The following is a 113,098-nucleotide window of genomic DNA, read 5'->3' as shown; positions in this document are numbered from 1 at the left end:
TTTCAATGTGTTGGGTTCTAGATATTAATTTTTTTTCTGCTATGAACAATCTTGAGCTGTTCTGTGTGCAGCGTTACTTGGAAACAGCTTGAGCCTTTCAGATCTTGTTTGTAAACTCCGTTGGGCAGGCCTGGAACAGTGCTTCACCTGTGCTGAGCGTTCCTCACTGCTGGACAAGACCCTGTTGGTCACTCTGCCACCCGCCCTGCAGTTGCAGGGTTTCTGTTCTGGCTGGTGAAGACTGGAACTCTGTGAACTCAGGGGTTGCTGTCTAACCCTCTGGGGGTCCTTTCCCTGGCCTGGAAGAGTTTCCTCACAAGGGTATTCTAATCAGGTCTGAGGGTCCCCTGCAGCTCTCTGGAGTTCTGTCCTGTTATCTCTCTTCTTTCTGACCCCTGTGCTATGAACTCCAGCTGCATCTGTCCCTCAGGACTATCAGCTCCATCTCCCCGACTCAGGGAGTCTGCCTGGCTTTGGGCCCTGCACCAGGGCCTGAAAATTGTCTCCAAGTTGTCAGCTGGGGCTGTGTAGGACCCACTCCACTTCTTTTCCATTTCCCAAGGACCAGTCTTTCATTTTCAGTCTATGTTTTGGGAACTTCACGGTTGTTCAGTGGTTAGGACTGAGTGCTTTCACTGCTGTGGGCCCGGGCGATGCACAGTGGGCACCGGCATCACACAAGAACCAGAGCTCCTCAAACAGGCACCTGCTCCGCAGAGAAGATCAATTTGTTTTCTTCAGATGTCAGCAATGAAACTTCTTAAAGAAGAGTTCTTCTCCAGCTCCGCAGGGGGTCACGGTGAGCGACCTGCTGCTCCCGTGTGAATCTTACCTGGACAACGCATCCTTGGTGCCCGCTATGTAAAATATGTCATTTTGATATAAGATGCTTTGTCTCAAAAATGTCTATGAGGGGAGTTCCCTGGTTGCCTAGTGGTTAGTATGCTGGGTTTTTCACTGCCGTGGCCCAGGTTCAAGTCCTAATCAGGGAATTAATATTCCATGAGCTGTGCAGTGTGGCCAAAAAAAAGGGTAAGACTATCTTTGATGTCATTGGAAAAGACCCAATGCTGGGAAAGATTGAGGGCAGGAGAAAGGGGCAACAGAGGATGAGATGGTTGGATGGCATCATCGACTCAACGGGCATGAGTTTGGAGCAAACTCTGGGAAATGGTAAAGGACGGGGAAGCCTGGCGTGCTATAGGCCATGGGGTTGCAAACACTCAGACACGACTGAGCAACCGAATAACAACAAGGGTGAAACAGTCCTCAGAACTCGCTGAGAATCTGCTTCTCAGGTTGTAATCCTCAGTTTGGCTCAAATAAAATTCCCTTTTTTTGTGTGTGTTTGATAGTTAAATGAAATTTCATTGACACATTACAGGCTTTATTTCATTCACTCCACACAATACTCCCCAGCTCCAGGCTGGGGCGGATCCAACTTTCCCCAGGACCCTGGGGTTCAGGCTGGAACTCCTCCCGACCCAGGAAGACATCGATCGCTGGGTTTGCACAGGAGTCAAATCTGTGTGGCAGGGAAGGACCTGGGCACAAGACGCACCAACCCAAATACCCAGAACTCCTGTTCCTGTCCTGGGAGGGGCAGTCAGCAGCCACCTCCAGCCTCCTGTCTGTGTAGTAACATCAAGCCCAGGGGTCCTGGTCAGCAGGGCTGCCCTAACAGCACAAATCAATAATAGGAACCCAGAGGCAAATGCCAGCATGGGTGTGCGTTCCATGAGGACCTCTTTCCAGGGAAAGCCTGCCTTCCGGTCGTGTCCTGAGCATGAGCTCTCCCTTCTCGTCCCTTTTGAAAAGGAAAGGCACTAATCCATGACCGAATTTCCTTCCAGAGGCCCCACTTCCTAAAGCCACCACCTTGGGGGGTAGTATTCAACATATGAATTAGCAGGGCAAGGGACAGTTTGCAGACAAATATTCAGTCCATAGGACCTGGGCTCTGCTCTGGAAAAGTCTAACCAAAAAGTTTGGGCTCCAAGTGGGCAGACTGGTCAGCTCAGTCCTGGGATGTTACCCTCACCTCTTAATTCAACAAAAGAAACTTCAGGGGACACAGAGAGAAGAAAATCCCATGTATACACAGCCAGATGATGCCCTGTCCCACCTGGGGTTTGGTCCAGAACCAGCCTCCTGATCCAGGTAGAGGAAGAAGCTCGGCCAGGTCTTCCCTAATACTTTACTGATCCTGGGCTGGCAGGGAAAGTCCAAGCCTAGGGCCCCAGAGGCCTGCGCTTTGAAAGGCCATGTGAAGGGAGGGTCAGGAGCTGAAGGGCCCTGGCTGGAGCCCAGCCCCTGGATATCGTGTATGGCCCAGGTCATGGTCAGCTCATATGTCAGGGGATGGAAATGGCGGCCAGGAGAGGACCATGGAGCCTCCCCACACCTGGAGCTGCTGAGCCCTATCCCACGTGCTAGACAGAGTAAGGGGTGCTGGGGGATCCTAGCGAAGGGAAGTCCTCCTCTTCACCAGCCTCTGGCCCACTTGTGGGTAAAGACGGGAAGGCAGGAATTGGCCCCCACGTCCCCACACAGACATGCAGACTTTTTGTTTGAAGCAGGAGCCCAGGAGGTGAGCCCAAAGTCACCAGGTGGGTGTCAGGGTCAGGCAGGACACCAAGAAGAGACCTCTGAAGCAGCATCAGCCAGTTGCCTCTTGGTCACCATGGACACCAGGCTGCAAAGAAGGTTGATGTGCCCACTGGGGACAGGTCAGTGTGGCCCTGGGGGCAGGTTGCAGGGTTTGTGCTGGGAATGGCAGGGCTGATGGGAACAGGCCTCTCTGGGCAGGGCAGTCAGCTCTGTGGTTCCCAGCACGGAGCATTGCCCATGCCTGTTTTTGTTTGAAATCTGGGGCCCCAGAACCCCCAACACCATGTTCTGATACAGTGTGCCCCCTCAGTTACTGAAACAGAAATGGCCCTAAGCCCTGCCCACAAGCCACAGGGATGGGGCCTGGGCTGTGGCTGGTCAGCCCAGGATGGGAATGGAAGGGGACAGGGGGCTGGCCTGTCCCTGCACCCGCAGCTGGCACTCACAGGGGAACTGCTTCCCAATGGACATGAGTCCAGTCTGCTCTGCTCATCACCACCACTGCAAGGGCTGTTTCTGGGCCTTGCTCCACCCATCCTCTTCCACAACCCCATCATCAAGTGGGCACGTGATGCTGGAGGCCCTGGGTGACCATGGGCACATTAGTTGTATATTGCTATTGTTACTTACAATAACTTTAATTTTACATAAAACATTGTTAATTATAGCTGTACAACAAATTAACCTACAATTTATCCGTTTAAAACAACAAACACATTATCTCACACAATTTCTGAGGGATAGGAGTCCTGGAACTGCTCAGCTGGGTGGTCCCGGCTCTCAGTCTCTTCGGATTGCTACTGAGATGTCGGCAGCAGCTGGGGTCCCAGCTGAAGGCTGGAGACCAGCTTATAAACCCCACACTCTGTTGGCCGCTCCATAGCAAAGGACAGCTGGCCTCCTCCAAGTGGAGGATGTTAGAGACAGAGAGAGACAGGCCAGGATGCCCCTGCGACCTCATCTTCTACAGGACCTTACTGCTGATGCAGGTCAACCTCAGTACATTCAGAGGTAGAGTACCAGGTCGGGGCTCTTGGGGGGGCTGCCTCCTGGGAGGCTGTCAACCCCAGGGCCTGTTTCCTTGCCCAGTGGTGCCTCCCAGGATAGGTATGGCCCCTAGAGCTTCAAGGGGCAGAGAGCAGCCAGACACGGCTCCAGAACCCTCTGGGCTCAGCTTCTTTCTTGGGGGAAAGGGGAGCAGGTCCTGGAGCCTAGAGGAGGCTGTTGGGGCCTGGAGATAATCAGGTGATCACAGGAGCTCTGGTTGGGAAGCTAAGGGCTCACCTTTCAAAAGTCAAGGCTCCCAGGAGCCCCAGGTCCTACCCCATTTCAAACTCCCAAGTACCTGGAGTTTTCTGGGCCTGGCGAGGCCGACTGCTGTCACCGTTAGGACCAACTCTTTCTCCAGATTTCAAACACCTATGATTTGCTGTCATTGTTAGTCCCCAAGCCCTGACCTCACAGGCAAGAAAGAGGGACCCAGAGTCACAGGGTTCCACAGGGCGAGACACCCACAGAGGCAGGCAGAGCACCTGACTACACACAGGAATTCAGCAAACACTCATTGACCCTTGGTCCCCACCAGGAACTGGGCGGATGGAGGCCACAGAGGAACGCAGCTCCACCTGCCAGTGCGGGGTAGGGGGAGGGGGAAGGGGCCACACCCTCCCCCAGAAGGAGGAAGTTCTGGTTCTTTCCCCACCCACTCCGCACATTTGTCCAGAGAGGGTGCTTCTTCTATTATCCACCGAGAAAGTCTGCAAGACAAAAGCCAAAACACAAATACTTGGAGGGGGGGGGATTGCGGTGCAGAGGAATTCCCCAGAGCCCCTCTGAGGCAGGGGAGGGACAGGCAATGGGTGGAAGAGTGGGGAGGGTGGGAGGAAGAAGAGTCCACCCCAGCTCTCCACAGACCAGGCAGGGGTCCAGGCTGAGTGTGGAAAGGGCCATGGCTCCACCCCCAGCAGACGCCAGGATACTGCCCTCAGCTGCCCAGGGGCAGCCTGGGGAGGGGCCCAGCCTCAGCTGTGCTTCCTCAGACTCCCCTAATCTAATCAAGGGTGACACTCCTTTCACCCAAGCTAATTAATGAGGCCTGTATGGCCTGAGCGTCTTTCTGTTCCAAGCAGGTACTGGGGATAGGAGTGAGTGACACAGACAGGGCCCTGGCTTCCAGAGCCCTTGGAGCCTGGGGTGGCTATCTCAGGTGGGAAAGTGGGGAGAGAACCTCGGGGGGCAGGGAGGGGGCTGAGTAGGGAAGGGCCAAAGGGGGCAGGGAAGGGACAGAGACACGAGGAACTTGCCTGTCTGAGGAACAGTGTGGTTCCCTCAGAGCCGGAGAGGTCCCTGGAGGGCTGACAGGGGCCTCAGCACAAACACCTCTTTGGCGACAGCGTCTTGAGGACAGATGACCAGGAACAGGAAGTAAGGAAGTAAAGGGAAGCACAGCCCAGGAACAGGGGGATCTGGTTTGACACTGTGATTGCCCCCTCCCTGAGGAGTGATGACCCGAGCTCCATGTGACCTTCCTGGGCAGCCCTCCTCCCTCTGGCCACCAGGTGGGGAGATCCCTCTTATTCTTTCAGGCCACGTGGAACCCAGCTCTGAGGAGGCCTTGTCCACCCCTCTACCCACCCAACCACCTGGCTTCATATCCCAAAGTCCCTTGCCTTCCCCTCCTGCACTGAGCCTCCACCCCAAACAGCTCCCCTTTCCCAAAAAAGCTGAACTTCTGGCTCCTGAAATGGACCCTCTGCAACTCTTCTGCTGGGAGGGCTCCCAGGCTGGTCAGCAGTAATGCCCCCACAGTCCTGCTGGTGACCCAGCTCTCTGAGCCTCCCCAGGGCTTGGACCAGTGAGTGTGTGCAGGTCCCAGGGTGTGGCTCCCGGCCCACATGGCTGCCACTGCCCCAAACCACTGGCCCAGACCCTGGACACCCAGGGAGATGGGCCAGGCAGCCAGAGAGCAGGAGGGGACTGGCTTGGTGGGACTTGGAGGGCCCTGCTTGGTGTGCACGGCTGAGTCCTGGAGGGCAGATGAACCTTGCTCAGGAACTGTTGGGGTCATTGGAGGAGGAGATAAGCCTCTAGCAGTGACTAACCCTCCTCCTCCCTGATGCTCCCTGGCCAGGCAGGTAGCTGGCAACCATCTGATGAAATTGGCTGTGGGTGGGAAACCCATCTTGCCTTGACCTCAGAGGGCTCAGGATGAGACACTGCAGTGTCAGCCACATGACTCAACCACCTCCTCACTGCCCCTGGAGCACAGCGTCCAGCAGCAGCCTGAGGAGACCTAGGACCACAGGACAGTGGCTCCCCGGCCAATGCCCCACGCTGGCTAGGATCACTGTATTGTGGGGTCAGCATACAGCCAGTGTTCAAGACAGGAGCATAGGCCTGCCAATGAACCCCCAATTCCTTCCTACTGTCGGGGGACTCCCTCTCAGGGGAGGACTGGGCTCTGGCGGGAGGTGAGCCCCAGTACAAAGTGCCCTTTGTCAGGCCGGTTGGGGGCCCTGCCTCTAGGACTCAGATGCCCTCTTCTGCTGGCCCCCATCTGCTGGGCAGAGACTGGCTTGGGGCAGGCTTGACCCACAGGTGCCAAGAGTAGTTCTGTGCTCCCCCGGGAGAAGGCAGGCGGTGCACCAGGCCAGAACCCAAGCTTCAGCCCACCTCAGCCCCAGAGACAACAGCGTGCACACGTCTCTGCCTTCCAGGGGCCTCAGGAGGGGTTGCGGGGAGAGAACTGTGCCCCAGGAGGATGCACGACCTCTTCTCAGCACTGGGAGACGCTCTGGGAAAGTGGTAACTGTTCCAGTCCTGCCTGAGCCCCCCAGGGACATCTCACACACACCCTCCTCCCTCGAGGCGGTCGGCTTCAGCGCAGAGGGACACAGCCAAACTCAAGGCCGGGCGAACCCCTGCGCGGCGCACCGGCCGGCCCAGGTGGGAGCTGAATAAATCCCCACGGCCCGGCCCGGCCCGGCCCGCCCCGCCCGTTCATGAGAAGACATCAACCGACCCCGGCGCTGGGCCTCGGCCAAACTGGACCCTTCACGAAGACGACAAAACAAAATTCCCTACCCGATCTCTGGAAATAACCATTTTCTGGCACAGTCTCAGTCGGTTGTAGGGCCGCGGTCTCACCGCAGCCACGGCCTCCAGGGCGCGCCCTGGCCCTGAGCCCCGGCCCCGGGGGCGGCGAGGGCCAGCCCGGGCAGGAAGATGGGTGCCAAGGCCGCCCCGGGGCGCGGCAAGGGGCAAGGGCCGTCAAAGGCTGGCGGCGGCGGGCGGCCTGCGTAGATCTCGGGCTCCTGGGCTTCAGTGGCTGGGGCCAGTGGAAGCGGGCGGCGCGCGGGCCCCAGCCGGGCCAGGCAGGCTGCCAGATGGCAGAGCAGACGAGACCGCACGTCCGCAGGGACGCCCTCGCAGCCAGCCAGGAAGCGATTCACTTCGGCCAGACACTCATGGAAGCCGGCGCGATACTTGCCCAGGATAGCGGGGTCCGAGCGGAGGGCAGCTGCGGGGGTGGCAGGGACAGGCGGTCGGCGCCCGCGGCCTCAGCCCCGGCCCCTGAGCCCTCGCCGCCGCCCTCGCCTCACCTGTCACCTGCACGCGCCGCAGGCTCTGCAGGTGCCTCACGGTCAGCTCCAGGATGTCCGCCTTCTCCAGCTTCGAGCGGCGGGAGCTCTGCGGGCGGGGCCGGTGAGGGCGGCGGGCCGCCCAGGAAGGCCGGGATTCCAGACTCCCCAGTCTTGTCCCTACCCCCAACTCACCTCTTTCCTGAGGGCGTCCAGGAGGAGGCTCTGCAGCTGAGCCAGACTCTCGTTGATGCGCGCTCGGCGCCGCTTCTCCATGACCGGCTTGGAGGACTGTGGAGCCGGCAGCCACTGAGTCCTGCAGGCATCATCTCCCCTCTCCCCTTCGCGCCCCCCCCGCCCCCGCTCCTGCCAACCCACGCCCGGCCAGGTCCCCACCTTCCGGTGCTCGGCCACGCTCCGGGGCTGGTCTGGGGTCCGGCTGGCGCCGGCCGCCGCTCCCGCCCGCGGCGAGGCCCTCGGCTTCCCCGGGATGTCCGCAGGCATGGTGCGCCCCTTCGCCACCCCCAGCCGAGGGCAGGCTGGGCGCGCGGTTTCCCAGGCACTTCTCCCGCGGGTCCCAGGCTCAGCTACCAAGCGCGTGTCTGCAGCAGCCCGGCTATTTAAGGCAGCGCGGCTGCGGGGCGTGGGAATCCCTCTCCGCGTTCTTTCCCACACTCGAGCCAGCCAATGAGCCGCCGGCGCCGGGCAGCCCGCCCCCGGCCGCTGCCCCCGCCGGCTGTCAGTCACGAGTCAGCTCCCGGCCCACAGACCCCGCTGGCAACAAAGGCTAGCCGGGGCACCCCGCCCGCGCCTGCCTCGGACCACGCCGGCCAGGCGGGAAAATAGCCGCGCCCCGGTCCCCAGTTCCGAGCGATGCGCCGGGAGGGGGCCTCTCCGGGAGGGCGGAGGCGCGAGGCTCACCTTCAGGCCGAGCGGAGACCGCGAGAAGTCTGAAAGGAAAATTCGCGAGGGGCCCTTATGCGCTCACGAAGAACCGGCGAGCCTCCGCCTTCCGCGGATCCCGCGGGGGCCTTGGACCTCCGCGCAGCCTGCGCATCTGACCCTCGCCGCCAGCAGCACCTGCACGATGCCGGGGACACAGTGAACATGGAACACCAGCCGCTGGACAGGAGAGAAGCTGACTGGCCAAGGTCGTGAGGGAAGCAGGGTGGCATCACAGGGCCAAAGAAAGTAATGCCGCAGAGCAGATAGTGACGTCATCACAGGCAGGATGTTGTCATGGTATGGAATGTAAGGATGTTACTGGTCAGGCTGGTGATGTCTCCAAGCAATCATAGGTGATATCTCAGGGTTAAGGTAGATGATGACACAAGCCAGATGTAATGATGTATAGTCACTGGTGATGTCACTCTCTTCTGGATTACCCAAAAGTGATGAGCCAAGCAGCAGCCAAGAAAGTAGAACTCACAAAAAATGAAGGATAATTGTTACATTTCTGTTTGTTATTTCAAAGAAGCACGTGGAGGAAAGAGGGCTAAGCTTATTTTCGTGTTTGATGTTGTTTTCACTTTGAATTCCCTTGTGGGGCACAATCATGTTTTGAGTTTTGGGGATGCCAGCCCATGGTGGCCTGGGCAGTCTTGTCTGCATCCCACAAACCTCTCTGGAGGCTCACTGTAGGCCTGACTGTTCTTGGGGCTGGGGAGGCCTCTCCTGAACTCTGAACTGATGTGGGAGGAAAAGGCAAATGAGCAAAATAAATAATGACATGGTTTCCAGAGACAGAAAGAAATGTGTAGGTTTTGGGGGGAGCCGAAAGCCTTCTTTCCACTGAGTGGTCTGGATGGTATTTTTGCAGTGAGCTCTGCTGGAGAAGGCAATGGCAACCCACTCCAGTACACTCGCCTGGAAAATCCCATGGATGGAGGAACCTGGTAGGCTGCAGTCCATGGGGTCATTGAGAGTTGGACAAGACTGAGCGACTTCACTTTCACTTTTCACTTTCATCCATTGGAGAAGGAAATGGCAACCCACTCCAGTGTTCTTGCCTGGAGAATCCTAGGGACGGGGGAACCTAGCAGGCGGCCATTTATGGAGTCGCACAGAGTCGGACATGACTGAATCGACTTAGCAGCAGCTAGTTGCAAGTCCAGAGGAGGAAGTGGCATTCCCAGAATGGAAAGGAACCACAGGGCCAAGGGAGGAGGGGCCGGGACAGGTGGGAACCAGGCTCTAGTGGCTTCAGGTCCCCAGAGGGGTCTAAGAGAGTCATGCTTGGCTTTTCTGAGCAGCAGAGTGGCCCAACTGGCAGCTCGGAAGGGCCACCTCCCACACTACATTCTACCTGGTGGGTGGCGATGCTGGCTGGCCCCCACCTCAATACCCTTTCCCAGGGGTCCAGTCTGGGGCCCAGTGCAGACGCCTGTGATGCAGGTTTGATCACTGGGTGGGGGAAGACACCCTGCCCCCTCCCCGGAGGAGGAAATGGCAACCCACTCCAGTATTCTTGCCTGGGAAATCTTATGGACAGCCTGGAGGGCTACAGCCAAAAGGGTCACAAAGAGTCAGACACAACTGAGCAACTGAAGGAAGGACCCTCCTGTACCTGTTTCCTCACCTGTAAAATGGGCTACCTTTTCATTTAGCCCTGGACTATAGTCCATGGGGTCGCAAAGAGTCGAACATGACTGAGCAACTAACACTTTCACACTTTGACTGAGAAGATAAATGAGATCTGATTTTGAAAGCACCCAGCACATGCAAGCGGGACAGAGTCACCTGGATTCACCTCTGCCACAAGCCCCACTGTATCCTCTACCCTCTGAGACACCCTCTCCCTACCTGGGGTCTTCAGAAGCCTGTTTCTTGGCCCTTCCAGCCCCAACAAGGAGCCTTCTCTCACCCAGAGCAGAGTGAGTCCCAGGGGTGTCATCTACATCCCTGTGTCCTTCCCACTGGGCTGCACCCCCACTCTCTCTCTGGGCCCTCCTACCTCTGGCTGTCCCCTCCCTGCCTTTTACATCTGGATTTGATCTCTGGTAGGACCTGGGACTCCTGGGGACCGTAGGGGCTCCCTTGCTCTGAGTAGGGAGGGAGAGTCCTAGGCTGCAGGGGGGAAACTGTGCTGAGAAATACTGACGTGGAACACTGCATTTTCCAAAGATGGCTACAATACATCCACCCCAAATACTCTACCTGTGTGTCCTTGGTGAGATTTTGTGATGACATTAACCAGCAAAGACAGGGGCAGTGGTGATCTATGAATTCTGAGGCTTGACTTGAAAAACGTGCACCTTGCTGTCCTGGGAAACTCACTCCTGGAAACCACTGACCCCTCTGTGAGGAAACCCGAACTGGTCTCATGGAAAGGCCTCATGGAGAGGCCTTGTATAAGTGTTGAGCTAGGAACCTAGAAATCTCAGCTTCCAGACAGGTGATCCCAACCTGCCGCTTCAGAGCCCCCACTCACACTTTCCCAGCCAGCTCTGTGTGCTCTGTTCCACTCTTGATTCACATGACTGGTGTTACTGTGACACTTTGGGGTCATTCGTTACGAAACAATAGTAACTGGAACAGCTAAGATGGCCCAAGCCCTGGACCCACCCCCCTCCCCAGCCCCACCCCCCAAACCTTGTTCCTTCCTTTCTCTGGCATTCACAGAGTCACAGGAGCTTCCCGCACTGGCTGTCCATCTGACGAGGTGACTTTTGCAGCTATCCAAGGCCAACTATCTGTCCTCCTAGATCCAGGCTTGAGTTGGCCAAGTCCCAGTAGGCTGATGGTCCCAGGGGCATCTCTAGGGACCACTGTTGGCCACTGGGCAGGAAAAGTAGTGGGGGAGTCTGTGTGGGAAGATAAGTGTATTTTCCAGTCCAGACACTGGGCTGCAGCCTTGGTGGGGGGTGGGGGGATGGTCTTTCTCACGTCTGGCTCCCATGACAGCATTCCACAACATTCAGACAGTGTCCCTCCGGGGCCTGCCAGGTGCTGTCTGTGCACAGGCCCCTCCCAACCTCTGACAGGGGGGTGGCACCTGCACTTGCACCCTGCCCCTCAGCATTCCACAGGCACATGGGTCCCTGAATATCAGAGACACCATAGACCATGACCAGCAACCCCATCCTCCTGTTCCCTCCTCTCCTGCCAAGGGACAACAGGCTGTGGACTCAGGCAGCCAGGACCAGAGTTGCCATGTGACCAGGCTAGAGTCATTGCAGGGTCTCTCCTGGAGCATGGGAGTTGGGTCCTGAGATGATAAAGTGGCAGAGGCTAGGGCTGGAGGAACCCAGGATTCAGTATAGAGAAGAAGGAAGCAGATGACCAGGACCCTAATCTTAACCCTGAGGGGGCATCTTTCATTTTTACAGGCCAGCGGACCAAGACACCTTCCTTCGGCTCTTGGTGCTGGGCAGTTGGAGCATCCCCCCAACACCTGATGCATGACAGCACCTCCCCCGAGGTCTGGGCATTGTCAACATCTTTCTCCATTATTGAATGTTGACACCTCTCCACGCTGGGGAAGCCATGTCTCCCCAATTCTGTGTGGTAACAGAGCTTCCCACCCTGTCTGCCTGTGATGCCACCTCCCTGTGGGCTTCCATGGGTGCTTCTCTCTCCAGTCTCCTTGGACCACTACTCTCTGGAGAGGTATGCTTTGCTCTCCTGCTGGTCACATCCAGACTAGTTTCTTCTTCACCAAAAAAAGTCCCAGCTTTGAACCTCATCTTATTAACAGATCTCATCTTGTGAAGTCCACTGCAACCCTGCGGGGGGGGGGCCTCCCCATACCTTCTGAAGGTTCACTCCTGATTCCCTGTCACTTTCTCCAGCGGCTCCTGTCACAGTCCTTGTTGACTTCCAAATTCACACGGTTGATCTTCTGGACTTCCTGGCCTCCATGGGGCATCCTAGTGTAGAGTTGGCAACTAAGCTTCCAATCCTAAGTGCTGGGTGTAGACTGTAGCCGTAATATTCCCATCCACCCTGGAGGACACGCCCACCAGGAAGCCCCGCCCACAGGGCACAGGTCAGCATCTGCAGTACAATATCCTGCTGCTTTCCCAGTGTAACCTGGGGTCCTGCCTCCTCCCTCCACACTCTCAGCCTCTTGTCTCAGGTTCTGCCTCCCGCTTCTCCTTGTGCCTTTCAGTCCTGTGGAACTTGGGGAACAAGTCTTCACTCTAATCTTTCTATCCACACAACTGGAGCACTCTCTGCCCAGTGGTGGAGCCTGACTGAGGCACCAGCCTCCTCTGAATCTGACTATTCTCAGTTCTCAGACCAGATTCTGCCATCGTCCTTGACCCTCAGAGTTCACTCCCAGTGCTGCTCTGGCAGGTCCTACAGTGGCTCTATCTCCCTGATGTATACAAACACCTACTTCTGACCTATTGCTTTTCCACCACTGGCTGCAAGCCGCCACCAGCTTCGGCCTGGAATTTTGTAGTTCTTTGCCATGGCAAGGCAGCCAGTCTTGGAGCCGAGTGCTCAATGGGGGCAGGTGGACAGGAGAGGAGATTAGAGGGTCAGCAGAGTGGTCAGAAGAACAAGCCTAAGCTCCTATCTTCTCTCGGAAGCTTATGGGAAGCCATGGGAGAGAAGGTTGTGTGTAGATCACTCTGGCCCTTGGCTCCACCACAGATTATGGGGTCAGGATAGAAGCACAGCCACTCGGCTGTATCCATAGCAGCCTCAGTGGACGAGGGCGCATAGATATAAGTGAGGTCATGGATATTCTTGGGAGTTTTTTGTTGTTGCTACTGCTGTTAGATGGCTGAAGGGCTTAAAAATAAAAGCAAGTGTATTAAACGATATAGATACTGTTTTAAAAGTTTTAGGAAGTTTAAGTTAGTTTGTAAATGAAACCAAATATTAACCAAAGACCCCTTTATAAGTAGCCATTGTAACTTCATAAATAGGATATTCAGGTTTTTGTCTAGAACATATGTATTTTGTGATCATGTTGTTAGGTGCATACAAATTAAAAATAATTTCATTTTATCAGTGAGCTCAACCTTTTATTGTTATGCAACCTTCTGTATCTAGTAATGCTTTGACTATAAGGTTTCTTTGTTAATCTGTTAGTGAAACTGTTAATACGGTCACATCTGCTTCCCTTTAGTTAACATTACGCAGTAGGTTTCTTTTCTCCTTTTACTTTCAGTTTCCTGTACCTTTATATTTCATATTATTTATGTCTTCTGTAAGCTGTGTAAAATCAGATTATTTTTAATCAGGCTGACAATCCTGGTCATTTAGTCCCCCTGGATTTCAGACCTCTGCTCTTTAGAACTGTGAGGGAATACATTTCTGTTGTTTTAAGCCACCCAGTTTGTGGTGGCTTAAAAGCCTCCAAGACACAGAGACATGCTTCCAGGGCTATTGTTTTGCCTGCCGAAAGCCTTTGCATCTAGTTCCTCTTGTCCAAAGCAGGTGATATTCAATAAAGTAATAAAAGAAAATAAAGGTTCTATTACTATATATACCATATTTTTGTTATCTTTTTAAAATTTTTTATTACTTAAAATTTTTTTGAATTGTTGTTTCATTCCCTTATCTTTGTGCCATATTTAATAATGGTCACCTAGGGACTTTCCTGGTGGTCCAGTGGTTAAGACTTAGTGCTTCCAATGCAAGGGGCATGGGTTTGACCCCTAATCAGGGAACTAAGATCCTGCTGGCTGCATGCCATGCCCGAAAAAAACAAAACAAAACAAAACAAAAAACAGAATCAAAATAATGGTTTTTTGAAGAAGACAGGGATTTTCACATTCTGTAATATTTGTTTTGTTTGTGGCTTTCTTTTTATAATACTAATATTATTTATGCAAGGAATGAGTCAAGTTAGAAATTTAGAATAATATAAACAATATTTAAACTGTTTTATGCATGTTAACAACTTTGGTGCCTTATGATTATTTGGGGGGAATTGATGGAATGATTAATTCATATGAAAACAATTTGGTTTTCCCCATTCCTTTTATTTATTTAAAATTTGTTTATTTAGTTTAAAATTTATTTTTAAAATATTTAATTATTTTTAGGTATTTATTTTTATTTTATTTATTTATTTTGGCTCCATCTTGTGGGATCTTAGTTTCCCAACCAGGGATGGAACCTGTGCTCCTGAAGTGAAAGTATGAAGTCCTAACCACTGGACTGCCAGGGAATTCCCTAAGTATTTATTTTTATTTTTAGCTAACATATGCCTGAGATGTGCTGTTTGTAATAGTAAAAATGTGGGAACAACCAATATTTATTTAAAAATATGAGACTGGTTAACTAAATTACACTTTATTCTATAATGGACTTTGTTGCTATGGGCAACAAATGCACATATGCAGCCATTAAAACAACTTGCATAAAAATATGAGGGCTTACAAATAGCTGAGAAAAGAAGAGAAGCTAAAGGCAAAGGAGAAAAGGAAAGATATACCCATCTGAATGCAGAGTTCCAGCGACTATCAAGGAGAGATAAGAAAGCCTTCCTCAGTGATCAATGCAAAGAAAACAATAGAATAAGAAAGACTAGAGATCTCTTCAAGAAAATTAGAGATATCAAGGGAATATGTCATGCAAAGATGGGCACAATAAAGGGCAGAAATGGTATGGATCTAACAGAAGCAGCAAAAGAGGTGGCAAGAATACAGAGAAGAACTATATAAAAAAGATCTTCATGACCCAGATAACCACGATGATGGTGTGATCACTCACTTAGAGCCAGAGATCCTGGAATGCAAAGTCAAGTGGGCCTTAGGAAGCATCACTATGAACAAAGCTAGTGTAGGCGATGGAATTCCAGTTCAGCTATTTCAAATCCTAAGACATGATGCTGTGAAAGTGCTGCACTCAATATGCCAGCAAATTTGGAAAACTCAGTAGTGGCCACAAAACTGGAAAAGGTCAGTTTTCATTCCAATCCCAAAGAAAGGCAATGCCAAAGAACGCTCAAACTACCACACATTTGCACTCATTTTCTCACACACTAGCAAAGGAATGGTCAAAATTCTCCAAGCCAGGCATCAACGGTACAGGAATCAAGAACTTCCAGATGTTCCAGGAGTTGGTGATGGACAGGGAGGCCTGGCGTGGTGCAGTCTTTGAGTCATGGGGTCTCAAAGAGTCCAACACGACTGAGCGACTGAACTGAACTGTGAATGAAGCAGGGTACAAAATGTTGAGAGTAGCAGGAGGATTTTTTTTTTCAATTTTCTTTTTTATTGAGGTGAAGCTCATGTAACATAAACTTAACCATTTTATAGTATATAATCCAGTGGCATTTAGTATATTTAGTCCAACCATCACCTCTATCTAGTTATGAAACATTTTTATTATTCCCAAAGGAGGCCTTAGCTCCATGAAGTGTCTCTCCTCATGCCTCCTCCCCGCAGCTCTTGGCAATTACTAAGGTATTTTCAGTCTCTATGGACTTGCCTCTTGTGGACATTTCATATCAGTCGAATCACATGCTTTGTGTCCTGTGTCTGTTATTTGTCACTGAGCTCCATTCACACCGCAGCCTGTGTCAGTGCTCCATCCTTGGTTATGGCTGAGGAGCATTCTACTATAAGGAGGCACCACACTTTGTGCCTCCAGCTGCTGATGGGTTTGGTTCCACCCCCCATTTCAACCATTCTATGACTAGAGCTGCTGTTAACATTTGGGTGTGAGCATTTGTTTGAACACCTGTTGTCAGTTCTGTGGGCATACCCTAGTTGTGGAATTGCTGGGTCATATGAAAATTCTATTTAACCTTTTGAGGAATGACTAGACTGTTTTCCGCAGTGGCTACATCATTTCACAATCCCATCAGCAATGTATGAAGATTCCATTTTTTTGACATCTTCACCAACACTTATTATTCACTTTTTAATTATTATTATATTCATGCTAGGGGGTGTGACACAGTACATCTGGTTTTGATTTGCATTTCCCTGGTTCCCATCATTTCCAAAGATGTTGAACATCTTTTCATGTGGCTCTTGGCCATTTATGTATTTTCTATTTTAAAATGTCTATTTAAGTCATTTGCCCAACTTTTAATTGAGTTGCTTATCTTTTAGTTGTTAAGTTGTAAAAGTTCCTTATATGTTGCAGATACTAGACTCTTATCTGACACATGGATTGCAAATATTTTCCCCCATTTTGTGTAGTATTTTCACTTTCTCAAGAGTGTCCATGAGTTCATTTTTATAGAAAAGATACATTCTTTTTCATTAAAACAATCTGAACATATATTGTCATAAACACAAAGTGATTATCTCTGAATAGATTGTCAATGTTTTGTTATTTTGGAATTAACCCTGGCAATATTTTTCAAGGTTAGTAATTTCACAAATTGGTAAATGGAAAGTGAAAGTTTCTAATTCTTAGCTCATGTTATTATGATGTGTGTGCATCTTGGAAAGGACCCAAGGTGTGGAACATGCAGGGATTTCTGAACACTCAATCCTAGAGGTGGGAGTGCTATCACAGTCCCAGACCCAGCTGGTCAGGTGGAAAGCCCCCCTGCCCAGCCCACCTCAGTTCCTCGGGTCATCATCATCGGCATTGTTTTGTTTCTGTTTCTCACTCTGGGGCTGTCCTGGGAAAAGGAAACCGAAACTGAAGCTGAATTAGCCTATGTAACTCTGACGTGGTTTGCTCAGGCTATTAAAGGGCTGAGCTGCCAGGGCTGAAGAGAGCCGAGAGCAGAGAGGCAGCCGCAGCCAACCAGTGTCTGCAGAGAGCCTGGCACCAGAACCCACGGCCATGGTGAGTGGTGAGGCGGGTTTGACAGGTGGGGCTCTGTATTCCCCTGCCTGGTGGCATCTCCCAGGGGAAGAATGCCTACTATGCACAGGCAGGTAGAGCTACTCAAAGCATCCGGTTCCCTAAGTGTGAGGGGAGGGACAGGGCTCTTTCTAAAATCAGGGTCTGGGTCCTGAAAGGTGGCTTCTGCCCAGCCGCCAACTCTGAGATCCCTTGGGATCAGCACAGGGCAGGGGGGTATTTTATTGGAGAGTTGACATGAAGATTGTGGGTAGTAGCTCTTCTGCTCCCTTGCACTCTCCAGTGCCTGGGGTCCCCATCTCCGTGGGTGGGAAGGGTGGAGAGGAGGGAGCTGCATCCCCGGGGTCTGACACTCGTCCCACTGCCAGTGCTACACGTGCAGTAGTCCCAGGACTTCTGAATCTGTGTGATGCCCACAGGGCGGGGACCTGACGGTGAAGATGCTAGGGGGCCAGGAGATCCTGGTGCCTCTGAGGGACTCCATGACGGTATCCGAGCTGAAGCAGTTCATCGCCCAGAAGATCAATGTGCCTGCTTTCCAGCAGCGCCTGGCCCACCTTGACAGCAGGGAGGTGCTGCAGGAAGGGGTGCCCCTTGTCCTCCAGGGCCTGAGAGCTGGCAGCACCGTCCTGCTGGTGGTGCAGAACTGCATCTCCATCCTGGTGAGGAACGACAAGGGTCGCAGCAGCCCCTATGAGGTCCAGCTGAAGCAGACTGTGGCTGAGCTCAAGCAGCAGGTGTGCCAAAAGGAGCGTGTACAAGCAGACCAGTTCTGGCTGTCTTTTGAAGGGAGGCCCATGGATGATGAGCACCCGCTGGAGGAATACGGCCTCATGAAGGGGTGCACCGTGTTCATGAATCTACGTCTTCGGGGTGGGTAGGGAAGGGCCAGGAGGGCCTTAGGGAGGGCTCCCCATGCAGCGCAGTGAATAAAGTTGTAGCAAAGCCAAATGTGAAGTGTTCATTCCACCCTGGCCAGCACCCCATGTCATCAGCCCTCCATTCGGCACCCTTCTGGTGAGATTGGGGGAAGGGTGGAGGAGGGAGTGGGTGAGGGGACTCAGGGTCACTGAGTGGTCACCAGGCTAGGGTGGCCAAGTTAAGGGACAAACCCTGTGGGATCAAAATGGTGACCCTCTGGAGAAACTGAAGATGTGTCCCCACCTCTTTGGGAAATTAACTTCTAGAGAAATAAAAAGAGGCAGGTCTGTTGAAGCCCATCCCTGTCTTCCGGTTGAGCCTCAGTCAGCCCTGCACAACTGGTCTCCACCTTCACAGCTGGGTCAGCAGATAGCAGAGGGAGGGAAAAGGCCTGGCTGGGTCCCAAAGGCCACACAGTGAGTGTCCCTGGAAGCGGTGAGGGGCTGAGTCCCTAGGGCCTGCCTTGGCCAGTGGTAAGGGAGGTTCCCCCACACCAGCTGGAGGCTGAGGGCCTCCAGGACCCATCAGAATACACTGTCCAGCCTTCATTGGTCTGGAGGGAATTGGGGACTGGGCCTTGGGCACACACATCACCATTAGGGTGAGCTGCTCCTTCAGAGTTCACATCATGGAAGGGCCATAGCCAGCAGGTGAGGGGGCACCCAGGATGGGGGTTCCTGTTGTTCACATGGATGGGAGGGGAACAAACTACACCTGCTTCCACACTAGATGCTTCTTTCTGTGCCAGTTTCCCAAGTGAGTCAGCCTTGGACAGAATGCGGTGGGCAGGGAGGGGGACACAGAACCTATACCTCTTGGGCCAAAGTCCATGACTCTGGGGACACTCAGATCTCAGCTTTCGGACTCTTCAGGGGCATTTGGCTGGAGACCCAGACCCCTTCTTTCTGATCTGTGGGAGTTTGCATCTGAGCTGGGGGACCCCCAGGTCTGGCTTGCCTGTGACACTTATGTAGACACGCAGGTGTGTGTGTGTGTGTGTGTGTGTGTGTGTGTGTGTGTGTAGGGGGACTCCTGGCTCTAGCCTCATTTCCTGGGCCCCCACCCTCACCTCTTTGTCATACTGTAACTTAACAAGTGTGAGCACGCCCTCTCGGTGACACCCTCCTTTCTTGAATCCCCTCAGCAGGGTCTGGGCGAGGTAGGGTCCTTCTCCAAGATGCCTCTGGGCTGCTCACCCTTCATGGCCTCTGGCTCAGAGATCTGTGGTTGGCTTGGATGAGGGGGTGTGCAGCAGACTCAGCCCTGGAGGAACAGAAGGGATCTCCTCTCCTCCCATTCCCACCATCTTCAGCTAAGTCGGGCTCTAATTTGCACACTCTGGATCTCAGTTTACCCCCTGGACCCAGCGGGAATGGTTGGAGAAGTAGCGGGAATGGTTGGAGAAGAGCCTTGGGGGAGCTGGGAAGGGGGCGTGGCTGGCCGTCCATCGCTGCTGCTATTCCCACCTCAGTCAACAGGGGGAGCCCGCAGCCCTGCAGAGGGCCGGGAGCCGACCCGGGATCGCGAGGTGGGCGGGGCTGCGCTTCGCTGCGACCAATCGCCGCAGCTCCCAGCCCGCATTGGTCCCCGGTGGCCGGTGGTCCCGGGCGGCCGAGCTTCCGTCCCCAGTTCCTGTGAGGGGCTAGGGTCCCCCGTCAGGTTCCTCTCGCCGGGGGAGGGGCGCAGCCCTTTAGGGCGCGAGGGGCCGCAGGGCCTCGGATCTGGCAGCCCCTTCTTGCGGCCAGGGAGCCCCCGCCGCCCCAGCCCTGGCGCAGCCTGGAGCCCCTTGGAAGTCCCGTCACGTCGTCTCCAGATTATGCATTAACCCGATTTCAGCCGCATTTCCTGGCGGGGGGGCGGGGGGGTGGAACGTCCGCGCGAACGGGGGAGGGGCGTCCGTGGGAGTGCGCCACAGCAGGGAGAGCACCCTCGAGCCCGCCCCAACCCCGCCCCTCGGCCTGGCCAGGCCCACCACCCACCTTGGCCAAACCTAGACCGGCCCCCTCCCTCCCCCAGCCAGGCCTCCGCCCGGCGCCGCTTTCCCGGCGCTTTGTTCGCGGCTGCCGCGGGTCGCAGGGCGCCGGGAGGGCCGGGGGCGGGCGGGCCGGGGGGGTGGGGGGTGGGGGCTGGAAGGGGGTGGTGCTGCCCCAAGGCCCGCCCCCGCACCGCCCGCGCTCCCGCCACCTCCCCCGAGCTGCGTCCCGTCCTGTCCAGTCCAGTCCCCGGCGCGGCCCGGTCCGTGCGCTTGCTCCGGCCGCCTTCCGCCGTCCTCTGCCCGCGCCATGGCCAGCTTTCGGCCGTTCAGCCGGGCCCTGCTGCAGCCTTTGCTGCTGCTCCTGGTGGTGGCCGTGCGCGCCCTGCCCAGCGCCGACGGGACGTGCCCCGAACGCGCGCTGGAGCGGCGCGAGGAGGAGGCGAACGTGGTGCTCACCGGCACCGTGGAGGAGATCCTCAACGTGGACCCGGTGCAGCACACATACTCGTGCAAGGTGGGCCCCCTGGGGACCCCCGGGACCCTGAGCCCCTTCAGACCCTTCTAGAAGCCCTGGTTGGGGGCCCTTCCCCCGCGATCCCGGACCCCTAGCCCGGAGGTCTTCCCGTCGCGATGCCGGCCGCGCGCTGAGACCCCCGTCCCGGGACGTGGGAACGAGCCCCAGACGTTCCGCAGCACCAGCTCCGGCTCCTGCTCCCTTAGCGACCGCCGACCCCCGGTGGGAGGGGTGGGGGGCGTGTGCGGGTCTGAGAAAACTCGCGAGCGCCGGAGGGAAAGTTCCTGCGGTGCCGCTGCAGTCCCGCTCGCGGTGCCCGGGCCCTGGAGACCCGATAGTGTCTGCTCCTTCACCCCAAACCCACTCCCTTACTGGAAACAAGTGCGCCCCGCCCCCCGGAGAATGTTCGGCTACCGCGCCCCCTCCCCACCGGCCAAAGGAAAGGGGACGAGGGGAGGTGACGCTTTCTGCTTGGGATGGAGGTGGTGATTTGGCCTGTGGTCAGTGCTGTCGCCCTCTCCGCAGAGGTGAGAATGGGTGGTCCGGAGAGAGAGGAGGGGTGCACACCTAATCTCCCAACCGCGGGGGTCCTGGTGGGGCTTGCTGCAGTGATGGGTGTGGGGCCAGAGCAGAGAAGTGGGCGGGGCCGTTGCTGAGCCTCAAGTGCGGGGGGTGCAGGGCAGGTGCCCCATCCGCTCCTGGGAGAGCTGTATCTCCCCTGGCCTTAGGGAGAGGGGCCTTGCCTGGCCTCTCCTTCAGTTGAATCTGGGAGCTCCCGGGGTAGGTCTGGTGGTTTTTTTCCCACAATCTGTTCCTAGGGAGGACTGAAGGGACCCAGGCCCCTGCCCCTCTCTGGCCCCTAAAACCACCTCCCTGACCAGAAATCGGATCATTCCTCTTCCTTGGAGATGGGGAGGGGTGGCAGCTCCTTTCAGACTGGCCTGTGCTGACTACAGCTGGGATCCCCCGCCAGGCCCCCTCCCCTCCACCACAGCCAGGGCACTTTGCCAAGTCCCTGCAGGATTTTCCCGACTTCCTCCCCGCTGCTCCTGGGTGTGGCTGGGGTGGGGGGAGGCGATGAAAGCCGCCCAGCTCTCCCCTGCTGGTTATTGGCCTTCCAGAGCCTACTCTGTATCTAGGCATGGGGGGCGGGGGAAGAGCTGGCAGCCCCACCATCCCTGGGCCACTGGAGGGTGGAGGGAGTCCCTGTAGATTTTGCAGACCCAAGGCTCCCAGCAGGGGTGGCCAGGTGGACGGGCCACTGTTGTCTTTCACTCCTCTTTCCAGAAGTCCCGGCCCCCATAGATCCTGAAGAAAGGGGTGTTTTTTCTCAGGGACAGCATTCCCGGGCAGTCCCCATGGGCCTATTCCTTTAGGGCAGCTCATTCTGCCTGCAGTGCCTGTGGCCCTCCTGCCCCCACTGCCAGTAGTCTGTGGGCACCCCAGGGCTTGGTTTGTCTGAGCAGGTGCCCTCAGGGCCCCAAGAGCAGAGTGTGGAGGGTGGGGCTGCCCTGTGCTGCCCAAACTTGATTTTGTGGTTCACAGGCTGCCTTGGCAGCACTCACTGTAGGAGCCTTGCAGGAGGAGGGGTCTTTCACCTCCTGGCTGGACCGTGTCTTAGCCCACCCACAGGGCTGCATGGAGCCAAGCTGGACAGGAGCCTTGAGCTCAGAGCCCGTCACCTTGAAACTTCATCATCCATGTTAGTTGCTCCTGACTCTTTCCAGAGGTGGGCCCAAGTACTGGGTGGGTTGACAGGGAGAGTAAGGTGTGGAAGGCTGTGAGGTGTGACATTTAGAACTGGGGTGGCTGGGGTCATCTAAACCTGAGGGTTAGGGAGCTGCTTCTTGAGGGAAGGGGTGTGTTCTCAGGCCAGGTATCCTGGAGTATAACAAGGGCAGTGGCGTCTGTCATGTGTGTGTGCTTCCCTGCAGCTTCCTCCTGGGGGGTTGGGGCACTGACTCCACATATCTGCCCAGGGTTTGGGTATACTCCGGACATCTGGCCTGAGCAAATGAGGTGGGAAAAGAAGGAAAAGTCCAGGCACCAGTCTGGTGTCTGCCTCTGGCCTCTGTGGCCATCTCCCCCGCTCCACCCAGTTAGAAGAGAACCGCCGACAATTGAACACCCCCTCATGTCCACCCTAGGTTCGGGTCTGGCGGTACCTGAAGGGCAAAGATGTGGTGGCCCAGGAAAGCCTGCTGGACGGAGGCAACAAAGTGGTGATTGGCGGCTTCGGAGACCCCCTCATCTGTGACAACCAGGTGTCCACTGGAGACACCAGGATCTTCTTTGTGAACCCTGCCCCGCCATACCTGTGGCCCGCCCACAAGAATGAGCTGATGCTAAACTCCAGCCTCATGCGCATCACCCTGCGGAACCTGGAGGAGGTCGAGCACTGTGTGGAAGGTGTGTGTGGGGCCGAGCAGAGCAGGTGCCTTGGGGGCAGAAGGGAGCTTGTCCTAGGCTAGGGCACATGGCATCTTGTGGTCCGACCTCCTTTTCTGGGTCCTGGCTCCCTGGTTTCCTGGCCACCTCAGCTCCAGACTCTTAACATAAGCAGCACTCCCCACCCTGGCCCTAGTGTTGCCACTATCTGTCATCTTGGAGTCTCAGACCTGCAAAGGGATAGGCCTCCCATTCTTCCCTCCGCCTCCCCAGCTCTGCACGCCCCTTCCTGGAGTTCCCTGTTCTAGGAAAGAGGCTGGAACCAGGTGAACGAACACCAGTTGTTTGTGTTCTGCAGAAGCCCGAACACATGTCTAGACGGGGCCCAGATGTTGAGCCTTTGGGGTGGGGCTTAAAGATTGTGCTGGAGGGGAGGCTACCCTGTTATGTGTTCCCAGAGGCCTGCCATTTCTGGGAAGGGACAGTTATGTGGAGTGAGCTGCTTCTAGGAGTTTGAGGGGTTGTGGGATCCCCTGACAGAGGTGGAGCATCTTTCCTTGTCTGCTGTCCCCATGTGTCTATTCTGAATGGCTCAAGAGCAACCCTCCCTCACATGATGGCTCACCCATCCCCTTCACCCCAGGAGAATCCCAGTTGGGGGCTGAGATCCTTGGCTGAGGAATGTAGCAGGGAGAAGTAGGAACTGCCTGTCGCCCTCACATCCTGTCTGTCCCCTCATGGCTGCCTGGGGAGGGATGTATGGGAGGAGGTGGAGAGATCGCTTCCTCCCAGGGCAGCAGGAAGGGTCCCTGACTTCCTGTCCTGGGAAGGCGACCCTGTCCCTGTGACTTGCTCTGTTGGCCGGTAGGGAAGTTCCATCTTCTACCCAACTTAACTCCTGTGGTGCTGGCTTGCTTTTGTGGGATCCTGGATGGTGGACTCATCTGGCCTGGGGCAGACTGTGTGTGTGTGTGGCGAGGTGTGGAACCTGAAGTGGAGAGCCCTGTAGCATCCTGCTCGGCCTGCAGTCATTTGCTCCTGGGATTGCATCTATGGTCCTGATGCAACATCGCACAGAGATGCCAGCAGGGCTGTGTCCCTGGTCCCTTCCCAGCACTAGCATAGCTGAGGGGTCCCAGCATAGCCCTCCCACCAGGTGAGGACTGGAGACCCTGACTGTGCTTTGGAAGCTTTACTCTAGGGGAAATATGGGAGAGTGGCATGGAGAGGAGGCAGGTTGTAGGGTGTGATCCCCAGTTTTGGAGGATGAGTTGGAGACTAATGAGAGGTGGGAAGAGGGGTCAGGCTGCAGAAAATCTGTTTCTGCAAGATCAAGAAGACAAGTCATTAACTCCATAGCTGGAAGGGTCTAGTTAGAGGGTCTGTGGGGTCAGAGGGCATGTGGCAGGGGGGCCACCCTAGGCAGAAGAGGGTCTGCCATCTTGCCAGGTCCTATTCTACCCAGGCCAGGCCCTGGCTCTGGATATGTCAGCCTGGGCACAGGACCCCTGGAAAGGAGGGTCTGCAGAGAGAGCCCCCAGTGAGACTTCATCTGCTGTCTGCTGGCTACCCCGGATAGGGACCAGTCTAGGCCCCCAGCTCCAGCTGGGCCAGTGTGGGCATGGTGGTGGAGGGGAGGCCCCCAGGGAGGGAGGGACCCAGAATGAGAAGCTTGGGGTCCACTGTAAGGCTCTGGGGAGCCCTGGAAGTTTTGAGCCAGTGACACGGATCCCTTCTTTGGAAGGAAAGCAGTGCCATAAGGGGCAGGGGGCCAGGGAGAGGGTAGATTAGATGGGGTGCCTCCCTCTAAGGATCCCCAAAGCCTGAAGGACAAGGCTCCCAGGAGTTGGTGCCAGGCTTGAGGAAGACACAGCCCTCTTCCCACCTCCCACAGCAGGGAGCAGGCAGGAGAAGGGCCTGCCTCCCACTCTGTAAGCGATACCTCCCATTCTGTAAGAGATAAAGACCTCTGACCCCACCCCAGGCTCTCCAGGGAGCCAAGCCTCACCTTAGCATGGGGGGTAGGGTTAGGGATGGGCCGAGCTTGAGCTACAATGACCTCTCATCTGACCCTGACCCTTTTCTCTTCCTTGGGGCCCCATAGCTGCCCCCGTCCCTCAGGGCCCTGAGTGAAGGCTGTGAAGCTACTGATTGTGGAGGTCACCCCAAGACCTGTGTCTCTATCACAAATGTCCCCTGCCCCTAAAAGGCCCACAGGAGCCAAGGTCAGGGGACACATCCTGGAGGCCCACCCCCCTAGATGCCCCCACCTCATCCCCACCTGGACCCTGCTTCCTGCAGGGGTACCTGTTGCTGGGAGGCATACCTGGTCCCCAGCTCCACTGGGCTCGCCTTCCTCAGTTTCTCCCTTAGGGCCTGCAGGGTCTTCCTGGCTCTGGGCCCCTTCCCCAACCTCCAGTCCCCAGGAAGCTCCTCCCCAATCCTCTGCCTGGGGAGCCACATTCCGAGCATAACTGAGACAGGTATGTGTCCCTCCCTCTGCACCACTTGTGGGTGAAGGAGACTGCGGGTTTGCTCCAGGAAGGAAGGAGACCCTCACGCCCTGCTTTGTCAGGGAAGTGGCCTGGCCTCTTCCAGTGCCAGCTGCCCACGCATCATGAGCTGCCCAGGCTGGCAGCTGAGCGGGCATCTCCTCCAGCCTTTGGCCACTATACCCTGGTCTGGACTTGTACACTTGTACACTCCCACCACCCTCCTCTCCCCCACCTAATAAAGACTGGTCCTTGGGCCCCCCTGAATTCCCTAGGAGGGATGCAGGCTTGGGGTCCTTCCCCAGGCCTTTCCCTCCCGAACTCCGAGCCAAGAGCAGAGAAAGGAAGTGTTGTCTGCCCTCTCCGGGCCTGGCACAGGAACAGGGTCGGAGAGTCTGGCATTAGTCCAGCCCAGCCCTGCCCAGTCCTGAAGCCGGGGGTCCTGGTGGCCACAGCCTAGACTGGCCTGCCTGATTCCAGTGAGCACCCTCCCTTCCTCCCTGCCACGCTAGCCTTTGGGCCTTCACGCCAGTCTTGGGCCTTTGGGGAAGGTAGTCCTAGGCTATATCTCAGGCTAGAGAGATGCTGGGTCCCGGGCCGCCGGCCTTGGCCTTGGTGCAGGCCCTGTGGCCTGGGAGCCGGATGTGGACACAGACACCCCCAGACAGGGACTGGCTCCGCAGAGCAAAGCGGGGCAGGTAGGAGCCCAGGGCAGGTTCCAGGGCTGGCTTCCTCAGGGCTAGAGCTGGCTCCCTCTGCTGTCTGGCATTTAGCTTCTGTACCCCCAAGTCCTGAGCCCGCCCTACTCCCCCACATTCCTCCCTGCCGAGGGGGGAGGTGGCTTCTTCCTGTCCCTGTTTCCCTCTTCCAGACGTAAGTTCTCACCCCACCCCCTCCAGACCCGCCCCAGTGCCGTCCTCAGCCCCTCCCCCAGGCAGGTCCTTGGAGCTGGGGCAGGCCCAGGCTGGAGGCTGCGCGCCTGGGCTTTCTCCTTCCTTCCAGCCACTGGGGGCGGGGCATCTGCTCAGGTGGAGCGTGGCCTGCTCCTGCACTGTCCTCTCTCACCTAGGGTCCCCGGTAGGAAGTCTCCGAGAGCATGGGCTTGTGGGACCACAGCGGGCTGGCTGATACCCTCACTGGGGCGGCCCCAGGAGCTTGGGGCGTGGTGGGGGGTGGGGAGGGGGTTGCTGCTGAAATCAAAGGGCATTGGATCCATCACTTCAAGGCAGTGCGCTCCTTTCCCGCAGGCCTGAGCTGGTGGAAACAGCTCCTGACTTTTTCCAGACCCCACCCCATCACCCTGCTCCCCACCCAGAGAAGAGCCCCCGCCTCCATACTCCCCAGCAGATTGGAAATGGAAAAAAAAAAAAGTTGTTTTGAAACTGTCCTCTCCCCTGCTGTCTGTACCTGCCTTCCGCAGGGCTCTGGACAGAGTAGATTCCAGTGGGGCCTGCCTGTGGAAGGAAGGCAGAGCCATGGAGGTGCTCGCAGCCTCTCTGGGGTGCTGGGAAGAACTGGATCGCCTGGTCAGGGCTAGCTGGTCTGGATCTGGGGCTCTAGCCCCCTGCCCCACCAATCCTTTCAGACTGAGGTAGGGAGAGTGCAGAGGGTGGGATGGGGCTGCCCCAGGTAAGGTTAGCAGGGGCGTGAGCCCAGACTTCAGGGTTGTAGATCTAGCCAACTGTTGCTTGCCCTGCACAGCCTCCTCCAGCCTGTTTTGCTTCCTTCTTAAAGGGTTAATCCCCCAATCCCCTGAGAATCAAAGCCTGCCCCCACCCCATCACCACAGTGGGGTGGAAGACAGCTGCTGAAATTGACCTCTCTCCTGCCCCTGCCCCCCAAGTCCTTTGCCTTCACCAGAAGGCCCAGGCCAGCTGCCCTCCCTCCCAGCCCAGAGGCCTGAACTGCTCTGCTGGCCCCAGCAACCCCCTCAGCATTGGGATAGGGGAACTGTGGCTCCCCACACAGGCCCCTGAGGCCCAGCCCAGCAAGCTGGGGGCTGCAGGCACAATCCCTGAAGTAGCCCCAATAGCACTTAACACTCCAGAGTCCCAGGAAGCGCCCACCTCTCACAAAGAGAAAAAGGGATCTCAGAAATGAGAGTTAGTGACAGCTACCCTGATGAGATTGACCCAGCTCATCAGAGAGTACTGTGTCCCCATAGGCTACAGGGGGCTCAGGAGGGATCTGGGCCCTATTCTAGGCTGTGGCTGGGAACCGGGGAGGGGTGACCTGGCCTCTGGTGGAGCTTCCAATGGGGAGGGAAGCTCCCCTCAAAGGGGCCTCTCCCTCCAGAGCAGATCCTGAGAACTTCCTCTGAGGAAGGCCCCCTGCTAGGGGCTGCTTACAGCTGGACCTGGGAAGGGGAAGATGGTCCCTCCCACCTCCCCTCCCACTGAGGCATGGGAGGGGCAAGCTCTCTTTCCTCACAGGCAGCCGGCTGTTTCCAGCTGTGTGGCCTGCACATGTGTGTGTGTGTACATTTGTATGCACGTGTGCCTGCAACCTCAGGTGTACCAACCACCACACAACAGTTCTGGTTGAAACTCCAGCTGGTGGCCTGTGGTTCCTGCCACCCTTGTATCGCAGGACTCAGCCTGGGGAGGGGACCCTGCAGATGCTCTGCCAATGGGATGGTAGCCGGCAACCTTGGCTTGTGTCCCAGAGTTCTGGGAACAGGGCTGTGGGCCCTCTGTGGGTGCCGTCTCCTGCCTGCTGCCCCAGTGTCCAGCTGTGCTCCCCTCCCACCACCCCATCCCCGGCAGAGAGCTGGGCCCCTGCTCCTGTGGGCTCTGCCGCTGGGTTTCTCAATGCCAGAGATGGAAGGGCTGCATTGAACAGGAAGAGTCCCTGGGATCACTTGGGTTCCCTGTCCCCTCACGCCTGCTGGACCCTGTGTCTGGCTAAGTTAGGGAGCAGGGCAGGTCAGGAGAGGTGGGTCTGCCTTTGATGTGAGGTGGGCCTGAAGCTCCCTACCTCTCCTCTTAGCAACTTCCTCTGCACTGCCCCCTCTGCATACCAGGCCCAGAAGCAGGCAACCTGTTGTGGCTCCCTGAGGCACCTGTCCCTCTGGCAACAGGTACATGATTTCTATGTACATTGGGGAGAAATAAAGGCACAACATCTGGGCCAGATTATGGCCTGTCCTGACCCACAAGTGGGGAAAGGATGTATGTCCACCCCTGTTCCTAGAGGGGGGGAAGTGAAGCTTGCTAGAGTCCACTCGTGAATCCAGCCATCAGTTCCTTCCTCACCCACCCGTCCACGCAGGACCTAGCAGCAGGCCCTCACAGGACCACTAGAAGGGCTGCTGCAGCTACCCACGCGGCTCTCTCCTGTCTGGTCGGTCTTTCTGTCCCTTTGTTCCCAGCTTCTCTTGGTTCCAATGTTGTAGCCATGCGTTCTGGGAAACACACTCACTCAGAAGCACAATGCAAATAACGGAGTGCAGTTTATTACACCGGCGGGCCCAAGGCAGAGTCTCCTCTTAGCCAAGGACCCCGACCAGTTTTTCTGAAAACCTTATATACCCTAAGTGTACGTGCCCAAACCCACCTCCCCAAATTCCCTGAAACTAGTCTGAACAGAGGAAAAGAAAGATACAGTCAAAGTTAACCTGTGATTCATATGCCTTAAGCCTAGGTAGTTAACAGTGGACCATTATTAATAGGCCTGTGATCATACCCCAATAAGCATAATAGAATTTATGATTCTATGCGGTTACACAGATAATTAGGGTATTCTTTAGGTAACAGAGAGTCTAGGAACGAGCCCTGGGGCTCTTCCATCCGGAGGGGTCTGGTTTTCCAGTTGGTGTGTCGTTTCCATAGATACTGGGCATATAGCTCAAAGTCCACAGTCCGGCCCAAGATGGAGTCCTGCTTTCAAGATGGAGCCTGGTCTGTCTGTTTCCTCCTTCATCCCTCCTCTTCATGCTCTTAACTCATAGTATGAGCATCATTCATAGGGATTTATTGCACCCTGACTCTCCGACCTCCAATTTGGGAGAACGACATCAACCTTTGGGTTACAGAGTTCATAATACATTGTAAAATAAAGGGTCCACAAAGCAGAACTATGAAGGCAACTATAACAATGGTAAATATAGTTTTCCACCAATCACCCTTCACCCAACATAGGACCGAAGTCCAAAAAGGAAGATGTATCAGACATAACTTTTACCTGACCTTTCATGTCATCTAGGGTAGCTGATCTATAGCCAGATAAATCAGGAATATACACACAACATTCAACTTTAATTATAGCACAGGTCCCTCTTTGTACTGAAACTGTGGTCAATCTCAAGATGATAGCAGCAAGTCCTTGTAGCAGCAGTTGATTGTAGAGCTTCATCTCTGTTTCTTCTTTAAGATGATCTTGGTTTCATGGGGATCAGAGGGGTCCCCTCTGCGCAGTCCACTCGGCGTCCTCCGGGTCTGCATGGTATGCTCTCTTCAGCCTCATGTGGAGGATCCAGGGAGTGACACCTGCAACTTTAACTGCAGTAGGGCTGGTTAGAACAACAGCATATGGACCCTTCCAATGTGGGGCCAAGGAGTCGTGTTTCCAGTCCTTGACCACACCCGATCCCTGGGCACAAATTCGTGAATCTGTTCCCCAAGGGGGAACGGCACCTTTTCTTGTACAAACTTAGTTACCTGATTTATTACCTTACCCAGTTGTTCCATCTGCTGTGAAATCTCATCTCCCCTTACCTGAGGCAAATTTGTTGACACCTGTTTTATTATGGGAGGGGGCCTCCCATACACAATTTTGTACAGAGACGATTCATGGGACTGTGGGGTCATCCTGAGTCTGAGCAGACCCGTCAGAAACAAGTCCACCCAGGAACCGTCAGTCTCCAAGATCCACTTGGAGAGTGTCTCTAAGTGTCCGGCTGGTTCCTTCCACCATCCCAGAACTCTGGGGCCTATATGCTGTATGTAATTTCCACTTGATGTTTAAAGTTTTGCTTACTTGGTTATACTAAAACAGCTACAAAAGCCGGGCCATTGTCCGATCCAATGCTGGTAGGAAATCCAAATCTGGGAACTATCTCCCTAAGCAGGCACCGGGCTACTTTTGATGCTCTTTCAGTGAGGGTAGGAAAAGCTTCTACCCATCCTGAGAACGTACATACTGTGACCAGCAGGTAATGGTAGTGTCCGTGAGGTTTCATTTCAGGGAAGTCCACTTCCAGGTGTTCAAAGGGCAGCGTGCCTTTTACCTGAATCCCTGCAGGTTTCTGTCTGTGCCAACAGGCAGCATTGGCCTGTAAGCAGGCAGTGCAGTTCTGAGATTTTGTCCTGCATGGGGAAGAGAGGAGGGGAACAAAGAAATAGTTTCAAATTATCTCTTCCAGTTTATCATGGCATAGATGGGTCGCTTGGTGTGTTTGGCTTACCAGAGTGGGTGCCAGCTCCTCCGGTACCCATAATTTGCCACTTGGCAATTCCCACTATCCCTTTTCAGTCTTGATGGCCCCTTCTGCTTTGGCTAGTTGGTTTTGAGCTTCAGTGTATTTTGGAGAGTCTAGTGTTAGCTCAGGTAGCTCCGCCAATATGAAAGCTTTAACAGGGGCTTCACTTGTCACCCCCAAGCCCTTGGCTGCTTGTTTAGCGGTCTTATCTGCCAGTCTGTTCCCTGAGCCCGGGGAGTATCCTCTTTTTGACGTTCTCAGCAGTGTATGACTGCAATCCTTTCTGGTTCCCAGGCAGCATCTAATAGGGTCTTAATTTCTTCCTTATTTTTTATCTTTTTCACTAGCTGTCAAAGGCCTCTCTCCTTATACAGAGCCCTGTAGTGTGGCAAAAGCATACCTGGAGTCTGTGTCAAGGTTTGTCTTCTTACCTTTTGACAGCTGGAGGGCCTGGATTAGAGCATATAGTTCAGCCTGTTGAATGGAGCAGTGTGGTGGCAGAGAGGGAGCCTCAACAATGGTTTCTTCTATGACCACTGCATATCCTGACAGTCATTGTCCTTGTTTCACCAGGCTGGTGCTATTGGTGTACACGACCGAATCTGGGTCCGGGATTGGCTGGTCTCTCAAGTCAGGTCTGCTGGCATATTTCCTTGCGATCATGTGAGGGCCCACCTTCTCCCACAGGAAGGAGAGTGGCCAGATTCAGGGCCTGACAAGGCTCAGTAGTAACATGGGGATTCTCACATAACAGTCCCTGGTACTGAGTAATCTGGGATGTTGACAGCCATTTATGGAGGTCCCCTTGCAGGAGAGTGTTGACCTCATGTGGGACTTTTACAAACAAATCTTGGCCCAAAGTCAGCTTGGTTGCATCCTGGACCAGTAAGGCAACTGCCTGTAAGCATCCCAGCCACCCAGTAGCAACACTGTCCAGCTGATTAGAGGTAAGTCACAGGTCTGTCCCATGTCCCCATAGTCTGGGACAACACTCCTATAGCCACCTTGTCCTTTTCAGTCATGTAAAGAGTAAATGGCTTAGCAAGGTCTGGCAGGCCCAAGGCAGGTGCTGATGTAACTGTACTGGGTTTGAGTTTTATTACCACTGGGACTTGTTTTGCAAGCCTGGGGGGGTTGTCTTCTGCCCAGACCTCAGGGAATTGTTGAGTTAACTCTCTCTCTTGACCATTGAGCCTGTCCGGTTTCCCTTCTGGGAGATCGTGCAATCTCCCTTCATCTTGAGGGGTTACTGAGAGGAAGAGTAAATAGGTGGTTAAGCCCACTCGAACAGTGGGTCTTTCTTGGGGAGACAGTGACTTGTTCCCCCAATTTAGACAGCAAGTCTCTTCCTAACAAAGGTACTGGGCATTCAGGGATGTATAAAAACTCATGAGTCACTTGGTGTCCCCCCATCTGACATTTTCAGGGTAGGCTAGAGACACAAGGCTGCATTTATCACCATCTGAGACCCAGCAGCCTCTGGCTGGGTCTATTGGCGTATAAAGTCTATAGGCCTCGCATAGTCTTTCGCAGAACTCAGGGTGATTCGCTTTCCCTTTGAATCACTTCAGAGGGTTTTGTGATACTTATAGCTTTTCGGGCCCCCCTCTTGAGACCTTGTAAAATAGCCACCCGATAACTCTCCAGGTGGCCCCTCCCTTCCTCTGTGTTACAGTCCCAATTGGGCCTCTCATCCGGGGTGGCTAGTTCTGCCCACCGCTGCGGGTTTGCGGTATCCTCAGGTGCCATTTCGGAGAAGGCAATGGCACCCCACTCCAGTACTCTTGCCTGGAAAATCCCATGGACGGAGGAGCCTGGTGGGCTACAGTCCATGGGGTCGCTAAGAGTCGGACACGACTGAGCGACTTCACTTTCACTTTTCACTTTCATGCATTGGAGAAGGAAATGGCAACCCACTCCAGTGTTCTTGCCTGCAGAATCCCAGGGACGGGGGAGCCTGGTGAGCTGCCGTCTCTGGGGTCGCACAGAGTTGGACACGACTGAAGCGACTTAGCAGCAGTAGCAGCAGCAGCAGGTGCTATTTTTCTTAACCATTTTCTGGCCTCAGTTAGGATCCTGTGTCTTTCCTCAGTGCTGAAAAGGGAGACTAGTAGTTGGATTATGTCATCCTATGTAGGGCGGTGGGTTCGAAAAATAGTCTCTAATAGCCTAATCACGGCTTGTGCTCCCCGGAGTACGGTGGAGCGTGTCTCTGCCAGTTTAATATATTCGTAGAGGAAAATGGCTAGTAATAATAGGCTACAGGGGCTGATGGTAGTGCCCCATGTGTCCTGAACTGGAGGCTGTTGTAGCTTTCTAAGGGGCATCTGTAGTGGGGTTCTTCCCCCTGTTCCTTGGTGGAGCTCAGCCTCTGTCTAATTGCTGTGTTTTGTTCCCCCTTCCCATCAGTACTCACCGGGAGAGGTGGATACAATCTAGGAGGTCCAGCTGAGGTGGAATTCTGGGGACATTGACCAGAGGTCTCCATTGCTGGGATTGGAGCCTGCCGAAACGGCAGCTCTACGAACTCCGGGAGAGCTGGTGGAAGAGCAGTGGCTGCTGCAGGAACTTCACCTGGCCCTGGATGGGGCAGTAAGGTGGCCTCCGGTCCTGGTGGAGCACTGGGAGGCAGGCGTGTCATTATCCAGTATGGGGGAGGGGTCAGGTCATTTCCGTCCAAATCCTGTAAAATTTCCTTTTTTATCATCAGTCAATTTTTGTGCCATTAATATTTTCCCCTTTCCCTTCTGGATACAGAACCTTGTCCAAGTAGGAGGGTCTTGAGCTAACCCTAGCCATGAGTCAATATATGGATATTGATCCAGGTGTCCGGGCTCTCCTGTGATTACTGTATAGACGGCTTCCACTATTTTTAAGTTCATGGTGTTCTCTGGTGGCCATCCTACTCCCATAGGGGGCCATTCGACCTCACAGAGTATGTGGAGGCGGTTAGGCTTCATCTTCACCCCGTTCAGTTCAGTTCAGTTGCTCAGTCGTGTCCAACTCTTTGCGACCCCATGAATTGCAGCATGCCAGGCCTCCCTGTCCATCACCAACTCCTGGAGTTCACTCAAACTCACCTCCATCAAGTTGGTGATGCCATCCAGCCATCTCATCCTCTGTCATCCCCTTCTCCTCCTGCCCCCAGTCCCTCCCAGCATCAGAGTCTTTTCCAGTGAGTGAACTCTTTGCATGAGGTGGCCAGTCTCCTCCAAATCCCTTCTTTAAATTTTTAATCATGCACTCCAATACAGTTGCCTTAGATTCACTTCCCCTCATCTTGCTTACCTTCTCGGACCTTCTACTTTTCCTTTCGTTCTGTCTACGAAGTTCTCAGTACCCTATGTACTTCTGATATTTCCACTCAATGACACTTAAATTGCCATTCTGCCACCTTCCTAATAGGGGTGAGAAGAGCCTTACCTGCCAGATCCCAGAGGGAGAAGGGGGATTGGCATGTCTTCACCTGCCGGTCAGCACAACCAAACCAGACCACCACGTGATCCAAGATTGTTTCTCCCTTAACTTTTAAAGTCCATTCTGCCTCGGTGGGCTTGATCAGGTGCGGATGAAAATACAGATGGGTTAAATATCCCATGTCCCAGGCCATCTCTGGAAAAGCCAATTCGTACTCACTTATGTATCCCCCTCCTATCCTGAGAATTCCGAGGGGGTCAAGAATTTCATAGCAGATGGGACATCTCCTTGGGGAGGGCAGAATACGAGCACACAGAAACCAAGTTTCTTCTCCTAAAAATCCCCTGGCAATTGCTTGGTAATAATTTTCCCCAAGATGGCATGGACACCACCTCCTAAATGACCTTCACAAGTTTCCTTCCTAAGCCCTAACACACTCATCAACCTGTGTACCAAGCAATCGTTGCCACCTGCCTATTCCAGGCTCCTGTGGGTCTGTGCCCCTTCTAGTCCCTCCCAGGGCGGTGATCAGGCCCCCTCTTCCACCTTGCTGGGTGGGTTCCTCCTCACCTGAGCACTCAGTTCCCCTGCTGCCATCCACTACCTGCTAACATGAAAGGTCCGGGCATTGAGAAGCAGAATCCTTCCAGAAGGGCGAGGTGCCTTCCCCCCTCTAGAAGATTTGAGCCACAAGGCCTCAGAGTAGTCCCAAATGGGACTTGTCTCCTCAAAGTGAGGAGTTTCCCGGCCAACGCACCAAATGTTGTAGCCACACGTTCTGGGAAACAAACTCACTCAGAAGGACAATGCAGATAGTGGAGTGCAGTTTATTACACCAGCGGGCCCAAGGCAGAGTCTCCTCTTAGCCAAGGACCCCGACCAGTTTTTCTGAAAACCTTATATACCCTGGGTCGGGAAGATCCCCTGGAGAAGGAAATGGCAACCCACTCCAGTACTCTTGCCTGGAGAATCCCATGGAGGGAGGATCCTGGTAGGCTACAGTCCATAGGGTCGCAAAGAGTCAGACACAACTGAGCGACTTCACTATATACCCTAAGTGTATGTGCCCAAACCCACCTCCTCAAATTCCCTGAAACTAGTCTGAACAAAGGAAAAGAAAGATACAATCAAAGTTAACCCTTGATTCATATGCCTTAAGCCTAGGTAGTTAACAGTGGACAATTATCAATAGCCCTGTGGCATACCCCAATAAGCATAATAGAATTTATGATTTTATTTGGTTACACAGATAATTAGGGTATTTTAGGTAACAGAGAGTCTAGGAACGAGCCCTGGGACTCTTCCATCCGGGGGGTCTGGTTTTCCAGTTGGTGTGTCGTTTCCATAGATACTGGGCATATAGCTCAGAGTCCACAGTCCAGCCCAAGATGGAGTCCTGCTTTCAAGATGGAGCCTGGTCTGTCTGTTTCCTCCTTCACCAATAGGTGTCTGTCTGCCACTCCTCTTCATCTTGACATCCAGCTGGTCAATACCTCCAAGAAGCACCGCCCCCCAACTCAGACCTTTGTGCTGGACTGTGCATCTCTCTTGGCCTGGCCATGGCCCTCAGCAGGAATACAGGGTCTCCTGACTCACCGGCACTGACCACACCTGGTTGCCACCCTGGCTCCTCCAGCTTTCTGTTTCCTCCTAGACATGGGCAGGACCTGGCCGAAAGAGATGGATTTGGGGCTGTCCTAGAGGGGAGGGACAGAAGGTATGGATCAGCTAGCTCCACCCCATCCCCTACCTCAGGGGTCCCCAACCCTGAGGCCATGGACCGCTACTGGTCAGTGGCCTGTTAGGATTCAGACCACACAGCAAGAGGTGAGGGGTCGGAGTGCTGGTGAACAAGCGAAATTTCATCTGTGTTTACAGCTGCTCCCCATTTTGGCATTACCAGCTGAGCTTTGCCTCCTGTGAGATCAGTGGCGGCATAATGAACGTAATGCGTCTGAATCATCCCCAAGCCTCTCCCCACCCAACTCCAAATTCGTGGAAAAACTGTCTTCCACAAAACTGGTCTCTGGTACCAAAAAGGTTGGGGACAGCTGCCCTACCTTTGATTTCCCTGGTGGCTCAGACGTATCTGCCTACAATGTGGCAGTCCTGGGTTCGATCCCTGGGTCGGGAAGATCCCCTGGAGAAGGAAATGGCAACCCATTCCAGTACCCTTGCCTGGAGAATCCCATGGATGGAGGAGCCTGGTGGGCTCTACCTTTTCTCCAGGTGTCTACTACCCCCTCCTCTGTTCGGCTGGCGCCCCCTGGTGGCTGAAGCCTGTCTTGGCAGGCGTCCCGGCCCTGGGTTCCCCAGGCCTGCGGGTCTGGCCTTGGCCCTTGTTTCCCTGAGACCTCACCAGGCTGGCTTCTCCTGGTCTCGTGCAGTCTCCTGAGCTTGTTTTTACTGGGCCTCTGTAGTTGGCTCTGCCTGGATGTGCAAATCCCTCGACCCCATCCTTCGGGTCTCTGTACAGTCATCCCCCACGTAGATGCTGCGATCTAGGGCAATCTCTGCTACAGGGTAACCTTCCAGGGGCAAAGAGCTCACCCGACTCGGCACCTGCCTCCTGCACTGAGCCCACCCCCGGAGGAGTTTGGCCGGGGCCGGGCAGGATGAATGCTGAGTAATGAAGGAGGAGGGGTGCCGGGGTCAGCGGCCGCTGCCCTGCGACCCAGCCCCAATTCTTCCACAAGCTCTCACTTAATGCCACCTCCCGACAGCGCGGGCTAACCAGCAGTGTGGGCCCTGCCCGGGGCTCGTGGGTGGGCATACAGCCCGCGGACTCAAGTGGGCCCCTCCCGGCCTTAGCCTCACCTGAGGGGGCGATCGGGGCCGGGCTGCACGCCGCCTCCTTCCCAGCGGTTGGCCCCAGTCCAACAGCGACGTCCCGCTGTGAAACGCCCATTGTCTGCTGAGGCCGAGGGGGAGGGGATGGCCCTGAGACCCGACTCTAGGAGGCTGGGGGAGGGGGCCGCCCTGCCCCATCCTCTTCCCCTCCCCCGCCAGGGCGGCCAGACACCTGTGGCTGGAGGCCGCCTGGCACTCGACTGTTGGATACACTTTACACACTAGCGGGGTACCCTCGAGGGCCCAGGAGTGGAGACTGGCGGAGGTCCCCACAGCAAAGGTGTGTGCGCATGCGTAGAGTGTGTCTGCTGCCGGGAGGGCGGTGCCACCCCACTCCCACCCCATCCTTTTGGAGCGCGCCGGCCCCTCCCCTACAGAGCGAAAGGGATCAGAGGGAGGCCAGTAGGTGGGACTTCATATTCTCTGTGGACTTCGTTCCCGGTCTTCCTCGCAGGGCAAGGGAAGCGTCTGGAGGGGCCCAACCACACGCGTGTATGTGGGGGTACACCCGATGTGTGCTGTGTGGATGAGGGGCAAATTTTGCATTGCATGAAGGTGTGCAGTGTGTATGCACACAGGTGTGTGTGTGACTGCACAGTGCCTGTGCAGACTTGAGTGAGTGGTTGTACGTATGTCCGCATATGGGAGACCTGGAACATGGAGTGTGTGTGTACACGTGAGCAGTAGCATGTTGCTGTGTTTAAGCCTGGAGAGGGTCTGATTCTTGGCTTGGTTTATCCTCTCTTCCCGGGACCTAGCCTGCGTGGGCCGGTCAAGGCTGAATGACTTTGAGTCTGGAGATCCCAAAATAGCCGGAGTAGCCTGAGCCCCCCTCCCCCTCGACTGGATCTGAGGCCTCAATGGCCCTTTGTCTCTCTGAAGGCATCCAACCCCTGTAGGGGCTCAGACTGGAGCTGAAAGGGACCAGGCTGCATGTGGTTGCCTTTACCCCAGGCCAAGCCCGACAGGGCACCCAGCACCACCACCATGGGAGCATCTAAGGCCAGCCCATTTGCGGGCAGATTCCAGGATCTCTGCCTGGGGGAGGCTTCCCCGCTCCCGCCCCCCCATCCCAGGCCTTACCCCTCCCACATTCTGGTTCCCTCCCATGGCCCACCCATGATGCTCCACAGCTGCAGTGGCAGCAGCAAATAGGGCTCCTGTACAGGCATGTGTTCAGTGGGCAAGTCCATGGTTTAACTCGTAGCACTGACTGTGGACCCCTCCCCAAATCAAGGGATCAGATTGCAGTCCTAGGGGGGCTGCAGTGAAAAGTAAACGGGAAATGTGTCACTGCCTGAACTCACCACACCATGTTCTGGGCTCTGGGCCAAGCCCTGCCTGGAGGAGATAAAAAGTCAGACCCTGCCCTGGGTGCTCCCAGTCTGGGGCACCGCCAGTATCAGTGTGGTGTGGGCAGTGCCAGGGTGAGGTGAGAGGGTGGGAGGCCCCTCTGAGGAGAGAGTGAGGACAGCCAAGAGCAGGGTCTCCAAGTAGCCTGACTGATTGCTGCTCTGGGTGCATTGTCGCTCTTTGTGTATTGGCTTTTCCTGCAAGTTTCAGTAGAACCCTAGGTTCCAGGGCTTCTCTGCCGTGGGTGATGGGGGACCCGGACAGGGTGGGCTGACCCCGCTGGGGTTTGGCAGCAGTGTGCCGGGCCGTGGGACGGAAAGGAGTCCAAGGAGATGGACCTGACAGAACTGAGAGCTAGCTGGCAGGTGGTTGTCCCAGCCGAGGATGGTTGGGGGGTGTGAAGACCCCACCTGACGAGGAGGGAGTGAGCGGGGTGTGTGTGGGAGAACTCCAGGGACGTGATCGTGAGGCGACTGGACACGTGGTGGGGAGGACGCGAGTGCCAGGTGGGCTGCGCGCCCTGGCCCGCTGTGACGTCACGGTCCCGACTTTCCTGGACTGCCTCTGGGGGGCGCTCCGGGCCTGGGACCGGGCTTGGAGCCCCGGCTATTTGCATAACGCTTATTTACATGGGACTCATTTGCATGATCCTCTTTCCTTGCGGACTCAAGTTGGGAGTGCGGGGATAATTTGAGGTGCTGATGTCAGTTCCTAGGGTGGGGTGGCCCACCCTCTGAATTGAACCCAGCCCAATTCCCACCTGTGTATATGTACTTGGAGATGCTACCCCCACAGTACCAGGGTGGGGCCAGCAGAAGCAGAGACATTGACACGCACCCGCGGTGACACGCAGCCTGCAGCCCAGAATCGGGTCTTTGGTGCAGGCCGAGCCCCGCTGCGGGGACTCAGACAGACACTCCGCCGCGCCGTCACTCACACGCACAAGACAGCCCAACCGGTTGGGAGCGGGAGGGAACCCGTCCCTGTCCCGCCCCACTCTCGCCCACCTACTCGCACCCTCTCTGCAACCCCCCCACCCCACCCCCACACCTGTGTCTCCAGCTCCAGCCTCCACTCCCTTTCATCTCCCACCCCGACCCCCGGCTCCCCAGCCCGACCCTGCACCCTCCATAGCCTCAGCGCCCCACCTCTGCGCCCTCCCCGGACCCTGCTCCCTTCCAGCTCCGGTCCCCACAGCCGCCCCCCAGCACTCCCAGCCCATGCGTTCCCTTTTGTGCCGCCGCCTTCCAGTCCTCATCCGCCCCATCCTTCTTGCGGCGCAAGCCGCGACTCCCCGCGGACGCTGGGGTCCCCGGAGGCGTCTTCCTTTGTCTCTGCTCCCCGCCCTCGCTCAGCGGCGCCCCTCGCCCCACACTCACCGCCTCAGCCCCGGCCTGGGCGCGGGGAGCGGGCGCGGCCCTCGGCAGCCGGCTCTTTCTTCTCTCCGGACGCGCGCTCGCTCCTCCCGCTCGCTGCCGTCGCCGCTCCCGCCTCTGCTGGGGACTGAGCAGCTGGGACCCGCCGCCCCGCGCCTAGCTGAGTCCTGGGCGAAGGGCCGATCGCCGCTAGTCCCTCTCGGACCAGCCTCTCCCAGGCTGCCGGGCCGGCAGGATCCGGGGCTGTGGGACTACCGAGGCTGGCTCTGGGAAGACTGAGCACAGCTGGAGCCCGGCCGAGAGCTGCCAGAGCCTCTGGCCCAGGCCCTGACCGGTGTGGACAGCAGGGGTGGTGCTGGCCCTTGGTTGTTCCTCCGCCTCCCTCCGAGTCCAATTTTGGGATTCTGCTCCAGGAGAATTCTGCACACCCATTATGAGCCTCAAGGGCTGTGGAGGGGGCTGGTGCTTCCCACTCCCTGGCTGTGACTGGAGCTGAGCTTTGAGAATAGAGCGGCTGTCAACTGCCCCAGGGGTCCAAGAATGGAGAGAGTGGCACGGAAGAGGCCCAAGGGCACCCCGTGAGAAGCCCCACACCTCAAGAGTGGGGGCTGAGGAGCCTGGGTCATGCCTCCACTGCTGCTGGAGCGGGACCGCCGGCAGCGGCACGGGGTCTCCGTCCTGGTGCGGTATTTCATGATCCCGTGTAACGTCTGCTTGATCCTCCTGGCCACGGCCACGCTTGGCTTCGCGGTGCTACTCTTCCTCAACAACTGTATGTGTCTGCGGGTGTGACTGCCTCTTGGACCCAAGTGACCCTGCCTCTGCTGGCTGAGGTCCCCTTCCTCAGCCCAAAGATTAGGGGACAGGCAGGGTTACGGACAGGCCATTAGCTGCATCTTCTTGGAAGACCATGGGTTGTTTTCTGAATGCCTGAGTCCCCAGAAGCCTGTCCATGGGCTAGGGGGATGGGTGGGAGGATGGTGGCCAGCTCTCATCCTGAGCTGCATTGACAACTTTCTTTGGGATCTGGGGAGTTGGGGCAGCTGGTTACACTGGGAATAGGGGCTTTGGAAGGGCTTGGGGCTCATCTAAGGAATAGGTGGCGCCTACACCTCTGCCACTGGGCCTTCCTGACAGGTGTCAGGCCAGGATGATACAGCTGGAGGGGCAGAGAAGAGCCAAGGCCTCTGTCTGTCTACTGCCGGCCTTGGCCAGTCTTCATGACTCTGAGTAGAGCCAGGGGAGGGATGTGTGCAGGCAAAGGTGACAACCACCAGGTTGGACAATGGAACAGGCTAGGGAAGGACTGGCTCAGGGGGAGCTAACTTGAGATTTGTTTTTTTTCCAGACAAACCTGGGACCCACTTCACGCCAGTGCCCCCAACACCTCCGGATGGTGAGTAGGGGTTCACCTAGTGACAGACTGAACTTGGAACTCTGTGCCTGGATGGGCAGTGGCACTCTTGTGTGGGGGAGGGGGGGTCAGGAGCCATCCTTGGAGTATGTACAGCAGATGTGTTAGGAGTATCTGGAGCAGGAGGAGCCTGGAGGAGGAAACCTGAGGAGTCCATAGTAGTGGACAACAAAAGGAACGTGGAGTCTGGAATCCCTGGGCCTGGCTGCATCTTGGCCTCAAAGTTGGGACTGGAGCCCCCAGGTTGTAAGACAAGATGTGTGCAGAGGGGTTAAGGGGCTGGGGGCTCAGGGGCTCAGGGGGAGGGTCTCAGCAGGACCAGTGACAGCTGTTTGAGGAGAGATAGGGGGTTCTGTCCCTGGACTGAGCAGGCTGGGCCTGGCCTTTTTGCCCTGCTTTGTGGGCTGGGTCCCAGCCCACTGGGTGCCTCCTGCTGTGCAGGCTGCTGTAATTAAGCTAATGTGAAAGCAGAGGAGAGGACGCTGTCAGTGCTGCAGAAGGGCAGGGGTGGATGGGGTCCTCTTGGGAGACAGGGGCGTTCCCAAGTTTGCTTTCAGTGCCTGGGAACCCTGCTGGGCAGGCAGCTGCCCAGGTCCACCGAAGTACACACACAGAGAGCCATCCATAATGGGATAATCCATGGGAAGGGGCAGGGCTGCACTGGACAGGGAGTTTGGGCCCAGGACTGTCTCCCATAATCTGTGAGCAAGAGGCCTGGAGCTGGTTGGATTTAAACACCCTCTGTCCCAGTATCCTCAGTCTCCTCTCCTCAAGCTCCAAGGCTTGCCATGTCTCACCTGCCATGTCTCTGCTTTCACACATGCACTGCCCCTCCCCACAGCCTTCTACGTGGGCCCCACACCTGCATTCTGAACTCATTCTGAACTCATCACATGTTTGGGGACAGCTACCCTCCCCCCAACCCCATGACCGTCGTCACTCCTCCTAGGCACACACACTGCACATTCTTGGCCACAGGCAGGGCTCAGGGCATCAGCTTCATCCTCCAACATACCCAAGTGTGGGGAGAGAGTTAAATATACCCGCTCTAACCAGAGGCTATAAAAAGCCACTGCCGCCTCCAGCATTGCATGTTGTGAGGGGGGCCTTGGGCAAGCAGGGAGTGAGGCTCCTGCAGGAGGCCAAGCCCCAGAGGTGACCCTTAAGGGCCACGCCACCTGCAAGTCTCTGGGCACTCCACCTGCCCTAAGAAGGGGCAATTTACATGACGAGGATGAACATTTCGGAGGACGAGGAATCTAGTGGTCATACAGAAGCACGTGTCCTTGGCCCAGGGGCTGGGACCTTGAGCAGTGTCTAGCTGAACCAGGGTGACCAGAGGGAGAGTGAGGCTTGAGCCCAAGGGCACAGACACAGAGCAGTTAAGAAGGGAGCCTGTGGTATAGTGAGGTGACCACGTCCTCAACCATGGGGTCAGGATCCTGGGGGAGACCTTGATCAGCAGGTCTAGTTGAAGCCAAATAAAGCAGCCAGCCAGCCAGAGGAAGTGCCCATGGATTTGGCCTGGGGGACCCCAGGGCCTTGGGCAAGAGAGGGCTGAAGGTAAAAGGAAGTGCTGAGGGGAGAGAGAAGGAGATGGTTGAGATGGAAAGTGAAAAGAGGGGTCAGAGTGGACACAGTATTGAGCCTGGACAGAGGAGTGGCTGATGTGTTGGCAGCTCTTACAGCTGTGGTCCTCCAGAGGTTGACCCCCACAGAGTGGCATCCTGGGCCTCTGTGAGCCTTCGCAGGTATTGGCCTATTTAGCCTCACAACAACCCAGGGCGGGTAGGTTTATTGTCTCCATTCCTGGGAGGAGATGCTGAGGTTTGGCCAGGTGATAACTTGCCTGTAGTCACATGGCCGATGAATCTTGGCTCCAGGATCCGATGAAGGATCTGGGTGGTTGCCCATATGAGGTAGGGTTAGGACAGGGGTGTTGCAGGGACTTCGGGCTGGGATATCCATGCTGACCCCACCCTTGCCTCCAGCCCCTGTTCACTCAGCCTGTGTAGGGTGGGGGCAGGGACTCCCAGACAAATACACAGGAGCCCAGGTGGGCTGTTGCTGTGGTGACAGCTCCAGCTTCCTATGTGGCTCCACCCTCCTTGGAATTGAGGGTACTTCCTCTTGCTCCACTTCCTGAGCCCCCTGGGAAGTGACGAGGGGGTGCACCCCTGCTCTCCATAATTTATTAATGATAACTGGACCCAATTAAACATTTATTAGATCCAGACAGCTGCAATCAGTAATGGGCCTACCCTGCCTGCAGGGTGTCATCCTGGGCAGGGGTCCTGAGGATTTCACCTGCCCCTGCCCTGACACTATGCTCAGGAGGGATTGTCCTGACGGCTTTGTAGCTCAGTGAGAGGATGTGCACTGGCAACACTACAAAGTCAGGAATTAAAATGTTTAAAGAGGGGATTTCCAGGTGGTCCAGTAGTTGACTCTGAGCTCCCAAAGCAGGTGGCAGGGGTTCGATCCCTGGTCAGGGAACTAAGATCCTGCATCCTGCACAGCCAAAAAAAAAAGTGATAAAATGTTTACAGAAGAGAAGGGGTCTGCAAAGCCCTGTGTAGGCTTGGGTCCCTGAGGAGGTCATGCTGAATGTGATGTGGGGCGGCAGGACCTGAGGTGGGGGCTCAGGAGGACAGGTGGGGAAGGATGAGGTGAGTGAGTACAACGGGCCCCAGGGAAAGATTGCAGCTAGGAGGCCTAGGAGGGTAGGCAGGCCAGGAGCCACAGCAGAGCATGCCCCTGGGGAATGCTGGCTGGGGGGCATGGAAGATGGGGAAGTGGGCAGAGAAGGGCTCAAGTGGGGACAGTCCTGAGGAGAGGGGAGGCCTCTAGAGAAGCAGGAGGAGGAAGGAGTGAGAAGAGTTAAGGAGCCCTGGAGCAGGCAGGGCACTGGGTCCTGGGCCAGGGTGGAGCATGCGACCGACCTCAGATACTCCCACCCCCTGTCCTACAGCTGAGTGACCTCAGGCCTGACCCTGAAAGGCAGGGGAGGTGGTCCCTGGGGAAGTGACAGGGGCCAGGTGTGGGGGTGGTCACTGGAGCAGTTCCCAGGGATGGGGTGGGGAGAACCAGGCTCTGAGGAGTAGGTCACAGTTGGATGAGGGGCGTCAATTCTGATGAGAAGGCGCTAATTCCCTGTGACAGAGTTGGCCTGGGGGCCGTCTGCTCTCTGTGTGGGGACTGGGTCAGGAGCAGATGTGATGCCCTTCCACAGTTGAGCAGAGAAGGCTCTGGTGGGAGAGCTCTGCGGGGCGGGGGAGGGGGAATTGATGAGAGGGGGAGGCTTGAGGCCCTGGCCACGATGGGCACACCAGGGTTCCTGTGAGCACTTGCACGAACATGGGTGGGCACGCATATGCAAGGTCTGGGCAGGTGTGCAGACATTGGTCCGTGTGCGTGATGACCGGAAGCCTGGAGGTGGCAGAGGCTCTTACCCACCCCCTTGCATCTTCCACCCCACACGCAGCGTGCCGAGGAATGCTGTGTGGCTTCGGCGCTGTCTGCGAGCCCAGCGCAGACGAGCCGGGCCGAGCCTCCTGCGTGTGCAAGAAGAGCTCCTGCCCCAGCGTGGTGGCGCCCGTGTGCGGCTCGGATGCCTCCACCTACAGCAACGAGTGCGAGCTGCAGCGGGCGCAGTGCAGCCAGCAGAGGCGCATCCGTTTGCTGCGCCGCGGGCCCTGCGGTGAGTGGGCGGGGCCCTGCGGTGGAGGGAACGTAGGGGCGGTTCCTGCGGTGAGGGGAAAGCGGGGGGCGGGGCCTGTGGGGATGGGGGCGGTTCCCGCGGTGAGGGGAATGCGGGGGGCGGGGGCGGGGCCTGTGGGGATGGGGCTAGGGCCTGCGGTGAGGGGGGTTGCAAAGGGCTGGGCAGGGGCGGGGCCTGTGTGGATGGGGGTGGGGCCTGCGGTGAAGGGTTGCGATAGGCTGGACGGGGCCTGTGATGAGCGGGTATGCAGAGGGCCGCTGGCCAATGTACGGAGGGCCGCTGGCCCACCTTGCTCTGCCCACAGGGACCCGGGACCCCTGCTCCAATGTCACCTGCAGCTTTGGCAGCACCTGTGTGCCTTCTGCGGATGGACTGACAGCCACGTGCCTGTGCCCTGCCACGTGCCTGGGGGCCCCGGAAGGCCCTGTGTGCGGCAGCGACGGCAGTGACTACCCCAGCGAGTGCCAGCTCTTACGCCACGCCTGTGCCCACCAAGAGAACATCTTCAAGAAGTTCGACGGTCCTTGCGGTGAGCGCTGCCCTGCGCGTGTAGCCCGACCTCCCTCAGTGTGTGCACACAACCGGCAGTGCCCTGACCTCCATCTTCCTGCCCCCAGACCCCTGCCAGGGCTTCCTCAGTGACCTGAGCCGTACCTGCCGTGTGAACCCACGCACGCGGCGGCCGGAGATGCTCCTGCGACCAGAGAGCTGCCCTCCCCGTGGGACACCTGTGTGTGGGGACGACGGGGTTACTTACGATAATGACTGCGTCATGGGCCGAACAGGGGCTGCTCAAGGCATCCTCCTGCAGAAAGTGCGCTCTGGCCAGTGCCAGCCTCGAGGTGGGCGGCTCCTGGGGCAGGGCCCCTTCCTGGGACTCTGCATGACCCAGGGACCTACTTGTCCCCACCTTCCCCTCAGGTCTCCTGGGTCCCCAGTCATCACCCCATGTGCCCATGGAGCCCCTACCCATCCCAGGGAGGTCTGTTGTGGTTCTCTTACTCTTCTGATCTCCCTGGTCCCCCAGACCAGTGCCCGGAGCCGTGCAGATTCAATGCCGTCTGCCTGTCCCGCCGAGGCCGCCCCCGCTGTTCCTGCGACCGCGTCGTCTGTGACGGGGCCTACAGACCTGTGTGTGCCCATGACGGGCACACGTATGACAATGACTGCTGGCGCCAGCAGGCCGAGTGTCAGCAGCAGCGTAGCATTCCCATGAAGCACCAGGGCCCGTGTGGTGAGCATGCAGGCGGGCTCCATGCCGGGAGCAGGCTGGTCCGGCGGTCCACGCTGCCTGTCATCACATGCCATTTCCATGCTGAATCATGCTCCTCCTGGGCTGGGGGCGAGAGCTGGTCACTCTGAGGAGGGCTGGCAGGGCTTTTGTCTGTCGGCGGGCTCTGGGGGTTGGGATCTGTCAGGAAGTTGGCTGCAGCACCTGGGGGGATGTTGGGTCCAAGGCTGGTGTCTGTGGGCAGTCTCCTTGGTACCTGCCTGGCAGCTCTCAGGTCTTCTGGGTCCCACGCTCTTGGGAGACACAGCCACCTTAAAGGCAGAGTCTCAGCGGAGCTTCAATGGGGCAGGAATGGGCAGAGAGCGTGTCCTACGTGCACTGGGGCTCTGCCCGCCTCTCACTCCGTCCCCGTCAGTTGGTCTGTCCATCTTTCTGGTCTCTCTTTCTGCGTCTGTATCCTCTCCTCTGCCCTCCCTTCCCTCTTGGCTCCACCTCTTGTGTCTTCCAGCCTGACCTGCTGGCAGGATGAGGTACCGCGCCTGCCGCCAGGAGCCCACAGCCCGAGGTCTGCCCCCCGCGCGGCAGGGGGGGGGTGGCTCGCTGCTGCCTGGCCTTGTGGTCCTCAGAGCAAGTGGACAGACACCTCCTCCCCCGTGTGGCCCTGGGTGTGGCTCTGGGTTGCAGACTCCTCCACCCACAGAGAGACTCCCCCCTGCACATGCATGGGTCCCAGGGGTGTGTCAAGGGTCAGAGGCCTAAGCGGGCTAGTAAACCTGGCCCTCCTATACCCCACTGAAGTCAGTCAAGAAACTCCTGTGCTAGAGGGCAGCCCCATCCCACACTCATACAGGGGCCCAGGGCCGTTTGGGTCTGTGTCCCTGTCCATGTCTCTCCTGTGTCTGTCCCTTTCTCTGCTGTGTCCTGTGCATCTGGTCCTTCTCCTGGTCCACTCTTCCTCCACCATCCCCACCCTGGGTGGGGGTCTGCTGCCTGGGGCTAGGGGCTTTGTGCATTGCCTAGGAGAGCAGGTGGAGACCTTGCTGAGTGCCCATGTCCTCCCCAGACCAGTCCCCATCCCCATGCCGTGGGGTGCAGTGTCCATTTGGGGCAATGTGTGCTGTGAAGAATGGGGAAGCCGAATGTGCGTGTCCGAAGGCGTGTTCAGGCGTCTATGACCCTGTGTGTGGCAGTGATGGCATCACATATGGCAGTGCGTGTGAACTGGAAGCCACAGCCTGTGCCCTTGGGCGGGAGATCCGAGTGGCTCGCCGAGGACCCTGTGGTCAGTGGTGGATTAGTGGGCCTGGTTGTGGGGAGGCCATCCCTGTCACCATGGTGATGGAGTCTTCTCCCCAGACCGCTGTGGGCAGTGCCGCTTTGGAGCCCTGTGTGAAGCTGAGACCGGGCGCTGTGTGTGCCCCTCCGAATGTGTGGCCTCAGCCCAGCCTGTGTGTGGCTCTGATGGGCGCACGTATGCCAGTGAATGTGAACTACACGTCCACGCCTGCACACACCAGATCAGTCTGCACGTGGCCTCGGCTGGTCCTTGCCGTGAGTGGAGCTGGGTATACCTGGTGGGTTGTGATCCCGTGCGTCCTTCACCCGGTATCCACTGACCCCCTTCTGGCTCTGCCTTCTCTAGAGACCTGTGGAGACACAGTGTGTGCCTTTGGGGCTGTGTGCTCAGCGGGGCAGTGCGTGTGTCCCCGGTGTGAGCGCCCTCCACCCGGCCCCGTGTGTGGCAGCGATGGCGTGACCTACGGCAGTTCATGCGAGCTCCGTGAGGCTGCCTGTCAGCAGCAAACACAGATCGAGGAGGCCTGGGCGGGGCCGTGTGAGCAAGGTATGCTGGTGGGCAGCTGGGGTGGGCTGGTGGGTGCCAGCCTTGGCCGGGACCCCAAGGTGACCTGGCCTCCTCCCTGTAGCTGAGTGTGGCTCCGGAGGCTCGGGCTCGGGAGAGGACGGCGAGTGTGAGCCTGAGCTGTGCCGGCAGCGAGGTGGCATCTGGGATGAGGACTCGGAGGACGGGCCATGCGTCTGCGGCTTCAGCTGCCAGGGCGTCCTGAGGAGCCCGGTGAGCATCCCCCGTAACCCGGCTCTGATTGGGCAGTGAGGCAGGGGCCATGGCTGCCCACACCTGCCCTGATGCCCTTCCTCCAGGTGTGTGGCTCGGATGGAGTCACCTACCGCACCGAATGTGAGCTGAAGAAGGCCAGGTGTGAATCACAGCCAGAGCTGTATGTCGTGGCCCAGGGAGCCTGCCGTGGTGAGTGAGCGTGTGGGTGTGTTCGGCTACAAGTGGGCACATGTGTACATGCTTAAAGGTACATGTGCCTATGGGTATGAGGGAAGTGGGAGTCTGTGTATTGTTCGAAGTTGTTGTGTGTGTGCTGTTGTGGGTGTGTGTGAACATGTGTGTTGTGTTTGAAGTGTGCAGTTTTGGTGCATATCTGCATTCATGCAACTGTGGTGTGTGGATGTGTGTGCCTGCTGCTCAGCAAGTGTTCGCTGAGCACCTACTGTGTGCGAGGGCAGCAGTGAACCAATGAAGTGCACCCATTCAGCACTTTCTCTTATGGGAGGAAACTGATGGTGACAGGCAGTCATATCTTTATGCATGCACAAGTGCTCCTGTGTGTGTCTGCATGCGGGGGATGTGCTGAGTGTGTGTCCTGCCACCTTGCGAAGGCTCACTAATCTGAGTGTGGCTCTGGTTGTACGCATGTACACAGGGCTTCACATCCAGAATCTGTGGTGTCTTGTGTACTGCTGGTCTTTTGCATGTAGATATTCTCTTTCTTGTATGTTGTATGAGGTTCTCACCTGTGACCCAAGCTGCAGTCCAGAGGCTCCAGTGGGAATTGGCATCAGGAGGGCTGAGTGGTGATGGCTGGGGAGGTTGAGGCGGAGTAATCACACCCAGGTTGGGCATCCAGTCCTGCCTGGCACCTAAGCCCCTGCCCCTCCCTGCAGGCCCCACTTTGGCCCCGTTGCCACCTGCGATTCCCCTGCACTGTGCTCAGACCCCCTACGGTTGCTGCCAGGACAACATCACTGTTGCCCAGGGTGTTGGCCTGGCTGGCTGCCCCAGTGAGTACCCGAGCTCAGCCCTGCCCCATTGCCACGCGGAGACATGCGACTGACTGCAGTGACCCTGTCTTGCCCTGGCCTTGCAGGCTCATGCCAGTGTAACCCACACGGCTCCTACGGCGGCACCTGTGACCCTGTCACAGGTCAGTGCTCCTGCCGCCCAGGTGTGGGGGGCCTCAAGTGTGACCGCTGTGAGCCTGGCTTCTGGAACTTCCGTGGTATCGTCACTGACGGCCGGAGCGGCTGTACCCGTGAGTGACAGGGCCCATGGTCAGTCCCTAGCTGAATGCTCCTGCCTGTCCACCCTGTCCCCGTGTCCCTTGTCCCATCTGGCAGGAGCTGGGTCAGGCTCCGGAGCCCATGGAGAAGCCAGCACAGACCTAAGCCTCCTCCCCCTGCCTCCCAGCCTGCAGCTGTGACCCCCGGGGTGCCGTGCGGGACGACTGTGAGCAGATGACTGGGCTATGTTCCTGTAAGCCTGGGGTGGCCGGGCCCAAGTGTGGGCAGTGTCCAGATGGCCGTGCCCTGGGCCCTGCTGGCTGTGAAACAGGTGAGGACCAGATCTGGCACTGCCCCAGGCCCCTCTGCTCGGGGGTAGATCTGTCGTAGGGATGGGGCCTCCTGAGCCAGTGGAGTCTCCTGTGTCTGTGCTCCAGACTCTTCGCCACCCAAGACCTGTGCTGAGATGCTTTGTGAGTTTGGGGCATCCTGTGTGGAGGAGGCTGGCTCTGCCCACTGCGTGTGCCCAACACCCACCTGTCCAGGGGCCGATGCTACCAAGGTGAGGGATGGGGAATGTGGAGGGTGGCAGGAGTGGGGCGGGCCCTACCCTCTGCATCTTTGCCCTGTGCCTCAGGTCTGCGGGTCAGATGGAGTCACTTATGGCAATGAGTGCCAGCTGAGGACCATCGCCTGCCGCCAGGGCTTGGAGATCTCTATCCAAAGCTTCGGCCCCTGCCAGGGTGAGGCCTTACCCACTGCCCCAGACTGACCAGGAAGGCCTGACTGTGCTCTGACCCTGGGCCCTGCCACCTGGGTTCTCTCCTCACAGAAGGCATCACTTCTGGTCCCCGTGTGACATCCGCATCTGTGGCTCCCTCAGCACTTGACCTGAACAAGGCACCATTGCCGCCCCCCAGCGCCTTGCCCCTGGCTCCCAGCAGTACCCGCCACAGCCAGCCCACTTCTCGAGCCTCATCACAACCTTGGACCATGGCCAGCATCCCCAGGACCACTGCAAGGCCAGTGCTGACCATGCCTCCCGTGGCCCCCTCCCCGGCAGCCAGCCTCGTCACCTCTGCCTTCGGCGAATCTGGCAGCGCTGATGGGAGTGGTGACGAGGAGCTGAGTGGTGACTTGGAGGCCAGTGGGGCTGGCTCAGGAGGTGAGCATGGGCTCTGGGACCTGGGGGCAGGGCCCAGGAGGACTGCACCTGCAGCTGGGCTCAGACTGTACCTCCCCAGGACTTGAGTCCCCGGAAAGAGACAGTGCTGGGACCCCTGGGCTACCCATGGAAAGGGCTTCCTGCTACAACTCGCCTATGGGCTGCTGCTCAGATGGCAAGACACCCTCCCTGGACACAGAGGGCTCTAACTGTCCTGGTGAGTAGGGGTCCGGGGGCCAGGGTGGAGTGTGAGGCGTGGCCTAGCCATGGCTAGAGACGCCATCTCTCCTCCCAGGCCACAGGCCTGCCCAGCAGGTGGGCACCCAGGGTTTGTGGTCTTCTGATTTTATTAATAGCACACATGTGCCAGTGGTCCTGGGGATCCAGCACAAGCACATATGTGTGTGTTCTCGGCCCCTGCACACATGTGGGTGCCCAGGACCCCATGGCTAACGTGTTTTTCCTGTTGCAAGCCGGCCTGGGGCACTGCTCCAAGGAGTCTGCCTGGTAACCAAAGCCAGCCCTGCCCTGGGGTCCCCACTAACCTCATGACCATCTGACTAACCGCCACCTGCCCTGCACCCTGCGTGGCTTGCTGCTGGGGCCTATGCCCATGGCTGGTTCAGAAGCCAGGCAGGTGCCAGGCAGGACCTCACTGGCCCCTCCTCTGCAGCCACCAAGGTGTTCCAGGGTGTGCTGGAGCTTGAGGGGGTCGAGGGGCAAGAACTGTTCTACACGCCGGAGATGGCAGACCCCAAGTCTGAGCTGTTTGGGGAGACTGCCAGGAGCATTGAGAGCGCAGTAAGTGTGGGGCTGGGGTTGCAGCCCTGCCAAGCCACCAGCCTTTCTCTAGGACTGACCAAAAGAAGCACTGGGGGGTGGTCCCCAGCTCCAGCCTGGGCAGCCTCCCAGAGCCTAACTCACTCCCCACCAATAGCTGGATGACCTCTTCCGGAACTCGGACGTTAAGAAGGACTTCCGAAGTGTCCGCCTACGGGACTTGGGGCCAGGCAGCTCGGTCCGGGCCATTGTGGAAGTGCACTTTGATCCCAGTGAGCCCCCACCCTGGTCCCCCTCGGGGGGTGGAGGGGCACCCTAGGCTCCACCACACTCAGGGTTGCTCCTCCCCAGCCACAGCCTTCAGGGCGTCTGACGTGGGCCGGGCCCTGCTCCGGCAGCTCCAGGCGTCCAGGCGCAGGTCCCTGGGCGTGAGGCGGCCTCTGCAAGAACATGTGCGGTTCATGGACTTCGGTGAGTGCCTGGTCCGGCACTGCCGTGGCTTGTTCCCTCCCTGCGCCCTGACTGCCTACAGGGCCCCTGCGCCTGTGGATCGTAATGTGTTCCCTCCCCTCAGAGGGTTCCCACCTTCCTGTCCCCCCATCCCCTCACTGCCCTGGGGACCCTTCTCTTTCTGGGTCCTGATGGCATCCCCTCCCCAGACTGGTTTCCTGCATTCTTCACGGGAGCCACCCCAGCTGCAGCCACGGCCAGAGCCACCACGGTGGCCCGCCTGCCACCTTCAGCTGCAACCCCTCGGGCCCACTTTCCCAGTCACACAAGCCGGCCCGTCAGCAGGACCACACCTCCCGCGACCACGCGCCAGCCCCCCACCACTGCCCCTAGTCGTGTGCCTGGACGCCGTCCCCTGCCCCCAGGCACCCAGCAGCCCCGAAGGCCCTGTGATTCCCAGCCCTGCCTCCATGGGGGGACCTGCCAGGACCAGGGCTCGGGTGCAGACTTCACCTGCAGCTGCCCAGCAGGCACGGGGGGTGCCGTCTGTGAGAAGGGTAAGGTCTTCCATGCCAGAGAGGGACAGGGAAGCAGAGGGGGCCAGGGCGGGGTGAGGGGCGGGTTGGACTTTGTGGCCCCCATGCCCTTCACTGGCCCTTCCCTGTCTCCTGCAGCCCTGCACCCCTCCGTGCCAGCCTTTGGGGGCCACTCCTTCCTGGCCTTTCCCACCCTCCGTGCCTACCACACCCTGCGCCTGGCGCTCGAGTTCCGGGCGCTGGAGCCCCAGGGGCTGCTGCTCTACAACGGCAATGCCCGGGGCAAGGACTTCCTGGGACTGGTGCTGCTGGGAGGCCGTGTGCAGTTCAGGTGGGTGGTGGGTGGTGGGGGTCAGAGGTGGGGGTTAGGGGCGGGGGACAGGGCCAGGCAGTGGTCCTGGCTCCATTTGGCTGTCCTGAGCGCCTGCTCCTGCCCCAGGTTCGACACAGGCTCAGGGCCCGCGGTGCTGACCAGCTCCGTGCCCGTGCAGCCCGGCCGCTGGCATCGCCTGGAGCTGTCTCGGCACTGGCGCCAAGGCACTCTCTCCGTGGACGGTGAGACTCCTGTTCTGGGCCAGAGCCCCAGTGGCACTGACGGTCTCAACCTGGACACTGATCTTTTCGTGGGTGGCGTCCCTGAGGATCAGGCTTCCACGTGAGCATGGAGGAGGGTGGGGTGGCCCCAACCAGAGACCCCCCCCCAACCTTGGCTCTGATACCCAGCAGGCACCCCAGATGCCTTGAGGGTGGCATCCAGTAGGTCCAGGCTCCCTGTGGGATAACACAGGGGTGGAAGGATGGGCATGGACAATTGCTGTGACCCTGGGCTCAGCCCCAACCCTTGACAGCGACCCTGATTCTGTCCTGATCCTGAGGACCCAGCTGCAGTGTGACCACCAAGGAGGGGCTGGGCTGGCCTTGACCTTTAGTCCCATCACTTGACTCTCAGCCCAGCCCCCTCCTGATTCTGTCCTGTTTGTGGGACTGCCCGTCTTGTGAGCAGGCTGTGGGGTGGGGATGGGGAGCAGCCCAGACTTGCGGTCCCGACTGCATGAGGAACGCAAGTGTCACAGTTGGCCGTGAAAGAGGATGCCTCTGGTCTCTGACCCCTGCCCCTCATCTTGGTGGCAGGGTGCTAGAGCGGACCTCTGTCAGCATCGGTCTTAGGGGTTGTATCCGCTTGCTGGATGTCAACAATCAGCGGCTGGAGCTGAGCAGCTGGCCAGAGTCTGCGACTCGAAGCTCCGGAGTGGGCAAGTGCGGGGACCACCCCTGTCTGCCTAGCCCCTGCCTCGGAGGGGCCCCGTGCCAGGCCCTGGAGGCAGGCAGGTTCCACTGTCAGTGCCCACCTGGCCGCTTTGGTAAGGGCAAGACGGGGCTGGGTGCTGGGGGTCTGTGTGTCTGTGGGCAGGGCTCAGGTCTCCTGGAACCCATCCTGCCTCCATCCAGGCCCAACCTGTGCCGACGAGAAGGACCCTTGTCAGCCGAACCCCTGCCATGGAGCAGCCCCCTGCCGCGTGCTGCCCCAGGGAGAGGCCAAGTGCGAGTGCCCCCATGGCCGGGAGGGCAGCCTCTGCCAGACAGGTGGGGGCAGCGGTGCTCAGGGTGGGGAGGGTGGGAGGTGAGGGGGCTCCAGGAATCAAAGCCTAGAACCCTGTGTGACCCTCTCCTGTCCTCACAGTCTCAGAGCCGGAGGACAACCAGCCGTTCCTGGCTGATTTCAGCAGCTTCTCCTACCTGGAACTGAAAGGCCTGCACACCTTTGAGCGGGACCTGGGGTCAGTGGGCAGACGGGTGGAAGAGGGGAAGCACCCCCCAGCCCCCATCCAGCTGTGAAGTGAGGGGCATCAGGTCACCCGCCTGCCCTCCCGTGGCCCCAGGGAGAAGATGGCACTGGAGGTGGTGTTCCTGGCTCGGAGCCCCAGCGGCCTGCTCCTCTATAATGGACAGAAGACAGATGGCAAGGGCGACTTTGTGTCCCTGGCGCTGCACAATGGCCTCCTGGAGTTCCGCTACGATCTGGGCAAGGGGGCAGCGGTCATCAGGTGGGCGGGGGCGCTGCAGGGGGCTGGACTGGGCCCCACGCTCTCTGTTCCTGGGGCCCCTGGCGGGTAGACCGTCAGAGCCCACCGTCTGTTCACGACATCTGTTTTTCTCCAGGAGCAAGGAGCCAGTGGCCCTGGGTGCCTGGACCAGGGTCTCCCTGGAGCGAAATGGACGCAAAGGAGCCATGCGGGTTGGTGATGGGCCTCGCGTGCTGGGGGAGTCCCCGGTGAGTCAGTGTCTCCTGGGCCACCCCCCTGCTCCCCGCCTCCCTCCTCCTCCTGGGAGGCGTGCAGCCCCCGCCCCACAGCTGGCGCTCACTGGACTGTTTTTTCTCCCCTCTGTCCTGGGCCTCTGTGTTTCCTCTCTGCTCCCACTGCTCTCTGGCCCTTGCTCTGCAACCCCCACCCCGCTCGCTCTTCGGATGTCAGAAATCCCGCAAGGTACCGTCTCTTCTCATCCTGCTCATCCATCTTCTGCCGCCTCCGCCCCTAGAGTAGCTCCTTCCCCACTAAGCCCCCACATCGCAGCCACATCTGTGTGATTAACTGCCTCCACCATGCTGGAGGGTGCGGGGTGGGTCACCACAGGCGGGCGGGCCCTGGTCTGGGGCTAGCATCGTGTTCCTGCTGGTGGGTAGGCTTCACTGCCCCTTACCCTGCACCTCCCCACAGGTGCCACACACCGTTCTCAACCTAAAGGAGCCGCTCTTTGTTGGGGGGGCCCCTGACTTCAGCAAGCTGGCCCGAGCAGCTGCTGTGTCCTCTGGCTTTGATGGAGCCATCCAGCTGGTATGTACGGCAGGGGTGGGGCCCTGGGGAGCCCAGGGTCGGAGGGGGGCGGGCGGCAGCGAAGCCCTGGTACAGTCTCAAGGAAGGGCCCATCCCAGAGGGGGCCTCTGTCCTCTGGGCCGGAGGACACAGGCAGGACAGAAGCTGTCATGCCCCACCTCCCAGGTCTCCCTGAATGGCCGCCAACTGCTGACCCGTGAGAACGTGGTCCGGGCCGTGGACGTCTCGTCCTTTGCAGACCACCCTTGTACCCAGGCTGAGGGTCAGCCTTGCCTCCATGGGGCTTCCTGTCTCCCCCGCGAGGCCTCCTATGAGTGCCTGTGTCCTGCAGGCTTCTCAGGGCTGCACTGTGAGAAGGGTGAGTGCTGCCCATGTGGGCTAAGGCTGGACATGGGAGGGAGCCTGCCAGAGGCTGCGCTCACCTCACTGTCTCTCAGGCTTGATTGAGAAGTCAGCTGGGGACCTGGACGCACTGGCCTTTGATGGACGGACCTACATCGAGTACCTCAACGCTGTGACCGAGAGGTAGTATGTCTCCTGGAGCCGGGCACCCCTCAACCCTCCGTCCCATCTGCCCAGCTGCACCGGACCATATGCGTGACACTCCACACCTGCCCTTACTCTGAGCCCACCTCTGCCCCTCTTCCACCCTCCTTCCTTCTCACTGTCTCTGTCTCTTTGTTTCCAAGCGAACTGACCAATGAGATCCCAGCGTAAGTAGCCACACCTCCACTCTCACCAGTAGTCCATTTCCTGGTCCTCTGCTCCTCTCCCTTCCGGCAGCACATCCCAAGGGCGAGGGTAGAACTTTCCATCCCCAGTGGAGGAGGATGGGGGTTTGTGGGGTGCTGCATGGGGCTCAGTTTCCTAGCTTGGAAGTAGAGAATCACCCTTTCCGAGATGTGTGTTGGATGCCAGTCTACCCCTCCACCCCTGCAGCCAGGCCCCTCACCACAGGGCACCAGCATGGTGTGCAAGCATGTGCACACCCACATCTGTGTGCACACAATGCAAGTGTGTTACAGTGCGCATGTGAGTCCACGCGCCCCCATGTGTGCACACACGCATGTGTGTGGGGGCCCAGCCAGGGCCCTCGGTCACTATTCCATGCCCTCGTGTCGGAGCTCTTCCTCTACACCTGGCCTGGGCCATGCGCACCAGCTCTGTGTCTGCCCATGTGTGTGCACGTGTGTCACTGCCAGGCCTCTGGGGTGGGTGGGACCAATGTTTCTCCACGGATGTTTGCTCCACCGCCTTCCATTGGTGAAGAGGGGTGTGGGGAGGGCTGCTGCTGGGTCCTGCCCCACCCTGCGCTATAGCCTGTCTGCCCCCCTGCTCACCTGCCTCCCTCTCTTCCTGCTTCTAAGCCCTGAAACTCTGGATTCCGGGGCCCGTCCCAGGTGAGCAGTGGCCCCTGGCCCCTGCTGTCTGCCCACTGCCTTCCCATCTCTCTGAGCATCTCTGTCGATCTCTCCCTCTGTCTGTCCACCTCACTCCTCTGATCGCTGACCTGGCCCCACCATCTGTCTCTCATCTCACTGGCCGTGTCCACCACCTGCCCACCGAGCTGCTCTGGTGGCATCACTGCCCTTATGGCCTCTGGAGTCATCCCCCTCACCTTCCTCCCTCCCCTGCCCCATCCCCACCACCCTCCCAGAGGTCCTGACCAGCTCTCTGCCCACTAGTGAGAAGGCACTCCAGAGCAACCACTTTGAGCTGAGCCTGCGCACTGAGGCCACACAGGGGCTGGTGCTGTGGAGTGGCAAGGCCACGGAGCGGGCTGACTACATCGCACTGGCCATCGTGGACGGGCGCCTGCAACTGGCTTATGACCTGGGCTCCCAGCCCGTGGTGTTGCGCTCCACCGTACCAGTGAATACCAACCGCTGGTTGCGGGTCAGGGCACACAGGTCAGCAGGGAGCCCGGGGCCACCAAGAATAGCAGCGGGTGGTGTCTGGACTTGCCCGGCCAGGGCATGCCTGGCCACTCGTGGCCAGGGTAGGAGTTTGGTGTGTGTGTCAGGGGGAGATCTCGTGGTAGGGCTGGTGGTGGCCCGACCTGAGGTCACTGCCAATGAGGAGGGAGGGAAAAGAGGGTACAGGAGAAGCACCGATGGCCAAGAAACCCCTGATTTGAAAGGGGAGTCCCTGCTCTGCCCAGATGCTGGTCTGAGTCTGGCTGCCCCTCCAGCAACACTTTTCTCACAGGAGGTCCCCCCCGTCCTTGGCTACTAGGTGCTCTCCTGGGTTGGTGCCGTTCCATCCTGGCCCCCAGGGTGACACTGGGTGACAGTCCCCAGGGTGTGGTGCTGGGACGAAAGGGATGAGGGTCAGGATCTGGAGCCCTGACGGCCTCCCTCCACCCATGCCCCAGGAAACAGAGGGAAGGTTCCCTTCAGGTGGGCAACGAGGCCCCTGTGACTGGCTCCTCCCCACTGGGTGCCACGCAGCTGGACACAGATGGAGCCCTGTGGCTGGGTGAGTGATTTTGGGGGAGGCCAGGGAAGGGGCAGGCAAGGGTCTCCGAGGGATAGGTTCCACCCCCTGGGGCTGGCAGTTAAGAGGGGCACTGTATCAGCCCCATCCAGGACAGTGGGTGGGCTGGCTGGGCTGGGGTTGGGGTGGGGTCCTCCCCTCCTGTCTCAGCCCCTGCTGTAGCCAGGAGAGGGTGGGGCCAGGAGGCTGGGGCACACCTGCTGGCCTCCTGGTCTCCCCAGGGCACTGACAGCCCTCTGGTAACTCACATAGTCATTTAGCCTTTCTGCCTACCAGTGCCCAAACTGCCCGTCACTGAGTCACGGTCTGGGGCCTTTCCTTTCTCTTCCTGCAGGTGGCCTGGAGAAGCTGCCCACAGGCCAGGCCCTGCCCAAAGCCTATGGCACAGGCTTCGTGGGCTGCCTGCGGGACGTGGTCGTGGGCCAGCGCCCGGTGCACCTGCTGGAGGACGCCATCACCAAGCCAGAGCTTCGGCCCTGCCCTGCCCTGTGAGCCACGCTGCAGCTGCTGCCCGCCCTGTTGTAATTATTTTCTATTTTTGTAAACTTGTTGCTTTTTTGATATGATTTTCTTGCCTATGTGACGGCTGGAGGGACTGCTGGCACGGCCTCCCTCCTAACCAGGCAGGCGAGCTGCAGAGACGGACTTGGTGCCGAGGGACTCTCAGGGTCAGGAGGGTAACTCTGCCCATGGAGGACTTGGCTCACTCAGCAGCCTTGGGATGCGACCCTCTGCCTCAGGACACTGTGTCCTGGCCTCTCAGGCTGTGCCTGCACAGTGTCCACTTGTGCTGGCCCCTGTGTTCGCCAGCCTGTTGGCAGACCTTGCATATACACGTTGCCCACATTCCCTCTGGCGAGGCCTGTCCCTAGAGCAGCAAGGCGCTGTGGGGTTTGGAGGGGCCCTTCCTCTGTGTAGGCTGGGGCCTTTCTGGATTCCAGCTGAGCTGCCCCTCCTCCCTGCCTGTGCTAGGTGGGGCCAGCCTCACCAGGGCCTGCTGAGCCCGGGCCTCATGTACCAATCCTGTGAAACAATGTCATTGTTGGGGCCATGCTAGCCCCTCCCTCCAGCTATGCCCACCCATCCCAGGGCACTGGAGAGCAGAGGCCAAGTCCAGGCCTGTTCAGGGCACCCTGGCCCACGGCTGGCCCTGCCCATCTACCCAGCCACCCTGGACGTGGCTGTGACCCCTTCCCACCGCCCAAGTCCCCATGAGGAGCCCTGAGAAGGAGCAGGGCCACTTGTGACATGTGGACTGCTTGATTCTGGCCAGCATCCCCTCTCAAGGATGCATGTGCAGGCATGGCCACCAACCACAGAGTCTTTATGTATGGATTTTATTTGACACCTGGGGTGGCGGGCCTGTTGTCTTTCCTGTCCTGGCCCGAGGACAGCTGAGGACACCACATAGAAAACATTCTGTCCAGTTTGGGGGTGAGGAGTGGTTGTCCTTATCCCAAAGTGACCAGGAGTAGCCTGGGTGTCTTACCAAGGCCAAGGAGCAGGTGCAGGGGTGGCAGAGATGGCTGTGAAGCCAGAAATGCCTTAAACTGCAATGTTAGGTCTCATCTGGTCCCGTCCCCCCAGCTGCCCACACCTCTCGTGGTGGGGGTGGCAACCCCAACCCTCTCACAGCCAGGCCTGGGCTGTCAGGCTTAGAGGCTGGAGGAGTCTTATATGTCCTGTTACTAACTCCAACCTATGTCTGTGTCAATCACCGTGAAATAAAGTCTGAACACTTTCAACAGGTGCTTGTGTGTATCCACACCAATGCCACCCCCCTCAGCCCTTCCTGGCCCAACGCTCTCCCACTTGGCTGGTTTCTGTCCTGAGAGCGCCATGATGCCCAGCTCCATGGTGGCGTGCAGGCTTCAACCTCCTTTAGGTGGCTCTGGATGGAGGAAGGGTGCTGGGTTGGGGGCTGCTTTTGGCAAGGAGACCCTGCACAGTGAGTGTGCACACTGTTGTGCGTGGAGCTGGCCAGGTGGATCCATGAGGCCTGCACCCCAGGTAGCCTCCTTAGGGATGGCAAGTCCTGCCATGTGTGCATATTTGCACACATATCTGCCTACATCTGTGTGTCTGAGCACAGGGTGGGAAGAGGAGCTATGAGGACAGCAGGTTGGCTATACTAAGGGTAAAGGGGGCCTGTGGGGGAGTCAGGATGGGGTGGGGGGAACTCTGGTGGGTGGGGATGGGGTGGGCCTGTGCTGGGCTGGACATGGGGTGGAGAAGACACTGACTGAGGTGCTGAAGCACCTAGGGGGGCCGTCCTGCAGCATCTGGAGTGGCTAGGTTTGAGGAGCTGAGGCCACCTGAATGGAATCCACAAGGCCAAGGGTTACCAGGCAGAGGGGAGTCTGGGCTGAGGCCAGGCACACTGGGGAGTAGGTGGCTCTGCTTGGTGCTGAATGAGGGGAGAGGAGACCTCCATGCTGGGAGGACCAGGAATGGGTGCTCTGGGAGCTGATGCTTCCAGGAGGGGCTCTCAAGGCAACCAGTGTTGAGGGTGCGGGGCCTTCAAAGTTGTCAGGAGCATGAGGAGGAAGAGCTCAGGGTGGGGATTTGGGATCAGGGTTGCAAGCAGCAGGTCCCAAGCCATGGTGTGGTGTACCACTCCTGAGAAGGGGAGGGGCTGGGGTGCTGGGCAGGCGCTGAGGCTCCTAATGGGGATCCCAAAGTTAGGAGCTCAGGAGCTCAGGCAAGGAAGGGTGGAGCCCCCACGCGATTGGCCAGTGGGCACCGGGGACAATTGGACCTGGCAGGGGCATCTGTAGCAGGAGTAAAGGGCCCACGGAGAGAGGTGTCAGCATTGCCTAGGAAGAGTGGCAGAGGTGGGAGAAGGGAACTTAGAACGGAACTTAGCAGCGCAACATAGGACTGGGTAAGACGAAAGGGCCCAGTTATCAGGTGGGCTCCCACCTCCGCCCCTTTGGGGCCGTCTCTGGGACACAGGTCGGGTGGGGCCTGTTCCGCCCGCTTCTCTCGCTCCCAGCCCCTCCCTCCAGGGTGTGGGGAGTGCAGCCCCTCCTCCCTCAGGACAGAGGCGGAGCCAGAAAGGTTCTTGGAAGGAAAGCACCAAAACGAGCAGGACCCATAATTAATCACTTTCTGTGCAGCTCCGTCCAGGGCCGCCTGGCACCTGCGCCCTCTGAGCCCATAATATGGTGTGAACCCCTTTTCCTGAAGCTCGGAGCGACCTTAGGAACTGGTGCTATTAACCCAACCTGCCAGCAAGGCAGCGAGACCTGAGGGCTCGGCTCCTTTAAGGGAGATACTGGAGGGGCGGGACCTCTCGATGGGCGCGGCTCCTTGGACGGGGCGGGTCCCGGTGGGCGGGGCTCTGATGGGAGGATCCTCTGGGTAGGCGGGGCCCCCTCAGAGCTACCAGAGAGCTGGAGCCCCGCAGACATGACCTCGCGCAGGTGAGCCTGGCCACCCGGTGGCCTGACGCTGAACCCCACCACATGCGCTTCGGGCCAACGGGTGCGGACAGGGGGTGCGGGAGAGATGCGACCCGGGACATCTCCTGCTCCTGACCGGTGGACCCCAGGCCTGACCTTCTGACATGTCATCTCCACATGTGACCTGTGACATCTCCACAGCCAGGGCCAGATTCCTGGGTCCTGGGACAGTGAGGCCTAGCCTTACTCTGGCCGGTGGAAAGGACTCTTTCAATCTGGGGCTGGGCCTGGGTGGAGGTCAGAGGTTCCCTGACCCTAGGGAATGGATGGTGCTCTTGCATGGTAGCCACTGGAGCCTAGAGTGGACAGCAGGTGTCAAGTCACTGACAGACCCTCTCTCTCTCACTCTCCTGGACTTCTTGCCTTCTTTTTGGCCACCAGAGATGTTTTCCACCTGGTGGTCTGCCCTTTCCAGTTTCAGGACTGGGAGCATCCTGGAAGCCCCTTGACCTGCAAGGTAGGCTCTTCCCTTCCCAGGCTCTCGTAAGGGCCAGGTTTAGGGGCGAGATCCCTGGAAACGGTGTGTGTGCAACCCAGGACAGGACGCAGCTCTGCCCCCATGAAGAAGAAAGGTTGGGCATGTGCAGGAAGGGGCACTTCCTGCCCTTTCTACCAGGTCCCCACTCCCTGGTTGTGCACACACTCATGTGAGCTCAGACTCTATCTGGATGTGGATGTCAGTGGGGAGCCACACAGGTGTGAGACGCCTGTCACCACTTCCTAGCACTTGGTACATCCAGAACACCTCTCTCTGGGGCTCGGTGAGGCTGGGGGGTCACAGGAGGGGTTGCCCTAAGACCCCGAATGACTCCCTAGATCAGTGAGGGGCTGGACAAGATCTGCTCTGCGGGTCTAGGGCAGTGCCTCAGTGGTGAGGGCCCCAGAATCCCTACAGGGGGTGTGGTGGGCCTGGCAAGGTGGCCTCTGGCAGGGCCAATGGCCCTGTAAGGCTCAGGAACAGTAGCAGTGAGTTGATCTCCAAGAACCTGTCAGCGTAGAGCCCTGTGGTTCCAAGATGTAACATCCAGCTGGAGATCAGGGAGGAGGGCATTTGGGATCTGTTTGGAATGACTCTCAGGCTCCCCTGAGCCTCATTTCTTGGTTCCCCAGGCAAGTTCTGGTGCTCAGAAAAGGTCATGTCTGTGTCATGTTCATGTGACCCTGGGCCAGCCTGGGAAAGCCCCGGGTGGGGCTCTGCCTGCCCTTGCCAACCCTCCCGCCCCACCCTGTGATGACCATCTGGACTGTCACTCCTCTGACCCCTGGGTCACTGCCCACAGCCCTATCAGGCCTGGGCAGGCCCAACCAAATCCCAAGCGAAACACATCCCCCCTCCTGCTTGCTCTCACCCAGCGGCCCCTTCCCATTGCCCTGCGGTTTGTGGGTCAACGGGCATCACCATTGCCACCACTCACCCCGGGACTCCGGCTGTGGGCAGGGCTGAGCTCAGGTCTTGCCTAGCATTGAGGTTTGATGTGTTGATATTGGTGCTTGGGAGGGGGCTGGGTCCTATGGGGGTCTGCTAAGCCCCTTAGAGTTCTCCCTGTGTTCCATGTTGGAGAGGAAAGCATGTCTCTGGTTAATTCAGTTCTGCACAGACAGGACAGGCCTGCATAAACAGGGACCAGAAGGGGCTAGGGGTAGGGAGCTGGAGACAGACACTAACAGTGCTCTGTGGTCCTCAGCCCTGGAGCTCCAGCCTGGGGCCCTCCCCTCTGTTCTGTGTATCTCCCATCATCCCAACAGTGTCTTTCCTGCAGGTACCATGTATATAGCATGTCCACAAGCCATTCATGGAACTCCCAGGGTCACAGGGTGTCCCATCTATTGATGAGACACCAAGGCCACACAGAAAGCTGGACCAGACACTGGCCAGTGGGTTCAGGCTGGGCTGTTTTTGGGCTCCTGAGCATCGACCAGACTCAGTTGGACCTTAAAGGGCCCAAGCTGTTTGACTCGGTGGGGAGCCCAGTGTATCTTGCCCACCCTACCTGCCCCTCTCCCGGACCTGCCTGACCATGTGACAAGGGCAGAACTGAGTCACTGACCTGCCACAGAGCAGGGAGCTCTTTGGCACAGAAGTGACCCTAGTGTGGAGATTGGAAATGGGACTTGCAGCTTCCCACCTCCTCCCACCCCGCAGCCAGGGCTGTGGCTGCACCAACCTGCTGGACACCTGACTCCACCTCTCAACCTAGTGGGGGGTGTGAAACCTGCCTCAGCCTGGGGTTGCAGGCAGGCAGTGGTATGAGCTGCTGTGACGGCTCAGGATGCCCTCCCTCTGGGGATTTCCACCTGACAGACAGCGGGCAGCTTGTGGGGAGGACAGAGGGACAGAAAGTATGAGCAAGAGTCCCCAAAAGGGCAGTGTGTCCTTCTCCCTGCTCTGTGGCTTGGGTGCCCCTTCTACCCTAACCCCCACATTCTGGGCATCGCCCATCTCGGACTGGATTCGGAGGCTGCTGGGGCCTGGGGGTGGGCATCTGGGATAGGATGCAGTTCAGCAGAGTTGGTGGCCCCAGGATGGGGGTCAGAAACCTTCCTTTGGGTTCCAGTCCCCCACCACCTCCTCACTGCAGTGGCTCTGGCAGCAGGAAGCCTTCACCCTTCTCCTGGTGGCCTGGCCTGCTCTTCTGTGACTGGCCCTAGAACTCATCCTGCAGCAGCTCTTAGCCCAGGAAACCTTCCCTGGCAGCCTCACCTGCTGGACTACTCAACAAAAACTACCCCTCTAGAGCCAGCATGGGAGGGAGCTTGAGACCCCAGGCCCAAAACATGCCCAGGAAGTGACTGGCTGGCAGGATACCTCCCTCCCCCTGGAAGAGCTGAATGGGAGTGCTGGGTGGCCCTGGGCAGGTCACCTGGGCTTCTGGGCCTCTCAGAACCTCTCAGAACATGGACCCTGGGGAGCCATGGAGGTCAGAATGGACCCTGCCCTCCCCGTAGTTCACATCTGATGGTGAAGACATGGCGGGGGGTGGGGGACAGGTAAACTCAGAAGCCTGTACACACCTGTCTGCTTGCTGTTCCAGCTGTCACGCATGGAAGGAGGGGCAGAGATGCAGCTGCAGTGCTGCAGGGTGGGGGCTGGGGTGTGTCTCTCAGAAAATGAACAGAGAGGAAGTGTGAGCCATGGCCTGCAGGACCAGCCGGAGGTGGCCAGATGAGGGGTGAGGTTGGAGAACAGAGAGATGAACAACGGGATGGGAGGGTGCTTTCCAGTGGGGGCAGGGTCCTTGAGGTGTGCAAGCATCCTGAAAGCCACACCGGGCCACTGAGAAGGCTTACGCGGCTCTGATGTATGTTTTCTGAGAACCTGTTTGTCTGCCGTGGCTCAGCTGGGGGTCACGGATGAGGCCTGAAATCAACACTGCAGTCCAGGCAAGAGCCAATGGGCACTGGTCCCAGGGGAGTGGGAGAAGTGGTTGGGTCTGGTCTGGGGCGTTTGGAAGTCAGGACAGGAGGGTGCAGCGTTGGGAGAGTGCTGGGGAGTTGAGGGCAGGGACCTGGGCAATGTCAGGCAGTGACTCTCTTCACTAAGTGAGGACTGTGTGGGACAGGGCCTCAGGGGCCTTGTCAGGACTTTTAAATCTTGGAAATGTCAAGACAGAGATGCTGTTACCTTTTCAGACAGAGATGCTGGAAAGGGTTGTGTCTGTGAGCTTGAAGCTCAGATCCCAGGTAGGGCTATATCCCTGGTGTGTGGATGTGGCAACACATGGAGGGCAGAGTGGGGAGGTTCCGACACCATAGGGTCAGAAGGAGGGGACCCAGGCCAGGTGAGGTGGGGAACCAGGTCAGAGTGTGGGGAACTCCCAAGTGGAGGTTGTGCTTCTGGAGGAGACCTGACCACCAGCCCCAGAAGGCTGGAGGAGACCCTGAGAGCCCAGGGAAATTGTCCTGTGGGGACTCAGCAGTGTGGACCAGTGCAGGACCATCCTTTCTGTGATGGTGGAGATGATTCTTTCCCACATGCGGTCGACAGCCTCCACTGGCCATACATGGCTTTCAGCAGTGAATTGTGGCCACTGTGACCCAGGAACTGGGATTATGATTGTGCTCAATTTTGACCCATTCACCTGCACGCCCCACACCTGCCCTGGGCTGAGCATCAGACTGTGAGGTATAGACTGAGCACAGATGGCTTGTTGGAGGAGTAAGGAAGCAGCTGAAGGCAGGGGCAAATGGAGCACAGGATGGGGCAGAGGGAGGGGCAGGAGGGCCTGGAAGAGGCGTGAACTGACTCCCATTACAGAAAGATCTCAGTGGAGCAGGATGGTGCGGGGCCATCTGCAAGGACAGGACAGGATAGGGTCTGTCCAGGGCATGTCAGCCCCTGCCTCACTTGTGGCCAGGTTATGACAGCGAACAGCTGGGTGGGGCCTGGAGGTGGCAGGTGGCAGAATTGGAGTCAGGGGCCCTGGTGTCCCACTGGAGGCAGGACAGGGGCAGGACCACCCTGGACACCGTGTATCATCTGTACAGTGAACCAGGGACACACACCTCTGAACCAGACGGCGCAAGACCCTCCTGCAGTGACCTTTGTGCCTCTATGGGAGACTCACTGTTGCCGGTGGAAGTCCAGACACTGTGTTACAGGGTCCCGCTGGGGGGTCAAGCCAGGTCCCTGCCCTGAGATGCTTTGGGGCCACCACACGAGTAGATTTAATCCCTGGCCCAGAAATTCTTGCCCTAACTGGACAAAAGAAGCCACCCAGGTAAAGAAAACAGCAGTTATGATCTCAGCAGTGGGCACCTGTGGAGCCCTGATGATGGCCCCCTGATCTGTCCCCCCATCTCATGGGGATAACTGTGAAGGGTGGTCCCAGGGCAGCAGCAGGGGAGGGCAGAGTTGAGCCCCTCTCAGCCTGGACCCCCAGCAGAATAAATGATGACTCTCTGGCCTTCCTGACCTGCTCCTGCCAGCCACCTGCTCCTCACCCACCACCCACCACCCACCTATCTTAGGTTCATTAATCATTCACTTCTGAATTCATGTCTGTTTGTTAATCCCCAGGCTCTGTTTTATACCCTGGTGTACACCCTGCACAGAATGTTTTCACCCCTTGTGGACCGTAAATCCTCCTGTAGGAGATAGATAAGCCAATAAATATGTATGTCAGGACGGTTTTCAGTGCTATGAAGAACAATGAAGCAGAACACGCATCCAAGAGTGAGGGGAGAGGGTCTCAGTCACGCAATGTGGGCCAGGAGTAGAGAAAGCTGGTACAGGGAGCCCTGCGGTGCATGGCCTTGTGTGGTGAGGGGCGGAGGCTGGTGGGCAGCAGCAGGTGGAGGGTGGACCTGGGCCTGTGGGCTGTGCTCTTCTCCCAGGGGCGTTGCTCAAATGACTGACCAGACCTGCCAGGGTGCCTTGGGAGAGAGTGGAGAAGGTGGGAGGGGCGGGGGCCCCTCGGTCCGCTGCCGGGCTTTGAGGGGAGGAAGGGAGCTCTGGGTGGCCATGGGGGATCCCGAGTGCCTTTGGTCAAGCTGGGACGCCCGGTGGACAGTGAGCTGGGGAGAGACGGCAGAGGGCTGAGGTTCCTGCTGGTGTTCTGGGAGGGGATGTCTGCCCTGCCCACCTGCCACTGTGGGAAAGGTTCTGCCCATCTATGTCCCTGGTCGCTCCCAGCCTCACCTCCTTCCCCACAGACCCTAGACTCTGTGGTCACAGCCCAAGGATGGGGGTGGGCACAGGGCACCCCAGAGGGCATCGTGGGTGTGGTCAGGATGGCCCAGTATCTCCCAGCTAATCAGCAGCTCTCCCTCTTCATTTCAGGTGGTTTCACCCCAACATCAGTGGAGTTGAGGCTGAGCAGCTACTCATGTCCAGTGGCCAGCACGGAAGCTTCCTGGCAAGACCCAGCAAGAGCTGCCCCGGGGGCTTCACACTGTCTGTCAGGTGGGTGGGTGGTGCAGGGTGGACAGGCCTGAGGCCCCGGGGGACCTCAAGGGGTGAGAATAACCTCAGCTGAGGGCATAGCAGGGGGTCAGGCTCCCTAGTGCTCCCAGAGGGCTGGTGGACAGCATTCTGAGCAGCAGGGACCTCTGCTGGGGGCTAGACATGCAAGATCTGGGGGGTCTGGTGTTCTGGCCAGGTGGCCCCTGGGCAGGAGGGGCCACTTAGACCTTCAGGGATGGCTCAGTGTGGTGGGCCCTGGTCAGCGAGATGCCCTCATCCCTCTGAGGGTCCTCACTGGCCGTAATTGTACCCCCATCTGCTGGGGATGTCACTCACTGGAGATCTGCCCAGAGCCCTACAAGAGCCAATGTGTAGGGAGGATGGGCAGGAGGGGCCATGACCAGCAGAGTGGACAGCCAGACCCATGTCCACCCTGTGTGAGGCAGGTCAGTCTAGAGTCTGGGGAGGGGGGGGTCTTCCAAAAGCACTCCAAGTTTTTCTGGGTTTTCTGCTAAACCTGAGGCAGCAGGTGGGACAAGTCCTCAGGGTGGATTTCCCTCCCCTGAGAGACAGGCATTCTGTTCTTACCTGGGGCTTCCCCAGCCACACTGGGCACCTGGGAGAAGCAGTCCAGCCCCCTGTCCTTCAGAGCCCCTGGAGAGGTGGGCTGGGGTGAGGCAGAGTCTGTCCTGAGAGGCTGCCCCAGCCTCGGCCACCAGGCCAAGGGAGAGTTAAGCCTGTAGTCGCCAAACCTAGTACTGGCTTCCCTGGGGGCAATGGGGGCAGGGTGCCCACCACCCAGGATGAGGCCTGGACACTAACTGGGCAGGAACCTGCAGAAGGGAGGGACCTGACCTTGACTGTGGCTGTTCTGGGCAGAGGGATGGCAGAGGCCAAGAAATCAGGGCAAGAACTCCCCTGGGGCTATTTGGGAAGCTGAGTGCTCATGGGAAGGAGGGTGGTTGGTGAGAACAGTGGCCCTGATGGCAGCTGGTGCACTGGCCCTTTCAGGCGCCATAATGAGGTGACTCACATCAAGATCCAGAACACAGGTGACTACTACGATCTGTATGGAGGGGAGAAGTTCGCGACGCTGGCTGAGCTGGTACAGCACTACACAGGCCAGCATGGGGGGCTGCTCCGAGAGCGTGGCGGGGCCCCCGTGGAGCTCCGGCACCCGCTGGGCTGCCAGGACCCCACGTCGGAACGGTGAGCGGCTGTGTCTACATCTGGCCGACATCTGTGTCCGCACTTGTGTGTGTGCGAGAGTCCGAGGGGCAGGGGTCGATGGACACGGCCTCTGGATTTCTTCTGCCCCCAGGACTCAAGGTCAGGCTTGGGCACCACTGTGGCAGAGTTGAGGGAGTATAAAGCACTCCCTCCTCAGGGGTTTTGGCCTCAGTTCTCCAGGTCTCAGGCACCAGCTACAGAGGGGTGCCTGTGGAAGAGCTGCAGCCGGCCTCCTGTCTGCCTGCCTGCCTGGTGACCTGGGGAGAGCAGGTCTCCCAGCCTCGGTTTCCCTGGCTGCACTGCGGAGGCCTGAGCCAGCTGTGCCGGCTGAGGAAGCCCGGTGGGCCTGGCCTGGCCCACTCCTTGCTGAGGACTAGGCTGCCACCTGGTGGCCACCCTGGGGCCCTGCAGGGCCTGAGGGTCCCGCCTCGTGTTGCTTTCTGGGTTGGAGGAGGTTTGGAGGAGGCTTGCAGAAGGGTCCGAGAGGTGGGCAGGGCTGACCCAGGTTGGCTTGGGTGTGGGTGCTGCCCGGGGCCCACGAGGTCTAGGTGGGTGTGTGTCTCTCTTGGTGTCTGTGCCTCAGAGACTTCAGCTACTTGTGGGTCTGTGCCCCTCACCTGGCCAGTCCAGGGCCTCCTTTCTCACGTGTGCTGCCCTGGGCCAGGTGGTATCATGGGCATCTGTCTGGTAAGGAGGCTGAGAAGTTGCTGATGGAGAAAGGGCGTCCAGGCAGCTTCCTGGTTCGGGAGAGTCAGAGCAAACCTGGGGACTTTGTGCTGTCAGTGCTCACACAGCAGCTGGACAGGGTGGACCGCCAGCCGCGTGTCACCCACATCATGATCCACTTCCAGGTAAGAGGCGGGGTGGGGTTTGGGGTGTGGCTTGGGGAGGGGGTAGCCACCAGGCCCTCACTGCCACCCCACAGCCAGATGGGAAGTACGACGTGGGAGGTGGTGAGCAGTTCGACACCCTTGGAGATCTGGTGGAGCGCTACAGGAAGAACCCCATGGTGGAGAGGTCAGGGGTTGTGGTGCATCTTCGGCAGGTATGTCCCCAGGCACCTGAACCTTGGGGTCTGAGTGAGCTTCTCCCTCTGGAGGACAAGGGACTCTGGCATAGCCCCTGGGGCAGGGTGGCTGAAGGCAAGGGTGGGGGCCAGGGCGCTCTGGGGTCCACTGGGCCTTGCTAAGCTTGGACTCGAGCCTCTACCTGCCAGCCCCTCAAGGCCACGAGAATCAGCGCTGCAAGCATTGAGAGCCGTGTGCAGGAGCTCAGCGAGGCCACGGATGCCAGCGAGAAGGCCAAGCAGGGCTTCTGGGAGGAGTTCGAGGTGTCGGCCTGCTGCCCACTGCCCCCCTTCAGACTCCCGTCCTCTGGGCTGTGGCAAGGGCCAGCAGAGGGGTGTGGGTCAGGGCGTGTATGGCGGGTGTTGAGGGCTCTGGGGCCACAGGCTAAAGCCCCACTCCTCCAGATGCTGCAGCAGCAGGAATGCCGGCTCCTGTACCCCCGGAAGGAAGGCCAGCGGCCGGAGAACAAGCCCAAGAATCGATACAAGAACATCCTTCCCTGTGAGGCTGGGGCTGGGGTCACATGGGGACCAGGTCCTCACCCACCAAGTGCAGGGCCTATCTGGCAGAGGGGTCCTGGGGGTGGAGGCAGGGGTCATTCCCCACCACTGGTGCGATGCCCTCTCTTGCCCCTTCGTCCTCTGCCTCTGCTCACCACAGGTCAGCGGGGATCCCTCTTCCCTGGAGACCTGAGCTACATCTTCCCTTCTCAGTTGATACCACTCGTGTCATCCTTCATGATGTGGATGACAGAGTGCCTGGAGCCGACTACATCAATGCCAACTACATCAGGGTGGGTACTTGGCCTGCTGCACCTGTGGCCTACATGAATCAAACCCTGGTCACTCCATTCCCCATAATAATGAGCCTGGAGCTCCTGGAATGGTCTGTGGACTTTGGAAAGACAACAGATACTCAGGAAGGGTGCAGTAGTCTGCACTGGGTCCTCAGAGGGGCCAATCCAGAAACTGCTGGATTAAATATTGGTCCTAAGCCCCTTCCACCCTCCATGGTCTGTGTGTGAGCCACTTTGGCTACTTTGCATATCATTTGCATCAACTTGAATTGGTCCTCTGGCACTTTAATTCCTGGAAACAGCAGGCAGCTGACCCCACCTTCTTTCAGAGTGACCCAGAGGAGAAGCCAGGCCATGGACTGGGCAAGGTGTACATCGCCACCCAGGGCTGTCTGCCGACTACAGTGGCTGCTTTCTGGGCCATGGTGCACCAGGAGAACACACATGTCATCGTCATGACCACCAGGGAGGTGGAGCGAGGCCGGGTAGGAGCTCCAGCTCATGTTCCTCCCCTCCTCCTGCCATGTGCCCCACTGGACCTGTGTTGGAGCTGGCCCAGCTTTGCTTCTTCAGTCTTAGAGATGCTGGGGCACGGCGAGGGCCCTAGAGAGACCCTATGTGTGCCCCGCAGGGAGGAGGGGCATGGGTGCTGGTGGTCTTCCAGCATGGCTAATGCCATGCCCCCACCCCCCAGAACAAGTGTTTCCGATACTGGCCAGAGCTGCACGGCAGCCAAGAGTACGGCCACCTTCACGTGTGCAACATGGCTGAGCACTGGGCCCAGGGCTATTGTGTGCGGGAGCTGCAGGTGTGGAGGCCAGACCAGGTGAGCCTGAAGAGCCTCGGGAGCCTCAGGGCTAGGGTGATGTGCTCAGGAAGTCCCCAGGTCTGTGCTGGGCTGGCCCAGCCTCCACCCAAAGCCACTAGCTTTGGTGGCTTCCACATGGCTCAACCCACTGGGCAAAGTCCTGGCCTGGGCCATGCTGGGCAGTGATCCCAGTCAGGCAAGTTCTCAACCCAGCTGTCTGGCTCCAGGGTGGCCTCACACCCATATAGGCCTCTTCTTCCAGTTCCTCCCTGGGCATCTCAGTACCTTCGGCCTTCTTTGTATGCCATTGGTGCCTGTTTCTCTCCCAGGCACATTTCCCTCCTGGCCAGTTCCCCTCCCAGGCACATTTCCCTCCTGGCCAGTTTCCTTTGATAACCACCGGGGCTCCTGCAAGCCTCTGTGTTTAGCCCTTCTTAAATAGAATTCACTTCCTGGAAGCTGCTCCTCCCCAGGACCGTCTTTCTTCCTTTCCCCGGGCAGCGCAGGTCCTCCAAACCCTGAATCCCATCTTTTCCTCCCACTCCCTCCAGCTCTGTCTGGGCCCTGCTGGTCACTCCTTCTGGCAAACCCCGCTGGGCCTCGCCCTGTCTCTCCCCAGTTCAGTCCCTGTGCCCCTCCCAACCAAGGGTCACAGCAGCCCGAGGTGCTTGGGACAGCCCAGACCTCCCAGCTGGCACTCACCAGCCCACCCTGCCTAGGAGGAGTCGCCACACACAGTGAAACACTACCAGTACTTCAGTTGGCCGGACCACGGCGTCCCGGCCGAGCCCACCGGCGTCCTTAGCTTCCTGGAAGAGGTGAACCGGACCCACAGCAGCATGCCGGGGGCCGGACCCATGGTAGTCCATTGCAGGTGCGACAGGGGATGGGGCGGGGCCAGCGGTACAGGTGCGACAGGGAAAGGGGCCACGGCTCTGTCCTGTCAACTAGCCACAGGCCTCCTTGGTCCGTCCCAACAGCGCTGGCATCGGACGCACTGGCACCATCATTGTGATTGACATCCTGGTGGACGTCATTCGCAGGCAGGGTGAGCCGCCCCAGGCAGGCCCCGCCCCACGTAGCCCCACCCCCTGCGCTTGCCGGTACCGCTCGTTGCATCTAGCCATCCCACCTTCTCCCTGCCGGCCCCTCTCCGCCCTGAGCACGCTCCTCCCCAGGGTTAGACTGCGACATCGACGTCCCCAAGACGATCCAACTGGTGCGGCGGCAGCGCTCGGGGATGGTGCAGACCGAGGCGCAGTACAAGTTCGTGTACCTAGCGCTGCAGCGGTACATCCAGGGCGAACAGCTGCGCCTCCGCAAGCCTGTGGGGGCGGGGCCGGGCCGGGGCGGAGCCTGCGCTGGCGTCACCATGGTGACCAGGGGCCCCTCCCCTCAGCGCGAGCGGCAGGAGGAGCGCGGCTCGCTGAACCTGGGCGTCTCGCCCGTCGACCCCGGCTGTAGCCCCGGACCCGCGCCGTCTCGGGCGCCGGCGGCGTGAGTGGAGCATCAGGGACTGTGGAGGGCAGAGTCCCGGCCGGGGGCGGCGGCGGGGCGGGGGAGGGGAACAGGAAGGCCTCGGGGGCGTGGCCCGGGCTCGGGGGCGTGACCGGGGCGAGGGGGCGGGATCGCAGGTGGGCCCCAGTCGAACTCTGTCTCTGCCTGCAGGACCCGGGAGGCCCCCCGCCACGAATATGAGAACCTGCAGGGCCTAGAGCCGTGAGAGCCCCTCGTGCACGTGCCCCGAGTGGGGCTGGAGCCGTGCAAGAAGGCGGGAGCCCAGCAAGCCCGGCCTCCGCGTTCCTCCAAAGGACTGTTTAGGATTGTGCAGACAGGCGCCCAGCCCTGAGCGCCGCGGAGTCGGGGTGGGGATGGGGGTGGGGTCCCTGGTCTGCCCCTCAGACCCTCCCTAACCAGGTCTGCACGCCCAGAAATGGTGAGGGGCGGGCAGATCCCGTGGCCCTGGCACTCCTGGAGGAGGGGAGGCAGAGCTGCAGGGCTGCTGTTTGACTCAGTTTGGGAGGCCGCCAGTGACCAACTGCACGTTGCGGTGAAGACATGTGTGCTACATGTCTGAGGGTCACTCTAAATGTGGGACACGAGACCAGCTAGTGAGTGCCAGTTTGTTCACCAGCATTTGTGACCCTCTCCCTGCTTTCTGAGTGCCCCCGCCCCTTCAGAGTTACTTCTCAGCCCTGCCTACAGCTGTGGTCTAGGCTGTGGCCTGGCAGTGGCTCAGTCCTGCCACGTCCAGACCTAACCCAGACTGTCACATTGCAGTCATGCGTAGATAAATGCTTGTTAAATGAGGGAATATGTGACATGCTCATCTGACCACAGTGAGGAGGGCGAGGCTCCATGAGAGCATGACTTGTTTGTGACGATGCGATATCACTGGCTTGTGGTCCACACTGGCACCCTCCCATTATGGATGGCCCTGTGACTTTCTGGTCTCCTCAGTAAAATGCCTTCTCAGTTCTGCATCTTTGCTGGGGCTTGGAGAAAGGGTACCTGTGGGTCCCCATGACTGGGCCCAATTCCCCAGGGTCTTTCTGAGCCACAGGCACAGCTGGTTGGAGCAGGAAGTCCTGGGTTTTGGGGTGAGGAATGAGGAGGCTGAGACCTATGCAAGCCAGAACCGGCTTGGCTTCTCTTCGTCATGCCAGCCTGGCGGTGCAGGATTCCTGGACTGATAGCAGTATTGGGTGGGGGAGGGGTGGGGTGGCAGGACTCCCGCCCATCCCCCAGGATGCTCGCTTCACCAGCCAGGTCTGGCCCTCCTCTGCTGGAGGAACCCGAGGCCTGTAGATCGTCAGGATACGCTGGTTGTCGCCACCTCCGCTTCTGTGCACCCTTGAGCCTCGGTTCCCAGGGGTCGTGAGGTCCTGTAGCCCTCCACTCAGGGCTCTGGGCAGGGCTGTGGGATCATGACTTCTGGGGGTTGTAGCCTGTTGTGAGCACAGTGGGGGTGGGAAGGAGGACTCTGGACCAGGCCAAGGCCCCATCCCGGCACCCCCTGCCCCAGGTGCTCCCGGCCCTCACTGTCTCCCTCAGGCAGCCTCCCAGCCCCAGGAGGCAGCCAAGCCCAGAACTGCTCCAGCCCATCCACAGCCCAGGCAGGACCGGAGTTGGACCCCCTAGAACTTGGGCCACACACGCTAGGGGCTGCTGGGAGTCCAGTCCAGGAGGTGTCCTTTGGATTCAGAGCCTTTGTGGAAGGGGCAGACTGGGCTTTTCTGGAAAAAGTGGCTTAATGGTACAGGAAAGAACACAGAGGGTGAGGACCCCTTATCAATTGTGGGTACAAAATAGTTTATTTAAAAATGTACAATTCAGGAGGGCAGGATGGGCACTGGGGAGCTGGGCTCCCTGCCACTGCCCTCTGTCCCCATGGCCACCCAAGGGAAGGGGCCAGCCCTGCCTGGGGAAGCGAGGAGCCATGGTGAAATGTGAAAATAAGATGAGGGTGGCAAGCCCCCTCCCTTTTCAGCAAGGGGTAGGTCCTACAGGTGATTCACAGTGTGGACAGGGAGGGGCCTTGCCAAGCTGTCTCTTCTGGGCCTCAGTTTCCCCATCTGCAAGATGGGGGTTAGGGAGGTGGTCTCTGGAGCCCATAGCAATCTGATTCTTGGATGCTCCAGGGACCATTTTGTCCACCCCATAGGACCCAGCCCCAGAGAGCGGGGGGTTGTGTGTGCTGAATGGGGTGGGGTTCCTCAGAGATGTGGGGGCTCCTCTGGGATCCTGGAGGGGTGGGGTGGGTGGAAGTGGTGACACTAATTGTACGCCAGGGACCTGAGCGAGGAGGTGGTGGCGGCGGTGGAGGGTGGCCGGGGGAGGCAGCGCAGGCTCCCAGTCTTGAGTGCGCACTGCACGGGCCAGAGGACCACACAGAAGAGCACCAGCAGCAGGGCTGTGATGAGCGCCACGCGCCTCCAGTCCCTGCAGCGCGCCCAGCAGCGGGCCAGGGGCCCCCGACGGTGGGCGGGGTCTGGGGTGGGCACAGGCGCAGCAGGCTCAGGGGGCTTGCTTGGGCCTATGTCCACACACATGAAGCCGGGCTCCACCGGGCCAGGCACAGAGGGCGATGGGTAATAGCACAGCTTGGTACCCTCTAACCACACAGGCTCCTCCTGCTGCAGGTGAGCTGGCATCCGGGCCTGTAGCTGGCGGCTGGTGCGCAGTGCAGGGGCTCCAGCAGCGGGTACAGCTGTGGGTTGCCGGCAGAATGGGCAGGGCACAGCCTCGCTACCTGGCTGGCCTGTGGGCTGGGCGGCCGCCAGCCGTGCCAGGCACTCCAGGCAGAAGACATGGGTGCAGGAGAGCTCCTTGGGTGTCTTGAAGATGTTGTCATAGCCCGAGAAGCAGATGGAGCACTCCAGAGGGGAGGCCACTTTCTCTGAGCCTGGGGTGCCCGGAGACCTGGGGCTGCTGGCTGAGCTGGGGGACCTGGGCACTGTGGCTGTGGGGCTGCTCCTGCTGGTAGGCGGCATGGTCGTGTGCCACACCTGTGGGCCTGACGACATGGTTCTGGGCTGTGGGACAATGGAGACCACTGTGAGTGACCTTGACTGCTCCTTTCCTGCAAGGTCAGTCAGTCACTCTCTCCCCATCCCTCTTCATTGCATCATCTCAGAGATGCCTGTGGGCACCTCTCTGAAGTCCCCCCACCTGCTCCCCAGCTCCTCACGTGCTTTATCAGGGGTCAGTACCCTGGGGTGCCCCAGCCTGGCTGGGCCCTGTGGGCCACTGCTCAGTGAACCCCTCCCACCAGCCCTGGCCTACCTGACCGTGCCATTGGGCAGAAATAAAAGTGATGATGACAACGGCCCACGACAGTTACTATTTACATCAGGGCTCTGCCAGGCTGGACCCTGGTCATCTAATACCAAGAGCCACGGTGCAGAAGAGGCATCTCAGAGGGGCCCCTGGCTGTCACAGGAAGAGTGTGGCTCTGGGCCAGGTGAGGTTGGTTTAAACACAGATTCCAGTGTGGGTGGCTTATTTGGTGGGCGCACAATAACTGGCAGGCAGTTGTGTGAGGTGGGCGCCAGGCCTGGCTGGACAGGCTGCGGGAGACCAGGGGGCCTAAGCAAGGGTGGTGGCCATGGCCTGAGGAGGGGCTTTGTCTCCCCACCGTGGCCTCAACCTGTAGGGCCAGCTCGTCTGGTTGGTGACAAGAGCCTGATGCTGGCCCTCAGGGCCTGGAAATGCTCGTCACCCTTTGGCCAGTGGAGCGGGGAGGGTGGATGAGCCAGGCATCCTCTTTGGGCTGGCCCGCCACCCAGGAGGGTCACACCAGCCACAGCCGCCATCCAGGAGGCAGTGGGATGTTCCACTCCTCACCTACTACCCTCTCCATGGGAGGCCCAACCTGTCTCCCTGATGAGGCTCAGGTAACCTGCCTGCTGCTCCTTCTTGGGCCTAGGTCTCTACCCCAGGCAGCCACATGGGTCCTGCTTGGAGGAGGGCAGGTAAGGGGGTGACTCACCCATCACCTTTATGATGGACAGAGGAGGCCGGGGCCTTGGGAAGGCCTGACCACATGACCCCATAGAGCCCATGAGCCCCCCAGAGGTGACCTGAGCCTGACTGGCTGGTCAGTACAGGAGGGCTGGTGGAATGACTTTGCAGTGACGTGCCACAAAGGCTCAGGTATTGCTGCCACCTGACAGTGACCACTGTGAGTCACGGTGGTATCACTGTGATGTCACGAGTGCTCTGGCATCGAGGTGTGAGATGTCAATGTATTTTGGTGACAGCAGCTGCCACAGGCCAGGTACAGCTTCAGCAGGGTCTGGGGTACTGCAGCCGTCCTCCCCCAGCTGTTCCCCACATGACTGGTTCCTTGGCACTGGGCCCCACCCTTCTGAGGAGGTGCTCCACCCTGAACCTGTACTGGTGAGACGGGAGTGCCAGCTGAGCCGGACTTACCTGGTAGCCAGGGTTAGAGGGGCCCGGGCATGACCCTCTTGGCTGATTCGGCCAGGCTGAGGCCCCAAGCTCACTTGTCCTGGAAGCGCTGGCTTCGTCTCCTCTGGTCCAGGCTGGCTTGTGTTCCCCGACTAGTGTTCCTCTCCAGAGCTGTCGTCCGCAGCTGTGCCGGGCAGGTGGGGTGTGGGATGTGTGCGCTCCTTCAGGTGTGGAGCGCTGTCCGAGACAGGTGTGAGTTCTATGGGCGTGGGCTCCTGGCAGGTGTATTTATATGCTCGCTTGGGATCACGCTGGCCAGGGCGTGGCCCAGGGCCTCCAGGATTGGCTGGCCTCCCATCCTCTCCCTGGCAGGCTGGGCAGTAGAGGGCGGGGAGTCAGAAGTGAGAGGTCAGAACCTGGGGTGGGGCTGGGGGTCAGTAGGCCTCTGCAGTCTGGGCAGGTCTCAGCGGGTGACTGGGTGCCTGGTAAAACCTCTCCCTACTCTGCAGCTCCTGAGATGCTGGAGCAGCCACTCCAGAAACAGACCTACCTGCTCACTGGCCTTGTTCAAGGTGGGGGCACCTGAGCTCCTTGGGTGGGCCCCCAGAGGGTCCTTGCAAGGAGGCCCCCCACTCAGTCAGTTCACTGACACCCTCCCCCAACAGCCCCTGTTCCTGCCCCTCCCCGCCAATACCCACCTCATCCATGTGGCTGCCACTCAAAAGCACAGCGGGCCCCAAATGGGCTTCTGCTGTGCTCATCCCTTCCCACCTGCAGCCTTTGGGGGCTGGGAGAAAACTCCTTGCTCTGGGTCCGGGGAGTGGGGTGAGAGGTCAGGCTGGGAGTGCCCGCAGGGTGAGTGAGGGGTGAGTCAGGGGTGAAGGTGTGTCAGGCAGCAAGCTGGCCACAGGACTTGTTTCAGGGGAGCATCTTCTGGGGGGACCTTAGTTTCGTAGGTAGGGAAGGGACTCAAGGAAGTGCCCACCCAGGCAGGGGATCCGGAAGTCTCCCTGGGAAACAGGGAACGGTTTCAGCAGGTTAATACCGAGTCCCAGCACACCACAGGGCCAGCCTGCGCCCAGGCCTGTCTGGGGCCAGGATGGAGAGAGTGAGGGCTGTGCCGGAGGGGCCTTAATAGCCAGTGGCATGGGCTGTGACCACCCACAGTCAGCCTGCCTGATCCTCCTGGCCACAGGGTCACAGGAGGCTCTCTTCTCCACCCTGTGGCTTCGCTGCCCACCCCCCACCCCAGCTTCACATACCACACTTCAGTGTGCACCTGATCTGACCTTGGGGGCCAGGACCTGATATGGAACCCCAATCATGAGCCTTTTGGGAGTGAGTGTTGGGCTTGGTGAGGCTGGGAGAGGGGTCCACCCTGGTGGGGAACGACCCTGACCCTTCAGCGGATGGTTCAGGACCCCCAGAGGCTGCTCAGCCCCAAGAGCACTAGGAGAAGCACTGACAGCCTTGGAGCAGGCTGCCTGGGCCCAGACCCCAGGAGGAACCGGAGTGAGAGGAAAGGGGCAGCCAGGACTGCAGCCGCAGGAGGTTGAGGTGTGGGGCGACTACAGGAGAGGAAGAGAGGACCAGGGCTTCCTTGTGTGCTCCAGGAGCAGGAAGAGCTTCGGTGAGGGGCTTGGCGAGGGTTCAGGGCCAGCGGGGTTGGTGAGGGCCCAGAGGATGGGGAGTCTCTGTGAGGGCGGGGCCTGCCTGAGCAGGACGGGGCTCTGGTTCCCACGGGTATCGTGACTCAGGGTCTGATGCTCCTCCAGGAAGTGTCCTGGTCCTCTGAGCACACCTCCCCAAGGGCTTCTGGGAATATCTGAGCTCTGAGATCACCCCGAGCTCCTCAGTGGACAGTCAGTGCCCGAGGCGAGGGGACAGGAATGCCCGAGGGATGTGCCATCGGGGTGGGGCCAGGTCTCACCACACGGGACCATGGCGCTCAGGGATCCCCTGGCCCCACACACCTGCTCACTCTCATCATGACGAGGGAAGAATATCTACATCTCGTGAGCGTGAGGGCCTCATGTGAGCAGGTGAGCTGCTTACCAGCTTACTCCGGCTGGCTGTGTGTGCACCTGTGTGTGTGTGTGCACGTGTATGCACGTGTGAGGGGAGCCTGGCTGCTGGCAGGTGACCATGAAGCTGGGGCTTACTTGCCAGACTGGGCAGAGAGCAAGGCCTGCAGTGAACACCCCTGTCCAATCATGGCTCTCAGATGGTAGGGGTCCCCAAGACCTCAGGACACCTGGGAGTCCTAGGCTGGAGGCACAAGCTACTTTTGGCCAAATGAGCAGGGGACAGGCCTGCCCCACAGGGCCCACCCTGGCCATGGCTCCCCAGCCCCAGTACTTGTTCGAGGACTGGCTTCAAGACTCTGAGGTCTTGCAGGGGGCACAGAGAACAGCCAGTTTGGGGAAAGGTCTCAACATGGGTGTAAACTCTGGTGTGCCCCACAGGCCAGAGCCTGGGAGACAGAGGCTGGGCTGCAGCAGGGGCTCTAGGGGGTGCACTTGGGCTTGGCCTCCACCCCACCCTCTGCACTCTGGCTCCTGAAAAGCTCGGAGTTGCCCTCTGGCCACAAGGTGACTCCTCCGGTCCTGTCCCTCCCACACCCAGCAGTGAGCCGAGTTCCCAGTTGGCCTGGCCTTGGGGGCCAGCTCTTTCTGGGGCCCGGTGCCCAGGCCCCACCAGGGCCTCTGTTCTCATGTCCCATCCTCAGGCCCTGCTCATTCTGCTCTGTGCTCCCACCTCCCAACTCTACAGCTGGTCCTGCCTCTTGCTGACCTCTGATGGCTCTGGGTGCTTCTTTGGCACCAGGTGAACAGATGAGATGAATGAATGGACGAGCTGCAGCTATGACCCCAGGGCCATGCCCACTGCCCAGCCCCACACCAAGCTCGCCTCCTAGGACGTGGGGCTCCTTGTGGTGGTTGACATGGTGGAGCACTAGGAGGGGACAGGTGCCCCACCTGCCTGCTTTGCCCAGAAAAGACCCCACAAATTGGCCTTATCTGGGCTTTTTACATGAATGCATGGAGTCCAGGTGAGGAACAGGTGACAAACTGAGGGGACTGTGCAGGGTCCCCACACAGACACCCTGTCCCTGCCAGCTGCCCCACCCCCCACCTGCTTTCTGGCCTGGATACCCATCAGAGTCATGTGCCCAAGAGTCCAGGAATGTCCCTGAAACTATTTGGGGGGCCTGAGACAGTCACACCCAAGGCCCAGGGTGTCCAGCGGCAGAGGGGAAGCCAGCGTGGCTGAGGGCCTAAGAGGCCAGGCTACAAGAGGCCTGGAAGGTCAGGGGCAGCATCTCAAGTGTGGGGGCAGAGGGCTGCAGGGTCAAATTCAGAGTTGAGTGTTGCTGCCAGGGGTGGCGAGAAGGCAATGGCAACCCACTCCAGTGTTCTTGCCTGGAGAATCCCAGGGACAGGGGAGCCTGGTGGGCTGCCGTCTATGGGGTCACACAGAGTCAGACACGACTTAAGCGACTTAGTAGCAGCAGCAGCAGCAGCAGCAGCAGCCAGGGGTGGAGCAAAGCTGAGGCTGGGGGCTGCAGGGCTGGGAAAATTAGAGAAGAGGCGGCTCTGAGGTTCCCAGGGGAAGCCAAGGGTCATCTTGCATCCACAGGACCTCCATGGGAACCCCACAGCCCTTCAAGGCTGTCGGCTGCGGAGGCAGGTGGTTCCAGGCCGCTGTCCCCAGAAGAGAGGGCGGAGCCTCCCCCAAGCCCTAGTATGCTGATGTACTCCCACGTGCCCAGGCCCAGGGCCACACAGACACCCTCCGGGGGGGTGTGCAATGGCTGCAAACCTCAGACCAGGCAGTCCAGGCTCTGCCCTGCCCCCGCTCTGTCCTGAGGACGGGCTGGGATGCCTGGGATGAAGCCACCAGTCGGCAAACATCCCCGTGCTCGCCAGCCCCTCCAAGGGTCACTCACCCATTCTCGCCTCCCAAAGGTGACAGCTGATGCTGGCCTGCACTCTGTGCCCATGTGTACCTTCCTCCTTGGGCTGTGAGCCAGGCACCATGGGTGCCCCATGGTTGTCGTGTCTGCACAGGCACGGTCTCTTCACAGAAAAACTTCCCTAAGAGGCACCCACACGCTTCCCTATCTCCGTCCTGACAACTGGGGGCCACTGGGATCTCCTACTTACACGAGGTCACTTGGGACAAGCCCCCTTCTCCCATAACATCCTCAGGACTGGGGGCTGCCTGCAGGGTGGGGGTCTGGGTCCTCGTCAGGAGCTCCCCATCTCCCGTGAGAGGCTTCCTCCTTGCTGAGGAACAGGGAACCCTGGAGCAGTAAGAAAGGCCTGAGTGGTTTATTGACGCTAATTTCAGGTGGTTGCCCCTCATGACCACCAGCTAGTCATCCATTCATGTCCTGGTGACCGAGCTCATGTCCAGAAACTGCAAAGGCTCCAGTGGGAATCACGGTGCAGAAGCTGGGAGGCTGGCCACACAGGCCCTGCCTTGGGCGGCACGGACTCGGACCAGATCCTGAAGGAGGAGACAGCAGTCCCAGTAGAGATTCTGGGGAGGCCAGGCCACACTCCACCCGCATGCAGCGGGTGCCCCAACACTCCAGTCTCCACGGGAACCTTGGCTGGTGCCTCAGGGTGGGGGCAGCCAGACAGGACTGCCAGCCAGCGAGGTCCTTGGGAGGCTGGCGTGATGAGCCAGTCCAGGCTTCCAGGCAGCAGTCACAGGTAAATGTGGCCCTGGGTGGACACATCCCTGGGGGACCTTGACCTCCAGCAGTTTCAGGCCAGTTTCCATCCCCAGGTGGATGAGGACCTGTAGCGCCTGGGGCCCAGGCACGGCTCAGATGAGGGCAGCGTGCCTCTTGGACTTCTGTACAAAATGCGTTTCTGCTTGAACACAGACAGGAGTCAGCAGGAAGCCAAGCAGCTCAGTCCTGCAGCTCCTGGGACTGGGCAGCAACGCAGCACAGCCTGTGGTGCCTGAGCCTGGGGTGGGCAGGTAGTCCCCAGGTCCCACCTCCATGTGGACGCAGCTGGAACCTCAAAGGCCTGGGCCTCACTGCTCTCAGAAAGGATGCAACGTATCTGCTCACCATGGGCTCCAGGGCGGAGGAGCACCCGGGGTCCTGCAGGCTGTCTCTCTCATGGGGCCCAGACCCCATGTGCCTGGCTCCCCACCTGGGCTCAGGGGCAGAGGCTGGAGTGATGCTCCAGGTTGGTCACACTGAGTGCCACGTGTGGTGAGGAAGCCCTGCAGGTGGGTGGCTCTCCCTTTGCATATGTGGCTGTAATCAGACGAGCCAAGCCAAGGCCATGTCTGGGCCCATCCTGAGGCCTCGCTGGGCAGCACCCAGCCTTTGTGCATGGGGGCCCCTCCTCTGCGGTGCGTGGAGCTGTGGGTGGACCTTGGGGTCAGACGTTGCTCACCCGGGCCTCCACAGAGGAGACAGTGGTGGGGCCCACATCCCTGTCCAAGGGCCGCTCACGCCGGACGTAGCGCGGCTTCCGCACTGAAATAGAGTCAGAGACAAGCGGGGTCAGAGCAGGGCCTGACATGGCAGGAGGGCAGCAGACTTCCCTGGGGCTCACGGGAGTGGGGGTGGGCAGCCACAGGGGAATGGGGGTGGAAGCCCACTGAGCTCCACCTCCTGGAAACCTGAAGCCCCTTGGCCAGGGCAAGGGTCTGGCTCTCCTGAAACACAAAGGCACAGGTCGTGATGTGCTAGAGGGTGGACGGTGGCCCCCTGCAGTGTACCCGTCCTAAGGTCCAGAAGCTGGGGATGTGACCTCACTTGGAGAAATGGTCTTGGCAGATCTGATTATCTGATGGGCCCTAAATCCAGTGTCCAATGTCCTCATGAGAGGGAGGCAGAGAGCAGGAGACCCAGAGGGGAGAAGCCAGTGGAAGGTGGGGCAATGGCCAGAGGGATGTGGCCACAAGCCCAGAGACACCTGCAATCCCAGAGGTCAGAAGAGGCAGGAGGGACCCGCCCCAGAGCCTCTGGAAGGAGCGGCTCTGCCCACACCTGGACTTCTGACTTCTGGCCTCCAGGACTGTGAGAGAAGACACTTCTGTCCTCTCGAGCCCCCATTTGCAGACTTTGTTATGGCCATTGCGGGAGACAATGCAGGCACCTGTGCTTGGACACGGCGCCACTCGGAAGAAATGAGATGTGTGTTTCACCGGACAGAGCAGATCTAGCCTTGACAGAGTAACTTCTCTGTCCCCCAAAGGAGGACGTCCCCACCTGTCCCCACTCCAGATCTCTGCATGGTGGCAGGAACAGTCTGGGGAGGAGGCGGGTGACGCCTGCTCTGTGGCTTGTGGCTGCGACCTCCCTACTCACGGCATCAACCGTGACACAGATGACACGGTCAAACTAAAGTGCCCGTCACCCTGGAGGGGCCGTAGGAGAGCCGGTGCGAGCCACCAGCTCCTGGCTCGGGCAGAGCGGGGTCCTGGAGAAGGGCAGAGGGTGGCAGAGGTGACTCTGGACCCATGTTGGGAACCCTTGACACACTGAGCATCTGAGGAATAAAAGGGAAATTCTCACCAGAGACAAGGCACCCGATAGGATGTGGGGTAGGAGGAGCTGACGTACCTGAGGACTGAGGTGGGGGAATCATCACGGCCTTGAAAAGAGAAAAGGCACAGTGAGAACGGTGGGCAGGACGACCACCAGTCCAGACGGACAGACACCCAGATGTACAGACACAGGGCCTCCGCCTGCCCATTGGGTACTTACGGCTTCGCCAGGCTGCAGGGCGGGAGCTGCAGGGAGAGCACAGGTGTCACCTGGAGGCCACAGAGCTCCCTCAGCCTGAGCGGGGGGGTGGCACGTAGCCTAAGGGAGCCTCACTTGGGGAGCCCTCAGCCTGTGGGGGTCCCTCAGCCTGAGGGGGCATAGCCTGGGGGAGCCTCAGCTTAGGAAGGGTCCCCTCAGCCTAAACAGGTATTGAGGGGCCATCAGCCTGCGGAGGGGTCCTCTCAGCCTAGGCAGGTGTCCGTGTATCCCTTAGCCTGGGGGTCCACAAGCCTGCAGAGGGTCCCTGGATCCAGGCTCACTCCAGTCCCTACTCCTGTGTCTGTGGATGCCCTCAGCCTACCCCTGCACTTGGGATGGTGTCCCCTTATCGCCTTGAATCAAGCCACCCACCACCCTCCCCAGCATCCTGCCATCTCCATGGAGCAGACAAGCCAGTCTGCAGAGTGTCTGCCACCGTCACCTTCACAGTGAGACCCCATGACATCCACACAGACCATTCCTAGGATGTGACCACCCCCCCATCCTGACACGAGAGCCATGTGACAACCCAGCCCCCTCTAGGCTGCCTGAGATGAAGCTTTGCCCCCAGACACCAGCATCTCAGCCCGGCCCCATGCTGTTCCCCTGGGACCCCTGGAAGGAGGGGGTACCTCTGTTTCTTCCATAGAAGACCTTGGGCAGCTTGCTGGCTCGCTTGAGGTAGAAGAATGCAGCCACGGAGAGGATGAGGCCCGAGCTGATGAGAAACGTCCCCAGGAAGAGGGAGGCGGCCACCTGAGGGCCCCCTGCAAGCAAGGTGAGGGCTGGTGGTGTGCACACTTGGGCTCCCGCAGGGCCGAGGGTCCTGCATGCAGAGGTCCCCTGCACTCAGCTGACTCCCCAGGCGTCAGCTGGGGAGTTCTCAGGGGGTGGGCTGTCGAGAGGTCCAGGGTCCCCAGCTCAAGCTCTCCATCCCCTCCTCATTACTTGGCACCCACTCAGGGCCCCACAGCTCTGGCACAAGGATGACCCTGGCTTGCCTGTCGACTGTCACCCGGGTGGCCTTCCCAGCACGAGGACACCAGCCATCTCCACCTCCACAGGATCAGGACAGCCGGCAGACTGATGCCGAGCAGGGGGACTCTGCGTTCAGAAGCCTGTGGCAAGCGCCCTTCTGACCCTGCCATGTAGACAGGAGGCCAGCTATGGCCACACTGGAGCCTCAGGAGGGACGACTTCCAGCTAAACTGGCCTAGATTTGCCACAAAGGAAATGGGCTCAACACTGGACTGCATGGGCCTTACCTACCCCCCTCCGCTGCAGGGCCCAGCCCCATATCGCAAGAGGCAGGGGCTGTCTGTGCCCAACTGCCCTAACGCTGCTGTTCAGCCCACAGCAGCACAAGGCTACTTGCTTCCAGTTCTGAGACTCGCAGGGAAGGCCTGAACCATTGGTCCAGGTCAACATGTCCTCTGCTGAAGGACCAGGGTCTGGACAATCATAACCCCCAACACCTCAGAAGAGGAGGTGGCCTCACTCATCCTCTTGAATCAACCCCAGGCCCAGGGCAAGTCCTGCCCCCTGACTGCAGTGGCCTCGGGTGGCCTGAGTACCATACCCCCATGGCCTGGCCACTCTGTGGCTCCGCAGGTGTCTCAGGTACGATGGGACTCCTGGCAGCAGGAGCAGGCTGGGGCCCAGAGTGCCCAGGAGGTGGCTCCTGTGTCTGCCCTGAGGACCAGGTGGCGTAGTGGGCCCTTTTCTCTGCCTACAGTGTCTGTAGTCTCTTCAGAGACCTACGTCCTAGAGGAGCCCCCAGGGACAGGGCTGGGGTTCCTCAGGATGTCTTCCCATCATGGAAAACCATACGTCTTGGGCTCCCAGGGACTGGGGGGCTTGGGCAGGGTGGTGGCTATGAGCAAGGCAAAAGGTTAAGACGTATGGCCTGTTCAGAGGCATGTGGGGGCCCATGCCAAGTGACCCCAGCCACACCCACCCTTTTGAATCAACCCCAGACCCTGACTTCAAAGCTGATAAAGCCTCCAGACCACAGGCTCTGCTCTGTGAGCAGGGCGGGGTCCTGTGCAGAGCTCTTGGCTGGGGTGGAGTGTGCCCTTGACTGTGGACATGGCCCTGCTGTGGCCAGCACGGGTGACTGTGTCTGCACTGGAAACGGCTCTGATGGTGCCCTGCATCTCCCCAGAACTGGCGTGGTGAGCTGAGACACTTACCAACACTCTGCCACCCAGGCATCCCTGCGCTCTTGTTCACAGGGAACTGTGCACCTCGGCCGGCAACTGTGGGGGAGCACAGCAGTCAGTGCTGCTGGAGGACCCCGGGGAGCCAGAGATGCAGCCCAAATGCAACTGTGGCCCAGAAAGGAGAAAGGGAGGTGGCCATGGAGGCAGAGCAGCCCCTGCCCCACAGCTGCTCTGAGGGACATGAGGACTCGGGGAGGGGACTCTGGGGGCCACGGGGGGACAGTGTCCCAGGACGGGGGACAACACCCCGGATCCCCACCCTTTCCTCCAGCACTCGGAGGTGTGGCCCCCTGGGGAGAAGCAGGCCGGAGGACGGGGTGGGGAGGGGGGCGGAAGGACGTACGGCCTCTGCACTCGGAGCTGTTGTGGGTTCCGTTCCTGCACTGGACGCAGCTGACGCTCCCATCCTCGGCCGGGCGCCCGTAGCAGCCTGTGCCAGGGGACAGGAGAGGCAGCTCGAAGCACAGCCACGCCAGCTGGCTGCCTTCAGGGAGCACTATGCTTTGCGTTTGTAAAACTATGTTTATTCCAGAACACTAGTTCACCCATTCTGGAAGTTAGGATGGACTTCAGAAAAAGAAGCCCCTCCAAAGGAACCACAGCCTGCCTTTTCTTGCCTGGGGATCCCCATGGGCCCCTTACTGGACGTCTTGGAAATGGCTTCTACAAGAATGGAATCTACAAGTATTAGGAATAGGCCTTCATTTCTTGTAAGAACCGGGCTTCTCTTCTGAAGCAGGTGGACTCTTTTTCCTTCACTTGGCATTTCTTGGGAGGGGCAGACGTCAGGGCATCTCAAGGAGGCCCAGGAATGTGGGGTCCTGGGCACAGACCTGTCACCAAGGCAGCAATACCCTCGAGGGCTCCCTCAGCCAGCCCTAAGGTAACTGGGCTCCTTGGCAAAACTGCCAGGGTGGCTGACCACGAGGAGGCCCTGGGCTGTGTGTGCAGGGCAGGACTAGCGACCAGACTTAAGGAGCAAAGGTTGACTTTATGGAGCCTTACAGCACCTGGAAAAGAGCCCAGGGCCTGGCTCACTGGCTCTCCACCTTTCCCAGTGAGTAAGGAAGGTCACCGCCCAGAAAGGCCGGGAACCTTGGCACATGGGGACTCAGGAAGGGGGAATTCACCCCAACCTAAAGCTACTAAGGTGAGGTCTGGAGGTGAGTCCTCGGCTAGGCTTCCTGGATTCGAGAGGCCTTCAGAAGTCCCATCTGAGAGTCCTTGTGAAGAGGCCAGCAAAGTAGACTTCAAAAGAGCCTATGTGGTCAATCACGGCTTTGGCTAAATTTCTTAAACAATCAGGCCCAATTTAAAGAGCATAGACTTATTTTTAAGTCACTTTGTGTCACTGTGATTTTCTCTGGTGGAAAGGGGTGGCTGTAGAGAGAAGTGATCTTTCAGTAGCAGACTGGTCTGGCTGGTGGACAGCAGACTCCAGTCCTGCTCTTCAACCTTGAGGTCCAGCCCCCATAAACTGGACTGGATCCTGAAATCCCCAGCTCCTCCAGAGTCTGGCTCTGACTCTCTAAACTAACGTTTCTGCCTCTCGTCCACCTGCTGACTTGGAATCACCAAGAACCAAAACTGCCTTTTCCCAAAGCCCTGCAAACGGATGTGACCTTCAGGGCAGTCAACTCAACAGGTCACGGCAACCTGCTGCCATGCGGGCCTTCTGGAAAGTTCCAGAGAAAATCGGGTTGTATCAAGGATTTCCATGCTGCCGCCACCTGCTGCCCACATGCAGAGGCCTCACTGTGGATGGAGCCCACCCGCAACCCTCTTTCTGACGTGGTCTATGGGATGGCCTGTCCAGGACTGAGGGTCAGCACAACGTGGGAGCCGGTGATTGCCTGGTTCCATCTGCTTTCTTTCCCTTTTGCTGATTTCCTGTCCCACAACTTCTAACCCAAATCTCTCCATGGCTACCAACTTGGTTTTCAATATGTGACACTATCTGAAGGTAAAGTCTCAAGTGGGGACTGAAGGAAACCAGAATATGTCACCACTTCAGCGCAGAGATTGTTTTGAGGTGAGGCAATGAGAAAACAGCAGGTGCCAGAAGGGTGCTCTGACCTCCCTTTTCTTCCCAGAAGCAGGAAACAAACCCCATGAGAGCTGCCCCTTTCCCCCAACCAGGAGGAGACAGGACTCAGGGGCCTTGTCACCATCCCCCTCGATCCCCTTCAGCTGCCCCAGTGTCTCAGTCACTTGCCCACAGTCACCTCCTCATTCAATCTGATGTGTTAGCACTGAGGTTCTGCCACTCGTTTGGGGCTTCATTTCCTCCTGAGTCACATAAAACTTTACACGTTTTGTGTACTTTGCTGCTCCTATCTTACGTCAGCTTGTCTCAACCCAGCTGAAACTCGCTGCGGGGAACAGGCAGTCTTGCCTGCCCCTACCTCCCAGGACGAGGCCACCGTGTCCTCCTGGGGTTCTGCCCTCAACTCCCATCATGAGGCCCCATCAACCCTGCTGCCTCTGCCCACACCCCAGCCCCTCCTTCCCTAGGCCGCCTAGGCTGGTTCACACCAAAGCTCACCTGGGCCACACAGGCTAGTGCCTGGGCAGGTGGAGTTGATGTTCCCCGCATCCACACAGCACTCAGGCTGCTGACCCTAGAGGGGAGACAGCAGTGAGTTTCTGTGGCCAGGTGGTGTGTGTGGGCCAGGCCCAGGGTGGTATCCACAGAGGGGCTCCCAGAGAGCTCACCCCTACGCCCAGGGCCCAGCCTCTTATAGTCAGCATCTGGGGACTGCACCTGCTGACCTAGAGCGAGGTCAGGACACACGACTACACCGCACAGACCCTCCCTGGGACAGCACTTGCTCTCTGGCAAGCGTTTGGAGATTGAATCACAACTGAGGTGTCCGGTTGGGACCTGCTGGGGCACTCTCCCCAGCACCCAGACTCCCAAGAGCAGGAAGGAGACTCCCTCGGGCTGACCCAGAGAGCCCGTCAGGGATGTGCTGGAGCAGCCTAGTGGGCAGGGATAGACCTCTCCTCCACTGCCCGCTGCCCTCCCTCGGGGCCTCCCTGCCACCCTTTCTCAGGGGTCTCTTGGATCAGGGGCAGAGCTGCCACCTCTCGCCTTGTGAGCTACAGGCAAGCACAGGGCAGGCATTTCAAACATGAAGTTATTAGTCGCCACTTGCAGCTGGTGGCTTTGAAAATCAAAAAATGAGGCTGCTAAGAAAACAGGCACATGTGTTTCTGGACTGTGGTGACTCAGGAAGATAAACCCAGGCTCCCGTGGCCTCCCTGGTGAGAGGCCTGGGTGGGCTCTCATGATGTGTCTGCCCCTCCCTCCCGACCAAACAGCTCACAGGCCTGGACGCCTCAGTGATGCTCCTGCAATAGACACCTCCTGGGGGGATTCCAGCTCAGCCCCCACAGAGGAAAAGTTTGCCCCAGGCAGCACTTCAGGGGCAAACACGCTGGCCAGGCCCACATGCAGGAGTGGGTGGTGTGGGTGCTTCATTCACAGACCAGATGGTTAGAGGTGCCTCGAGAGCGCGTTCCAGGCAGCTCTGCTCTGTGTTCACCCAGGTTTCCCAAGACCTGGCCCAGGACTGGCAAGGAGCGCCTAAGGGTGGCCAAGAAATGGAGGGCGCCATGGGGGCCAGGCCAAGCCTGAGAAGGGAGGCTCAGCTGTCCTGTCCCACCCAACCCAGCTGAGGCAGAGTGGCCGGAAGGCCCACCATCCTGGAGACGGGCAGCCGGGTGTGTGTAGACGTGGCCAGGCACCTCCAGGAACCACTGCTCAGCACACCTGTGTCACTGACTTGGTAGTCGTCACCTGGCCAAGTTGAGCCTGGAGCGGGCATCTGTCCATCCCACTAGCTCTGGCCAGTGCCAGTGGGCAGCTGTGTGGAGACCCCATTTCAGCTCCAAGAAGAGGTCCAGCTGGGCAGAGGGAAAGGAGGGTCTAGCAGGCAGAGAGGAGCAGGGGCCAGGGGTAGGCCCGTGCGTCAGCTGCCCACCCAGAGTCACAGGCCCCAATCCTACAGGGTGTACAGTCAGTGTCTCTGGGGCTGGGACAAGGGTGGCGCCCACAGGTAGAAGGGCGAGACCCCCTGGTGAAGGGCCCACGTGCCACATGACAGGTGCTTACCGCAGTTCCTGAGGCTCTGCTAGCAACTTCCACCAGGAGGCCAGCCAGGAAGACGGCACGCCGGAGCGCCATGTCCTGGAGTGCAGGCTCTGTGAGAGAGAGGGGTGCTGTGTGGCCGCAGGTGCCACCTGCCAGCGCAGGGCATGGTTGAGGGAGGTGGGCTGGGGCAGAGGACACTTACCTGGCCCTCTTGGATGAGGGCCGCAGACATTCAGGCCCTCGCCACCCTCGATCAGCAGTCAGGGGGTTGGTCGCTGGCTCCAGAGTGTCACAACCCTGGAGCCCAGCCTGCAAATCCAGGTGGACAGGTGAGGCCCCGCTGCTGGTCAAGCACAGCCAAAAACGTCTGGGCCTTGGCCTTGGGGCTCAGGGTCTGACCAGACTTCCCTTCAGGAGCCCCCAGGGCTCAGCCTGCCCGGATCGGGATCCGACAGACTCACTCCCTCCCACTGGCTTTCCGCCACCCGTGCACTGGGGCTGCCCAGAAGGGAGGCTGAACCTGAGCGGAGGGGTCAGGGGAGCTGGCCATTCTACCCGCCACTTCATCCTGTCCTCGTAAGACCTGCATTCATTTTCCAGCATTTTCACCCAGAGACAGAACTGTCCGGCAGTGGGGTGTGCCTCTGAAGGGCCAGGCCGGTCAGAGGAACACAAGCTGCCCACCTGCTGTCATCACAGAAGGGCGTGTGAGCAACCTCTAGCTGGGGCGACGGCACAGGGAGTCCCAGGCAAGAGCTTCTGGTGGCCGGTGGGTCCAGAGAGCAAACAGACAAAATAGGACCACCAGCCTCAAGTAAACTTCCTAACACGGAAACCACTTGAAACGAGACAGCCCAGGTGATTTAGTGCTCATGCTGCCACATCTCTAGAGTAACCAGGGAAACACACTAGCCTGCACGATCCTGGAAGTAAACGTTAGTTGGATTTTTAATCAATTTCTGCCAGGTGGGAACCACAATTATAATCTGTCCCAAACACACAAAAGTCACTTCTAAAAAGACTTTTCTCTTATTAAAAACAGCTGTAGGAGGAAGCTGTGCATGAGGAAGATGAGCTCAGTTTCAAGGGAGGGTGTGTCCCAAAGAGCGCACTTGGGCCTGGGGGATGATGAGCGGCTCCGTCCACTGGCCCGGGGCCCAGGGGTCCCAGGCAGGGGTGTGTCCTGTTGCTCGCTCTGTCCTGGGTTCAGTCCAGGCTGATGGAGCAGATGGTGCTCCCCTAGTCTGGAGTCAAGTACCCTCATTAAAAACACCAGCTCTTCCCTGGGGCACCGGCCCCTTTCTAGGATGTGAAGTCCCCTCGGTGGCAACTACTGGTGTCACACACACACTGCCACCTTTGATTCAGGAATCAGCTCAGCCGACACCTCCATCTGCTTCTTAACAGACACCACTGATAGTGTGCACACCACACTGCCCCTTCTCAGACCCCACCACTACACGTGGACTGTGTCTCCTGGAATTTCAGGGGAAAAGACCGCACCATCCACGCACCTTGGGTTGGGCTCCTGCCCATCAGCATGGCCACGGGGATCTTTGAATTCCTCTGTACTTTGCCCTCTTGTGACTCAGTGGCATCCACTGTAAGGACGCTTCCCCTGCCCACTCCCTGCCAATGGCCACATGGGTGTTTCCGCATTTTGGCTAACGCTGCCGGGGACATTCTTGGGCCTGTTCCTGCATGGTCACTTGCCTTCCTTCTTGGGTCAACATCTGGAAGCACTGGGCCAAGGTAACTCTGAGAAGCTAATGCCCAGCTGTTCTCCGGCCATGGCTCCACATGCAGCCTCTGCAGCTCCGAGCGCCTCACCTGCTCCGGCCACACCAGGTCGTGATCACACACTGGCAGGTGGGTGGCGGTTCTCCTCTGTTCCCATCTGTTTCTGCAACTAGATATGGTCAGCACCTCTGTCCTGCTTGTGGGCCACTCACACTCCTTACATCTCTTGTGATGAGTCTACTCACATCTCTGGGCCACCGTGTTCGGCTGAGCTGTCTTTCTGTTATTACGTGCTAGCTCTTCACATGTCCTTTGCCGGGTATGTGTACTGCAGACATTTCTCCCATTCTGTGACTTGTCTTTTCATTTTCTTATGGGTCTCTTTAGAAGAACAAATGTTTCATTTTCATAAAATTAACTGCACCCATTTTTTCTCTAATGGTTCTTGCTTTTTTCCATCCTAAGCACTTTTTCAGATTTCTTAGCATCTTCTATGTAAATAATCATGTCCTAGGCAAATAAGTGCAGCTTTACTTCTTTACTTTTCCTGGAAGCTTGTTTCAGGGCACAGCATTTGGTCTACGTTAGAGAACATGCACTTGAAGGAATCTGTGTTCTGCTTCTGATGGGTGTGGCTCTACAAACACCACTCAGGTCAAGACTCCAGGAGTACCGTTCAGACCCTCTATGTCTTCACTGATTTCTTTAGGTCTTTGGTTCTAACAACTGGTGAGAGAAAGATGTTAAAATTGCCTATGATTGTGTAATTGCTTATTATTCCCTTTATTGGGTGTATTTGTAACTGATATGTTTTTCTGACGAAACAACCTCTTTATCACTAGAATTTTCCGGTTCTCTTTGGTAATGCTCCCTATCTTGAACCTACTTTACCTGATATTAGTATAGCCACTCCAGCCTTCTTGTGCAATTTGTAAACATACACATTTTGCATCCACTTATTTTCAGCTTGTGATTTTTATGTTTAAAGTGAATCTCCCATAGACAGCATGTCATAGGGTCTTGCTTATTATCCATTCTTATCATTTCTAACTTTTAACTGGAGAGTTTAGTCCACTAATATTTAATGTAAATATCACTGTGGTTAGACTCAGGCCTACCATTTTATTATTTGTTTTCTACTTGTTCCTTTGTCTTAATACACAAAAGATTATTTTTTTAGAACAGTTTTGGCTCATCGCTAAACTACGCAGGAAGTGAGAGAGTTTCATACACCTGCTGCCCCCACACAAGCAGAGCCTCTTCCATTATTAACATCCTGCCCCAGGGAAGCACTCTGATGAACCTACATGGGCACATCACTCTTGCCTCAAGTCCATGTTTAGAACAGGATCACTTTTGATGCTGGGCTTTGGCAAGTGTATAATGACACTGTGGTTGGGTTTAAGGCTACTGTTTTGTTTTCTGCTTGTCTCTCCAGTGTTTTACTTCTCTCTTTCCTGCTTTCTTTTACATTATTTGAATTTTTTTAAGTTCCCTTTCAATTTACCTTCTAGTTCTTTAGTTATGGTTCTCCGCATTATTTCATGGTTGTTGCCCTGACCCCGTTTTACAGCCTGCTTAGAACACTGCAGCACGACACGCCAAGGCAGAACCTGCAGGTCTGTGGACCCCTCACTGCGCTCATGTGATGGCCATCATGCATATTTCACCTGCATGCATTACAAACTCAAGACACGTTCTGATTTTTTTCTTTAAATACATATTTCACGTTTTTTGGTGGGGAGCGGGGTGAGTCACGTGGCATGCAGGATCTTAGTTATCCGATCTGGCATTGAGCTAGTGCTCCCTACATAGGCAGTGTGGAATCTTAATCACTGGACTGCCAGGGAAGTCCCTAAATACATACTTTAAAGAAGACGTTCCCCCAAGTATTTACTCTTTCTGATGCTCATCACTCGCATAAAGATCTGAGTTTCACTCTCATATCATTTACCTTCAGCCAGGAAAAACTTCCTTTAGCATTTCTGACAGTACACAGATGATGGCAACAAATTCTACCAGCTTTCCTTTTTCTGAAAATATCTGTATTTAGCACATGCTGCTGGGAGGTTGACTGTCTTTCTTCCAGCACTCCACTGGCCCTCTGATGGTAAGTTTCTAGTGTTCGCAGCACTGTGTGTATGTAATCTGTTGTCTTTCTCTGGCTGCTTTCAAGATTTTTAAAGCGAATCTTAAAGTGTTCAGTAACTTAAAAATGATGTGTCCAGGTGTGGTTTTAGTCATATTCACCCGGTTTGAGACTCCTTGAGCTTCTTCAATCTATAAGTCTATGTTTTTCGCCACACTGGGAGAGTCTGTTCTTCAAGCGCTTCTCCGGCCCCACCGCGCCTCTCGCCTCCTCTCCGGGCCCCACAGTCACTGTGCACTTCACACTCGTCGATGCCCTCTGAGTCCCTAAGGCTCCTCTTGCTTTCCCCCATCTGAATACTTCTTGTCCTTTCCAGTCTATTATGCCCATTCAGTGAATGTTTTATTTCAAGTGTTATATTTTTCAATTCTAAAATTTCCATTTGACTGGTTTTAAAAAACATTTTCTATCCCTCTGCTGAGATTTCCTATGTTTTTGTTCACTAGGAGTGTATTTTCCTTTACGTCACTGAACACAGTTACTCCATTGGCTTTGAAGTGCTTGTCTGATCACCTAACACCCGAGTCATTACATGATGACAGTCTGTTGATTGATTTTCCCTTGAGGATGGTTCACAGCACCCCAGCTCTTTGCATGTGGAGTAACTTTGGATTGCAAAGACTCTGCAACCTGTTATGTTGCAGAGACTCTGAATTCAATTATATTCCTCTGAAGAGAGGAATGGTTTTGATTTGGTGGTAGTGGTTTAGTCGCTAAGTCGTGTCTGACTCTTGTGACCCCATGGACTGTAGCCTGCCAAGCTCCTCTGTTCATGGGATTCTCCAGGCAAGAATACTGGAGTGGGTTGCCATTTCCTTCTCCAGGGGATCTTCCTGACCAAGGAATCAAGCCCAGGTCTCCTGCAGTGCAGGCTGATTCTTTACAGAGCTACAAGGGAAGCAAGGGAAGAGAGTTTATGGTTATGATTTAGTAGGTAATTAATTTCATTAGATTCAAAAAGGAAACTGTCACCATCAATGTTGTGATAAGTGGCGGCCTCACTCTTGGTCGAGGTGGCTTCCCACCTGCCCTGTGTATGCTTGGTTCAGGGCTTGGCCAGAAATTGGAGTAGAATTTATTTGCAGAATTCATTTTTCTGGGAATTCTCTTACTCTGAAGCAGCTGCATCATGCCCAGCTCCTCGCCCTGTCTAACAAGGAAGGGCGTGGTCTTTCCACCAGAGTTCTAACCACCCCACACCACCGCTGCAACTACACTGCCCTCAAAGTTACGACATACAAACAGGAAACACACTCTGGGCCTGCCACTTCCTCTAAGTTTAAGCTGCCCTCAGAACCTGCCTGCCGTGTCCCTTCTCAGGTGTCCTCAGGCAGCTGCTTCCTGTAGCTTGTTCTTGGTTGATAACTGCCACCTGAGGGAGAGTCGCTTTGTTGGAGCTAATTCTTCTACCCTGGGAACAACTAACTGCACTGCATGGTTTTTTTATTCAAAAACCCAATGGTGGGCACAGAGGCTGTTTCCAACATCCTGCCCCTGGTCAGCAGCAGGGCACATGGAGAGAACTGCTTGGCCATGACGGTCTTGTCTCCACTGGGCAAGAATCAGCCCCAGGGCAACAAACAGGGGATGGATGCCCAAACACTATTCTCGTTTAAGAATGTGACTCCAGTCGCAAAAAGATTAATTTAAAATAGTAAGTTACACTGAACATTACTTTAGTAGCCCCTTTCATCTCTAAAGCATTCCCTGAAGGATGATCAAATCAATCACCTGAGGTTTATTCTCCTATGATATGTATTTTCACAACTTGGAGATCATACAGCACCCGTTGTGCGCCAAGCACCACTCTGAGTTCTTCACTCATATTAACCCATTCGACCCTTTCAACAATGCCTGCAATAGACTCCTTTTAAAGAGGGGAAAACGGGCTTCCACAAGACCACATGGCGAGTACATGGCAGGGTGAGGACCAGCCAGGCCTGGTGCCAGAGCACCTATCTACCCACCACACTGAATTGGGGTCCAAATGTTTCTCCTGAAGCCAGTGGGCACTGCTTGTTTTACAGTGTTCAACTAATACATTTAGCATGTCTGGCCAAGTATGGTGCAGTTCTACAGAAGTTCTCTTTTTTATTTTGGCTGCACAGAGAGACTTGTAGAATTTTAATTCCCTGACCAGGGATCGATCCCAGGCCCTTGGCAGGGGGAGCACAGTCTTAGCCACTGGACTCAGAAATTCTCAATGTAGTAAACAAAGACATCTGAGACTTTAAAAATTAAATATAGTACACCTCTATTTTTAAAGAATATTAGCTAAAGACAAAAATTGTGTGGTAGGATTTTCTAGCACAAGAAGTAAAACATCCCTCCAAGAGTACAAGAAGTAGAAGGTGGTCACTGGGACCCTCTGTATACAGATCTCACATTGTTTGTGAAGTATAGGATTAATTTTTAAGGTAGACCATGACAAATTAAACCTCTACAGGAACCCCTAAAAAAGTAACAAAAGGGCAGAACTAAAATGTCGATAAATATCAAACAAAATTTTTAAAAACTTGGATTCACCAAATAAAAGGCAGGAAAGGAGGAATAGAGAAACAGATGGAAAAACAGAAATCACACATGAAGGTGGTAGACTTAAACCCAAACACTCTAATAATCGTACTAAATACTCCATCAAAAAGTAGAGATTAACACTACTAACCACTAGGGAAATGCAGCAAATATACTACTCCACAACCGTGAGGATGGCTGCTATCCAAAAAAGCCAGAAAAAACGAACGTGGAGAAATTTCCACCACCTTTTCTGTTGCTGGGGGAAATGTTAAGTGGTGCAGCTGCTGTAGAAAAGGGCAGGGCACTTTCTCAAATAAAACACAGAATTACCATATGATCCAGCAATTACACTTGTGATTATACACTCAAAAGAATAAAAAACAGGGTCTTTAAGAGACATTTGTACACTGGTGTCCACAGCAGCATTATTCACAATAGCCACACAAACACACAAAGGGTAGAAACAACCCAGATATCCATCAGTGAATGAATAAACAAAATGTGGCCCATCCATACAATGGAAGATCGTTCAGCCTTATAGAGGAGGAAATTCTGACACATGCTACAACATGGGTGACGTAATAAAAGGTGACATAAGCCAGTCACGAGAGGACAAATAATGTGTGATTCCACTTATATGAGGTCACCAGGGGCAGCAAATCCATAGAGACAAAAAGTAGGAGGGTGGGTGCCAGGGGCTGGGCAGGAGGAATGGGAGTTAGTGTTTAATGGGGATAGAGTTTCAGTTTGGAAAGATGGAAAGTTCTAGAGGCAGATGGTGGTAAGTATTGTACAATATCATAAAAATTCTTAATGTTACAGGCTATAGACTTAAAAATGGTTAAAATGGTAAATTTCATATTATGTATATTTTACTGCAATAAAATATCCGGAAAAAATGAAAGTACATAATACATATAAAGTGCCTCATAAATGATAGTTATTAAAGTTATTTTTTTAAAATAGAGATTGTCAGATTGAATAAAAAAGCAAGACCAAATGATATGTGCTTTATAAGAAACAAGTTTAACTCTTGTATAGATATATATAAATAATATGCATAATATACATATTTTAGAAAACTTATGAATTTTTGCCTAACTAAAAAAAATTATGACAGTTTGATTCTACTTGTTTAACTTAGTATGAATAGATTGCTAGGTTTCTAATTTTAAAAATAGATATGAGACAAGCAACAAAGGTTTGCTGTACAGCATGGGGAACTACTGTCAATATCTTGTAATAACCTACAACGGAAAATATAAAAAATAATATGTTTATGTATAACTGAAACACACAAGAAAAGAATTCTACATTTTGAAATTTAGTAATGTTTATCTTTTTGCCAGTTTTTCTAAATGTCCTATGGACATCTAATAACGTATGATATACAAAATTTTAAACATTTTATGTAGGATATAAGATTAATATAAATTAATATAAGTAGAAATCTATTATATTTAAATTATTAATGACATCATTCAAGATGCTCCTATTCTTATTTTTTCTGCACTTGATAAAATATTCTCAGAGAAATGTTAATATGTCTCACTATGATTATATTTTTTTCCCTTATATTTCTTCTGATTTTTGCTTTATGTATCTTTGTTCCTTTGTTGTTTCATGTTAAATGGCTTTATGATGTCTATCTTCTTTGTGAACTGTACTTTTTATCATTAAAAATATTCATCTTTGTTTCATTTAAAAATAAATAAAAATTTAAAAGAAGCAAATATTTTAAAAAAAGAAACAAGCTTGAAACATAAAGACACAGAATATTGAAAGCACAAGATGGAAAAGATAGTCTATACAATTACTGAGCATAAGACACTCATACCAATATATTGATACCAGACAAAGCAGACTTCAAGAAGATAACTGCCTTAGAGAAGAGAGGGACCTTTCACAACAATAACACAGTAAATTCATCAAGAAGATAATCAATCTTCTTATATTGATTTGTATGCACTCAATAAAACCTTCCAAATACATGAAGTTGACAGAACTAAAAGGAAAAAGACAGATTCACAACTGTGATTGGAAACTTTAATATCCCTCTTTCAGTAACTGACTGGACGAGTAGAGAAAAAGAGAAAAAGGATATATCAACTGACTCAACTCACAAGTATAGAATATGACACTCAACAAAAGTATAAGACACATTCTTAAGTGCAAACAAAATATTCACTAACAGACCATATGCTAGACCATAAGACAAGTGTCAACAAATTCAAAGGGTAAAAATCATACAGAATATATTCTCTAATATATTCAGAATATAAATCAATAACTAAAGATACTCAGAAAATCTCCAAATATTTGTAAAGGAAACAATAGACTTCTAAATTACTCGTGGATCAAACACAAGAAAATTTCAAGTATTTTTAACAAAAAGATAAAGTGCAACCTATCAGATTTTGTGTAGGAAACTAAGCAGTGCTTAGAAAGAAATTTGTGGTTTTTAATGCCTGTATAAGAAAAGACAAGTGTAAAATCATCGATCTATGCTTCCATCTAAGAAGACAGAAAAAGAAGAGTGAATTAAACCATGTTAGGCAGATGAAGGGAAATAACAAGAGTAGAAATGAATGAAACAAAAAATGAACAAAAGTTAGAGAAAGTAAGCCAAGTCAAAAGGTGGTTCTTTGAAAAGATTAATAAAATTGATAAACCTCTAGCAAGAATAATAAAAAAAAAATCAATGTGAATTATCTACATAGAAATTAAAAAGCAGACAGGCATTACTGCAAACACTACAAACCTGGTGGGACCATTAGTCAATATTATAAACAACTTTACGCCAATATATTCAACAACCTACTGCTGCTGCTGCTAAGTCGCTTCAGTCGTGTCCAACTCTGTGCGACCCCATGGACGGCAGCCCACCAGGCTCTCCCGTCCCTGGGATTCTCCAGGCAAGAATACTGGAGTGGGTTGCCATTTCCCTCTCCAATGCATGAAAGTGAAAAGTGAAAGTGAAGTCGCTCAGTCGTATCCGACTCCCAGCGACCCCACGGACTGCAGCCTACCAGGCTCCTCCGTCCATGGGATTTTCCAGGCAAGAGTACTGGAGTGGGGTGCCATTGCCTTCTCCAAATGAGCAAATTTATTTAAATACACAAATTAACAAAAATGACACAGATGAGGAAGAAAAATCTGAACAATTTTATATACATTAAAGAAATTGGGAGCTTTTCTGGTGGTCCGGTGGTTAAGAATTCACCTTGCAATGCAAGGGACACTGGTCCGATCCCTGGCTGGGAAGAGCCCACATGCCGAGGAGCAGTTGAGCCCGTGCACTGCAACTAGAGCCCATGCTCTCCAACAGGAGAAGCCACCGCACTGAGAAGCCCTTGCTCTGCAACGACACAGCAGCCACCGCTTGCCACAACTAGAGAAAGCCCATGACCAGCAACAAAGACCGAGCATAGCCAAAAATAAATATATTTTTTAAAAAAGAAACTGAATTAATAACATTAAAACTTCCCACAAGAAAAGGCAATGAACCCAGATGGCTTTAATGGTGAAGTCTATCAAAAAATTAAGGAGGAATCAATGCCTATACTACACAAAGCCCTTCAGAAAGCAGAGGGGAAGCCATATGTTCCAACTCAGTTATAAGCCCAGCAGGCAGGACTCAGACCCAGACCAGCAAAACCAGACAAAAACATCACAAGGGGAAAAAAGCAGACTAACATCCCTCATGAACACAGACCCCCAAACTCTTAACAAAACATTAGCAAACTGCATGCCTGCATTCAGCAAATACTGAAAGGTGACAAAACACGACCGAACAAGTTTCTTCCAGGAACTTAAGACTGACTTTACATCAAAACCAGTCATCAACCACTTTAACAGAATAAAAGGGTTCTACTAAATATAACCATTTGAGCAGATGCAAAACAAGCCTTTGACAAAATTTCAGCCCCATTCATAATAACACTCAATAAACTGAAAACAGAAGGAGATACCCTCAGCATGAAGAAAGACATCCCCAAACAACCCACAGCTCATGACAGGCTAACCGAGACAAGGCCAGGACACTCAGCCTCTGCAGGTCTTGTCAACACCGCCCTGTGGCTCAAGCCAGAGCAGTAACGACAGAAAACAAAGCAAAAGCCACAAGGATTAGAAACAGGAGTGATCCTGCCTCTGTGCTCACAGCATGACTGTTCATATGGGAGATCCTAGGAAATTTTAAAAACCTACTATGATTTGTAGGTGAATTCAGCAATGTTCCAAGAATATAAAGTGAAAATGCAAAATCAATTGTTATTTCTATACACTGGCAACAAGTGATTGGAAAATAAAACTTAAATAAATATTAATGTCATTCACAATAGCATCCAAAAACAATCTATTGGTGGGAATAAATTTAATAAAAAAACGTGTAATTGCTGTACACAGAAAACTACAAAATACTGCTGAGAGAAGTTCAAGATCCAAATAATGGAAAGATATACTATAATGGTATATATATATATTGGCACAAACACACACACATATATATGTGTGATATCTCCATTAATCCATGTGAATGAACTAGAAGACTCAATATTATTAACTTCTCCCTAAATTGATCCAATATTTTATATAATCCCAAGCAAAATTACAGCAGAACTGTCACAAGACAGTGTGGACTGATGAACAGAGATTAGTGTAACAGAAACTGACCCTCACAAAAACAGTCAAATGATTTGTGACAAGGTGCCAAAGCAATTCAATGGGGAAAGGAAAATTCTTTCAACAAGTGGTGCTGGACAGCTGGTTACTCGCATGGGATAAAAAGTGAGCCTAGGACTTCCTTGGTGGTCCTGTGGCTAAAGATCTGCCTGCCAATGCAGAAGACACAGGTTCAACCTCTGGTCCCAGTACCACACTACGGAGCCTGCACTCTAGAGCCCACAAGCCACAACTACTGAAGCCTGCAGCCCCTAGGGCCTGTGCTCCGCCACTGCAGTGAGAAGCTCGCGCATCCCGCTCGCCACAACTAGGAAAGCCTGCCCCAAAACGAAAACCTGCTGCTGCTGCTGCTAAGTCGCTTCAGTCATGTCCGACTCTGTGCGACCCCATGGACGGCAGCCCACCAGGCTCCCCCACCCCTGGGATTCTCCAGGCAAGAATACTGGAGTGGGTTGCCATTTCCTTCTCCAATGCATGAAAGTGAAAAGTGAAAGTGAAGTCGCTTAGTCGTGTCCAACTCTTAATGACCCCATGGACTGCAGCCCACCAGGCTCCTCCATCCATGGGATTCTCCAGGCAAGAGGACTGGAGTGGGGTGCCACTGCCTTCTCCAAACGAAAACCTACTGCAGCCAAAAAAAGTGAAACTAGGCTCACAGCATATGAAAAATCAATTAGAGATGGCTCACAGACCACCTGATGTGAAGAGCCAACTCACTGGAAAAGACCCTGATGCTGGGAAAGATTGAAGGCAGGAGGAGAAGGGGACCACAGAGGACGAGATGGTTGGATGCATCACCGACTCAATGAACGTAAGTTTGAGCAAGCTCTGGGAGATGGTGAAGGACAGGAAGGCCTGGTTTTTGGCCTTCAGTCCAAACTGGTTTTTGCAGTCGCAAAGAGTCGGACACAACTGAGCAACTGAACAACACAGACCTAAGCACAAAACTGAATCTATTAACTTTCTACAAGGAATTACAGGAGACTATCTTTTTGACTTTTGGTTGTGTGCGTGCATGCTCAGTCGCTTCAGTTGTGTCTGACTCTGCATGACCCTATGGACTACAGCCTGCCAGGCTCCTTTGTCCATGGGATTCTCCAGGCAAGAATACTGGAGTGGGTTGCCATGCTCTCCTCCAGGGGATCTTCCCAACCCAGGGATCGCACGCATGTCTCTTCAGTCTACCTATATCGGCAGGCAGGTTCTTTACCATGAGCACCACCTAGGAAGCCCATGATTTTTGGTTAGGCAAAGACTTTTAAATAGAACACCGAAAGTGTGAACCAAAAAAGAAAAACTGATAAAATGAACTTCAACAATATTAAACACTTTTGCTCATTAAAATACACTGTTATGGTGGATATACACTCTATGCATTTGCCAAAACCCACAGAAAGTTATATCATAGAGTATACTTTAATATACGCAAAAAAATCAACAACACCCACCAGGGATGTCAGGATGGAAAGCAGACTGTGACCACCGAATCCAACTGTATCACAACGGATGACACTAACACACAGGAGGGGACAGGATGAGAGTGTTTAGAAAATACTCTTTGGAAATTGTTAAGCCCAATGATAAGAAGAAACAGAATATAAAACATTGTACTCAAGTTGATAATTTTGTTTTTCAAGGTGGGGAGGTATATCAGGTGAACAATTCTGAAACTGCTTTCTAAATACACTGGGGTGAGACAAATAAGAAAATGACGGCAATGGTGGTGAGAAGGTTACACATAAGCACTTTCGTTACAGATTACAGGTTACAGACACACAGGTGAACAGGCATATACTTACCTATCTGCTAAGAGGACTACAAGCAATGACCCCAGCAGCAGTGCCCACACCCACTGCCTGGTTCCTGGTCTCTAAATCCCACTCTCCAATGAAATGAACTAGTGCTCCTTGGAGAACTGTGGCAGGAACGCTACAAGAGGAAGAGAAGCTGGAGTGGCCGGCAGCGTGAGAAAGGGAAGAAGTTCTTAAAAGTAGGAGCTGGGGGTTGATGATGTCCTGGTGGTTAAGGCTGGAACAGATGAGCAGCCAGCCAAACAGCACAGAGCTGGGTCCCCTCCAGAGTGCAGACACACACCCACAAGTCCGTCCTCCTCATGGAATTCCAGAAGACGGTGGGTCTTCCCTGAGCTTAGCTCCCACCCCCAGCAGGGTGGGCTGCCTCTCCCTGCGTGGCTGCCAAAGAGACTGGAGAACAGGACAAGGAGCAACTCTCCTTGGCAGACACCACCTGAGCCAGGTGACCAGGCCGACGGCCCCCAAGATGTCGTTCAAACGTCAGCTGCCCTGATGTGATGTGACAAGAGGGCCACCTCACTTCTGGGGTCTTCTTTCCAAAAACCCACAACCCCTGTCCAACTAGAAGAAAACACAGCAGACAAACCCCAAATCAGGGATGTGCTACAAACACCTGAGGAGTTCTCCTCATAGCTGTCATGGGATCCAGGGCAGAAAGAGGACCCTGGGGCAGCATGTGACCTGAAGCCTGGAGTGCCGGGAACAGTAACAGAGCACTGTCGTGCTTCAGCTTTCACAAATGTGCCTCGGTTTGCAACTTTTCTGTAAATCTAAAACTACTCCAAAAGATTTTAAGTTAAAGACACCATTAATAATGTGAATAGGCAAGTTCAAACAATGGATGGTAATTATCTATCTATCTGCATTAAACCCCAGTCTCCTCCATTATAGACAGATTCTTTATTGACTGAGCCAGGGCTTCCCCAGAGAAGGCAATGGCAACCCACTCCAGTACTCTTGCCTGGAAAATCCCATGGACGGAGGAGCCTGGTAGGCTGCAGTCCATGGGGTCACCAAGAGTCGGGCATGACTGAGCGACTTCACTTTCACTTTTTACTTTCATGCATTCGAGAAGGAAATGGCAACCCACTCCAGTGTTCTTGCCTGGAGAATCTCAGGGACAGAGGAGCCTAGTGGGCTGCCGTCTATGGGGTCGCACAGAGTCGGACACGACTGAAGCGACTTAGCAGCAGCAGCAGCAGCAGAGCTTCCCAGGTGACAGTAGTGGTAAACAATCTGCCTGCCAATGCAGGAAACATAAGAACTGTGGGTTAAATCCCTGGGTTGGGAAGATCCCCTGGAGTAGGAAATGGCAAGCTGCTCCAGTATTCTTGCCTGGGAAATCCCATGGATGGAGGAGCCTGGCAGACTACAGTCCATGAGATCATAAAGAGTTGGACATGACTGAGCATATATATACACACACACACACGCACGCACACACACACACGCACACACACACACACCTGTCTCAGCTTGTATCCAGAGACCTAAAGGACCTGCTTAGATGCCTTGAGTGGGCGCCACAGGTCCAGCATCAATATTCAAGCACATGCAAATGGAAGACACAAGCAAACACCTCTCTGCCCACCAAGCCCACACAGCAGTCTCATGCCCACAGAACACACATGGAAGAATGTGCACAATTCTGTCACCCAAGGCAATGCCAGGAACCCACACAAGTGCCCTCCAGGGACGGGTATCATGCTGAGGACAACCAAGGCCGCTCCACAGACTACAAGGTCTAACATGGCACCACAAAGGAATGAGGCAGAAGTCAGAACTGTGCCTGCTTCTGGGAGGCGGGCCTGGAAAGGCTTAGGAAGTCTCGGTCAGCCCAGGGCAGCGTAGACAAGGTGCTGCTCCTCACAGAACTGGGTCTGGGAGGCCCAAGATCCAGGTGCTGGCAGATCTGGGTTTGGTGAGGCCCTTTCTGGACTGCAGAAGGCTTCCTTCGAAAGATCCTCCAGGCCCTTCCTTGGTGTATGAGCAACTGTGTTCCTCCTATTGTTAGGGTATTGATCCCCTCATGGGCCCCACCTTACCCTGAGCACCCCCAAGGGCCCAGCTGTAGACACCATCACATGGGGATCAGGGCTTCCACCTGACAATCCAGAGGACCCGACACGAGGGAAGCTTTAGGGATGACAGAAGTGCCCTCTATCACCACAATGTGCTGGCTACACAGCTGTATACATTTGTCAAAATTGGTCAAATGAATCTATGCACCTCACTTATGTGAATTATACTTAATCATGAACTGAATAATTGCAATTCATTTTCAATTTTGAAAATCTTAGCCAAAAAGCTAAGGAATTGGGTACAAAAACTTGTTCAAGGTAATTAAAAATTCGGTGAGAATTTAAATTGTACCACGTCTTCTTTCACAACTCATTTTTCCTTAGAGGAACTGGTTTCAAGGAAGAAGTCACTGTGATTTCTGAACAAGTAACACTTCAGGTATCCAGGGGGAATTATTCTGGCTCATCAATTTCCTGATGCTGGGAAAAGCTGAGGGCAAGAGAAGATGAGATGGTTGGATGGCCATCACTGACTTAATGGAAATGTGTTTGAGCAAACTCAGGGAGATAGTGATGGACAAAGAAGCCTGGTGTGCTGCAGTTCATGGGATTACAAACAGTCGGCTATGACTGAGCTACTGAACAACAACAATCAACTGGGGTTGGGTGCTGGCCAGAAAACCTCAGGAACGCCTTTCCAACAGGAGGCCCTGCCCGGGGAATCACGGTGGGAATGCACGCTTCGCCAACCTTCCCCGCGGCTGTGGCTGGAGAGCGGAGAGGGGCAGGGGGCCAACCGCTTCAAAGTTCACGTTGCTGATCTTTGCTTTTGCTTCTCCCACTGGATCTCCAGCTCCTCAGTGAGGCCACCGCTCATCAGCGTCTCAGCAAGCAAAGGGCGCCGAGGCGGAACATGGCTCTCGGGACAGAATGAGAACACAGACTCCTCGTTCACATGCTGCCCGTTCCGAAAATCCCCCCGCGCTCATGGAGGATCATCAGCGCAGTTACCGATCTGACAGCTGTACAGAAAACATTCCAGGCTGCTGACACGCTCTGTGGCCTCAGCAGCGCCGAGACAGTGCTGCCGGAGGACCCCTGGAGACTCGCTGGAGGGGGTCCTTGATCTTGGGGACGCAGGATTCTCAGTGATGCGGTGACCAGAGGGCGTTCTTCAAGTGAATTACCGGACAAATCACAGCTTACCTCGCGGAACTGGGCAATACAGGAGAGGCGGCAGCGCCCTCGGGGTGCCGGTGACCCCTAGAGGCGCGGCCGCTCCGCCTTTGGGAGGAGCGCCCACGGCGGGGTGGGGCGCGCATGTGCCAGGAGAAACTTTCCGGAAAACCCGGGTTTTATTTCCTCCGAGGAGCTGGTGAGATCACTGTGGCGGTTCAGATTCCGGCTAACACAGACTGCTGTGGGGGTACTGGGAGGAGCGGAGAAGGACGGGACCCAGCTCTACCCCCGGAGCCACAGGGACCCCGGAACAGGACAAAAGGGCCACCTGGGCTCTCGGGAACCTCCGAGGAGCGCGTTAACCCGAACGCTAACGCTGCGCCTTGAAACGCTGTGAGACGCGCGTCCGAAACCCGGTATCAAATAAACGGAAACTAAGCGTCAATTAAATCGTCCTGATGACAACGCACACAGACCCCGCTGAGCCACAGTGGACACACTAGGGGCGATAAACCCACTCGCTGGCCCTCCCGCGCGGCGGAGGCGTCCGGAGCCGGTGACGGGGGTGCGGACCGCGGAGGAGCAAAGCGGACGGACCTCGCGCCACCGCCCCACCCCGCCACTGCAGCCTTGCCGGGGGGCCGCACCCTGAGGGCCGCCCCAGCCCCTGGCCCGCCCCCGCGCCCGCCCCCCCCCGCCCCCGGCCCCTCACTCACCCCCGCGCCCTTCGAGTTCCTCTTTCGTACCCCCCGCCCTCCAGGCGGTCTCGTTGTGCCCCCTGGGACTTGTAGTCTCTCCGCCACCAGAGCCAGAGCGCCAGGGAGCGTGGCTCCCAGCCCAAAACTACACCTCCCAGCGGTCCACGGTATAACCGCCCGGTCAAGTGGGTGACAGCCCAGAGTTCTCGCGAGATCTAAAGGTGCACGCAGAGCGACCTGGGAAGTGTAGTCTAGGGCCCTGATCAGTTCTGTTCAGTTCGGTTCGGTCGCTCAGTCGTGTCCGACTCTTTACGACCCCATGGACTGCATCACGCCAGGCTTCTCTGTCCATCACCAACTCCTGGAGCTTACTCAAACTCATGTCCATCAAGTCGGTGATGCCATCGAACCATCTCATTCTCTGTCGTCCCCTTCTCCTGCCTTCAATCTTTCCCAGCATCAGGGTCTTTTCCAATGAGTCAGTTCACATCAGGTGGCCCTAAAGGATTGGAGTTTCAGCTTCAGCATCAGTTCTTCCAATGAATATTCAGGACTGATTTCCTTTTAGAATGGACTGTTTGGATCTCCTTGCAGTCCAAGGGACTCTCAAGGGCCTTCTCCAACACCACAGTTCAAAAGCATCAACCTTCTTCGGCGCTCAGCTTTCTTTATAGTCCAACTCTCACATCCATACATGACTACTGGAAAAACCATAGCTTTGACTAGACGGACCTTAATTGGCAAAGTAATGTCTCTGCTTTTTAATATGCTGTCTAGGTTGGTCATAGCTTTTCTTCCAAGGAGCAAGCATATTTTAATTTCATGGCTGCAGTCACCATCTGCAATGATTTTGGAGCCTGAAAAAATAAAGTTTCTGTTTCCATTGTTTCTCCATCTATTTGCCATGAAGTGATGGGACGAGATGCCATGATCTTAGTTTTCTGAATGTTGAGTTTTAAGCCAGCTTTTTCACTCTCCTCTTTCACTTTCATCAAGAGGCTCTTTAGTTCCTCTTCCTTTCTGCCATAAGGGTGGAATCATCTGCATATCTGAGGTTATTGCTATTTCCCCTGGCAATCTTGATTCCAGCCTGTGCTTTATCTAGACCTGCATTTCACATGATGTACTCTGCATATAAGTTAAATAAGCAGGGTGACAATATATAGCCTTGACATACTCCTTTCCTGATTTGGAACCAGTCTGTTGTTCCATGTTTGGTTCTAACTGTTCCTTCTTGACCTGCATACATATTTCTCAGGAGGCAGGTAAGGTGGTCTGCTATTCCCATCTCTTTAAGTATTTTCCATAGTTTGTTGTGATCCACACAGTCAAAGGCTTTGGCATAGTCAATAAAGCATAAGTAGATGTTTTTCTGGAATTCTCTTGCTTTTTTGATGATCCAGCGGATGTTGGCAATTTGATCCCTGGTTACTCTGCCTTTTCTAAATCCAGCTTGAACATCTGAGAATTCTCGGTTCATGTACTATTGAAGCCTGGCTTGGAGAATTTTGAGCAGTACTTTGCTAGAGTGTGAGATGAGTGCAATTGTGCAGTAGTTTGAACATTCTTTGGCATTGCCTTTCTTTGGGATTGGAATGAAAACTGACCTTTTCCAGTCCTGTGGCCACTGCTGAGTTTTCCAAATTTGCTGGCATATTGAGTGCAGCACTTTCACAGCATCATCTTTTAGGATTTGAAATAGCTCAACTGGAATTCCTCCACCTCTCCACTATCTTTGTTGGTAGTGATGCTTCCTAAGGCTCACTTGACTTCGCATTCCAGGGTGTCTGGCTCTAGGTAAGTTATCATACCATCATGGTTATCTGGGTCATGAAGATCTTTTTTGTATAGTTATGTGTATTCTTGCCATGACTTCTAATATCTTCAGGGCCCCGATAGAGTAGCGGAAGCAAGAGGAGGCCCACGCTGCCCAGGATCTCTCGCACGCAGCGTTGCCAGGAGACGGGGAAGCCAGGCTGTCGGTGCCAGGGTATCTGGCTCCTGGAGTTGGGGGCCCGAAACCCCTCTGTGGACGCTCAGCAAGGCTGCTTGTCGGTGTCCACCGGGGTAGCGATTCCCGAGACAGCAGGGGGTTACACAGACGTGTCCCGGAGGATGACACCAGACTGCGAGCAGGGTCCCCACAGCGTCTCTCGACTCTACCTGGGGGCTGCTCCCTGCGCTCGGGCATGGTGGACGGCGGGGCCTGGAAAAGGCCTGTGTGGGGTTTGTGTCCTCTGTGCGTGACTCCCCAGGAAGGCAGCTGTTGCTGGGCTGCCCTGCTCTGCCCCCCACCCCACCCCTGCGCCAGCTTTGCCACTTTCAGGGTCTCAGGCAGAGCCTCTGGGGTTAGGGTTCGTGGGGCTCCCTGGGCCTGGTCCGCATAAGGCTGTCCCTGGGGAAGGCTGTGAAGAGGAGCTTGGAGAAAAGAGAGGACGATCGATCATCGCCTTTTCGTGCTTTCTGTGCTGTTGGATGGGGGCCGAGTTTCCTCAAGGGCGGCAACTTGGAGAGGAGTGTCTGGGCCAGTGGGTCTGAATTGAGAGGCCTGGACCAAGACGGGCTCCCACGCTGCAGACTGCAGTCCACAGGGACACATAAAACATGGGCTTTTCAGGTCTCTCTCGAACTTCCTTATTCAATATGAATAGGGGTGGATGGGATAGACGGTGATCTCTGGTTTCTCTGAACTGGTGAAGCTGGTCCAGCTGGTTACTCTTTCCATGAAAACTCCACTCTGTGGCCTTGTGGTACCTCCCAGGCACTGGGAATGCTCCCCACAGTCTGTCCCTAAGACCATGGGGGTCTAGGTGACAGGATGGTTGGCATCCCAAATTGGTTTGTTCCAACAGGATGACACCTGGAGGAATGTCTGCCTGTGTGATCTCAGGCTCTGCCTGTGCATATGTCCTGCAGTCCTTACTTCTCAGCACACGGGATCACAGGTGTGCCGATGAAAGGATGGGGGTCCTGTGGGCGTCCCTGGGAGTGTCTAGTGAGAATGGGGTGCAGGTTAGGATCAGGATCTACAGGTGTATGGGGTGCTGCAGGACAGCTAGCATAAGCCTACACCTGACCCTGGGGCTCCCAGACTCCAAGGCTGACACCATCCCCACCCTCAGCTGGCTTCTGCCCCAACTGGCCATCTGGCCCAAATCCTGTGGGTTCTCTTCCCCATGGGGTGCTGCCTCAGGACACTCATCCGAAGTTTGAATGTCCAGAGTTGAATGTCAACAGAATGTCTATTTTGTGATGTGAGGCTACTGCTCTCCTAGGAAGAGTACTGAGGACTGGAGGCCGAGTCACATTTGTGTCTTCTCTTCTAGAGGACAGTGGTCACTGAGTTTCTTTAGTTAGAGCCGGGCACTCCTTCTCAGGATGGCCCTTGGGGGCCTCCGAGGCAGGAGCTGATGTAGACTCCAAGCATGACCTCATGGCACCTCATTGCCACATAGCAGAACTGGGGAGTCACTGACTACAGGTTTTCAGGATGATGCGACTCTTGATGGTGACGGTAAAGTCTCTCAGGATGAAATCGTGCCTAGGAATGTGACAGCTCCGTGGGCCCATGCAGTCAGGAGGAACCTGGCCTCGTGTTACTGGGACGTCTGAGGAACATCGTGGGGTGGCACAGCAGTGTCTCTGCCGCCTGTGGCTGCTCTGTGGCCCCACAGCTGCCCTGCCTGTGACAGAATCACTGCTCCCTTCCATTTCATCCAGTTCCACTTTCTCGATGGTTTTCTGAACTCCAGTGGAAACAGCGTTCTTCCAGGATCTTGTTACTTATCCCCGAGCCTGCCTGCTTCAGCCCCACGTGCCCCTAACATCAGGCTGTCCCTTAATAACAAATCATCTAGTATCAGAGGGTGGTCGTTTCACTCTAGTGATTCTTAGGTCAAATGTGGGCTCCCTGAAAATGCTGCCAAAGAAGCCTGCAATGAGCCAAAGAAAGTATATTCTCAACTGAGTCTCTGCGGAGTCCCCATCGGGAGGCTGGGGTCTGGGTCAAGCTGGGCCTTCAGTGGGAAGGAGGCTTGGTCCAGATTGGGTAAAGGTCTCCAGGCTGGTGGACATAGCAAGGCAAAGGGGTCTGAGGAGTCTTTTCATGGGATCTATTGAAAGCCTAGGGTTTGCATTTTTTCCCATAAAGTTTCTGAAATGAACAACAAAATTATCTGCAACTTTTTCTGTGTAGTAGTTTCTTTTTTTCTCTTTAATCTATTTATTAATAAATCTGTAAATCCACTGAATCCCTGTTAAGACACTAAGAGGATTTCACTTTCACAATTTGACAAAAGCATTCAAAAGTCACCTGTGGGAAAAATGTAGAAAAATAGGACAATTCTGTAAAAACCAGTAATAAAGTGAGAACAGATCTCAATGTTTAGGAGTTTCTTGAAGTCTCCTGTGACAAGTTGCCTTCTTGACACCTCTGCCTGGAAGTCTTATCTGTCCTTCAAACTCATGGCCCACAGGGAACCCCCATCTCACTTCTGCTTGTTGTTTTTTTGTTTGCTTGTTTGTTTTGTTTTAAACCAGGAATGGATGTTGGGTTTTGTCGAATGCTTTTTTAAAAAAATAACTATTGAGAAAAGTCTGTGTGGTGAATTACATTCTCTAACATTAAACATCAGGGCTTCCCTAATGGTTCAGCTGGTAAGGAATCCGCCTGAAATCTTCCCTGGGTTGGGAAGATCCCCTGGAGAAGGGAACAGAGACCCACTCCAGCATTCTGGCCTGGAGAATTCCATGGACTGTATAGTCCAGGGGGTCACAAAGAGTCGGACACAACTGAATGACTTTCACTTTCAATGTTAAACTAACCTTATATTCCTGAGGAAAAGCCCATCTGGTCATATGTTACCCTTTGTATATATTGCTGTTTGCTAAAATTCTCTGAGAATTAATTGGCTAAGATTTGTGCATCTGTGTTGCAAGGGATGTGGTTTTCCTGTAAGGCCTTTGTTTGTCATCAGGGTCACACTGGCCGCACAGAGGGTTAGAAGGTTTGCCCTGCTCTTCAGTTTTCCAGAGCAGGAAGCAGAGAATTGCTCTTGACTCTTCCTTAAACACTTGGTAGAATTTTTACCAGTGAAGCCATCTAGGCCTGGATTTCTCTTTATGAGAAGGTTTTTAACTATGAGTTCAACTTCTTGAGTAAAGTTATCTATTTTCTTTTGAGCATGCTTTGGCAGTCTTTGGCTGGTTGCTAGATGTGAATTTGACCTTGGTGTTGGACAATTTTGTATTCCGTCAGTACTCCTGAGCTCTATCTTGGGATGCACAAAAGTCTCTTGGAAACAGTTTGACCCTCTTGGACCTTTCTCTAGCTTTGTGAGGAGGTCCTGGGCACTCCAGCCATACTGGGTCCTCTGAAGTGTCAGCCCCATCTCCTGACTCCAAGGGCCCTGCGCCCTGCATCTGGGAGTCACTGTCCTTGGCTGCCTGATGTCCAGTGCCTTGAGGGCAGTCATCTGAATCTTGTCTGAGTGTTAGCTGGTTGGGGGAGAGGTGATTGGTCCCTGTGACGCCCTCTGGCCAGGAGTGGAAGTCTGTCTCTATTTTTGTTTTTAATCTTGATTACACCTTTTCCTTCCAAACTCTCGAAATTCCCATTCCTTAGGGAAAACAGCCCCCTGAACGTGTGTTGCGGTCCCCCTTGTCACCCCCTTCCTTCAACAATACATGTGAAAGTTATGCTGACTTTTGGGGTCAGCCTCCAGTGAAGGCTGTCAGATGTTTGCTCTGTGTAGCTCCGTGCTGGACGCACCCCCAGCAGCCCCCACATAGGCCTGTCTCCTGGCAGCTGTGTCCAGCGCCACACCATCAGGGGCGTGGAGTGCCACTCCCTGCTCAAGAAGGCAGGCAGGCAGGGGCTCACCTGGCCCCCTCCCAGGGCAGGGAGGGGCCCAGCAAGGCCTGGGGAGTGGTGCTGGGGGTGGGGGCACATCCTGAACAAGGCAGGTGGGTGTCTGCGGGCGGTGGTCCCATGTGGCCCAGATGACCCCGAGAAAGATGTTCTGGAACTTTCTGAGGAGCCCCGTGAGCTGCACGGTCCTAGTCCTGTTAGGCTGGTGGGAATACGAGGACATCTCTGAGGAGCCCATCAGGTTGAAGGATAATTTCCAGGACAAAATAGAAAAATATGTTTACTGTCTTAAGGGCCACAAAAATATGAAATCCCCTACAGCAGTCATGTGGGGGAGGCTCCATGAAGGCCACAGGGAGCAGTGTGGGATGCCAGGGTCAGTGATGGATCTAGCCAGCATCCCCCAGAAATCTCTGGGGTCAAGGTTACTGCCTGGGCCACGAGCAGACTTCCCATGAGTGAAGGCCTCCCCACTGCGGGGTTTTCATTCAGTGTAGGGACGGATACAAGAAGCAAAGACTCAGGCACTGTTCTTTATTTGTGTTGAAGGGAAATCAGTGAACATTTTGTGTTTGTCATGCAGAGA

The 113,098-nt window shown here is 56.3% G+C and overlaps 6 protein-coding genes and 1 long non-coding RNA gene across 29 annotated transcripts; 3 read left to right on the top strand and 4 right to left on the bottom strand.

Moving 5' to 3' along the window:
• Positions 1-1,365: 1,365 nt before the first annotated feature.
• On the bottom strand, positions 1,366-8,479 carry HES4 (hes family bHLH transcription factor 4). Of its 5 annotated transcripts, none has more exons than XM_070768434.1 (5): positions 8,112-8,479; positions 7,386-7,481; positions 7,212-7,299; positions 4,914-7,129; positions 1,366-4,367 (listed from the first exon to the last, which is right to left on the bottom strand). In XM_070768434.1, exons 2-4 carry the CDS (start codon positions 7,464-7,466, stop codon positions 6,753-6,755), a joined length of 546 nt encoding a protein of 181 aa, XP_070624535.1. In that variant the 5' UTR covers positions 7,467-7,481; positions 8,112-8,479; the 3' UTR covers positions 1,366-4,367; positions 4,914-6,752. The 5 variants fall into 5 exon arrangements, with proteins under 5 accessions (XP_070624535.1, XP_070624533.1, XP_070624534.1 ...); XM_070768432.1 differs by lacking the exon at positions 8,112-8,479 and having other exon boundaries at positions 1,366-2,695; positions 3,057-4,367; positions 7,386-8,089; XM_070768433.1 differs by lacking the exon at positions 8,112-8,479 and having other exon boundaries at positions 4,914-5,006; positions 6,694-7,129; positions 7,386-8,089.
• Positions 8,480-16,722: 8,243 nt separating this feature from the next.
• On the top strand, positions 16,723-17,873 carry ISG15 (ISG15 ubiquitin like modifier). The gene is made up of 2 exons (XM_019976941.2): positions 16,723-16,904; positions 17,342-17,873. The coding sequence occupies exons 1-2, from the start codon at positions 16,902-16,904 to the stop codon at positions 17,801-17,803; spliced, it is 465 nt and encodes a 154-aa protein (XP_019832500.1). The 5' UTR covers positions 16,723-16,901; the 3' UTR covers positions 17,804-17,873.
• Positions 17,874-19,987: 2,114 nt separating this feature from the next.
• Positions 19,988-59,308, top strand: AGRN (agrin). 4 transcript variants are annotated; one of them, XM_070768427.1, is made up of 39 exons: positions 19,988-20,332; positions 22,480-22,741; positions 40,976-41,023; positions 44,526-44,741; positions 45,067-45,291; positions 45,380-45,604; positions 45,790-45,996; positions 47,057-47,275; positions 47,350-47,544; positions 47,636-47,836; positions 47,919-48,067; positions 48,154-48,259; positions 48,967-49,083; positions 49,170-49,334; positions 49,490-49,633; positions 49,740-49,864; positions 49,940-50,045; positions 50,135-50,467; positions 50,547-50,684; positions 51,141-51,268; positions 51,405-51,519; positions 51,599-51,718; positions 51,907-52,254; positions 52,372-52,564; positions 52,673-52,888; positions 53,365-53,594; positions 53,683-53,817; positions 53,915-54,011; positions 54,114-54,278; positions 54,394-54,505; positions 54,708-54,719; positions 54,951-55,067; positions 55,233-55,425; positions 55,505-55,592; positions 55,757-55,780; positions 56,435-56,467; positions 56,753-56,977; positions 57,442-57,545; positions 57,898-59,308. In XM_070768427.1, the coding sequence occupies exons 1-39, from the start codon at positions 20,126-20,128 to the stop codon at positions 58,053-58,055; spliced, it is 6,201 nt and encodes a 2,066-aa protein (XP_070624528.1). In that variant the 5' UTR covers positions 19,988-20,125; the 3' UTR covers positions 58,056-59,308. The 4 variants fall into 4 exon arrangements, with proteins under 4 accessions (XP_070624528.1, XP_019831913.2, XP_070624530.1 ...); XM_070768429.1 differs by lacking the exons at positions 19,988-20,332; positions 22,480-22,741 and adding an exon at positions 40,252-40,399; XM_019976354.2 differs by lacking the exons at positions 54,708-54,719; positions 55,757-55,780; positions 56,435-56,467 and having other exon boundaries at positions 19,989-20,332.
• On the bottom strand, positions 28,645-39,770 carry LOC109570418 (uncharacterized). 5 transcript variants are annotated; one of them, XR_011560872.1, is made up of 4 exons: positions 39,631-39,770; positions 36,866-36,959; positions 36,109-36,188; positions 28,645-35,745 (listed from the first exon to the last, which is right to left on the bottom strand). It is a non-coding gene; the product is annotated as an uncharacterized lncRNA (long non-coding RNA). The 5 variants fall into 5 exon arrangements; XR_011560873.1 differs by having other exon boundaries at positions 36,866-36,962; positions 39,631-39,711; XR_011560871.1 differs by lacking the exon at positions 39,631-39,770 and having other exon boundaries at positions 28,645-30,518; positions 33,048-35,745; positions 36,866-37,931.
• Positions 59,309-60,946: 1,638 nt separating the features above from the next.
• Positions 60,947-73,313, top strand: LOC109570168 (tyrosine-protein phosphatase non-receptor type 11-like). Of its 6 annotated transcripts, none has more exons than XR_011560869.1 (14): positions 60,947-60,988; positions 66,807-66,929; positions 67,941-68,138; positions 68,824-69,010; positions 69,085-69,204; positions 69,376-69,727; positions 69,940-70,019; positions 70,325-70,507; positions 70,717-70,848; positions 71,550-71,704; positions 71,811-71,878; positions 72,009-72,120; positions 72,230-72,327; positions 72,499-73,313. XR_011560869.1 is itself a non-coding variant. In XM_070768418.1 (14 exons), the coding sequence occupies exons 1-14, from the start codon at positions 60,975-60,977 to the stop codon at positions 72,551-72,553; spliced, it is 1,818 nt and encodes a 605-aa protein (XP_070624519.1). In that variant the 5' UTR covers positions 60,947-60,974; the 3' UTR covers positions 72,554-73,313. The 6 variants fall into 6 exon arrangements, 5 of the variants coding, with proteins under 5 accessions (XP_070624519.1, XP_070624518.1, XP_070624517.1 ...); XM_070768418.1 differs by having other exon boundaries at positions 69,376-69,489; positions 69,631-69,727; positions 70,352-70,507; positions 72,009-72,327; XM_070768417.1 differs by having other exon boundaries at positions 69,376-69,489; positions 69,631-69,727; positions 70,352-70,507; positions 71,811-72,327.
• A 718-nt stretch (positions 73,314-74,031) lies between these two features.
• On the bottom strand, positions 74,032-77,331 carry RNF223 (ring finger protein 223). The gene is made up of 2 exons (XM_070768419.1): positions 76,765-77,331; positions 74,032-75,365 (listed from the first exon to the last, which is right to left on the bottom strand). Exon 2 carries the CDS (start codon positions 75,354-75,356, stop codon positions 74,607-74,609), a length of 750 nt encoding a protein of 249 aa, XP_070624520.1. The 5' UTR covers positions 75,357-75,365; positions 76,765-77,331; the 3' UTR covers positions 74,032-74,606.
• Positions 77,332-81,062: 3,731 nt separating this feature from the next.
• C16H1orf159 (chromosome 16 C1orf159 homolog) lies at positions 81,063-106,695 on the bottom strand. Of its 7 annotated transcripts, none has more exons than XM_019976760.2 (10): positions 106,662-106,695; positions 90,045-90,151; positions 89,864-89,952; positions 88,292-88,367; positions 86,090-86,176; positions 85,717-85,782; positions 84,157-84,291; positions 83,486-83,511; positions 83,342-83,372; positions 81,063-82,249 (listed from the first exon to the last, which is right to left on the bottom strand). In XM_019976760.2, the coding sequence occupies exons 3-10, from the start codon at positions 89,933-89,935 to the stop codon at positions 82,152-82,154; spliced, it is 591 nt and encodes a 196-aa protein (XP_019832319.2). In that variant the 5' UTR covers positions 89,936-89,952; positions 90,045-90,151; positions 106,662-106,695; the 3' UTR covers positions 81,063-82,151. The 7 variants fall into 7 exon arrangements, with proteins under 7 accessions (XP_019832319.2, XP_070624523.1, XP_070624522.1 ...); XM_070768422.1 differs by lacking the exon at positions 106,662-106,695 and adding an exon at positions 91,357-106,580; XM_070768421.1 differs by lacking the exon at positions 106,662-106,695 and adding an exon at positions 93,537-106,580 and having other exon boundaries at positions 90,045-92,308.
• Positions 106,696-113,098: the final 6,403 nt, after the last annotated feature.

This window comes from Bos indicus, chromosome 16 (assembly GCF_029378745.1).
Source record: "Bos indicus isolate NIAB-ARS_2022 breed Sahiwal x Tharparkar chromosome 16, NIAB-ARS_B.indTharparkar_mat_pri_1.0, whole genome shotgun sequence".
In the NCBI taxonomy this organism is placed as follows: Eukaryota; Metazoa; Chordata; class Mammalia; order Artiodactyla; family Bovidae; genus Bos; species Bos indicus.
Note: the sequence above shows the minus strand (reverse complement) of the source record. Positions and strands in the feature narration are given on the sequence as shown.

Coding starts and splice junctions, on each gene's coding strand:
- HES4 (XM_070768431.1), bottom strand. CDS start 7,694: ATGCCTGCGGACATCCCGGGGAAGCCGAGGGCCTCGCCGCGGGCGGGA. Junction 7,300..7,385: donor TGGACGCCCTCAGGAAAGAG/GTGAGTTGGGGG, acceptor CCCCGCCCGCAG/AGCTCCCGCCGCTCGAAGCT. Junction 7,130..7,211: donor GCGGCGCGTGCAGGTGACAG/GTGAGGCGAGGG, acceptor CCACCCCCGCAG/CTGCCCTCCGCTCGGACCCC.
- AGRN (XM_070768427.1), top strand. CDS start 20,126: ATGGCCAGCTTTCGGCCGTTCAGCCGGGCCCTGCTGCAGCCTTTGCTG. Junction 48,260..48,966: donor GGCCCAGGGAGCCTGCCGTG/GTGAGTGAGCGT, acceptor CCCTCCCTGCAG/GCCCCACTTTGGCCCCGTTG. Junction 55,426..55,504: donor AGGGCTGCACTGTGAGAAGG/GTGAGTGCTGCC, acceptor ACTGTCTCTCAG/GCTTGATTGAGAAGTCAGCT.
- LOC109570168 (XM_070768414.1), top strand. Junction 69,011..69,084: donor ACATCATGATCCACTTCCAG/GTAAGAGGCGGG, acceptor GCCACCCCACAG/CCAGATGGGAAGTACGACGT. Junction 70,508..70,716: donor GGGAGGTGGAGCGAGGCCGG/GTAGGAGCTCCA, acceptor CCCACCCCCCAG/AACAAGTGTTTCCGATACTG.
- RNF223 (XM_070768419.1), bottom strand. CDS start 75,356: ATGTCGTCAGGCCCACAGGTGTGGCACACGACCATGCCGCCTACCAGC.
- C16H1orf159 (XM_019976760.2), bottom strand. CDS start 89,935: ATGGCGCTCCGGCGTGCCGTCTTCCTGGCTGGCCTCCTGGTGGAAGTT. Junction 88,368..89,863: donor GCAGAGCCTCAGGAACTGCG/GTAAGCACCTGT, acceptor TCTCCCCTCTAG/GGTCAGCAGCCTGAGTGCTG. Junction 83,512..84,156: donor CTTCTATGGAAGAAACAGAG/GTACCCCCTCCT, acceptor CTCTCCCTGCAG/CTCCCGCCCTGCAGCCTGGC.